Below are 144,179 nucleotides of genomic sequence, written 5' to 3'. Positions count from 1 at the left end.
GGAGGGAATGGGGGCTCATGGACAGGAAACTGGGAAGGGGAATAACCTTTGAAATGTAAGTAAAGAAATATGTAATGAAAAATTTAAAAAAAGAAATGGTATTCTTAACTTTAAATAAACAAAATGAAAATATAAAGTGTGTGCTAAGTTTTAAATGCTAAGGTACCAGAGAAATAGATACATATTAGTGGACAATGTTCTTGGCTCTCCAAGACTAAGGATCTTAGTTCAAATCCTCACCACACACATTAAAAACCAAAATCAACATGTAACTGTATCTGTTTAACCCAACACATGAGGATCAAAGACAGGAGGAATCTTGCCCAATTATATTAGTCAGCGAGTGAACTAAGGATTCAGTGAGAGAAACAATTTCAAAATATAAGGTGAAGAGAGAGGATACTATCCACTTTCTTCATGTACATCCACAAATGTACACACATTCACATACATTGCATAATATTTTCACATATTTTCAAATAGTGTTTTAAGTTCCAATCAATAAACTACATAGTTCATTCATTAGCAGGAACTGAAAGAAGCCAGTGTTATACTTAACAACAATTTGATTAATAAAAATAAGATTTATATAGTATTCACATTTTCCATGTAAAATACCCTGCCATATTTTGTGAATTCTTTTCCTCTATTACTTCTGCATGATTCATCTAAATGAAATGCTTCAGTTAACATTTTCAATAGCTAGCTCAGAAAGTATTTAAAGTAGCTTTTATAGTAGTACTGTATTATTCACTAACACACATATATCTAGCAACAGAATGGACTGTTATTTTGGATATATTTCTGTAAAATAATACAGATTAAGTTTTAAGTAGCTAAAGTATTGTTTATGGAAGTTTCAAGAATTCTAACTGGAAGGTCATAAACACGGGTTTGGATAGATTTCTACCAGACATGGTTTGAACTGCAGTTTTCAGTACGTAACCAGAGAGAAGTGGTAAGAAGCAAGAATAAAATTTACTTTTAATGTAGTCCCAAGGAGAAGGGAGTTCTGTCTGGAAACCACCTAGGTAAACTTTTTAGGAGATACTTAAAATAGCACAAGGCTAATAGAGCATGAAGTCAGGCAGGAGATAGGCACATCTGACCAATTTGGTCAAAGTGGAAACTGTTGGATCATTATCTTGGGTCTGGACACACAGGAAATATGGCTGATGGCAAGGCTACTGTTTTGTTTAGAATTACACAACCTGGAAAGGATAAAATAGCAAACTGAGAGCAAAATTTGGTTTAGTCTGAGCTTAGATACTATTCCTGTGGTTTGAAACATTACATGAAAGAAGCAATGGTTGATAAGTTATTATGATGTCCTTCCATATATCAAAAACTGTCTTAGTTACACTTATTTTGATCATAGGAGAAAGTTAAGGTAAATTTAGTATAAATTTGAATTTTCTTCCTATTTTAAACCATTAAATGATTAAAATCTGTGCAGAATTGAGCAGAACTGCAATTAAAAGAACAGGGAAAAGAGCAAAGCTGTAGTGTGAAGCAGGAGGCCTAGCATTGATCATGTTTTTTACTAATTCGTCAGATATGTAGATACAACTGAAGATGACGATCATGCTAAACTCAGTCATCTACGAATTTCCCTTTACTGTATGGTGCTGTATGATATCTCATCTCCAAACTAGATTTAAATTCTATCCCTTCAAAAGTAAATATGAACCCGATTCTGGTAGAGCAATTGGGAATCACCTCAATCTTTTCATTTCCACTTGGAAGGAAAATTCAGAGAAAAGTCACCACACATACCCTTGTCTGCATTTTCCTGTCATTTGCTACCAGTGTTTTTTGTTTTTTGTTTTTTTTTTTCTTTTTTCTTTTTTCAAACAACAATGGCCTGGTTCTTAGTAGTTGCTATGAAGCCTAAAGATGTGTGTAGGAGGCAAAGTTTAGAACAGAGACTGAAGGAACACCCATTCAGAGCCTGCCCCACATGTGGCCCATACATATACAGCCATCCAATTAGATAAAATGGATGAAGCAAAGAAGTGCAGGCCCGACAGGAACTGGATGTAGATCTCTCCTGAGAGACACAGCCAGAATACAGCAAATACATGGGCTAAATGCCATCATTAAACCACTGAACTGAGAATGGACTCCTGTTAAAGGAATCAAAGAAAGGACTGGAAGACCTTGAAGGCTTGAGACACCATATGAACAACAATGCCAACCAAACAGAGCTTTCAGGACTAAGCCACTACCCAAAGACTATACATGGACTGACCCTGGACTCCAGCCTCATAGGTAGCAAATGAATAGCCTAGTAAGAGCACCAGTGGAAGGGGGAAGCCCTTGGTCCTGCCAAGACTGAACCCCAGTGAACGTGATTGTTGGGGGGGAGGGGTAATGGGGGAGGATGGGGAGGAAACAGCAATAGAGGAAGGTAGGGGGAGGGGTTCCAGGGGATGTTGGCCTGGAAACCGGAAGGGGAACAACAATTGAAATGTAAATAAGAAATACTCAAGTTAATAAAGATGAAAAAAAGATGTGTATAGGAAGGACAGAAAACCTTGAGTGAATGTGTAAGTTGTGGATGCATTCCTGAATGACCATGTTTTACCAACAAGTACCAGACAGTGCCTCAGACCTGTAGAAAATTAGCAAAGCCTTCCTCTCATTGTATGAAGATATTAGCAGTGTGTGCAGAAACTAAGAGCCATGGGAGCTTCCTCGTCTGTATCTGAGACTGCTCCAATATAGAGACGTCTTTCTAAGACTAACCCCTCCTCTCTACTGTACATCCTGCAGAGATTTCTGGTCACTTGCATGTTTAGTGCCTCCCTATCAGATTGAGAACAGCTTTTCTGTACATGGACATGTGCAGGTGTATCTGTCCTTTAATTCCTTCACTGTTGTATGTAATTAGGTTATTAGGACCAAGCTATGCAGTATGAGGTTATATAATATTCCACATTTCCAAATACCCATTCTTTTTACTACTCTGTACTTTTGTACACTTAGGCAGTTAAACAGAACAGAAAATATATGGATTTCCTTGAACTAATACTTAGAAAATTAAATTAAGACAAAATGAACATAGGCAATCATACATGCCTAAATTAAATGTTTGTTTTATATGCTGTAAGGCATACTTATTGTAATATTCATGTTTTTAATTTATTGATAAATCCTTGAGACTCAATGACTCTTCACTATATGAATACATATATAGTGACAGTTCATTTTCAACCAGTGATAAATTATTCTTTTTAGTGGATAAAATGATATAAAGTGAGTTAATACTTTGGGGGCGTAGTAAAGACATTTACCCATCACATCCACATGTTTGTAAATAACCATGCAATGAACAGCCTATAGAGAAGGCCCAGCCTTCAAGAACATTTGTGATTCTTTTGAGGATATGGAGTTGGTTCTTGCCATTCTTATGGAAACTCACAATATCCAGAACTTCAGTTTCAGGAGTCTGATTCCCTATTCTGGTATCTGCAGACACCAGGCACACACATGCTGGACAGACATTCACTCATGTAAAACACACACACATATGAAATAAAATAAACCAGTTTTTTAATCAATAAACTTATTAATCAAATAGAATAAACTAATAAGTGAATTGATCAATGTTCTATGTTTGTAATAAGACCAATTTATGTATCAGAGTCAATAAATATCAATATATTATCATTATGGGAATTACTATAGGTATTGTAAACATTTGAATACAATAATTAAATATGTATCATTCATATAGTGCTCTGATTTATTAGGGCACTACAATCTACCCAATTAAACAATTTATATGTGAAAATATAATATAAAGGGCATTATTTTAGTATAAATATGCACAAATACTTGATCTGCATTGCGTTAAGATTACTTTTCACCTGTAGATACATACACACATGCACATGTACACACACATACACACACACACACACACACACACACACACACACACAGTCACACAAAACCAAATAAACTTGTTACATTAAAATGGATTAGGGATGCTCCATTTCACTGACAACAACAAACAGATGTTGACCAATTCCTTAAGAGGTTTTACTCATCAACATATTTATTCATTATTTAAATACTCATATTCCTGAAGAGTAAATGTAAATGAAAATGTTTGATTGTTACTATTTTATTGGCTTGAACTGTGTACAATATTCTTTTTTAATTTAATTTAATTTATTATTTACTTACCTTGCATCCCGTTTATTTACACCCTCTCGGTCACCCTTCCCAAAATCCTTCTCCCATCCCTCAGCCCCTTCTCTTCCCTCTTCAGTATCACTCCAGCCTGACACTTCAAGTTTCTGTAGGCTATATGTCTCCAATTGAGGCCAGGCAAGGCAGCAGAGCTATATATACATATTCCATGTATAGGCAACAGCTTTTGGGATAGCCTCCCATTCCATTTGTTTTTATGTTTGTTTGTCTGTTTGTTTTTTTCTGTTTTTTTCCTTTATTGAATTTTTAATTTACATTTTAAATGTTATCCCCTTTCCTGGCTTCCACTCCAGAAACCCGATTTCCTAACCCCCACCTCATGCTTTTATAAGGGTTCTCCCTCACCCAACCACCCACTCCCTCTCAGTTCCCTGTCCTGACATTCCCCTACACTGAGGTATCAAGCATTGACAGGTACGATCTCCTCTATTATTGATACCCAACAATGCCATCCTCAGCTACGTATGTGGATGGAGTCATACATTCATCCCTGTGTTCTCTTTAGCTACTGTTTTAGTCCCTGTGAGGTTGGAGGGGTCTGGTTGATTGACATTGTTTTTCTTGTTTCACAGTTGCAAGCCCCTTCAGCTACTTCAGTCCTTTCTCCTACTCCTCCACTGGGGACCCTGTTTTCAGTTCAATGGTTGGCTGTGAACATCTGCCTCTGTATTGGTCATGATCTGGCAGAGCCTCTCAGGAGATAGTTATATCAGGCTCTTGTCAGCATGCACTTCTTGGCATCAGCAATATTGTCAGGGTTTGGTGACTGTATATGGGCTGGATCCCCAGGAGGGACAATCTCTGGATGGCCTTTCTTTCAGTCTCTGCTCCAAAGTGTCCTATTGACACTGCCCTTCGCCTTTCACAAACTTTGAATTTATTGAGTTCCCATTTGTCAATTCTTGATCTTAGAGCATAAGTCATTGGAGTTTTGTTCAGAAAATTTTTCCCTGTTCCTGTGTGTTAAAGGCTTTCCCCCACTTTCTCCTATTAGTTTGAGTGTATCTGGTTTTATGTGGAGGTCTTTGAGCCACTTGGACTTGATCTTTGTACAAGGAGATAAAAATGGATCGATTTGCATTCATCTACATACTGACTGCCAGTTGAACCAGCACCATTTGTTGAAAATGCTGTCTTTTTTCCACTGGATGGTTTTACCTCCTTTGTCAAAGATCAGGTGACTGTAGGTGGGTGGATTCATTTATGTTGTTCTTTATGCATCTTCCCTGTTCTTTGAGCCTTCTTGGCCATGCCAAGCTGTCCTGAACAGCCTGTTATACCAAGAGAACATCCATTCTCCCACCACTTCTCCTCTACCACCATCAGACTCCTGAATCATACAGGTAGCCCGGTCCCCATACCCTGCCCATCTTCCCTGCTCTCTGAGCCCTCAGGGCCAAGCCAAGATGTCCTGACAATCATTAACCTAGGTAGACCTCCATTCTCCTGACACCTCCCTGCCCACCTTCTTTGGATCCAAGGCTACTATACCACAAAGAACTGCATGTCCAGAAACATAACGCCCAGGAATACCCATCAGAGACCTGCCACACCAGGACCATCAAGAACATCTAAGAACCAAAACCATCCAGATGGCTAACGGCCCTCAAAATAACACAATTAAAAAAAGTCAGGGCATATGACACCGCAAAACAAAGCTACCCCAATAGAGCAGGTCCTGGATATCCTAACACAACCAGAATGCAAGAAAATGGCCTTAAATCCAATCTTAATCTTTTCATTTTTATTGGTTATTGCACTTATTTACATTTATCCCTCTTCTCAGTTACCTATACACAAGCCTCCTATCCACCTCTTCCTGCCTCTATGAAGGTGCTCCCTATCTGCCCACCCCCTCCTGCTTCAGTGCCCTAGGGGACATCAGGCCTCCACATGACCATAAGGCCCCTCCCAGTGATAAGGCAATCCTCTGCTACATATCCAGTTGGGGCCATGACACCCTCCCTCCCCCATTGTGTGCTCTTTGGTTAGAGCTTTAGGGGTCTGACTGGTTAATAATGTTGTTCTTCCTATGGGGTTTTAAACCCTTTCAGCTCCTAGACAGGGTCTCTACAAGTTCTATCTCCCCTTTGTTGGGTATTTATGCTAATGTCTTCCCTTCTGGACCTTGGGAAACTCTTGAGTCCCTGGCATCTGTGACTTTCTAGTAACTACCCCACTGCTACACACATGCCTTCAAATTCCTGACCCTCTGTATTCCTCCCACATCTCCCATATCTGAACTGGCTCCCTTTATATCCTCCACCTCCTCTGACCCTCCGACACTCCTCTCTCCCTCTACTTCCTGGAGATTATTTTCTTTCCCTTCTGAGTAGGACTGTCCAACCTTAATTTTTTTATTATTTTGCATGTAATTGCAAATTTTTATATCATAAAACTACAAATGGCAAATTAGCATCCAGATCTGTTTTTTTTTTTTTACTTTTTCTCCCTTTTATTGAAAGTAGGATTTTTTTCTCACACAAGATATCCAAATTACAGTTCCTCTTCTTCTACTCCTCTTAGCTACTCCCACATCTTTTTTGTTTCATCCAGATCTTTTTAAATGATACATATATTGTCTACATAATTTGTTTATCCTAAAAGTTCACAATTTTAGTGAGGCTGTATAGTTTTCATTAATGAGAATTAGATTCTTAAAAGTTACAATCTAACTACCTCAAGTGCTTTATGTACCCATATCCATAATCACATGTGTATACAGACATATAAATAATAATAGTAGTAAAAAATATTTTAGATCAATATAAGAACATCACAAATGCCATGCATGGGAGTATAAAAAGTCATAATTTATTTAAACATACATTGGCACAAAAATGAATAATAATAATTTTGATGATTTGACTAAACAACCACATGTTGTTTACCTTATTCTTTGAAGGCGATTTCCAGAGACTATTCATTGGCTGCCTCACCTGCTCTGGAACTAGCTTTTTGCTATTGAGTAGACCAAGTCTTTAAGAACATTTTCCAAGAAAACCCTGCTTTATATTAATATGTTATTACTAACATTAAAAGAACATTACAAATAAATATAAAATCTTCAGCCCAATGTTTAAGTATCACTGTGAACAATAATTCTGTGAAGGAAAAAGACCAAGAAAACCAAAGTCCTTCAACTTCATCATAAACATTGTGAAGGTTTGTGTCTGCTTCAGAAAGAGTATAAACTGCGTAGTTCTGGTTTTCATGTTTGTGGCAGGTGAGGCTTTGTGTTCTTCCATCCATATAAGTATGTACATACAAACCACAGTAATGAAGGTAACCAGCTCCTCAGCTGTGCCTACTTGAAAATTAGAAGCCGAACACAATGGCTTAGAAAAAAATCCAAGAACTCAGAGGTCCAGGAAAGATCACAAATTTAAAGCCATTCTAGGTCACATAGCTCATTTGAAACTACTCTGAGATACATGAAGGAACCCTGTCTCAAAAAGCATGCAAACAATAACTAAAACACACAGAGAATTCTTTCACCTCACAATTATTATAGCACTTTGTAGAATATGTGACTCATCTACAAAGTAACAACAGAGAAGAAATAACCACCACAAGTTGACAGTCTTAAAGCCGATCTTACTGGATTGCTTTCAGTATTGCAATATTTTATAATGGAAAATAATAAGAGAAGAGCAACTGACTACCTTTCTGAAATATCCAAACAGTATAATCTATGAATGTACTTGAATAAATTGAAGACAAATAAATGTTATGAAAACATATAGTACTTCTAATTAAATAAAGGAATAAATTTGCAAGTATAACTTTTTGATAAGTCATGTCCTTCCAATTTCATGTGAAAAAATTGTGGGAGAAATGTTCTCATCGTTAGAGTGTTTTCTTAGGATGCATGAAGTTCTGGATTCAGTCTACAGCATGTCTGTAATCTCAGCATTCAAGAGCAGAAGCTCAATGATATTCTCTTCTATGTAATGATACATGATCAGCATGAACTACATGTGAACCTATCTCAAAAGAGGAACTGGAGGAGATGTGAGAGATGTCAGGAAAGTGAACAAAAATATATAGCAGGGAGAATGAGGAACTGGGGGTAGCCACTGGAGGGCTCCAGACACCAGGGAAACTTTAGCCTAAATACACAGAGAAGAGGGAGGTAGAACCTGTTGGGCCACCTCCAATAGATAGGCACGTGCCCTGGTGGAGGGATGGGGCCACCCATCTCAAAGTTTTTAACTCAGAAATGTTTCTGTCCAAAGGAAGGACAGGGACAAAAAATGGAACAGAGACTGAAGGAGAGGCCAATTGGCGACTGCACCAGCTGGGGATCCATCATGTTTGCAGACACCAAACACAACACTGTTCCTTGCTCAAGAGGCACTTGCAGACAGGAACCAAGTGTGGTGGTTTCTTGGGAGCCTCCCAACAAAGGATACTTGGAGCCAACCATCAGGTTGAGGCAAAAGGACTGGAGGAACAGAGGGGATTGTAACCCCAATGGAAGAACAACATAGGTTGGCCTTACCATCCTCTTCTCCCAGAGTCTAGACCACTAAACAAAGAGTGTACCTGAAGGGATCCATGGCTCTAGATATATGTAGCAGAGGAGGGCCTTGCCTGACAGCAATGTGAGAGGAGGCCCTTGGTCCAGGACCTCAGAGTAGTGGGTACTGGAGCAAGAGGAGGGAGAAGGCAGATTTGGGATAGGGGATTGATGGAGGGGTAACTGGGAAGTGGGATATCATGTGATGTAGAGCTGTTGGACGGGTAACCGGGAAGTAGGATATCATTTGAGATGTAAACGAATGTAATGATTAATAAAAAAGTTTTCTTTACATTTCAAAACCTAGCATCAGTATAATGTAATTATTTCATACCTTTCATTTCTGACAACCACAATTTTACAACTTTGCAGAATTCACATAGACTCAAACTTGTTTGTACAAGGTCTATATAACCATGTACACAGTTAGGCAGATGGTGAATAAACTCCACAAACCTGGTACTTTTATTTTGTTATAATACATACTATTACTTGATTAAGCATCAGGGAGGTAACAGAAAACACAAGTGAATGAGAATTTTCCAAATTCCCATGGATTAATCTTTAGATTTGCATGAGAATATCCATATAACTGACACTAAACACCACAGTTGCTCCCAGTGAATTTGATTCTACACACTTCTAAAGATTGACCAATTTACTAATTTAGGATATTAAAATTAGTATTTCACATGGATTCACAGGCTTTTTTCAGAATCCTGGACTTCATATAAATTTTCTTTTCTTGTATTAGACTAGTGATTACTATGTAAATTTTATACAGCTCCACCTATCAGGAAAATGCATTTTTCATATTAAGTTCCCATGATCTACTTGTATCCTCACAGAAAATGTCTAAGACTGTTAAAGAAAGAGAAGTGTTTTCAACTGCTTGGGGAAAAATTACAATTAAAAGATTGCTCTGTTTTCCTGCTTATACATAATAAAATATGATGTCATTATTTATTTAATTTTAATAATTTTAAGGTTTCATACCCTTTATCCAAAGCTTTCTTAGAGGCATCTTTAACCTCTTTGTTCCTAAGACTGTAGATGAGGGGGTTCAACATGGGGATCACCACTGTGTAAAACACTGAAGCCATTTTGTCTGTGTCCAGGGAATGATTAGATTTGGGTTGTAGATACATGAAGATGAGTATACCATAGAAAATAGTAACAGCTACCATGTGGGAGCCACAGGTAGAGATGGCCTTGCGTCTTCCTTGAGTAGAGCGGATTCTCAGGATAGCAGCAATGATAAAGAGGTAGGAGGTAAGAACTATGGAAGAGGAACAAATCATATCAAAGCCAGCAAAAGCAAAGATGAGAATTTCCTTCATGTGTGTGTCTGAGCAGGACAAAGCTAAGAGGGGAAGGTCATCACAGTAGAAATGGTTGATTACATTAGGCCCACAATACGTCAAGCGAAAGGTGATGATTGTGTGGAAAAGGGCAACTAGAAAGCTGTACACATAAGGAACTGCCACTAATTGAATGCACACTCTCTTTGACATCAGTGTTGAATAATGCAAGGGACTGCAGATGGCCACATAACGGTCATAGGCCATAGAGGCCAGAAGGAAACACTCTGTGATCATGAAGGTAAGAAAACAGCCCAGTTGTGTTGCACAAGCATGGAAAGGGATAGTGTTGCGCTCCACCACAAAGTTCACCATCATCTTTGGTGTGATAGCAGAGGAGTAACAGAGGTCAACAAAGGCTAAGTGACTGAGGAAGAAGTACATAGGCGTGTGGAGCCGAGAGTCAACCCTGATTATTACAATCAACCCAATGTTGCCTATAACTGTAACCAGATAGATTGTCAAAAACACTACAAAACATGGGACTTGGAGTTCTGGGCGGTCTGTGATCCCCTTGAGAATGAACTCACTGACATAGGAGATATTCACCTCAGCCATTGACTCTGGAAGATGGTGTAGATTTTACTGCAAGTGAAAAATGAAAATGACATTTCTCAGTGCTTCAGTGAGTCCTGGCAGAAAAAGGTTGTTGGTGTGTTCCTGCCATGAAGTATGTCACCCTGGTAGCATTTTAAGTATAGTTCTTCATTCTTACTACAGACACAAGAGTTATTTTTCTGCAGAACAACAGCCTTCTAAAAAGTTACTTTTTCCCCCTTAAAAACAGTGGAAATGATTGTTAAATAAACATAACAAAATATGTGGGGAACTAAGCAGGAAATTTCATATTTTTCTGTCACTATTTTTAAACATGAAAAAGAAAAGCAGAAAAAATACATAATTTTCAAGCAGAAATATATTTATAGTCTATAACTTCAAATCTCTACTTTCCCCATAAGATATATAGAAGATAATGCCAAGATAATTTCATATTCACATAAGCAATATAATATTATATCCTGTATAGATATTCATTTTCCTATATCCTCCTCCAATTAGGGAGAAAATACTTCATCCTACTTAAATTAAAAGAAATTTCATCAGAAATGTGTGAACACTGGATATTTTCTAAATGTATTCTTTAAGAATTTTATACGTATGTAGAATATATCTTCATCATGTATTGACCACCTCCCTCTCCCTTTAAATATGCCCTCTTCTTCCACTACATATCTCTCCCAAATTCATATTTCCCTTTTTTATAAGTTGCTGACAAATTAATGATACACACATATATATTTTTATGGGGTAAACCTCTGGTGCATGGACAATCTTCTAGAAGCTCATTATTGTAGTGGCTAGAAGTTTTCAGACACTCGTAATTGCTCAAAGCAATGAAAAGACTGACTGATGATGGCACTGTAAAAATGACAAGTTTATTCAAAGCCAAAATTAAACATAATTTTAAGTATATCACCAAAAGCTAAATATATTTCAGAAAGTACATTAAATCAGCTATTCTAAATTAAAATTATGTGTGTGTTCCTCCATAAATTTTTGTCAATGTAGCTAAAAATACCCATAACACTTGACGTTGGTTGTACATTTAACAATGTTTCAAGGAAATATCCTATTGTAAACAATCCATAAAAATATGTGCACTTTGAGCCAGTGATTTTTTTTTGTAGTTTGAGAGTAATAACAAAAAAAAAAAATCCTGAGAGGTAACTCTATCAAAATCCTTATGTTGTCTTTGTTTCTGTTCTATGCTATGACAAAACACTCTGACTGATTTAACTTAAAAAAGAAAGCATTTAATTTGGGTCTCATTGTCCCAGAGAAGGAGAGACCATGACTATCATGGCAGAAAAATATGGCCAAGTCAGACAGAGATAGCACTTGAACAGTATCTGAGAGTTTATATCTGACCCATAGCACGAGGAACAGGTTACAGGTTACCAAGAGTAGCTTGAGCTATTGAAGCCTCAAAAGCTTACCCCCATTGCCACATGTCCTCAGTAAAGGTGACATCCTTTCCAAACAATTCTACCTAATCCTTTCTAATCTTCCTAATCCTTTCCAAACAATTCTACCAACTGTAGACAAACATCTATACATGAGCCTATGAGGACCATCCTCATTCAAAAATCTATTAGCTTTTTCTGTTTCAGTTAAATACTATTTCTTTCTCATATAGTTTATACTTACACATAACTCCTTATGTTGATATATTTAAGTAGGTGAATTTATGTGAGTTTCTTGTTTTTCCTAGGCTGAAGGATATCCATTCTTTTTGATTTACAATTGAAAAATAAAAGAAAAAAAAAGCAGGCAATACTACTGGTCACATAGAAGAAAAGTGTGACTGGAGTCATTGCTTCTGGTCACCATTGTGCTGTACAGGCTGTAGTGGCTCAGATTAATTTTGAGAAAACAGCACATTACTACCACACAAGTCTATGTTTTTATAGTGTCCAATTTACATCTCTAGGTCATCTACAGTCTATTCCTATTCTTTTAAAAAGGTTCTCTTGCTGCTTTCAATTCATTTCTTAGTTTGTTCTGAAGTTGCTATCTTCATGACTGTTTCTCCCAGCATTTCCATCTCTGCTAGTTTTAGATGAAATTCATATATCAAGGTATCAGAAATATAATACATATTTCATTTATGACTGGTTTCAAACAAATTAATTTTTACTTTAATCAAGCATAAAATTGAAAACTCACATCATTTTAATCATTTTATAGTAAGAAAAATTTTAATATTAGGAATTCTCTATGTCTCCCATTTCCTTTCTCTTATATGAATATATAAAGATCTATAAATCATAATTAGTTTTGCAGCACAAATTATTAAATTAACAGAAAATTTAAATGTTTACTAAACTGTTTTAGTTAAGGAAATATTATTCATCTTTTATATTAGTTTACATTTCACAACAAATACATGAACAACTCCAACTAATTTTTCATTAGTTTCCTTTTCTTTGTCCTCTTCCAGTCTCTACAGAGTCTGTTTACCAGTTTATTGTGAAATAAACTTACTTGGGAAATTAAATTTATTCTTAAATTGATTGTTCAATGACTTTGATTATTTAGACTTTTACAGACCTCAGAATCTAACGTAGCAGTAATGTTTTCTACAGAAAGGTTATTTGCTAACTAAAGAAAGGAAACTAATGACTCACAAAAACACTTTTTCTGCTGTATTTTCTGTCTAGTGTGACAGGTACTCTTAGGGCTCTGTTAGCATCTCTCCACACTAATGTCTTTGAGTGTTCTTTCTTCCCTTTGTCCTCATCAGGACTTAGCAACTGAGCTACAAGTTATGTACACTGTGTAGTGTTCAGCCTCAATCCCTTCTTGAAGTCTCACCACCTCTACATATTATATAGATTGTCATGAAACATGTTGGGCACCCTAGGTTGAGACTTATTTCTCTATATCCTTCATCAAATGACAGTTCAATCAATTATTTCACTTTAGATTTCAAAACCTAAAATTTAAGTCAATATTCAAGTACTAAAAATTTTAGAAATGGTGGTGTCTGCCTCTAATTGTGGCATTCAGAGGCCAAGATAGTAAATTGCCGCCTTGATGATTTCTTTCTTAAAAAAGAAAGAAAAACAAAAAATAATGTATTTTATATTCCAACTGCTAATAGAAACAAAAGTCAAAGACTAAAAGCATTTGCTTTGTAAATGTGACTGCCAGCATTTCAATGAAAAGCCATGATGCTCATAAGATGATTTTAAACATCTTGCCTGATCTCAAGGATCTTGTCCATTGGTCACAGAATGCTAATCTCTTTGGTGAACAATAGAGCAAATGAGAAGTTAAATTCTAGGAGGTTATCTATCATGTGTGTGGTGGGAAAATACACACAAGAAATAAGGAAAGAAAGGCAAGGAGTGAGGGAGGAAGAGCCAGAGACAAAGACAGAGATGGAGGATTAAAAAGTACTAATTTAGGCAAAAACAGATATCGTTAGGAAAGCAGTAAAGACATGAAACACAGAAGACAACTTGACTCTCTTTACTACCACAGTTCCCTAAGAAGAAGCTTTGTAATGGGAAATTGGTGTGTCCAGCAGGGTAGATTTGTACTTTGGTACCTAAACTCCAACTGACTTACCTTCTTAGCAATAAGCTGGGCTTCCAGAGAGCTTATTCTGAAGTTGTCTTGGTGATTTATTATTTCCTAGGTCCCTCTAGATCTCAAAGTCTCCTGAGGTACCCTTAAGTTATTAAATCTCCTTCTGTGTTTTCCGCAGTGGAAGACAAGCTGTACACATTACATTATGGATTTTCTCGAAATCTCTTTATTAGAATCCTGAAGGAACACTTTCGAACATAACAATTAAATATTTCCTTTAGAGCAAAAGTAAACGCTACCACTGAAGAAAACATAATAAAATGTAATGTTGTGCTCACTGTTACTATGATATCTGGCTCTATAAAATCAAAAGCAATGATTAGATTTTGGATAAAATCCACAATTTTAAAATTAAGTACACCCATTCATTTTCTTATGATATTTAAAGATTGAATGGGTTGAAGTTTGCACAGAGTTTAATAAACTACAATTAGTATGACTTGAAACATACAAAACCAAAGCAATAGCAGTGTTAAAAATAGTAAGGAGATATCACTAATAATAAATAAGAAACAAGTTTTTCCAAAATCAACCTCTAGGTTAGTCAATAAGAAAAAATTATTAAATCTCATGGTAATTTTTATATTTAATTAAAATGATGGATGATTTGTCTTTTAATATTTCTCATAATTAATCTATGTCGTTGTGTTTCTTCCTCTAATGTGTATTTGCTTGTATGTATAGGTAAGAGAGAGAAAGTGTGTTATATATGACTTAACATTCTAAGATGTTTACATTTTGTAAGTTTAGAACTTAATATACCATTTTTCTGACTAATTTGTATCTCTCTATCTTCTATGTATAAACTTATTACAAAAGGTGTTACTTTTTTTACTATTACTCATTTTGTAGGACTGCTATTTACTCATACAGTATTTGCTTTTGTAAATCAAAATTTTAGAGTAGAAAATAACTACTCTAATTTTACTAACTCAAAGTAAGATTAATTTTTAATTTCAATCTCAAATTAAGTATATTGTAAGAAAAGTACTAAGTGTGTATATGTGAGTTTGCAAAATGTAACTAAAGCAATAAATATATTTTAAGTCTTATTTACAGCTGTATCTTCCTCAAAATCTCTTGCTCTTTTCAATTCAGCTACTACCTATAACCAAAGCCATTCATGACTACATTATCACATTCTATTGAGAAGCAGAATACTTTGCATTATTGGCTGAATCCCATCTGAAATATAAAAATTTTATGTGTTGTCTCATTCTTTGTCTTTCATAATTTCACAATATTATTATATAGTCTATTTTTCTCCCATCTCACTAATTTTAAATTTGGGTTCGCCATCTTCTTTTTAAAAGATGTATATATTTATGTATATATATGTTTATATATACACACTCATACACAAACACACATGCATATACCCAAGACAGAAGAGAGTGCCAAAGTTATCAAAGGTACCTGTGTTCTTCTTACTGGGAACTAAACTCAGAACTTCTAGGAAAGCCATAAACATCCATTCCACCCAACCCTCCTCCTTTGAGCTTTGTCTCTATTTCTCATCTTATAGTCAATCTTGTTAACAACCACAATTAAAATAACTATTAGTAATATATCGTATTTTATTAATTTATTTGTTTACTTTACATCTGAATCACAGCTTCCCCTGACGTCTCTCCTCCCATTCTTTCCTCTCACCTGACTGTCCCCTTATACTAAACTCTTTCCTTTCTCTGCTGAGAAAGGGAGGCCTTCCATGGATATCAACATGATTTAGCATATCAAGTTGCAGTAGGAATATGTGGACCTTCCCCTATTGAGGCCAGACAAGGAAGACCAGTTAGGGGAAAGGGATCCAGAGGCAGACAACAGAGTAAGAAACAGCCCCTGCTTCTGCTGTTAGGAGTTCCACATGAAGATCAAGCTGTACAAGTGTTACATATGTGCAGAGGTCTTAGGTAAATTACATGACATGCTTTCTGGTTAGCAGTTTTGTCTCTGTGGATATCTATGGGCCCAGGTTAGTTGATTCTGTAGGTTCTCTTATGATGCCCTTGACCTCTCTGGCTCCTACAGTCCTTCCTTCCTCTGCCATGTCCACAGGATTCCTCAAGTTCTGTTTAATATTTGGCTGTGGGTCTCTACACCTGTTTGCACCAGTTCCTGGGTGAAGCTTCTCTGAAGACAGATATGCTAGGCTCCAGTCTGGAAGTATAGGAGAATATCATTAATAGTTTCAGGGATGGGGGATTTCTTATGTCATGGGTCTCAAGCTGGGCCAGTCTTTGGTTGACCGTTCCCTCACTTCCTCTCTCATCTTTACCCCATGCACATCTTGTAGGTAGAACAAATTGAGGGTTGAAGGTATGGTGCTTGGGTTGGTGTCCCAATACCTCCACTACAACTCTTGTCTTGTTACAGAAGATGATCATTTTAGATTCCATATTCCTCATTTCTAGTCATTTTAATTTGGGTCACAGTGATGATTCCTAAAAGTTTCCATTATTCTCAGTTTTTATCTTGTCCAAGTGATAACCCACTCCCACACACTGTTTCTAGTTCTCTCACCATCTCCCCTCCCATCTCTCCTCCCATCCTACCCCACTTGATCCCTCCTGAAACCCTCTCCACTTTCTACCCAACCCTGTCACCTCCTTCCATCTGTTCCCTCAGATTATTCTATTTCCGCTTCTCAATGAGATTCAAGTGTACCCCCTTGTGGATTATAACATGGTTATCCTGCACTTCATGGCTAATATCTACTTAGTGAGTACTAACTATATTTGCCTTTCTGGGTCTGTGTGACCTCACTCAGGATGGGCTTTTCTAGTTCTATCCATTTGCATTAAGATTCCATTATGTAATTTTTAAAATAAACGAGTATTATTCTATTATATAAATAAGTGAGTATTAATCTAGTATATAAATGTACCATTTTCTTTATCCATTTTTTCAACTGAACGAAATCCAGATTGTTTCTAGTTTCTGGCTATTAGGAATGAAGCTGCTATGAAAATAGCTGAGCAAGTTTGCTTTTCATATGGTGAAGCATCTTTTGGGTATATACTCAGGGGTGGAATAGATAGGTAGGTCTTGAGATATAACTATTCTCAGTTTTCCAAGAAACCATCAAATTTATTTTCAGAGTATTCTTACAAGTTTGAATTCCCACCAGCTGTGGAAGACCGTTTGCTTTACATCCTTGTTTGCATGTGCACTGTCCCTCAAGAGTCAGACTTCAGACGTTCTGATAGGTGTAAGATGATCTCAGGGTCATTTTGGTTTACATATCCCTAAGGACTCTGATCATTTCTTTCTTTTTTAAAAAAAAATACATTTAGGGGTTGGGGATTTAGCTCAGTGGTAGAGCGCTTGCCTAGCAAGCGCAAGGCCCTGTGTTCCATCCCCAGCTCCGAAAAAAAGAAAAGAAAACAAAACAAAAAACAAAAAATACATTTATTTTCATTTTTTATTGTTTTTTATTTATATTTCAAATGTTATCACCTTTCCCAGTTTCCTGTCTAAAAACCCCTTCCCACCCCCCCTCCCCTGCTTATATGACAGTGTTCCCCACCCACCCAACCCTTACTGCCTCCCTGACCTGACATTCACCTACATTGGGGCATCAAGCCTTGACAGGACCCACTGATGCCCAACAAGGCTATTCTCTGCTACATGTACAGCTGAAGCCATGGGTATGTCCATGTAGTCTTTGGATGGTAGTTTAGTCACTGAGACCTGTGGTTAGTTGGTATTGTTGTTCTTATGGGATGGCAAACCCCTTCAGATCCTTCAATCCTTTTTCTAATTCCTCCATTGGGGATCTTGTTCTCAGTTCAATGGTTGGCTACTAGCATTCGCCTTTGTATTTGTCATGCTCTGGCAGAGCCTCTCAGGAGACAGTTATATCAGGCTCCTATCAGCATTCACTTCTTGAAAGTAAAAATATTGTCTGGGTTTGGTGGCTTTATATCGACTGGATCCCTAGGGATGGCAGTCTCTGGATGGTCTTTCCTTCAGTCTTTGCTCCAACCTTTTTCTCCATATTTCCTCCTGTGAATATTTTTGTTCCCTCTTCTAAAGAGGACTGAAGCACCTACACTTTGGTCATCCTTCTTCTTGAGCTTAATGTGGTCTGTGCATTGTTTCTTGGGTAATCTAAGATTTTGGGCTAATATCCACTTATCAGTGAGTGCATGCCATGTGTGTTTTTTGTGGTAGGTTATCTCATTTGGAATGATATTCTCTTTTATTTCTTTTCTTTTTCTTTTTTTTAAGGGATATGCTTCCTAAATATCTCTCCCCCCCCTCAGATTTTTTAATTTACACTTCAAATGTTATTCCCTTTCCCAGTTTCCCTTCCATAAGCTCCCTATCAAATCCCCCCTCCCCTTCTTCTATAAGGGTGTTTCCCCTCCCCAACCACTCCCCCTCTTGCCTCCCCACACTGACATTCCCCTACACTCAGGAGTCCAGGCTTGGCAGGAACAAGCACTTCACCTCCCATTGGTGCCCAACAATGCTATCCTCTGCTACATATGCAGCTGGAGCCATGGGTCTGTCCATATTTAGTCTTTGGCTAGTGGTTTAGTCCCTGGGAACTCTGGTTGGTTGTTATTGTTGTTCTTATGAGTTTGCAAGCCCCTTCAGCTTCTTCAATCCTTTCTCTAACTCCTCCAATGGGGACCCCATTCTCAGTTCAGTGGTTGGCTGCTAGCATTTGCCTCTCTATTTGTCACGTTCTGGCTGAGCCTCTCAGGAGATGGCTATATCAGGTTCCTGTCAGCATGCACTTGGATGATATTTTCTAGTTCCATCCATTTGCCTATGAATTTCATGAAGCCATTGTTTTGAATAGTTGTGTAGTACTCCATTGTGTAAATGTACCACCCTTTCTGTAGCCATTCCTCTGTTGAGGGATATCTGATTTCTTTCCAACTTCTGGCTATTATAAATAAGGTTGCTATGCACTTAACTTACGTGACCCTAAAAACTCCACCAGAGAACTCCTAAACCTGATAAAAAAACTTCAGCAAAGTGGCAGGATATAAAATTAACTCAAACAACTCAGTAGCCTTCCTCTACTCAAAGGATAAACAGGCTGAGAAAGAAATTAGGGAAATGACACCTTTCATAACAGTCATAAATAATACAAAATACTTTGGTGTGACTCTAACCAAGCAAGTGAAATATCTGTATGACAAGAACTTCAAGTCTTAAAAAAGAAAATGAAGATGTCAGAAGATGGAAAGATCTTCCATGCTCATAGATTGGCAAGATTAATATTGTAAAAGTGGCCATATTGCCCGAAGCAATCTACAGATTCAATGAATTCCCCATCAAAATTCCATCTCAATTCTTCATAGAGTTAGCAAGAGGAACTTTCAAATTCATTTGGAATAACAAAATCCCCTGAATAGCAAAAATTATCCTCAACAATAAAAGAACTTCTGGGGGAATCACCATACCTGACCTCAAGTTGTATTACCAAGCAATAGTGATAAAAAACTTATGGTGTTGGTACAAAGACAGTCAGAGAGATCAATGGAATAGAATTGAAGAACCAGAAATGAACCTACACACCTATGGTCACTTGATCTTTGAAAAAGGAGCTAAAACCATCCAGTGGATAAAAGGTAGTATTTTTAACAAATGGTGCTGAGTCAACTGGAGGTCAGCATGTAGAAGAATGCAAATCAATCCATTCTTATAGCCCTGTACTAAGTTTAAGTAACAAGTGGCTCAAAGACCTCCACATGAAATGAGATACACTCAAACTAATAGGAGAAAAAGTGGGGATGAGCCTTGAATACATGGGAACAAGGAAAATATTCCTGACTAGAACACCAATGGCTTATGCTCTAACATTGAGAATCAACAAATGGGACTTCATAACATTGCAAAGGGAAAGAGCACTGCTTTTAGGACAAAACAGCAACCAGGAGATTGGGAAAAGATTTTTACCAATCCCACATCCAATAGAAGGCTAAAATGTAATATATACAAGGTATTCAAGTAGTTGCCTCCAGAGAATCAAATAACCCTGTTAATAAATGGGCTTCAAAGAATTCTCAACTGAGAAAAAATGAAATGGCTGAGAAGCACCTTAAGAAATGTTCAACATCCTTAGTCATCAGGGAAATGCAAATCAAAACACCCCTGAAATATTCCACCTCACATCAATCAGAAATGATTTGCATTTCTTTGATCACTAAGAACATTGAACATTTCTTTAGATACTTCTTAGCCATTCGAGATTCCTTAGTTGTGAATTCTTGGTTCAGTTCTATATCCCATTTTTTGATTAGGTTGTTTGGATTTTTGGTGGTCGGCTTCTTGAGTTCTTTGTATATTCTGATATTAGCCCTCAGGTGTGGACTTAGTGAAGATTTTCCCCAATCTGTAGGTTGTCAATGTGTCTTAGTGAGTATGTCCTTTGCCTTGCAGAAGCTTTCCAGTTTCACGAGGTCCCGTTTATCAATTCTTGATCTTAAAGCGGGAGCCATTGGATTTCTCTTTAGGAAATTTCCCCCTCTTCCAATGAGTTCAAAGCTTTTTTCCACTTTCTCTTCTATTAGATTCAGTGTATCTGGTTTTATGTTAAGGTCTTTGATCCACTTGGATTTGGATTTTGTGCAAGGTGTAAATATGGGTCTATTTTCATTTTCTACATACAGACAGACAGTTAAATGAGCACCATTTATTTAAGGTACTTTTCCCTATCGTGTATTTGTGGCTTCTTTATCAAGGATCAAGTATGCAAAGTGTGTGGTTTTATTTCTGAGACTTCAGTTTTATTCCATTGAAGACCTGCCTGACTCTGTTCCAATACCATGCATTGTTTTTTTTTATCACTATTGCTCTATATTAGAGCTTGAAGTCAGAGATGGTGATTCCCCAGCCATCATTTTATTGTTAAAAATTGTTTTAGCTTTTCTGGGTTTTTGCATTTCCAGATGAATTTGAGAATTGCTCCTTCCATGTTTTTGAAGAATTATGTTAGACTTTAAATGGGGATTAATTGAATCGGTAGATTTCATTTGGTATGATGGCCCTTTTTACTATGTTAATTCTGCCAATTCATGAGCACTGGAGATCTCTCCATTTTCTGAGAACTTCTTTGACTTCTTTCTTGGGAGACTTGAAGTTCTTTAACTTGTTTAGTAAGAGTTACCCCCAAGATATTTTATATTATCTGTGGCTATTGTGCAGGGAATTGTTTCCCTAATCTCTCTCTCAGCCTGTTCATCATTTGTATAAAAGAAGGCTACTGATTTATTTGAGTTAATTTTATATCTGGTTACACTGTTGAAGTTGTTTATCAGCTGTAGAATTTCTCTGGTAGAATTTTTGTGGTTGTGTATGTATACTATCATATCATCTGCAAATGGTGATACCTTTGTTTGTTCTTTGCCAATTTGTAGCTCCTTGGTCTCATTTGTTGTCTTATTTTTCTAGCTAGCAATTCGAATACTATATTGAATAGATATGGGGAGAGTGGGCATCCTTGTCTTGTCTCTGATTTTAGTATGATTGCTTCAAGTATCTCTCCATTTAATGTGATATTGGCTGTGGTTTGCTGTAAATTGCTTTTATTATGTTTAGGAATGAGCCTTGAGTTCCCGATCTCTCCAATACTTTTAGCATGAAGGGGTGTTGTATTTTGTCAAATGCATTTCAGTATCTAAGGAGATAATCATGTGACTTTTTTCTTTGACTTTGTTTGTACAGAATATTACATTAATGGATTTTTGTATACTGAATCAATCTTGCATCCCTGGGATGAAGCCTACCTGATTGTGATGAATGAGGGTTTTAATGTGTATTTGGATTTGGTTTGCTAAATTTAACTGAGTATTTTTGCGTCAATATTCATAACTGAGATTGGTCTGAAATTCTCTTTTTTATTGGATCCTTCTGTGGTTCTAGGAATCATAGTAATTGTGGCTTCATAGAACGAATTAGGTGGTGTTCCCTTTGTTTTGATTTTATGGAATAGTTTGAGGAGAGTTGGTAATAGCTCTTCTTTGAAGGTCTATTATAATTCTGCACTAAAGCCATCTAGCCCTGTGCTTTCCTTGTTTTGGGAAACTTTTAATAACTTCTATTTGCTTATGAAATATGGGTCAGTTTTGATACCTGCTCTTGATTTAACTTTGGTATGTGTTATCTGTCTAAAAAACCGTCCATTTCATCTAGATTTTCCAGTTTTATTGAGTATAGGCTTTTGTAGCAGGATCTGATGACTTTTCCAAATTTTTCCATTTTTCTTTTATGTCTCCCTTTTTATTTCTGATTTTGTTAATTTGGATACTGGCTCTGGGCCATTTATTTAGTTTGGCTAGGGTTTATCTATCTTGTTGATTCTCTCAAAGAACCAGTTTTGGTTTTGTTTATTCTTTGTATTTATTACTATTTTCAAAGGATAAAGCTGAATGTAGATGCTCCAAGAACTGTCTTGAGGTCAAATACAAACAAATGAGTAAAACTTGAACTTTAAGTAAAAAAACATAATCATAACTTAATCATCTTCCTTGATTTTTAATTGTAGAACTCTTGACTCCCACAGACTGCATCTGCCAAGGAACTGTGTTAGCTGAATATGGCCCCTGGGAAATTATATCAGAGCAGATGACAACAGGGTACTATATCTACTTTCTCATTCTTCTTTGGCCTATTTTTCTAGCAGGAGTCTCCCTTCACAGAATTCCTTTTAGGTGTGTATTAGCTACAAGACAATTTCATCAGGTTTCTCTACTCTCTGCCTCCCCTTACACACTGAACTGGTAATAAGGATGTATTTAAGATTCCACTTGCTCACCACTCTTTGTCTGAAGACTAGTATGAATGATATTTCTCAGAAATCTGATAATTCTTCTAGTGTACTAAAATTCTTGTCATTTTTCTTGATAATCATATACTCTGACAATTTATAGGAAGAAAAATTCCACTTTATACTTTAATGAAGTTCCAAACCTTTGGAAAAAGTGACATTTTAATATTTTTAAAAGTTGATAGAATTGGAGACTTGAGCATTGGCTGTGGATAAGAATGTTAGCTGTTCTTCCAGAGGATCAGGATTTGATTCCAAGCATCTACAAGGTGGCCACAGTCATCTGTAACTTGAATTCCATAGAATCAGAAGTCATCTTCTGGACCTCCCAAGCACCACGTGCACATTGCAGTATCTACATGCAGGGAAAAAAAACCCCGACACATAAAATAATAAAACAAAAATGTTCTTAAGATTTGTAAAAATTGATAGAATTTTGCAAGAAATGATAGGTACTTTGAACAGTGCTTTGATAATTACAATTTACAGTATTTTATCTTTGTTTTTGTTATATGATTAAACATGTAAACTTGATATGAAATAGGTTTAGATGTGGAAGAGAAAAAATGTAGGCACTAATTAAATTTATGTTTATGGACAAATAATCTTCATGTTATAATGAAATACCTGAAACAGTGAAATTTTTAAAAAGAAATATTTACTTAAGCTCATGGTCTAGGAGGCCTGACTGATTCGACCTCCTGACACTGTAGAAAGGAAGTTGAGCAAATGCTTATGGTATAATTCACAATGAAAAACAGTATGGATTTCTCTGGAGTCCTACAATTTTCTAGGGTGACTTAAGAACTTGAAATAAGGCTTAAATATCCAGGTCTTACCTGGATACTATATATCTAAATGACTGTGTAGGAGCTAACATAAGTGACATTTTCTTTCTTTTTTTGTTTTTTGTAAAATACCAAATATACATTTATATCGACATATAACATAATTTGAAGATGAAATATATCATAAATAAAACATGTCTACTGACAACTTAAGTATCAACAATTAACATAAATCAAACTGGAATGAGTTAATTATATTAACAAAAATCCAACGAATGTACCTCCTCATACACACTGTTGCCTCACAAGGAAAGACACAGAGCCAATAGTATACAAGAGTCTATTGTGATGACAAGAACACACTGAAGTACAATGTGTTGTTTAAAGAAGAAAAAAACCTGGGATTTTCATGTGTTCAGAAAGTGTAGCTAGAGAAATCTGAAAGCCTCTAAAATTTCAGCATCACTCACATTAACTTGTTTACTAATAGATTTGGTGATATTTTTTATTAAATACAGGTTTTAACTTTTGGCCCCTATTGTATATAACCCCCTCCAGGTTTACTTGTATAGTTCCCAAGAGCAAGCTTTCTGTACACTCACTGCAGTTAGACAGAGATGGAGTCAATCACCTTGCAAATGTGTTGCAAAAGTGCAGACCTAAGAAAACAGTTTTGATTACATACATATGGCTCAGCTTGTGGTTGGGAACAGGGCCTAGTGTACAGATTCCTGAGACCATATGTGACATTTTCTTTTTTCTCTTTTCTTTTTATTAATTTATTTAATTTACTTATATTTCAAATGTCATCTCTTTTACCAGTCAGCCCTCCATGAGCCCCCAACTTCATTCACCCTCCCCTTCACCTATGAAGATGCTCCCCTACTGCACATCCACTCCCACCTCACTCCTGTAGCATACCCCTACTTTGAGGCATCAAGTCCTTCATACTCTTCCATAGGTGTCCCTGAGCTCAGTGGTTGGCTGGAAGTATCTGGATCTGTCTCAGTCAGGTGCTGGTAGAGAGATCTCCCATGCTCATGGATCGTTAGGATTAACATAGGAAAAATGCTCATCTTACCAAAAGTAATATAGATTCAATGCCATCCCCATCAAAATCCCCACTCCATTCTTTGTAGACATGGAAAGAGCAATTATCAACTTCATATAAAAACAACATCATCGGGAAAGGGAATAACATTCAAAATGTAAATAAGAAATAATCAAGTTAATAAAAAAACAACAACATCATCATCAACAACAACAACAAGAACAACAAAAACAGGATAGTGAACACAATTCTCAACAATGAAAGAACTTCTGAGGGAATCACCCCAAGCTGTACTACAGAGCAATAGTGATAAAAACTATATGGTATTAATACTAAGACCTACAGGTTGATGAATGGTATAGAATACCCAGAAATAAACCCACACACCTCTAGACATTTTCTAAACAATGAGATTTTCTTAAAACAAGCAAACAAAAAACATGTAATGGATAGTGGAAGTGGACTTGAGAACACATGAAACACTTCTTGGCACAGAATTAGAACTTGAAATTGGGCAATTTTTATAAGAATATTATTATGTCAATTACTCTAAATATGTAACTATTTAAAAGTCCGTAATAATTAATTTTAAAAAATCTACTGCAAATGTTCTGAGTCAAACTTAAAACACTGAAGTTTTGAATGTTTATATCCTTTGAAGTTTCTAATGTTTTTGCATCTCTTTTAGTAATAGCACAGACAGGACAGGCAATGATGGTACATGGCCTTGATATCAGGACTTGGATCTCCGAGTTGGAACCCAGAGTGTTCTACAGAATGAGCTACAGGGCTACACAATGAAATTCTGTCCTGAAAAAGAACAGAGAGAGAGAGAGAGAGAGAGAGAGAGAGAGAGAGAGAGAGAGAGAGAGAGAGAAAGAGACAGAGACAGAGACAGAGACAGAGAGACAGAGACAGAGACAGAGAGAGAGAGAAGAAGGAGAAGGAGGAGGAGGAGGAAGAGGAGGAAGAAGAAGAAGAGAGGGGAAAAATTAAAAAGACCAAAAGGACAGACTAGAGAGGATTAAAAACTTGCATAATGGTAAAATGAAAACCTATGTCATAATACATACCACCAATAAAATTCAGAAATGTCAAGGGATCCATAAATTGAAAATTCATCAAATTTGAAAGTTCTTTGTACTGCAGCTATTTGTAAGGACAGTACAAATTTACATTAGTGTGAGATCCAGCATGTAATATTTTTACTGGCCTGAGACATATATGAAATTATTTAAATAAAGGCATCAAAGAATGGTCTGGTTTAGAATATTAGTGTTAGTGATAACCATGTCACTTACACGCTTGTGTTTTACATAGCTTTAAAACTGGTCAATCATTTTCCAACTAGGTCAGGAACAGTGAGATGCAACCGTATGCAAGACACCGAAGTTATAAACAGAGATGCTGTCTAAAAGTTTACTCTCATGCCTCATGAGAGCAGCATCTAGTTCAATTGTAACAAAATACAAATGTATAGCAAGAATATCATAGTTACTGAGAAAATATCTATCAACTTTTCTTCATAGGGCTGATGTTTAACATGCATTATCATATATTTGCAAATGTATCACACTAAACTGTATCCTGTGCCCTACTACTTTTTCTCCTATTAAGAATCAAGTAAAGGAAAAATATTAAATAAAGTGAATATCCCCCCCAAGTGTTAACTTAAAGTCTTGGATCTGAATGCTAATATCATAGACAGTGAAAACCATTTTAGATTGTATGCTCAAATTGATAGAATTAGAACTAGGATTTACAAATAAGAGAGAACACAGGAGCATTTGTCTTTCTATGCTTCAGATACCCAGTTTAATATAATATATTGAATTTTCCTGTGTATTAAAAAGAATCTCACTATGAATATGTTACCTTAAGTATCCATTAATTAGCTAAATGACATTTGGGTGTGTGTGTGTGTGTGTGTGTGTGTGTGTGTTGTGTGTAACAAAAATAAGCAAGAAGAGTTCATAAATGTGAATACAGGAGATGTGAGAACTGGGAATAGAGAGATGGAAATGATATAAATATATTTAGTATGGCAGAAATTCTCAAACCTAAAAATACCTTAATGTAAATTAAAAATAAAACCAATACAATTATGTGGTTAAAATGAAAATAAAAAGAATTCAGTGATGTAGTTTAGAAAGTGGCACAAGTCCAGCTGCAACCTATGAATGACAAAGAAAAAGAAAAAATAGGCATGAATAGGCCATGGATTCATATAGCCATATAAGTCATACACCTTCTATCTAATTTCTGCACTGGAGAAAAACAATGGAAATGCTTTGTAAGATATTATTAGAAATTGTTTTTCAAAATATCCTATAAATTTTTAAGTAGGAGGTTTAACTTACTGTAACACTATGTCAAGATTTGACAGACTAAATGGGAACATTAACAAAAAGTTAATAAAATGAATAACTGAAGAAAGGAAAATTCTGGTCTGTATGTATAAGCCTAAGAGAAATGAGAAAAGGAGTTGAGGAGATGTCTGGGTGATTAAGAGCACTTGTTACTCTTTCAGAGGACACAAATTTAATTCTTAACATGCATATGGTAGCTCAAATCATTTAGCTCTTGGTGATCCAATGTTCTCTACTAACCTCTATACGCACCAAGCACCAGACACACTCTTGGTACATGCAAATACATTCAGGCAAAACATCCAAACATATAAAATAAAATAAATCTATATTTTTTTTTAAAAAATTGAGAGATTGGTCTATTTCACTATATTGGTAGATAAGAAAATGGAAATCTTATTGGAAAATAAAAGTTGCTTTGGTTACTATATTTGATCTTAATTATATGTTAGAATGGTACAGGGGAGATGCCATAACTTCCTCCAATGAGGGTAAATGTCAACCTGCACTCTGAAAATATTGTAAAGAAGTAGAGCTCCAATCCTAAGGGTAAAGGGGGTATTAATGAATTTAAAATGACTGTGAGAAAACAGAAGAAATACAGTGGATTCTGGCTAAACAAATAGACCGAACTATTAATAAAAACAGGTCATGCTGGTCAGACATCACCTGAAGCGAGAGACTAGGAAACTGGCTGCGTATTGAGAGTGAGTAAGCAAGTTGTTCAGAGGTCCTTGATAAACTGACTAGCCAGGGTTGTATTCTAACACAGAGTTTTAAGAATACAGATGGACTTATAAAGAAGCTTGAGATACCAAATAAAATGTGCTCAAGTAAATAATCTTACCATAGCTTTTATTTACACTTCTATAGTGTAAATAAAAATCTCCCCTGTAAACAATACAATATTTATTATTTTATTATTATAAATAATGTGTGTACATTTGTTATTGTTACTAAAGGAATAATATAGTGTGTGATTAATTGTAATTATACATATAATTGCATCTATCTTTGTATATAATACAGTGACTAAAAGCATCAATACCACATGTAAACAAATTATATATATGTATATATGTGTATACACACACACACACACACACACACACACACACAAACTTTGGGCCTTCCTTTTCTTATTTAAAATATTGAAAAATTTAGCCCAAATTATACAATACTTGTTAGATTCAATGATACGGTGAACAGATGTTTTTAAGAACTCGCTTAGGACATATCATAAGTACTCTTATGGTTAATACTGACATTAAATAGTCGTGTGCTGTAAACAGTATTTTCTACTGTAATTGAGATTTCAACTTTATGATCTTCCCAAGAGTGCCCAGATAAATTGTGAAAGACTTTGGGCACAGACTAAGTGAAAGTCAGCTCAAAATGTTCCCACTAAACTGCTCTGTTTCCCAGAGGAATGGGCTTCAATGTAGAAGAAAGAGCTGTCCTTGGGGAATTGCAATTATTTCAGTATATTCAAACTAAATTCATTACTGTTAATGAAAAAGTTGAAACTTTATATTTGCTGAGACTGTTTTCAGTTAATATGTCCCCATGAAAAAGCTAAAGAAACCTTCACTATAATAAGGCCCCTGGAAACTGATTAGCAAGTAAACTAAAGTTACAGTATAGGGAATTCTCTTTGCTACGAGTAGTTTTATAATAAGACCCAGAGAGACGATTTCATCATCAACACTATACAAACTCTGGCTTCAGTTTCGTTCCCCAAATGATCAGTAATTTTTAATTAGAATTGAGAAATGAAAAGCCTCATTTAAAGAAAATGGCACTTTGCTTAATATCTTAGATCCTCTGAAATTTTGAGGTCTGTCAAGAATTAGAAATACTAAACTCTCTGATTTCATATTTTACAGTACAATCAGCAGCAAGAACTTAGGAACCCCTAAACTTCCTGTAAAGATGTTAAAATGTATCACACCATTAGAGAATACTACTCACAAAACCTTTTCAAATTCATTGGAAAACAGCAACTAATAACCTAACTAAACTATTTGACAATTCTTCTGGACATAACACATTAAAGGAGACTAAGAGACAGATCCTCACTTACTCAATAGAGTAATACAGAAGTCGAGCATAAAACTCAAATATGCTCATGCACATCTTAACACTGAATGCCCCCATGTTCTGTATGTGCAACTTAAATAAGTGAGATAGTCTGTAAACTGTAAGGATGAAGTGGATTATTGTTTTCTGCTCATGCATAATATGCGTTTTGAGGTGTGCACAAATAAGATGCTTATGACTATGGTCATTTCCTACAGACACAACCATCCCCAAACACCAGTGTTTCCATAAGTCTTCCTGGTTGAAAACTCCTCACAGAAATATGCTTAAATGGGAAGTATAAAAATTTTGGTATAAAACCAATGTTATTTTCTGACTGTAGATAACAAAATATATGAGCCATGTTTTCTGTCCTTTAATAACTAAATTAAATTATATCGTTAAGGACAAAAAATTGGTATAAAGTATTAAGAAATAATTTCATCCATGCTTGTTTACAAGGGGGAGGCATCACAGAGGATATCTTGCCACAGGCATTTAGTCCCTTGAAATTCACAAAGAACCCTGCCTGGATATGGTCATTGTGAGAATTAAGTGAAGAAAGTCTATGTTCAATGGAATTTGGATTAAAATGAAGTGAAAATTAATAAACAGAAGTCTTTACGGTCTAAACTGAGTAAATTGACATCATTTGCCAGTGTTTAGTTAAGAGAAAAAAATATCATATTGCTTTCTAATTTTATTACTATATTATTCAAGTTTCTAAATGCAGTAATGAAAAGAAAGTCACAGCTTGTCATTATTGAAACGTAAGTCAGGAATTGTTTGTGTTCATTGGCCCGATTCATAAATAGACCTCAAAAAGAGTGCTACCTTGCTGTGTATACTGTAGCAAAAGTTCAAGTTAGAAATTGTGATTCCATGTTCTACAAGGCTTAGAAGTTACTAAAAGAAAAGTTGTGGCCACAGAGAAAATGAACATTACGTACATAACGTGATAGAATTAGTGAACGTTTTAATTTTTTGTCAATATTATGTGTCTATTTGCATTACAATATTAAGTTATAAAGATTATTCTAATGAGCTTTTCAGAGCTTGGGGCTATTAGTTTGAGTCAATATATTAAGGAAAAGAAAGAAGGAAAGAAAGAGAGAAAGAAAGAGAGAGAGAGAGAGAGAGAGGAGAGAGAGAGAGGAAGGAAGGAAGGGAGAGAGAGAGAGAGAGAAAGAAAGAAAGAAAGAAAGAAAGAAAGAAAGAAAGAAAGAAAGAAAGAAAGAATGAATGAATGAATGAAAGAAAGGCTCAGCATTTGCTGCTCTTACAGCAAATCTGAATTTGGTTTATAGCATTTACTTAGTAGATGGAGGGTGTTACTGTAACTAAGCTCCAGGAGATGGAACACCCACTTCTGGCCTTTCTAGAGCCTGCACAAGTATGCACACATATACATACATACAAATAAAATATGTCTTAAAATATAAAACAGAAAGTCTTTCTTTAAATATAAGTATTGAGTATTTATTAAAAATAAAAATAAATTGAGAATTTGGAAAGCAGCAATTAGCAAACACAATATAATACAGCTTATATAATTTGAATAACATTTTATTATCATATAAGTAAGTGAAATAGAAAAAGAAATTTATTTTGTCGTCATTACTGCCTTCATAATATCTTGTGTAGGTATCTTTGGTAGAGTGACAGATAATGGGAGACACAGAAAACTTGCAAAACATGAAAGTAAAAAGATGAAAGTCTAAAGTATTAGCAAGAAGAGAGACTGCTATTATTTCTGAAGATTGTACAAGAAGGATCTATGGAAAATGTATAAATAATGATATGGTATTAGTGAGATCAGTTACAAATATTCATATATACAAATAAATGTACCTATGGTTAATGTTTTAATCATACATCACAGTCAGTTCCAAAATCCTACTGACTATAACACAGAAAAAAAAGAGCAGGTTCTAGAGAAAGTCTAAGTGAGTGAAGTGATTGCCGCACAGCATGAGAATTTAAGTTCAAATCCCCAACACTCATCTAAACCATGAGTAGACATGGTGGCACTATAATTTCAGAACTGAGTAGACAGAGACAGCTGGTACCTAGAGCATGACATGAGAGTTTAGAGAGACTCTGTTTCAATAAATAATGTGAATAATCAATGAAGACACTGGATATCAACTTCTGGGCTTTATACACAAATGTACACACATGCTTATACTCTCACATATAATGTACAATACATAAAACATGTACATAATCTCATAAATATATCTCATAAACATAAAAAGAAAAGATTTAGAAAATTACTATAAAATGTAAGTACTTGATTAAATTCAATATAGGACATTTTAATTTCATAAATAAAGGTTATTTTTAATATTTCAAAAAGGTCAATTCTACCTCCAAACTAAATAGAAAATGTAATGCAATTAAAGTCAAATAATTAGTGGCTTTTCTATTAAAATATATATTCTAAATGTATGTGTACAGATATAAATGTATGTAGATATATAATGTGTGTATGTATATAGATATATAATGTATGTGTATAGTTTATAAAATATATGCATTATAAAATATAAATAATTTCACTATATTTTTCAAGAATACATAATATAAGAAAATAGTTTATATTATGGTAAAATATGTTAATTCTGTAATAATCTTAACAACGTAGTTTGAAATGGTGAATAAAAGCTCTAGTAATGGACTCATGCAGAAAATAGAGAAATTAACTAGGTTTATACTAATATTCAATAGTTTTTAATTATAAATATTTATATATAAATAATTAAATATTATCTATACTAGTATTAGAGAATATTTTATTAATAGTATTTAATACTGTCTATACTAGACTAGTATTAGATAGTATTTACTTATTTTTTAATCTTTCCTTATATGTAATTTCAATAAAATAATGATAATTTCCATTTTAAAGCAGATTCCTTTTATACAACTTCTCATTTATTCATGGACTCTTTTTTGTAAGAGAGTATAGTTTTGGAAAACATGTTGACTCTGCATTTATATCGCACTCATCCACCATAATATACTACTTAAAATCATAATATATATATATATATACATATATATATAATCCCTTCTGTGTCTCAAGGGCATTGGACAATATTTGATATTTGCAGTTACCTGGTGTCCATCCCTCTGGCTCTTACACTGTTTCTGCTTCCTCTTCTACAGGGTTCCCTGAGGTCTGATGGAGAAACTTGATAGAGAAATCCCACTTAGGCATAAGTGTTCTGAGGTTTATTTTGTTATATTTTTTAAAATGAATGAATTCATGCATGCATGAATTAATGGAAACCTAGGTACTAGGTAGGATGTGGCACTTATACCTGCTGGGATAGGAAGGCCGATTTTCTCCAATAGAGTGAAACTGAGTCTATCAACACTCCAGGACAGTCCTCATGTTCAGGAGTAGCTGATCAACCTATAATACACTCCACAGTTTTCCGTGTACCTTTATATGATTGATTACACATTGACGGGGAGAGGATCTGTAAGGACTTGGGGGAGGGAAAGAATGTTAACCAAAATGCAGTTGAATTTTAAAATTCTTTTAAATAATAAAAATATAATAAGTACCATAAAAAGAATTTAAGTATCATAATTTTAATTAGTTATTAAAAACAAGATGCCTATCTATAAAGCAAAGGGGTGATGATAAAACTACTTTAGGCTCTGGTTCTTCATTGATCATTGAACAGCAACTGACAACAGAATTGAGAAAACAGGAACACTGTGGCAATTAACAAGTTGAAAAAAAATTGAAATCAAGGAATTCATAAAAAATTTATTTTATTTAATATGTGTAACTGGGTCTTTTCATACACCATAGAGTATGGAAAATTAATTTTTCTTTCTGTTTTAGGGAATTTGATATAATTACTCAATCTAAAGTCTAAAAGAAAATCTCATGTAGTACTTAGCACTGTTTTAAAAGTCAAAATAAGGGGTTGGGGATTTAGCTCAGTGGTAGAACGCTTGCCTAGCAAGCACAAGGTCCTGGGTTCAGTCCCCAGCTCCGAAAAATAGAAAAGAAAAAAAAAAGTCAAAATAAATAATAGCAAAAACCAAGTCATATGTAATTTATAAAGTAGTTAGAAGAAGTAGATGGCTTGCTTTGTAATAGAAAAAATGAATAGGCTATGTGTTTGAGACGCAGATGAAAGAGTGTGGAATGGATTAGATGGGTAGAAATGATATAAATATAATGATAATACATGAAGTTCTCAAACAATATGTTTAGGATAAGTATTTTAAAATAGTCATGCATAGTGTAAATATAGATAATTTTTATGATTATCACTTTTATACTTAAAAAGATGAGGTAAATTTTCTACTTAGAAATCTCTAATTCATAGATGAAAAGCACAAAGTTAGTAGCTAAGAAAAGTAATGACTCTGTTTGGAAACCTTCCAAGTAGGCTGGAAACAAAATGAAAGACAAAGGAAAAATACAAAGTTACTACATTACATGGGGATGTGCTCTTCCGTGGTTGACCACTTATTCCAGCCTAGTCTTGTACTATTTGCAGGGACTATAGTTCACATACATGAGCAAATCATGCTACTCTGTGGTAGTGAGATGATTCCGATTCAAATATTCTCATGATACCTTTGCCTTCAGAGGCCAGTCATTTTCTCCTTAGAGTTTCCAAATGTCAGTAAGACACAGGAGAGGCAGTGACCTTGGAGACTACTGTGCAAAGAATACTAGGAATTAATACTAAGTAAAAAAAAAATCCCAGTAATATATATATAAATGTTCCTCTCTCATGTAAATTAGAAAAAAGACTTATAGAGAATTGCAGCAATTAGGCTGAGATTTATTCCATAATCAGGTAAGAAGAGATAGTCTGCTGACAGTTTTCAATAGAACTCTTCTCCAAGTCCTCCATTAATTTTTCTACTAAGAAGTCCATGAACTTGTCCAACTGTGCTGAAATTACACAAAGCTGATGCTCACAAACATAACATGTCAATAATCCTATCCACAAAGTAAGTATTCCCAACTCTTTCTTGATTATTGAAAATGGTAGAGAAAAAATGATTAATAAAAAAGGCAGTTCTTGTGCAAGAAAGAATATTTGTTTGACTGAGAGTTGTTTTTATTCTAGGAAGAAATCAGAATGAATTAAAAGAAAGTATTAGTCAACTACAGACTTGTGGATGGAGGCGATACACAAAAATAAGAAAAGTCTCTTCAAGATGTGAAATTTAAACATCATTTGTAATTGGAAGAGATTTCATGTGTTTTATAATGTTTCCTTTTACAATGGACACATCAGGAAGGAAAATAAATCTTATCTTGGTAAACATTAAAAGGACACTAGCCTGTGCCAACAAAGTCCAGATTGTTTTCTTCACAGCATTTAAAGAGAGATTTGTGACAGAGGACTGAAATTGGTAGTGCAGTCTCTACATTCCCACATCAGAAAGTGGATCAGTATTCATTTTGTCTGATTTGTCTCTTCCATTTGATACCTGAAATATGAATCTGAATTACTAACATTTTTTTAAATACCAGGTGAGTTCACAAGCTTCATTCTAACAACATTCTCTCAAAATTGGCTTTGGTTCTACCAATTACAAATTAGATGATTGAGAGAGAAAATTTATGTTTGCATAGATAGATGAATAGATGAATGGATAGATAAATAAGCAGGCAAAAACATAGATGATAGATAGATAATAGAGAGATATAGCTACATATACACATATATATGAATATATACATGTATATATGTACATATACATATATATGCTCAGAGGATAGTATTTTTTCTGTTTTCATACTGTATGCTATGCAAATCATCAACCATTGAGCAAAACCATAGCCCAATAGATTTCTTTCTGTTTCTAATATTTAATATTAATTGCTTGCTTTAGAAAATTAGAAGTCACTGGTAAAGTTACATTTTTTATGTACTTGCTTGGCTACTACATTGACTAACATCAACTATAAACCAGAACACATAAGAGTTGTATTTGATTTCCATGTCTTTGCTTCACCAAAATTTGTGTTAGTCTTATCTTCATTTTTACTTTGCAGCTAAGACTTGATGAAATGGCTGAAAGGAATTCCACTGGCGTGACAGAATTCATTCTTTTGGGGTTTGCAGTCCACAGAGAAGTAGAAATCATTCTCTTTATGCTCATTCTAGTGGTCTACAGTCTGACTTTAATTGGAAATGCAGGAATGATTTCACTAATCAGGATGGATTCCAGACTTCATACACCCATGTACTTTTTCCTAAGTAATCTGGCATTTGTAGACCTTTGTTATTCCTCTTCGGTAGCCCCCAAGTTCCTTGAGATTCTCCTCAGTAATAGAAGGTCTATATCTTTCTATGCCTGTGCAACCCAACTTGGTTTCTTTCTGAACTTTTTGATTTCAGAGATGTTTCTTCTTGCAGTAATGGCTTATGACCGCTATGTAGCTATTTGTAATCCTCTTCTGTACATGGTGATCATGTCCCAGAAGGTATGCCTACGACTTGTAGTAGGCCCTTATTTTTACAGCTTTGCTGTTGCTTTGCTCCATACAGTAGTTACTTTCAAATTGATTTACTGTGGTCCCAATATAATCAATCATTTTTATTGTGATGATGTTCCTTTGATGGCTCTTGCCTGCTCAGACACCAGCCTCAAGGAGATTCTCATATTCATCTTTGCTGGATTCAACATGATCAGTTCTTTGACCACTGTCCTGATTTCTTATTTGTACATTGTGGCTGCTATCTTGAGAATCCGGTCCACTGAAGGAAGGTACAAAGCCTTCTCAACATGTGCTTCTCATCTAACTGCTGTGACTATCTTCTATGGGACACTTATTTTCATGTATCTGCAGCCAAAATCAAGCCATTCCCTTGACACAGACAAAATGGCCTCAGTATTCTACACGATTGTTATACCCATGCTCAATCCTATGATCTACAGTTTAAGGAACCAGGAGGTAAAGAGTGCTCTGAGGAAAGCTCTTGAAAACTGCTACTTGTTGCCTCTAATGCACCTCAAGAAAGGAATTTTCTGACTTTTTTAAAACTTTGAGATAAATTAATTTTTATCATACTTTTGATGAGAGCAGTGCTTTCATTCACTATTTATATGATAAAGCTCTCTACCAAGACAAGCACAATGAAAGATCAGTAGAAAAATAGATGATAGATATAGATAGATGATATTTATAGATAGATGATAGATAGATAGATAGATAGATAGATAGATAGATAGATAGATAGATAGATAGACAGATGAAGGATGGATGCATGGATGCATGAATGGATAGGGTGTGTAGATAGATGATAGATAGATAGATAGATAGATAGATAGATAGATAGATAGATAGATTATAAATAAACTTAGTTCTAGGAGTTGACTTAGTGAATAAATCACTCCATAAGAGCCTGATTTTCTGACTTTGAATCCCAGTATTGCTATTGTATAATGGTGGTTCTGAGATCAAAAAATCCCAGACGCTCATTATCCAACTAATATGGTATAAATGGTGATTAACAATAAGAAATTTTGTCTCAAACAAGGTAGTGAAAGACCCCCAAACTTGGGGAGACTCTCGCTCCAGTCACGGGTTGGGGTACCCCCCAGGAAACACGAGTAGCAGGTCTTGATGTAACAGCAAGAGGCAGTTTTATTAACGAGATCTCGGGCTGACATGTATCCCACACAGGAGATTGAGTCGAGCCCCGAGCCTCTCTAGGCAGGAGCTTATATAGAGAAAACCAGGGGTTTCGTGTGGATACACATAATTGGCTAATACAAACGGTGCACAGTTACTTTTTGGCGTGGAATTGCATTAACAAAGCATTTGTGTAATCTAGCATCTCAGCAATATGGGCAAGGTGGCTTACCTCGCTCAGCAGAGGGATGACTCATATTAGGGAGTGAAGGAAGGGAAAGGAAGGGAAGGGGGTAGCTCCAGACGGCCGGTGTCCTTGGGGCCCTATCTCAAATTCTTTCAGGCATAGCCAGACTTTGTTCACTTTCAGGCATAGCCAGACTTTGTTCATGACTAACTTTTAGAAGTTTTAACCCTTCAGTAGAAGGTAATACACAGCACCAGAGTACTTTGACACTCACATAAATGTCATGGAACAGGTTCACCTTTACCCCACATGAACACAAACATGAACACACAAACACACACACAGAGAGAGAGAGAGAGAGAGAGAGAGAGAGAGAGAGACAGACAGACAGACAGACAGACAGAGAGACAGAGAGACAGAGACAGAGACAGAGAGACAGATGAGATTTTTTTCAAACATCATTATGTTAAGATTTTAATACATTATTATATACTGTATATGTAGCTCTAATGTCATTAATTTGCATCTCCTATACACGTGGAAAAATTATGTTTTGGCTTTCTACTTTCCTGTTTATCACATTTAAAAGATAATAGATGAAGCAAAAATGTGATCTTCTAGGAAACCCATTTAAAATTTACTTATTTTGTTTTATGCAAATGAGTGGTTTGCCTGTGTGTATCATGTGCATATCTAGTATGTTTGAGGCTAGAAGAACAATGGTGACAAATTCCATGACCAATCATTTATGGCTGAGTCTCTAACTCAGCCCTATGTAAAAGAACTAAGTGCTCTTAACCACTAAGGTATTTCTTCAAGCCCTTAGATATCTCCAGATTCTATGTAACTCTTGCTTGTCTATAGCAGATATGCTTTCCATTACTTTGCACTGTACCTCTAACAACCACAATAGTTGTTAATTTCTGAAATTACTTGATGTAGCAGTTAATTTTATGTACCAAGTGAACTATGCAATGCCTACATATCTGACATTATTTCTAGATGTGTCCATGAGGATATTTCATGAAGGAGTTAGCATTTATAGTGAGAAAAATAACCCCCATTAATGTCTACAGGCATAACCTGACTTGTTGAAGACAAATCAAGAACAAATAATGTATAAAATGTTGATTTTTTTCTTGATTCTTTGATCTGAGGTATCAGTTTTCCTTCTCTTTTAAATATCATTGCAAAAGTAACTTGTATGTTTCTGATGGAATTGTTATCTCCAAGGGCTACTGTTCAATAAGCTCACCCTTGCTTGTTTTTTTCTGAACTCAAGTTCTACTCAAATGTTCTGGGTGAAACTTCCAACCAAGTTGCCTGATTCAAACTGGTTTCTCTGGCTTCTGACTGAATTGTTTTGCTTGGTCACAATCTAACTATGAACTTGCTCTAACCTTCTGGCTCCTTCTCATTCTCTGGCTCATTCTGTCATTATCTGTGTTTAGCTTTTTCTTTTCTGCAACCTGTCTGTAAAACTATCCTGGTTAAAAAAAAATCTTCCTTTCTCTCTGCCTGCTCATAAGTAGACTTTTTCTTGTTTGTTCTCACAAGAGTTGGACATACTCTATTTTTAATTCTTCCTGTTAAATCTTTCTCTGATTCATCACTTTGCTTGTCTTTCAATTATAAGTCACTTTTAAACATGTCAAGTTCCTTCTACCAGGTAAATTTGCCTACATTGTTTGGGATTAAAGGTGTGCACTAAGGTTGTGTATGTATTCCATCAATATCATAGTGTAATCCAGAGCCTGCCTACATTCTAGACCAATCACATAGATTTAGAAGGTCTTTGTATGTTATCTCTTGCCAAAACATCCATGTTGCTGAATTAAATTTATTCTATATTTCAGATCTTGGTTTCCAAGCCTTTTGACTCAGGAATATATGCTAGCCCATCTTCATCAGCCTCAATTTTCAAGTCTTCAGACTGAGGCTGGAGTAATACAATTAGATATTTGAGTTCACAGGCTTTTCAACTCATATGTAATAAAACCATCCTGTATCAATACATATGTTCTTTCTTGAAATTAACATATTTGGGATATATCTGCTACCAGAGTCATATGATCCATATATATATGGATTCTATCATATATCTATCTGTATATCTATCACCATTATCTATCTATTATATATACAATAGAATAAACATACACACACACACACACACACACATATATATATATACATATATATACATATATATATATATATATATATATATATATTCTATAGTCTTTTCGTCTATCTACCTAGTCCCTTTAGGTATATCATTATAGAAAACACACATTGAACCAGTTAACATATCTCTTGACAAGTCATTTTCACTGTGTAAATCTGTTTCTGGAGACTGTATTGCTTTCTTTTAACTATCTCAAGCAAAGTTGAAGATTCTGTCGCAATTACTTAAGTAAAGTAGTGATTTCTAAATGTCCTTTTAAGTCTTGAAAAAAATGACGATAGTACCATAGAATAGATATATAATAGAATATCTTAAAACCAAGTGGCCAACCCTGTGGCTGCCAATAGTCTAAGAGTTGAACTGAGTTTGAGAGTAGTCAAGGGAAAGTAACTCAAAACCTCATTAAACACATAATGAGAAAACTCATAACTCTGAGAATTTACTATTTCATTCCTTCTAGATGCAACATTGTCCATGGGGTAACTGTACAAACTCCATTTTGGAAGTCATACTTTTAATTAGTTTAGAAACTAGTAGGTCTTCGTAGTTTTGTCCATATAGAGTTAGTTTTGTTCAACTCACTGCTTGCTTGCTACCTCCTAATCTCCCTGCCTCCATTCTACATAAACCTTTAAAAACAGTTTAAATAATGACCTCATGCTTTCATATCTCGAGTGTTCTGTTGTCTTGCCCAATTTTATTTGATTTGTGCTTCAACACAGTAGATTTAAGTTTTTTTCATATATGCTTGATTTTTATTTATTCTTCCTTCATGCTACTTCTTAACTTACTTGATCTGTATGCCTGCTCAACAGCTTACCTGCTCCCACATGTCCCCTTTCTATTTTCACTTTACCTCTCTTGCATTATACAGGTCTCTAAATGAGGCCTCTTTCTAGTTTCTTAGTTTGCACATGTGCCAAGTCCTTAAGTAAAACACAAAAATCAGGAAACTAGAAACTAGAGTCCATACATTAAATAAATGCAGTATTTGTCTTACTGTTAAATAGGCATTCATCTTTGAAAATTATATGGGTTTAATTAATTTCATATTATTTTAAAATACATGTCATAATTAAATTTAAATTTTAGAGATTTGTGACATTTTATCACATGGAACTATGTGTTTTGTGATCTAAAATTTTAAAAGCCTTTTGATTATTAAAATGCAAATTTTGCCATTTATTCCATGGGGTATAAAATATTAAGTTCCTTTCCAACCATTTAAATATTTATATTAGTGCCCAGGTTTCATGAAATCAGAAAGCAGCAGTGGGCCAGTTTTAGCCTATTATCGGTACTTAGCCAAACCCCAATCTAAGTAAAAAATGTTAGAAAATTCTCTGCCAACATATTTTTTCTGATTTATTATTTTATTATGACTTTCAAAAATTGTACAAAGTAAAGTTTATTTTGATGTTTTGATATATGCCTGAAATTTGTATTCATTAAAACTGCACACATTAGCATACTGTCATCTCGAACATCTGCCCATTTTCTGAGTTGAAAAATTCAAAATAATCTTCAAGATATTTCATAGCATAATTATTATTGACTATAGTCATTTTACTATGCAGTGCAATACTACGAATTATTTATTCTTTCTGACTACTTCTTTGACTATTATGAACAACTTTCTTTTCTCTCTTTCTCTCTATAGATCACAGAAATCACTATATATTTTTAGCAGAAAAGTAATTTGGTAGGGACTTTATGAAAACCACAGAGGGGTTCTTTTAAAATGAATTATAGCCCTTTACTAACAAGGTAGGCAGGAGAATACCTTATAAAATAACATACATTCTCTTTGAAGACAACAAACAAAAGTAAAGCTGGTACAAGCAGTCCTGCCCTTGAGCTCTACTGCAGTCAGGGTCTTAGCCTGTCAATGCTGTGATCTTCAACAATACACTTAGTCTCTCATTTTTCTAATCTCACAATTGCCTATTGAATTCACTTATGCTCTGACCTTTAACAAGGGAGACTTGACATAACCTTGGGTGTATCAAATTTACCATGTATTCTGCAAAATGTACAAGGTTACTGCTGGAACTAAATTTCTTGAGTTAGAGGATACAAACATGTTTTGAGAACTGCAGATATTCTACGGAGAGAAGCAATTGTGAATAGTCTAGATTTCACCATTCATAAATTATGTTCCATTGAGATCACAATATACTTGCATCTGGTTGTACTGAACATAAAATCCTTAATGGGAATAAATTTATTGGTCTTTTACCCCATTGTACAAGTTTTAAAAAGCTGAATCCATTAATCTACTTATATTTGCCCATTGGATATCAATATTTTTTAATAATAGGACATGCTTTCTTCAAGAACCAAGGTTAAATTTTATAATAAATCCACACAATTAAAATACTACATATATTTTCAAGCACAGATATTAATGAAGTAAGAGACTAGAGGGAAAAAGGAAGCACTTTTAAAGTTCAATATCTGTCAATGATGTCTTCTCGGGATGACTTAAAGTAAGCCCTGATGGAACAGTTTCTACAGAATTATCTGGAAAATTAGCTTTTATATACCATGGACTGTCCCAGAGCTCATTCAGTAAAATACAGGGAAAAAAATGGTATGGGCAGGAATAAATCACTTAAGGGACATTACGGCTTTGGAGACACATTGTCCAAAAGAAGAACATTCCCATTACACTGATTGTCACCTGTTAAAGCAGTTAGCTGTACTGGGCTGGCTTTACTAAATGAATATTAATTTTACTTTGAAAAAGATAAAATACATATGAAAAGCTCAATTCCAATAAAGTAAAAGCTAAGAGAGTAAATGAATAGTCTTAACTAAGATGATACTATGTTTTCTGGTTAACTTTAACTGTCAATTGTGCACAATTTAGGAATGAAGAGAAACTCAATTGAATGATTGTCTACACCAGACAATCCTATGGGCAGTGTGTGTTTGTTTGTGTGTGTGTGCGTGTGTGCGTGCGTGTGTGTGTGTGTGTGTGTGTGTGTGTGTGTGTGTGTGTGTGTGTGTGTTAACAGTTAATTGATAAAGAAAGGCCAGGTATACGTGGGTGTCATCATTCATACTCAGGTGGTTCTGAGTTATGTAAGAAAGTGTCTGATACATTCTTGCCAATGAGAAAGCAACACTCTTGGATGTGAAGTGACTTTCTTGGTTATAGTAATAAATACTCTAGAGCAGCAAGCAAACCTGTCCTCAAACCTTATTTTATGCTTTTACTTCCCCCAGTGTTTGACTGGAACTTTTTGTTATAATCTGAATAAACTCTTTCCTTCCTAAAAAAATTAAAATGAATTATGGAACTACTATATGACCCAGAAATCCTACAGCTGATTACTGACCCAAAGACAATAACATCAATGCGCTTATTATTTCAGTTCTTTTCACAGTATCAAAGGGTAAGAAACATGTAAACTGTGTCAATCAATGGATGAATACATCATAGTGCTACATATGAAGCAATAAATATTATTCATCCAACAAAATATGAATATTTATCATTTTCCTAATAAGATAGATATGGGAAGCTCAATAGTAAGCAGAAAACACAGCAACAAGAACATCTGTATAACAAAATGGAGTAAAACTAGGCAAAACCCCTCATGTGTGGAGGAACAGTAGTTCTGGCGGAGAGGATGAGGTTGGGTAGAGTGGAGGAAAGGAAAACTGTGGTCAAGATGTATTTTATGAGAGAAAAACAAATAAAAGGCAAAGAAAAATAATACCTGTGCTACCCGAGCTCACTGATATTCATGTAGAGAATGAGGTAAAATATTTGACTATATATTAATTTTCAACTTTTCAAAATAATGAAGAAAATGCACAGCAAGACAGGATGACGTATTTAGCCTCACAATCTCGGAGGTCTTAATGCATGATTCTTTGGGCGTATTGCTGACAGCCTGTAGCGAGGCAAAATATGACAGTGTGACTGGCACAGTAGAAGCAAGCAGAGTTAGAACGAAACTGGAATCAAAATGCTCTTTTCAAAGTCATAACTCAGTGTTCTACTTCTTCTATCCAGGCTCATATCCTAAGGTTTTTGTCACATCTAACATTGCCAACAGTTGATTGCAAAGTCTTCTGCATGTGCTTTCATGGAGATTTATGATTCAGAACACAATACACAGTTAATTTATGGTTTTATATTTTAGGATTTATTTTTATATATGATTCAGATAACTTCATTAATCACCATCTTAAATATTAAGCATCCATCATCATAATCATTAATGCAGTGGTGAGGTACTCCAACAGGATTTTCTTTATGTAGTAATTTGATCAGTGTAGTTTCGCTAGTTCAAGGAAGTAACTGGTAATACGGAAAGGATAAAAGACATAACACGTGCCAAAAACAATAGTTTATAGAAGGGATCCTTATGGTGTTCTAATTGTTATAACTAATTTACCTTTAAATACAAAGATGTAGTAAGATAGGAATTAGAGTCTGGATAATACATTACCATAAACGCATGCTTTTATGTCCTGACCTAACATAACCATTTCAGTGACCACAATTCTGTTTATTCTATGATCATTTCAAAATGTATATAGTAAACTTTAAGCACTTTCATCTCTCATGACACTCCCTCTCCTACTGATACCTTTCTTTTTTCCAAAATTCTTTTTATTACTTTCATTTCAAGTGTGGTTGTGCACACAAGAATGTGTGTGTGTGTGTCTGTGTGTGCTCTCCTTAGTTTCATTAACGTTGATTGCATGTGAACAGTAGGGTCTTCCTTATTGGAACAATCAGAAGAATCAGAGGTGACATTACTGGAGAACACAATGGCCCTCAGGAAGTAGAGGCAGATACTTAAGGATGAGGAGAAAAATATTTTTTCATTGAACTGAGGATTTGAACCAATAAAAAACACAAGCAGCATTATCTAAGGGGAAATACATATTGAGTGAGAAACCTTAGGTTATGCTAGGATAGTTGCATATTCTCAATACAGTATCATTGCTAAAATTTCCTTTGTATTAGAACATTTATAATATCATTTGCGTATAAGGACCATCAAATTTCTATACCCTGGAAATAAATCAGTTCTGTTATTCCTACTGGAACTATAGATTTTATAGTGAAGACAAATATGGTTTACAAAAGCCTTAAGCCATAACATTCAACTCTACTAGGAAACTTACAGTTTAAAAAAATTGTTAATCCAAGTTTATTTGCAAATACTTCCAATAACTGACTTAATACAAATTAGTAAATAATATAGGTCTTCATAAAATGGTTGAGTATTTATGCTTAATAAAGGACAATCATTCTGTAAAGCATCACTGTGAAAACTGAATCTTCCTAATTTGTATAAGGGTTATATGTAGAAGGAATTTCAAGCTGAGAATTCTATGCTTCTTCAACACATTTTATAAACATGCTTCTAAAATATGTTTTGATTTCATTTCCTCAAGTTTGCCTTGGCAATTATCTTGCTGACTGCTTCCTTCACATCTTTGTTCCTGAGACTGTAGATCATGGGGTTCAGCATAGGAATCACACTGGTATAAAATACAGCCACCATCTTTCCCTGTTCCACCGACTCCTCTGTTGGCCTTCTGAGATACATGAATATAAGGGTCCCGTAAAACATGGAAACGGCTGTTAAGTGGGATCCACAGGTGGAGAATGCCTTTCTCCTGCCATCAGCCGAGTGCATGCGTAACACAGCTACTACAATGAGCAAGTATGAAATGAGAACCACCGACAAGGAATATGTGAAATTAATTCCGGCAATAACTATCATTGTGTACTCTTTGATATGCACTCCTCCGCAGGCAATCTTGATGAGAGGAGGATCAGCACAATAGAAGTGGTTGATTTTAACATTTCCACAGAAATATAAACCATAGGTCCACAGAGTGCAAATCAGGCTCACAGAGAATCCATAGACATAAGGTACAGAAATTAGGCGGACACAGACAACCCTGGACATCTTGCTGCCGTAGAGCAGAGGGTTACAGATGGCCATGTAGCGATCAAAGGCCATCACTGCTAGAATGTAGACCTCCACGTGCACCAGAGCAATGAAAAAGTAGCATTGTACCAGACACCCGACATAAGAAATAGTTTTTCTTTCTGAAAGTAAATTTTCCAACATTTTGGGGGTAACATTCGAGGAGAACAACACATCCACAAAGGACAAATGACTTAGAAAAAAATACATAGGACTCTGAAGCTGTGGGCTTATGCTGATTAAAATTATCATACCAATGTTGCCAAACAGAGTGACCATGTAAACAACCAAGAACACAGCAAAAAGGAGAACCCGCAATTCTTGACGTCTTGTCAATCCAACAAGAAGAAATTCGGTTACATCTGTAAAATTTGGCATTGCTTTAATATAGAGTCTATATTATCTGCAAAGAAAAACATTTATAAATACATTTTTTCATTCTTAAAAAGCTTTGATTTAAAATTTTCTTATTCTTACAGATACTTTATTTTATTCAGTGTATTCAGTATTGAGTTAAACAGGCTATAGGTAAAATGGTTTGTTTGATCATGTCACAAAATAACCTCTATATATTCAAATGTGATACAGGGTAGCCTAGTATAGATATTCTGGATTTTAGTTAGTGAATTATAATTGAATTTCAAATGTTAAAATTTGTTAGAATGGTGAAACTTGCAGTGACTTAAAGATCAAGTTTTCCATAGCAATCCTTTGCTACATATTTTTTATTTTGTGTGGCTTATCCCAAATATTCAGCCAGACAATGAAAATTGACAGGTAGTTTCTCATACTGTGATGAAATTCTGTTAAATCACTACTTGAGGGAAATTTGAAAATAAGTTTGATTTTATATTCACATGAAAATCTCCAATAAGAGGAAGGATGGGAACTATAGTCAGGATGTTATCGTATGATCGATGGATAAATAAAAATAGTTGAATATTATCTTAGGGCAATTATTATGCAATTCTCTTTTCATTGTAGATTTTGTAATATCTATAGTTTCAGCATGAATAGCAAGTAGAACTCATTTATTTTTATACTCATTCTGAGCATATATTTGATAATTTTGAATACACAAAAATATAGTAAAACACTCATATACAAATGACTTTAAAATCAATGAAACTTCATTAAGAATGTGCAAAATATCTTACTGAGAGACTAAGTTTGTGAAACACAGCTGAAGTTAAGGGCTTTCCTATGTAAAAAACCTTGACCCAGAATACATAAGCCATACTTTCTAATCAGAATTTAATTTGGTAGTACTTGTAAATAATATGCCAGCTTTACATATAAGATATAGCATCAAGACATATAAAAACATAAATTAAAACTCACTGAGTTTGATCAGTCATGATCAAATATGTGCTCTTTCACAGCATGTAATAATAGTTCTGTGATAACAGAGAATCTCTTGATTATGGAATTCTTTAAGTCTGTGTGACTGCATATGATATATATATGAAAAACAAATTGTCATACAATTTAAAAGGCATTGTGATCTTTGCTATATCAGTGTATTCCACTAGTATTTTTCCATCAATTATTATTTCAACCCTAAAAATTTCTAAAAGGAAATTTCTAGTAACACTGTACCAATTTTATAATATTTGTATAAATTTAATTAATTTCATTTGCATGAATAGTGCTATAAAACTTTTCTATCTACATGTATGTTTTATAAATGATGAAATAGAAGCAGTTAGAGATTTAGCAGATCTCCTAACTTGTGGGTTTGCTTGTCTAGCTTGTGTCTAGCTTGTGGGCTCATGTTACTAAGCAATGAATTCAGTAGCACTTTTGTACATTTATTCCAGTCATTTCAATCTTATTTGATAGGTTAGTCTCTTGCATATTCTAATTGATTTTCACTGTTGATTATTCTCCAACACAGATACACACCATTCATCTTCTACATAAACTTCTATTAATTAATTTAGGCTTTTGCAACCTCAGTGTGTTTTAGGCTTTGGAGAAAAAGGCACTTCTTTTTTCTATCCTAAATTCTGATGAACTCTCTGACATATGAGCAGATGACTTCTCTAAGAACATCACTTTATTATTACAGAAATGAGTATCATCTATGAAAACAGTAGAGTCTATAATTTACAGAAAAAAATTCCTTACATCAACATTGTACTTTTCTCATAAAGATGCACAACAAATTGTATATTATTGGATTACTTATTACAATTTTGTTTAAAAATATTTTGTTTTAAAATATACCCAAATCCATTCCTGTATATTTAAAAACATAAGCAGTCCAATAAATTACTTTGATAAAAATAAGTCAATGAAGATATAATAATTTTCTTTTCAAGGTTTCACCTATAATTGCTACATCCAAATGTATCAACCTTTACTTCAACTATAGCAAAACACACTGACCTACCTTGACAGGAAAAGAGAAAAGAAAATGATAATTTTGCAGTATTTATTTTATAGTTGTGATCATTAAGAACAGTGAGATAATCTCCCTAAGGTGCTACTAAAATAATTATGAAAGGAATGATGACTAAAATACTATTAATGTCTCCTGGGTAGAAGTCGAGGAGATTTATTAGAATATACATTCTGAAAACTGAGATATTAATATTCTTAACATCATCCTATTGTCTCCTACTGCCACATGCTTTTATTCATTTTCCCTCACAAAATAGCAATTATGGATCCAAAAAAGAAATGACTGTCCACATTATTCTATTATTCTATGTAACTACTCTGAAAAGCATCATGTGTAAGGATAAGTGATTTCAACAATGCGTGCTCTTTATGTCAATTTCAGATGTAAAAGCCAGATTCAAATTATGAAGTCACTAGGAGGAATTTTGGCAAATATATAGAACTATAAGTATCCAGCAATTTAGGAAAGGAACTATTAAGTGAAGCACATCTGTAATCAAAACTACAGTTTTAATACTTCATATGAAATTGTGCAAATATCCTTTTCTCTAATTTTGATATGTAAAGGACAAAATGTTTTCATAATGCATTTGTGATGATCTCAAATAGCATAGACTACCTATCTCTTTCAACACCAATTATGTATTAAGAATGAAAAACATAATTATGGGACTAACCACCCACGTCAAAAATATTTTCCAGAATGTCTCCTGTCAAAAGAAAATGCAGGAACAATAAATGGAGCAGAAACTGAAAGAAAGGCCATCCAGCGTCTGTCCCATCCCAGTTTATTGACGTCAAACTCAGACACTATTGCTGACAGGAGCCCAGTATAGCTGTCCCCTCATAAGTTCTGCCATAGGTAGACTAATACAGATGCAGATATACACAGCCAAACATTGAACTAAGTGCAGGTACTCCAATGGGGAAGTTAAGGCAAGGACTGTAGGAGCTGAAGTGGTTTGCAACTTCATAGGAAGATCAACAATATCAACAATATCAACAATCCAGACCCCCCAAAGCTCCCAGGGACTAAACTAACAACCAAATAGTACACATGGGATACCCATGGCTCCAGCTGGGTGTGTAGCAGAGGATTGACTTATCTCAAATCCCTGAGTGGGGAGACCCTTGGTCCTGTGGAGGCTTGATGTCCCAGGATAGGGGAATGGTAGGCCACTGTGGCGGGAGTAGGTGGGCCGGTGGGTGGGTGGGGGAGCACATTCATAGAAACTGTGAAAGAAAGGAAGGGATAGGAGACTAGTGGAGAGGAAAATGAAAAGGAAGATAACATTTGAAATGTAAATAAATAGAATAACCAATAAACAAAAAGAAAAACACAATTATTTCTACAATCCCACTTTATCTGATTTGTTTTTCTTCTTTTATTTATTCCTTAATCTGTTTTTACAGTCTAGACTCCATACTCCTCCCCATCCACTCCCCACCCCCAGACCACAACCTATACCTCCCTACCCCTATCTCCAAGAGGATGCCCTCACCACCCCGACCCCACCAAACATCCCCACTCTCTGGGGTCCCAAGTCTCTCAAGTGTTAGAGGGTTAGGTGCGTCCTCTCTGACTGAGTCCAAACCCAGCAGTTCTCATATCAGCTGATATATGCTACCTGGTTAGTGGCTCAGTGTCTGAGAGATCCTTGGATCCAGGCTATTGGGACTGCTGGTCTTCCCATAGGATTGTCCTCCTGCTCAGCATTTTCCAGCTTCTCCCTAATTCAACCACAAGGGTCACCAGCTTCTGTCCATTGGCTAGGTATAAATATCTGCATCTGACTCTTTCAGCTGCTTGTTGGGCAGTCATGATAAAAGCCCACTTATAAACATGCCAAAACATCAGTAATGGTGTCTGGTCTTGGGGTATCCTCCTGAGCTGGATCCCAACTTGAGTGTCACCTCTTTCTCCTCATGCTCTTCTCCATCTTTGTCCTTGAAGTTCCCCCAGACAGGAGCAATTTTGGTTCAGAGTTTTTGTCTATAGAATGGCAAACTCATCCCTCTACTTGACGCCCTGTCTTTCTACTGGAGGTAGACTTTATAAATTTCCTCTCCCCACTGTAGGGCATTTCATCCAAGAGATGGACCTTTGAGTCCTGAAGAATCTCTAATCGCCCAGGTTTCTGGTACATTCCAGAGGGTGCCCCACTTCCATACCTCCAAGTTCACCTGTTTTGATTCTTCCTGCTGGCCCCGAGGGCTTCAATCCTGCCCCCAAATACCTATCATGTTCCCCTTTCCCCTCCCTGTCACCTTTCCCACCCAGGGCCCTCCCTCCCCCTTCCTGTGATTGCGTTCATCTACCTCCCAAGTGGGATTGAGACATCCTAACTTTAGGCTTTAAGCTTTTTAGTATTCTTGAGTTCTATGGATTATATCCTGGGAATTCTATACTTTTTAAACTAACATCCACTTATTAGTGAGTACATACCATGTATATCCTTTTGGGCTGAGTTACCTCACTCAGGATCTAAATTCCTTTATGAGATTAGGTATATTATACCCTGAGATGGAAAATATAAATTTATAAAGTAACTATGAGGGAATATCTTTAAGCCCAGTTTATATCGTACATCAGTCTGGTCTCCTAAGTTAAGGACAGAAATGTATGAACACATTTGCACCAAGAAATTATGATGCAATATGTAATAGTTAAAGAAGAAAGACTGTAAACAAGAAAATATGCATATAACTTACACTTGTTTAGCAGTGTATTTTTATATCATAAAGCTGTATTTTAAAGAACATAACTTTTAATAAAGTGAGTTGTTAAACTAACTGTACATCCTTGTATTATAGATGTGAATAATATGAAAGATATCATCTGTCTTAAATTTGACAGGTTCCAAATCAATTTTAAAACACAGATCATTCTGAATAATTTTTTCAAATGCAAAACTTAAGTAAAATATGTTAGTAACACAGACTGACATTCTAAAAGAATGTCAGCTTAATTGCTGAATTAATTAAAGAGAATACATTATATAAGGACATATCCATTCTCAAATACTATCTACCTTTGACCAATCTGAATATAGATAGAAAATAAAGCATAAACAAATCATGGTTTTAATTTTAAAATTAGAGTAATTAAAAGAATCTCACCCTAACTTTTAAAGAAACTATGGAAACAAACAACCTTATAAGCATAATAGAAACTTACTCCTGTTCTCATATAGGAAGATAACTTAAATTTTAAATGGATAAAAACCTCATAGATTTACCACCTAAAAATTTAAATGAAAATGGCATATACCATATTATTATTTAAGCATTTTAATATTTAATGTAGTGGCCTATGCATTCTAAGTAGAGTCGTTATACTTATTTTATCTATTGGTATCAATTTTCTCTTTTGTTCTTTGGAATCTATTTTTGATGCATTCATCAACAATTCACAATTCATTTTTTTATCTTCTAATTTGTGTGCCTTGTTTTTTTTCCTTCCTATCAATGAAGAATTCCTATTCTTATATTCTTCATAAAGTATCTTTTTCCCCTGACAAACAATAGAAAACAAAATAGGAAATATTTTATTTTGTTAAGAACGTCTTAGTAATCACTTTGTCCATGGCTTCCTTGACATCCTTGTTCCTCAGACTGTAGATCATGGGATTCAACATGGGGATCACTGTGGTATAGAACACAGCCACCATCTTTCCTTGTTCCACTGACTCCTCAGTGGGTCGCCTGAGATACATGAAGATAAGAGTGCCATAAAATATGCCAACTGCTGTGAGGTGAGACCCACAGGTAGAAAATGCCTTGCGCCTGCCTTCTGCTGAGCGCATCCTAAGAATGGCGATGAGAATGAATAGGTAGGAGATGATGACAACAATCAAGGAATATGTGAAGTTAATGCCTGCAAGAAAGAGCATTGTATATTCTTTTACAAAAGTCCCTGCGCAGGCCATCTTGATGAGGGGGGGATCTGCACAGTAGAAGTGGTTGATCTCAGTTTTCCCACAGAAGTACAAGCCATAAGTCCATAAGGTTGCAGCCAGACTAGTCAGAAACCCGTATATGTAAGGGAAAGAAATAAGTCGAATGCAAACCACCCTGGACATTTTGCTGCCATAGAGCAGAGGCTTTCCAATTGCCATATATCTGTCAAAAGCCATCACAGAAAGAATGAAGATTTCCACATGAACAAGGGCAATGAAAAAGAAGCACTGTACCAAACAGCCAGCATAAGAAATTGTTTTCGTCTTTGATAGCAAGTTTTCCAGCATTTTTGGAGTAATGTTGGAAGAAAACCACACATCAATAAATGACAAATGGCTCAGGAAAAAGTACATTGGGCTGCTAAGCTGTGGACTGATCTTAATTAATATCATCATGCCAATGTTGCCCACCATGGTGACAATATAGACCATAAGAAAGATGACAAATAAGAGAACTTGTAGTTCCTTTCTGCTGGTTAAGCCCAATAGGACAAATTCAGTCACATCTGTGAAATTGAGCATCTTCTCACTTCTGCTTATATTAATTACAAAAGCCTGTAAAACTAAAATGAAATAAATAAATTAGACACACCAATGTACAGAAACACTTTCTAAACAGACCATTCTTTATATTAGAGACTAATATCTTAAAAATTATTAACAATGTTTTGCATGTCTTTATATATTTGCAAAATATCTTTTTGCAAATTTATTCTAAAGGGTAGTAATTGTTCCCTATTAATATAAAATAATCATAATAGGAATAAAGCATTTCACAAGTGTCACATTGCATCTCATCTTCAAGGGAGCATAAATCACATTTCTTTTATCCCAAACAAGCCTTATACTTAGTATGTATCGAACAGTGAACTTGAACTTTGGGTTATCTTTCCTTTACTGTTCATGTCCTCTGGTCACAGGCATGTTTATCCAATACTGATCTACAATTTACATTCCTAAATAAATTATGGCGTATTAGCTGTTATTAAGTTGTCTTAGATTCCTAAAGAAGCACTATCCACCTAGCAGAGTTATAGGAGGAGGAGGTGGACAGAAAGGAATATCATTGGATTTATTCTTTCTTTCTGAACTGACAAACTTGAATAATGCATAGATATATTCTCATATATATGTATATACATATATATATATATATAACCTCACAAAGTCAAGATATTAATTAAGGCAGTACACTAAAACAATAGATATACCCATTCTACAGAACAAAGTATCAGTTTTAACTAATGAGAACTTGAGATTTTAAACAGGGTGCTAAGTGGAATAAAGACCTCATTATACTTTCAGATGAGTAAATACCATGTGTAAAACAAGTATTATTTCCACAACTCAATTGTAACTTGCAGCATTATGCTGTCTTGAATATCATTTTTGTTGGGTGATATCTCTAAGTTCTCACTAGTCACTGGTTAATCTGAAAAGGAAAAGTAGAAAGCAAGAAAGAGAAAATTTTACACCTAAGGGAAAATACACTGACTCTCATCTGTGTACCAATTGCTTTTCACTCACTCAGTTTAGGAAGAAATTTTACTCTATGATACTAGGAAAGGCTATGAACTAAAATCACTCAGAATAGCTCAATGTGACTGTAGATTGTTGAACTAATTAACAAAAATTTATGACTTAAACTAGTGATAATTAATCCACTGTTTAATTAAAAATAACTGAAGGGCAACAATATTCATAAAGTCATCTAAAATCTAAATAAGCTAATTTACATGGTATGACACAGAGTATTTGTCTACAAAGCAGAGTTCTGTATTGATTCCCAGCAAAATGTAAACTGGAAAGGTGATAACACTTGTAATCCCAGTACTCAAATGGTACACAAGACAAGGATATCTGGGTTTCATTGTCATCTGTAGCTGCATAGGAAGTTCAAATTCATCCTGGGCTATATGAAACCTTATTGTAAAACATAAAAATAAATTTAAATAGATGAATAACATAAATAAGTGTCTTAGAATATAGTTTTATTTTTCATAAAGTCTTTTAGAATATAATAAAAAATCTCATGTTTGAGGAACAATTATGAATATAGATTTATAAATCTGCAGATAATCTTTCCTCTGATTCAATACAGCATAAGTGCTTCATGTGTGAGTTCTTATTTAAATATCAATAATGAAAAGTAAGATCTGATTATGAGGTAATAATGATGACCTGACCCAAAAGAAACAAAAATAATAAAAATAATGTGGTGTTCTGCTTGACAACTGTTAAAAAGTAGAAAACACTTGAAGTTTATTTAACTGAATTACTCATCATTTAAAGACAAAAGCATATTTAAATACATAAAATTATCTCAAAGCAAATTCAATATTGTGAGGATTTCTTTTCCAAATCAGGCACGGAGCAACAATGCGTATTCTACTTGAATGGGCTGCGTCTACTGACAGATCTTCATTGAGTCCAGGCTCTACATCATTATTTTCTTGCTTGGGGACGTTTTATGCTAGGTCTGCTTTGATTTAATTGCTCTGCTCTTTAATGTTACTAAATTAATATTTTACTATATGTCACTCAGAACACCTTAATAATATATATTTTAAGGTATGTTTGTATAAGCATTTCTTATGATAAGTAAAATAAACATAATTACTAAATGTAACCCAACAATAAAAGGAAATTATAAAAATCAATGAGCGCTGGGAATCTATGCTTCCTCGTCTCTAGCCATTTTATACATAGTGTGTCTAAAATATGCCTACAATGAGTAAAGACAAATGAGGTTAAGATGTAAACATATTGGATCTACTCATTTGTTACCAACCTGAGTGTGACTAGAAATATTTCAGTAGAACTTCATAGATAAAAACTGAGCACTGTGTAGGCAGGTGCTAAGGAAAATGGAAAATAACTTAAACCTGTAAGATTTATAGAATCCTCCCTTGTATGTTTTCCTTGGGTAAATGGATTACCTTAAATATCCCCCTAGGACTGACCCAGGGGAAGGAGATCTCTTGAGGGAAAGTAAACTCATTACTTTTTGTAGAAGTCTTATATGTATTTATTTTCCCCAAAGTTCCAATTATTTTGAATGTTTTGCTAAATTGTTTTGTTATTATAAACCAATATGTGGCTAAAGAATTTACAAATAATAAAATATTATTCATTTCATAGTTCTACAGGCTGTGAGCACCAAAATAAGAAGTTACATCTGAAGACTCTTGAGCTCTAGAGATCCTACCCATAGACGCTAACACCACATTAGGCATAAATACAAAAGAAACAAAAAACAGAGACAAACTCACCTTTATAAGGCAGCTACTCTGTAGATCATTGACAAACAAACCTGTAAGTGGATTTTTCATTTCACAAGATTCATGGCTCATTCAGATCCAAACAATCCTACCTGATCCCACCCTTTACCACATAAAAACTTGGTTTGTATGTAAAATATCCACATGAATCATGAGGAGGACCTTTAACCCTCATAGGTGGTTCTTAAAATTAAACAAACTATACTGAAATGTTAAGTCTAAATCCGTTCATGGCATAAGTAAACTATATACCTTCTCTATCCAGGCTATGGTAATCATGTATTCATTAAGATATGAAAGATAGAATTTTATCCTTGATTAAATCTACGGTATATAAAGGGTGGAATGATGGCTTACCCTATCAGAGAGCTTCTTGCACAAGCATAAGGACCGGAATACCAATCTCCATTTTAAAAGACAGGCATGACCCATTCCACAACTATAACCCTATTCTTTTTGGGGGCAGGTTGTCAAAGAAACTTCCTACCTACTAGTTTTGGACAGCTGTTAGTTTCAGTGAGAGACCTTGTTTATAATGAGTAAAGTTGAGATAGGGAATGACTCCGCAGGTAAAGGGACTTTCTTCTTTTTCAGAAGACATGAGTTTGTTTCTAATCACCCATGTTGCTTGGCTACAACCACCTGTAACTCATGCTTCACGAAATTCATTGCTTTCTTCTAGACTCCACAGGGACACCATCCCCCTCACACACACACACACACACACACACACACACACACACGTACACCCACACTCACTTACCCACCCACCACTCCCACACATACATACATTTTCAGACACACAGAGTCACATATACAGTTTTCTACACATAGGAAAGAACATTCTAAACAGATCTCAATAATATAGAAACGAAGAGAAACTAACAAGATACTCAATAATATAGAAACGAAGAGAAACTAACAAGATACATCTTCATGAAATTAAGAAGTTTCTGTAGAAAAAAAGATACCATATTCGAGAAAAGAGGCAGCCTACAGAGTTGGAAAACTCTACCAGCTAAGTCTTCTGATAGAGAGTTTATGTCTATAATAAAAGAAACTTAAATAAAATGAAACATTTAAGTAAGAGTTCTCAAAATAAGAAATGCAAACAGGTATTAATTTTGTTTGAATGTTCAACATCCTTAGCAGTCAGAGAAATGAAAATTAAAATTAAAATCAATTTGTAATTACATTTACTCCAGTAAGAAAGACTAAATATCAAATGAAAATGACTACAAATGCAGGCAGAAACGTAGGCAAAAACAAAAACAAAAAACAAAAACAAAAACAAAACAAAAAAAGAAAACGCAGTAAACTGGAATACAAACTGGTAAAGCCATTATAGAAGTTCTTCAAAAAGTTAGACAAACAAAGGTCAGAATAAGAAACAGACAGGAGGTAGAGGACAATAGAAGAGGGGAAAAGAGCAAGGAAGGTGGGGACAGAGTATTTGCCCTGAGGGGAAAAGAATTGCTTCCTTCAGACTGAGAGAAACAGACATGGCACATAGAGAAATAACAATTTCTAGTGCTAAAGGGGGAAGTTCTAAGTTAGGATGAGGTATTTAATTTTGATTGGAAATATTACTCAGGTAGGCAAAAGTGGCCTTTTGATTCCTGAATTTCAAGACTTTCATAGCTGTATATTGATAGTCAGCTTCAGGAGAAGGAAGTGGCCAAATAAGGAAATATATCATGAAGGCTAGCCTTCAGAATGTAATCTAATGTATTTTATTGAGGAACAAGGAATAGGAGAAGGTAAAGGCCTGACAGCCATGTTTGCTGTGCTCAAGCCTGTTAGAGTACCTTTAGTAGGTTCAAAACACATGTTGATAAACATAATTAGCTATAAACAGATTGAAAAACACAAACCACATGCCCATCTCATTATAGGAAGGCTTTTGAAAAGAATACAATATATATTTATTGTGAAAGTCCCAAAGAGACTAAGGATACAAGGAAAAAAACCCAACATAAAATCAATTTTTTTTCATCTTTATTAACTTGAGTATTGCTTATTTACATTTCGATTGTTATTCCCCTTCCCGGTTTCCTGGCCAACATCCCCCTAAGCCCTCCTCTTCCCCTTCTCTATGGGTGTTCCCCTCCCCATCCTTCCCCCATTACCACCCTCCCCCCAATAATCACTTTCACTGGGGGTTCAGTCTTGGCAGGACCGAGGGAATAAGCCCACAGCCTACATCGGTCTGAAGAAAAAAACCCAAAACATTTCTACTACAATCAGGAAGAAGACAGAGATGTGTACTATCCTCATGCCTATTCAATGTGATACTTGAAATCTTAAGACTACTGAAGAAAAGCAAGAAGATGTGAATAGAAAAGGAAAATGGCAGTATATCTTTATTTGAAGATGAGAGAGCCTTATAGATAAATACTCCTAAAATTCCACCAGCATGTTTCTACTGCTGATAAATACATTCAGCCAGGTGGCAGGATACCAAATTAACACAAAAATTTATAGGTCAAAGACAGGCCAAAAGAGAAAGAACTTAGGAAAATAATACTTTCCACAACAGCCTCAAAACTAGGTACATTAGATATATAGATGTGGATAGATGGTAGATGATGATGATTGATAGTTATGGATAAATCAATAGATAAAATATATAGATGATAGATGAAACATAGATTATATGATTGATAGATAGAGAGTAGATAGATAGATAATAGATAGATAATAGATCAATAGACAGACAGATGATAGATAGCTACATAGATAAATGATAGACAAAGGATAGATAGATGAGAGAGAGAGAAAGAGAGAGAGAGAGAGAGAGAAAGAGGATAGACATATAGATAGACAGAAAAACAGATGGTATATATTGATTTAGATATAGACATAGACAGACAGACAGACAGATAGGGATAACTCTTAAGTGTCTTAGATAGGATTATTTTTGTTTTGATAGAACACCATGATCAAAAGAAACTTGAGGAGAAGATTTTGTTCATTTGTTTGTTTGTTTATTTGGCTTACATACTAAATCACAGTTCATTTGATGGAATGCAAGGCAGGAACTCAAACTGAGCAGGAACCAGAAATCAGTTGCATTGTAGAGTCCCTTGGAGGACTCTAATGGCTCATTCCTCAGAGCTTGCTCAACTGGCTCTTTTGTCTTTTAATTTTATAGATCAAACCATCTTACATAATATATCCTGACTATAGTTCCTCTTCTGCTACTCTACCCAGTATCTCCCCATATCCCATACCATCAAAATCTGCATACTTCTGTCTTCCAAGAGAAAAAAAATTGCTTCTAAGGGATAATAATAAAAAAAGTAAAACAAAACTAACAAATCAGTAAAGAATAAAACAAAGAAATATAAGTAAAAGACACCAAAGTGGTCGGGGAAAGCACAAGAAACAAAGTTAGATGTAAAGATACAGTCACACTTCCTTTTTTAGCTCTAGGATCCCATTAGGTACAGACCCATAAAAACTCTATGAATGCTGCCTCAGTCTGTGTGAGTTCACATGTGTACGGACGTACATCAATCATTTGACCTAGAACCACATTCTCAACCTGTGGGTCATGATCTTTTTGGGGTCAAATGAATCTTTCACAGGGGTTGGTTAACACATCAGAAAAAAAAATATTTGCATTACAATTCACAACAGTAGTAAGATTTCCATTATAATGTAGCAAAAAAATTTAAATGTTTGCATGTCACTACAATGAGGAACTATATCTAAGAGTCACATAGTACTAGGAAGGTTTAGAACCACTGACTTAGAGGATTTTGTTTTCTTGGAGTCCTCCATCTTCTCTGAAACTTGCATACTTTCTTCCTCCTCTGCCATTTCATTCTAGAGTTCTTAAGGGAGGGATTAGAGCTAAGTGTTCCAAGGTCTTTAACTCTTTGTATAATATCAGGTTGCAGATTTCTGTATTTGTTCCTATCTACTGCAGAAGATGGCTTCTCTGATTAGTGAATGCTGAGTCAGGCACTGATCTATAAGTAGAGTAGAATGTTGTTGTTTTAGAAAGGAAAAAACACAGTGGTTTATTTGCAAATGGGAAATCCCAAAGAATTTAAAGCATGAGACACTTAAGTGTTAATAAGTGTTAATAAAAAAAAAGGCATGTGTGCTAAAAATTGTAAAATACTCATGGCAAAGTGAAAAATCTACGAAAATGCATATAAGCTGTAATTTCTAATTAGACAAATCAGCAGAGGAAACTGTCAATTTTATTCAAATTGTTACACAAAGACTTAATGCCCTTTGTGTAAAAACCTCAGCAAGATCATTTATAGAGACCATATTATTCTCAAATTTATAGGCAAATAGAGCAGAATAGCAGAAACATAAAGTAGAGGAATAAATTAGAAAGATTAATCTAGTATTAAGATCTATGGATCTACAATAATCAAGGTGGTATTATATTGACAGAAGGATAAATGCACAGATCAGTAGAAGAGAAAGATGATGGAAATGAAAATCAAATTTGCACCCCCACACACACACACACATACCTTTTGTATAAATAGAAAGTTAAAAAATGAAAATCAGTTGAAGTAAGATAAATTTTCCACATAAAACATATGTATGACAAGTGTATGCCTCAAAAATTCAAATTAAATCTAGGAGAAAATCTTGAATACAAAGGTAAAAGAGGGGGGTAAAATTTGGCTGAACTAGGAGTTATGGAAATTGAACTTGTCTCCTAGTGTGCATGTAGCCAACTTAAAATGTATAGCAAGACAAAGACAAATATTTATGTAAACGTAATGTACTTAAAGTTAGCTGTGAGACAAAGCAAAGAATTCTCCTCGAAGATGAGACCAGAGTTCCAGGTTGTCCCATCATTTCTGATATATGCTACAGAGACAGATTTTATTTAAGTCTTAAACTGAGAAAAATGGGAAATTAAGGATCTTCTAATTTCAAAAGAGCAAACAGTCTCTCAAGTTTTTTGGGTGGGAAGAAATAAGGTCACCCCTAGCCCTACACCTAGTTTGAAAGAATTCCTAGTCTCTGGTTCTATTCTTTTGATAGGTGTGGAGTAGAAGTCTTTTTTTATTTTTCCTCCTCTGGAGTTCAACTTTAAGCTCTGGCTTCTGCATGCCTGTTATGCACAAGTGCTGAATGAAACTGAAGTGGGGAGATGGAAGAAATGATTCTCTTCAGTAATTTGCCTTCCCTGTTGGAGTTTCAGCAGCTTTATAGAGAATATACAGTGACATCAGGAATTAAAGGTCAGACCCTTGTCAATAGAGAATACCACTTTGTCCAACAAGGTTTTAGATTACAAACAATTTCAGTAGCATATATTTCTTTTCCCACTAAGGCTCCAGTAAAGCATCATGGTTGCAAGTATGTAGAGAACTGAATCTCAATAACACGCTTTCATAAGTCATTTCCAAGCTGTATCCTAGGAGTACAATTCTGGAGACAAAACCTTTTCTGCATGGGGCAATTTAATATCTAAAATATGTTTTGTGGCTTACACTAGCTCTTATTTGAGTTCTTTACATATTTTGGATATTAGCCCTTTGCTGGATATGGAGTTGGTGAAAATCTTTCACCATTGTATATGCTCCTATTTGTCCCATTGATGATGTTGTTTGCCTTACAGAAGTTTTTCAGATTCACGAGGTCCCATTTATTAATTGGTGATCTTAATGCCTGCACTACTGGTATTGTGTTCAGGAATTTGTCTCCTATGCCAATATGTTCAAGGCACTTCCTCACTTTCTGTTTTATCAAGTTCAGTATAACTGAATTAACTGAATTGAAGTCTTTGATTCACTTCGACTTGAGTTCTACACAGGGTGATCAATATGGATCTTTCGCATTCTTCTACATGTAGACATACAGTTAGAACAGCACAGTTTCTTGGAAATCTTTTTGTTTTACAGTTTTCAATGTGTGTTTATGGCTTACTTATATTAAAAAATCAGGTGTTTATAAGTATATGAATTTATATCTGTGTCTTTGATTCCACTGATCCACTTTTCTGTTTTTATGCCAGTATCATGTGACTTTTATTACTATAACTTTATAGGACATCTTGATTTCAGAAATGGTGATACTTCCAGGAGTTATTTTATTGTATTGGATTGTTTTAATTAGTCTGTTTTTGTCATTGTTGTTGCTTGTTTGTTTCTCCATGTGTAGTTGAGTACTGTCATTTCAAGGAGAGAAGGATTGTGTTGGAATTTTGACAGGAATTGAATTGCATTTGCTTTTGATAAGATGAATAATTTTACTATTTTAATCCTACTGATCTATGAGCATGTCAAATATTAGTATCTTCTGATATCTTCTTTAATTCCTTTATTCAAGACTTGAAGTTATTGTCATACATACCTTTTACTTACTTGGTTAGTTGCTCCAAACTAATTTACATTCTTCGCAGCTATTTTAATGGACGTTGTTTTCATAATTTCTTTTTCAACACATTTGTCATTTGTATCTAGGGAAGCTACTACCATTGGTAGAATTTTTGGATATGTATATGTATATGCATGTGCATATGTATATGTGTATGCATATATATTCATATCATCTACAAATAATATTTTGACTTTCCCAATTTGTATTCAATTTTCTTCTTACTCTACCTAGAACTTCAAATACTAGATAGAATAGATATTTAAACAGTGTACATCCTTGTCTTGTTCCTGATTTTAGTAAAATTGCTTTGAGTTTCTATCCATTTAATTTGATACTGGCTATAGGCTGTAAATTTCCTTTATTATGTTTAGGTATGTCCCTTTTTCTCTAGTCTCTCCAAAGCTAATATCAAGAAGGGGTGTTGAATTTTGTCAAAAGCTTTTTTAGCATCTAATGAGATGATTTTGTTGTTTCTGGAGGTGATCCTGGGAATTGCAATAAGTGGAGGGAGGGGAAACTTCAGGAAGAATGTAATGTATAAAAGAATAATATTATAAATAAATAAAAAGTATATATAGTATGTAAAAAATGAGAAAAATATTTTCTGAAAAATTAAATAATTAATTTTTAAGAGAGCACCCCTTTTGGCCTGTACTTTCCACCAGAGCAGATAATCAGTATGTCTGCCCCTATGAAGACCTCACCATCTGAAAGCTTCCCAGGAGATCTGCTGCACCAAAAACATGTAACAGATCCTCCCAAATAATCATAGCAGCTGGGATCTATGAGGATACCAGGAGGATTCTAAACATATCCCACTCCACACAAACTTCATTCCTGCCTACACCTTCAGGCAGGACAGATAATCAGTATGTCTGCCCCTCTGAATACCCCACAGTCAGAAGGCTTCCCAGGAGATCTGCTGCAGCTAGGGCAACAGATTATTGGTGTGTGTGAAGATCTGAAGACCTCACAGTTAAAGGCCTCCAAGCATTTCTGATAAAACCAGGGCAACAGGTATCCCAGGAGACCTGGAGTAACTTACAGACAAAAGAGACATACAGGTCAGTTAACAGCAGAAATAACACGAAGACTAGAAGCAAGCACAAAACCATAATCAACAGAAGCCAATATACTTTGGCACCATCAAACCCCAGTTCTTCCACCAGAGGAAGCCCTGGATACTTCAACACACCTGAAAACCATGATACTGACCTAAAATCCTATATCAGGAAGATAATAAAGTCCTTTAAGGAGGATATAAATAATTGCTGGAGGAAATACAGGAAAACACAGGTAAACCGAAATCCTTAAAGAGGAAACAAATAAAGCCCTTAAAGAAATACAGGAAAACACAACCAAACAGGTAAAAGAACTGAACAAAGGGCCCCAAGACCTAAAAATGGAAGTAGAAACAACAAAGAAACCACAAATGGGTGCAACCCTGGAAATAGAAAACCTAGGAAAAAAGTCAGGAGCTATAGATGTGAGTTTCACCAACAGAATACCAGAGATAAAAAGAGAGAATCTCAGGCACAGAAGACACCTGAGAGGATATTGACACAAGGACCAAAGAAAATGCAAAACATAAAAAAAATCATAACCATAATACCCAGGAAATCTAGGACACAATGAAAAGTCCAAACCTAAGAATAATAAGAATAGAAACCAGTGAAGATTCCCAGCTCTAAGGGCTATGAAACTTTTTTGACAAAATCATAGAAGAAAACATCCCCAACTTAAAGAAAGAGATGGCTATAAATGTACAAAAAGCCTAGAGAACATCAAATAGATTGAACGAGAAAAGAAAACTCTCTACTCACATAATAATCAAAACACCAAATGCACAGAACAAAGAAAGAATATTAAAAGGCCAAGTAGCATACATAAGCAGACCTATCAGAATTATACCAGACTTCTCAACAGAGACCCTAAAAGCCAGAGGAACCTGGACAGAGGTCCTGCAGATGCAAAGAGAACACAAATACTTGCCCAGGCTACTATTTCTAGCAAAACTCTCAATCATCATAGATGAAGAAACCGAAATATTTAATGACAGAACCTAATTTAAACAATAATTATCTACCAATTCAGCCCTGTAGAAGGAAAACTCCAGTACAAGGAGGATACCTAAATTAAAGAAAAATACCAAGATATTAATCATTTCACAACAAAGCCAAAAGGACACATAATGCAACCTACAACAACAGCCATACAGAAAGCAACAATCATCTGTCTTTAATATCACACAAGAGACTAAATTCCCCAATAAAAAGACATAAGCCAATAGACTGGATATGCAAGCAGGATCCAGCATTTTGCTGCATACAAGAAAGAGTCCTAAATGATAAATGCTTGGAGTAAAAGGCTGGAAAATATTCTTGCAAGCCAATAGCCCCAAGAAACAAGGAGGAGTAGCCATCTAAATAGTCAATAAAATAGACATTCAACCAAAAGTTATCAAATGAGATGGGGAAGAACACTTCATATTCATCAAAGAAAAAACCCACCAGGAGAAAGTCTTAATTCTGAACATCTATATTCCAAATGTAAGGGCACCCACATTCATAAAAGAAACTTTATGACACTCAAAACACACATTAAGAAAGTTTACAACACCTCAAAACACACATTGAACCCCACGCAATAATGATGAAACATTTCAACACCCTACTCATACCAATAGATAGGTTATTGAAACAGAAACTAAACAGAGACAGTGAATTTAACAGAAGTTATGAACCAAATGATATATATGTATATATATATGTAACAATATATATATAAATATATATATGTAACAATTCAGCCTAAAAACAAAAGAAAATACTTGTTTTCTCAGCACCTCATGGTACCTTCTTCAAAATTTATTATATAATGGGTCACAAAACAAACCTCAACAGATAAAAGAAAGTTACAATAAGCCCTATCCTATCAGATCACTATGGAGTAAGGCTAGACATCAATAACAATAAAAATAACAGAAAACTCACATCCCCATGGAAACTAAATAACTCTACTCAATGATAACTTTGTCAAGTAAGAAATAAAGGAAAAAACTAAAGACTTCCTGGAATTCAATGAAAATGCTGACACAGCATTTGACCCAAACTTATGGAACACAATGAGAGCTGTGCTAAGAAGAAAATTCATAGCACTAGGTGTCCCCTAAAAGAATTTGATATATCCTACAATAGCAACTTAGCAATACACCTGAAAGCCCTAGAACAAAAAGAAGCAAACATACCCACAAGGAGCAGAGGCCAGGAAACAGTCAAACCCAGGTCCAAAATCAACCAAATAGGAAGAAAGAGAACTATATAAAGAATCAACAAAATCAAAAGTTGGTTCTTTGAGAAAATCAACAAGATAGATAAAACCATAACCAAACCAAATAAAGGGCACAGAGATAGAATCCAAATTAACATAAGCAGAAAGTGAAAAGTGAGACATAGCAACAGAAGCTGAGGAAATTCAAAAAGTCATCAGATCCTACTGCAAAAGCCATTACTCCTCAAAACTGGAAAATCTAGATGAAATGGATGATTTTCTAAAGAGATACCAAGTACCGAAGTTTAATCAAGACAAGTAAACTATCTAAACAGGCCCATATCACCTAATGAAATAGAAGAATTCATTAAAACCCACCCAACCAAAAAAAGGCTCAGGCCCAGATTGCTCTGTTGTGGAATACAACCTGAATTTCAAAGAAGTGAATAACCAATACTCCTCAAACTATTCCATGAAATAGAAACTGAAGGAACACTACCTAATTCATTCTATGAAGTCACAATTACTCTGATACCTAAACCATACAAAGACCCAATGAAAATGGAATTCAGACAAATTTTACTTATGAATATCAATGCAAACTATTCAATAAAATTCTTGCAACTGAGTTCAAGAACACATAAAAATCATGATTCACCACAATCAATTATGCTTCATCACAGGGATATAAAGTTGATTCAATATATGAAAATCCCTTAATGTAATCCACTATATAAATAAACTCAAAGGAATAAAAATCACATGAATATTTCATTCAATGTTGAAAATTAATTTGACAAAAATACAATGTACCTTTATTTTAAAAGAATTGTTGGGATCAAGAATTCAAGGCCCAAACCCAAACATAATGAAAACAGTTCACAGCAAACCAAGAGCCAAAATCAAATTAAATGGAGAAATACTTGATACAATCTCACTAAAATCAGGGACAAGAAAATGCTGAGTACTTTATGTGTATCTATTACATATAGTACTTAAAGTTCTATCTACAGCAATAAGACAAATTGGCAAAGAAGAGGTATTAGTATTTGCAGATTACATGATAAACCCAAGATAGCGAACACAATTCTTAACAAAAAAGGACGTCTGGCGTAATTACCATTCTTGACCTCCAGCTGTACTACAGAGCAATAGTGCTTAAAACTGCATGAGATTGGTACAGAGACAGAGAGGTTGATTAATGGAATAGAACTGAAGACTCAAATTAAATCTACACACTTATAGACACTTGATCTCTGACAAAGAAGGCAAAAATATGCAATGGGAAAAAAAGGAATCTCCAATAAAAAGTGCTGGTCTAACTGGCAGTCCGTATTTAGATAAATGAAATTAAATCCAAACTTGTCACCTTGTACAGTGCTTACGTTGAAGTGAATCAAGTTCCTCAACATAAATCCAGAATCTAACAGAAAAGAAAGTAGGAAATGACTCGAACTCATTGGCACTGGGTAAAATTTCTTAAACAGAATCCCAATGGCTCAGAATGTAAGATCAAGAAATGATAAATGGTACCTGATGAAACCAAAAGGCTTCTATAAGTCAAAGGACATAGTCCAAAGGACAAATTAGCAACCTACACTTTAGCAAAAAATCTTCACTAACCCCACATCAGATAGAGATATAATGCCCAATAAATGTATAAAGAACTCAAGAAGCTAACCAACCAACCCAATAAAAAAAATTGATGTATAGAGCTAAACACAAAATTCACAGCAAAGCAATCATAAATGGGTGAAAAGCACTTAAAGAAATGTTCAACATTCTTAGTCATCAGAGAAATAAAAGTTAAATGACCCTGAGATTCCACCTTACATCAATCAGAATGGTTAAGATCAAAAACTCAGGGACATCACATGTTGGCAAGGGTGTGGAACACTTATCCATTGCTGGGGTGATTGCAAACTGTTGCAACTACTCTTGTAATCAATCTGGAGGTTCCTCAGAAAAGTGGAAATAGATGTACCTGAAGATCCAGCTATACTACTCTTTGGCATATACCCAAAAGATGTCCCACCATACCACAGGGGCAAGTGCTGCACTGTGTTCACGGCAGCCTTATCTGCGATAGAAGAGTACAGAAGCTGGAAAAAAACAGATGTCCCTTAATAGAAGAATGGATAGAAAAATGTGGTTCATTTACACAATGGAATACTATTCATTTTTAAGAATGAGGAGATCATGAGTTTTGAAGTAAATGGATGGATCTGGAAAATATCATGCTGAGTGAGGTAACTCAGACCAAAAAGGACATGCATGTTATGAATTCACTAATAAGTGACTATTAGCCAAAAAAGCACCGAACACTGAAGATACACCCACAGAACTCAAGAAGTTTAACAAGTAGAAGAACCCAAGGGAGGATATTTAATCCCACTTGGGAAGGAAAAGAAATTATTGACAGGATGCAGAGGGAGGGAAGGAACTGAGTGGGAGAGAGTAGGGGGAGGGGGAAAGATTAGGTTATTGGTGGAACAGGCAAGAATCCCTGGGGGCCAGTAATGTGAATGAAATTATGCAATCTTGGTGGAGCAGGGAGGTGGAGGGACCTTCTAGAATATTCAAGAGACCCAGGAGGTGAGAAACTAAGAAACAAAAGATACAGATAAGGAAACTTGACTCAATTGTTTTTATGGACAGAAGGGAGTATAGTGGTAATTGTTTAAGTATACAGAGATGTTAAGATGCACAGAAGAGAGATTTAGTATAAAAATGCTTTAGAGACAATTTGAAAAGGTTTTGCTAGGCTGTACTCAAATTCTTTAAAAGTGGGCTCCACGGGAATTCTGGGATTGATTCCTGCCATGATAAATTAGATATCTGAGAATCGACTTATACAGTAAGCAGAAGGGAATTAATAATAATAAAATATTGAGGTATTTGATCTTAAAAATTAGGTTGATTTCAGGGCATAGGGTACCTAGCCTATCTCAGACAGTAGAAATTTATGCCTTGAGAATTTTATAAAAAGAGAGCCTGGAAATAGGTCACACAGTAAGGAGACAGAGATATTAAATAGATAATTTAGGCCTTGATCTAATGAAAGTTGGGGCAGGAGACAATACAAGCACTGTTTCAAAAGCTATTTGTTTAGATTAGTGTATTTGTTTGAATTGTTTTATTTATTAAAATGTGTGTGATTTTGAAAAAAAGAGATTATACACACACACACACACACACACAGAGAGAGAGAGAGAGAGAGAGAGAGAGAGAGAGAGATGAGAGAGGCCAAAAACTCTCATTTTATGATTCAATTTTTCTAGACATGATACTAAAGGAAGAATTTCCCCCCCAAACACACATATATGCACATGTTTTCTACAGATGTAGGTGGCCATTCTTTATGATTTTGAAAAAAAAAACACTTCTAATGTTGTCAATCAACTAGAACATTTAGATTAAGGATATTACTATGTCCTTGCCAAGATAAGCCAATGCTCTTCACATTCAAGCAATTACCCCAGCCACCAAGACTATATTTCTTATATACAGATTTAGCTACCCTTCTCTCCTTCAGTCCTAGGATTTATATTGCATTTTTTATGTCACATCTATTATTCTGTATACTCATCTGATGGTAAGAATTTTCATGAGGTTGAAATACAGATAAGAAAAATAAGACTTTATTTTCCTTTATTGGTAAAGAATGATGAGTGATGGAAATAAAGTTAAATCAGGACACATTTGCAGATCATATCTAGAACAATATCACAAACAGATTTCTTGCTTTAATTTTGAATTCAGAATTTCGAGAAGAATCACCATCACCCAGTGTTCACTTTATCTGGTGATGCACACCAATCAGTTTGCTGCTTTTGGGAAGACTTTCCATTTTCCATATATTTTCTATTTCCAAATATTTATGTTAGAAATCCTATACAGGCACCATAAATGAAGCATTTGCAAGTTACTTTGTCATGTCATATGCACTTTATAAGATGATACTACATTAACATAAAAATAATTTAACTTAGCACAGCACAGAGCTTTCTTGCAATCTTTCTAATTAACTATTCTACAATTTTAGTAACCAATATTATAACCAACATAAATCTCCTATTCTATTTTGTTTATGTCTAAAATGCATCCAGTTTTGTTTTTCTTTTCTTCCCACAAAACTTTACATTTCCATGTGTGAAGAAATAATGCTTACCTCAAAAAGAGAAAATATATCTAAACTTTACTTTGTTAGGAACTTTCGGCTAATCACTTTATCCATGGCTTCCTTGACATCTTTGTTCCTCAGACTTTTGGGATTCAACATATCACTGTTTTTCCTTTCCAACTCCTCAGTGGGTTGAGATACATAAAGATAAGAAAAAATATTACAACAGCTGTGAGATGACCCTGGGTGAAAATGCCTTGCGCCTGCCTTCTGCTGAGCGCATCCTAAGAATGGCAATGAGAATGAACAGGTAGGAGATGATGACAACAGAAAGTGAGTATGTGAAGTTAATGCCTGCAAGTATAATCATTGTATACTCTTTTACAAAAGTCCCCGCACAGGCCATCTTGATGAGGGGTGGATCTGCACAGTAGAAGTGGTTGATCTCAGTTTTCCCACAGAAGTACAAGCCATAAGTCCATAAGGTTGCAGCCAGACTAGTCAGAAACCCGTATGTAAAGGGAAAGAAATAAGTCCGAATACAAACCACCCTGGACATTTGCTGCCATAGAGCAGAGGCTTTCCAATTGCCATGTATCTGTCAAAGGCCATCACAGCAAGAATGAAGATTTCCACATGAACAAGGGCAATAAAAAAGAAGCACTGTACCAAACAGCCAGCGTAAGAAATTGTTTTCGTCTTTGATAGCAAGTTTTCCAGCATTTTAGGAGTGACATTGGAGGAAAACCACACATCAACAAATGATAAATGACTCAGGAAAAAATACATTGGGCTGCTAAGCTGTGGACTGATCTTAATTAATATCATCATGCCAATATTGCCCACCATGGTTACAATATAGACCACAAGAAAAATGATGAAAAAGAGAACTTGTAGTTCCTTTCTGCTGGTTAAGCCCAAAAGGACAAATTCAGTCACATCTGTGAAATTGAGCATCTTCTCACTTCTGTTAATATAAATTATTACTCTCTGTGGATTTAAAATGAAATAAAGTAGTTAAATATTATATATTATAAAAAGTACTTTGTAAACAAGTAATTTTTGTAAACAAGGAATATTCTTAAACATGTAAAGTCAATGATGAAAATAAAAAAATAATTAACACCATTTTGAGAATCCAAAAAATTCACATTCTTGAGAATTTTGAAAACTTATTCATGAATGTAGAATATGAGACCTGTACTTCTTACAGATATTTCACAATATATTTTCTATGGAAAACCCTAGTGACTTCTATGATATTAACAGTTATTATAAAGAAAAGCCAATAAGTATTCCTAGTCAAACATTAACTTAAATCCTATATGTTCTTCCAGATTTATAGTCACATCATCCCTCTGATAGAATTGTGCTATGAGGAATTATGTCTTACCATGTCACTCAAAACACACACACACACACACACACACACACACACACACACACACAATGTTACATATTCAATCCATTAAAGTCAATTAACATGGAATGGGAAGGCACAGTAATTAATATTGTGCTAACTTCACAAGCTTGCAGACATTAATCTCACAGCAGTCCCTAGGTGAATAGCAGGGCATGGTGTATGGATGACATGGAGACAAAGCAAATGTTGGGGCTCTATGTTCAGTTGGGATAGCTGAAACAGTGAGCTTCAATTCCTAATATGAATCACTGCCTCAAAACAAGTAGACAGTACTTGAGAAAGAACATCAGAGTTTTCCTTGGCCAGAACAGTTCCTGTGTGACATACAATTCAAGCCTATATAACAAGAAATGAAATTTTGTGTTCTCATATTCACAGTGGAGAAGGAATTATAAGCATACCAGATCATGCATGCTATCATACATAGAAGGTTTTATATAAATAATGCATGCAGTTAACAGTGCTCCTCTACAAATATTATTAAAATTTGCAGGAGTTATATTCTTATTTGGAATGTCTGAGATGATTATGTTTACCAGTGATCATGTAATATACATGAAAAAGTATAGGCGATGGTATTGTTTAGTACTTCCCAGAAGATATTTTTAAAAGAGCATGCTGAGTGATGATTCCCCATTTTGTGGATAATAAATTAAAATAGAAATTCTGTGTTGGGTGAAATAAACCAAAAGATACAAAGGCTGCAATCAAGCACCAAGGACAGGATCTGCAGGGCATTTAGAGAATTACTTGTGATCTAAAGTAAACACTGAATATATTAGCCCCCATCCTATTATTTTATTCTAAGCAAAATGATCTATGAAAATGTTTCCTGAATCACATATGAAGCAATATTTGATATCACAATTAAATATTTTTGTTTCTATTGTTGTAGCTTGGTTGAATTCATGAACCAACATTTATATTCTGGAGTTGGCCACATTTGAAAACTGCTTTATTTGTTCCTGATTTCTCTGATGTTCAATGTGTGATAACTTACTCATAACCTATTATCGGTTTTATGTCATACAGTATGAAAATAAATTATACAAATGATTATACATTTAAAACCATGTAATCCTATGCAATCCCTTAACTAATAGTGAACATGCAGAGAAAATTTATTAATTACTGAATGTACTCTATCAAAAATATATAGCAATTGAGTATAATTTATACAAAATCCTGCCTTTCTTTTATCTCTAAGTCTCATATACACATACAGAGGAGATCAATCATTAAAATCTTCTTATAAAGAAAACAGATAAAATGTAAGGCATAAGCTTCATCTGATTACCTCATTTTTAAGCCAACTTGAAAATGAAGATTAACACTATGAATAACATAAATATGAAAAGCTGAGAGCTGCACAGGCAGATGCAGAACACTGTGGTACATACCTCAAAACTGAGAGAACTTGGAAAGTTTGAGGAGAATCTTCCCTTAAATGTTTGTCGTGGATAAAAATAAACAATTACAGATTTCCCCTAGGTGTGACTCGGGGGAAGCATATCTCCAGAGCAAGAGCAAACTCATTAATTCTCGCTAACTTTTACAGAAGTTTATCCTGATCCTAATTTTCTGCTATTGTGATAGTGTTTTTACATAATTTGTGTTATTATGACTGAATATGACACTGTAGAATTTATAAATAAGAAATGACTATTTGGATCTTAAGCTACAGACTGTAAGGAGAAAGATCATGGAGCTGAATTTACTTCTATTCCACAGATGACAAGAATATCCAGAGAGGAGCAAACAATTTCTTTTAGGATCACTTTCTGGCCTTTTAAAATTATATATTTTTAATTATAATATGGTTGAATAATTTTCTTCCTTTCTTTCCTTCCTCCAACTTCAACCATGTTACCATTATTGCTCTTCCTCAAATTCATGACATCTTTTAACTGTTGTTACATATATGCACAAACATACCTATGTATCTACATACCTACATACATATGCACATACATATGCACATACACACACACATATGTGTGTGTGGGTGTGTATGCCAAAATACATAAATATGACCTTCTCTGCCCATATAATGTTATCAGCATGTATATAATCCAAGGCTTCCACTCGATATATACTTGGATAGACAACTGAGGGTGTTTTTCCAGAGGAAAGACCTTTTGTGTTTGAATTGAAGGACGGCTATTCTGACTGAATTAAACTGAGCAAGCATGGAGAAGAAATATTTTTACACCCAAGTAAGAAGTTCAACCACAGAGACTGTAGAAATTAGTTCCACTGTTTTGACTATGTTAATATCATATTTTCATTTTTCTAACTTTTTTTATTCTTTATGATTTTCACATCATGAATTCTAATCCCACTTATCTCCCTATCCTCTCATATCTGCTCTATGCCCTTCTAAGCTCCCCAAAAAAGGAAATGAAAAATAAACAAAAAGTATAAAAATATCTCATATTTTTCTTTCAAATACTAAAAAAATCTTCATGCACAATAATATACAGTCAGAGTGTGCTGGATATTACAGTGTGATAGCACTACAAATCCTGGTATCTTGGATTGTTGCCAACTTGTTTGAAAGTGTGATCATGAGTAAGGCACTGTAATTGTTTCTCTTCTATAAAACAATGGCACTAACAACTCTCTTAGGTTTAGTTTGCAATGACTGACTCAATTAAACTAAATTTACATGTTAAAACAGCATGTTTACTTGAATAAATGCAATATTTTAACTAAAATTATTCTTTTCTTATTTATATATTTATATGAGAAGTTATGAAACAAATAGTGCTTCTCTACTTGGCTAGACAATAATTTTAGTCACAGAGGATAAGAATTTATGAATTTTTTCAATAGATAAAACCTGTGACACATACTGTAAACTCTTATAAAGTCCTAGGATTACAGTATGATAGTTGAATTATATAATGAGTAGGTTTTGATGATGCTAACCCAATCTGTGTTTATTTGTTTGTTTGTTCATTTATTTACTATTCATTCACTCCCCCCATCACCCTCTCCTTCTCCTCTGAGAAGGGGTAGACCTCCCACCCCCAGACAACATCCCCACTTCCCCAGCACTTCAAGTTAATGCAGGACTAGGCTTGTCCTCTCCCACTGAGGCCAGACAAGTGGGACCAGCGAGGGAAACAGGACCCACGGGCAGGCAAGACTCATGGACAGCCCGGCTCTAGTTATTGGGAGACCTGCATGAGGAGCAAACTGTACATTTTTTTAGCTAGAACCTTTTATGATTTATACATGTATTTGTTCACATTGTAGCATCCACTATAAACTCAAACATATAGATGTCCTTTTAATATATAAATCATTTACATCACAGCTTTTCAAGCTCTCCAGTGATTCTCCCCTATCGCCCGTAAAGTCCCAAACCATGTTATTAAAACACCCAGTCATTTTATCATCCCTCTTTTTACTTTTGCAAAAATAACTTGGCTCTTATGTTAGTCTCAAAACTACCTTTGATGTTGTTTTCCACTTTGTGTAGAGGCTAGACTGATGCTCTTTAAATATCTGTAGGGCTAAATCTGTAACCACCTGAAATATATTTTCCTAAACTTAATTATCTTTTGTTTTACTTGCTATTGTGAATAGTTGTATGCTAACATTCAAACACATCTAAACTGGCAAACACTCTAACACTGAGCTAAAACCTTAGTCCCTAAATTCTCATATTTGAAAACAGTTTACAAAAGCAGGACCTGATGGACATACTGTAATACAAGTTATGTGAAAATATGAGGGAAATAATCCATGATATGAAAAATACAGCAAAGAAATACTAATAAAAGGATTTATCTATGCTGGCTTTTGTGATTATTAAGTAAATGATAGTCACTATACTTTATGAAAACAAATGCTGAATTCTTACACCATAAAATATACACAATTAAAAAATGTTTTAAAAAAGTTTGGTATTTCAAATGTTCATGAATCCAATGAGCTTTTGTGTGGAAGATTATAATGTGACTGTAGGTAAAAATAATCCTACTGGCCAGAATCCTTTCTGGAATTCTGGTTGTTTGATGTGAGATGGAGTTTGGCATGGCACAATTTAATTTCTTTTCATGTAACTGTTAGCAGCCATTTCAATAGAAGGCTCTCATAGTGATTTTATAATTATCCTCTCACTATGGGGTTGACAGAAGTATAAATGTCCTCAGTAACATTGTCTCTGTCAGCATCAATGAGTAACCCACACACATTTTAAGAACCTAACTCCCACCCTGCATACCTTATTGAGAAGTACAGAGGGATCATGAAGATGGGAATAAACTGTTCCATATTACATCATCTATCTGAAATCAGAAAATTAACCTCAAGAGATGAAAAACTCTCAGTAGAATTAGATCTTTAAAGTGGATGCTTTGTTAAGAGATTCCTTTTCTTCCTGGTTTAAAATGTTTCCTGTGAATCTTGATGGATGCATCACATAATTATAAAGGAATTAGTTTTGCATATGATAATACCAGAATCAAAATATTTGACAGCATATATACTCTAATAGCAGTATTTTATAATAGGCAAATAAATACATGTATTATTAGTGAAGAAGTCCATTTTTTCTTGTTTCCAATAAGGAATAGGTTATTTAAAATGGGATACTGGAACTGAGGCAATACTGGAACTGAGGCAATTGACCTCAGTTGAAAAAGGCTCTGTTTGCATTCTATAACAAGAACTTTAAGCCTCTGAACTAAGATTGATTTTTTTTTTTTTTTTGTTTTTTTTTGTTTTTTTTTTTAGAAAGAGCAATTTGCATTATTAATAACAAAAAACTCAGGATATTGGTATTTCTTATATACATTTAGTGAATGTTATTCCCAGGCAGGTTCAACAGTTTCGAAGACCCAGAAACATCCCCCTCCGGTCCCAAAGGGCTTCATCCAGTTATATTTTCAACTAATGGTGTTCCCCATGTAGATCCTCCCCACTCTAATCTTGCTCAAGTCAAGTGGATCCAAGACCTCCCCCAACAATCTAGTTCACTGGGGGTTCAGTCTTATCAATGAAGCATGCTCTAAGATCAGGACACAAATGGGCTTCCCTTTCTGTAAGGTAAAGGACACTGTCATTATGAGAAAATACAGGAGAAAAATAACTCTTACCTGCTTTACTAGGATATTAACATTGCTAAATAAAAAATTTTCAACTATATTGAATGGCTGTAGGTCAAAAGAAATTTCAACATCCTTATTCATCAAGAAATTAAAACAACCCTGTCCACCAGGGTGGATCAAAAACTCATAGTCTTTGGAAGTACACTACTCCATTGCTGGTTGGATTGGCAACCACTTCAGTCCTGGAAGTTCCCATGTACTATCTGAGGACTCTGGTTAGCTGGAAAAAATACCGATGTCTTTCAACAGGAATAGCATTTACTACTCATCTAGTAAAACAATGACTTCATGAAATTCTTAGGCAAATGGATGGAACATATCATCCTGGTAAGGTAACCCAATCAGGGGTCTCGAGCCCCAGGGACAAATTGGAGCAAGCTCTTCCAGTTCTTTCTCTATTCAGCAAACCAAAGCTTTGCAAATGCCCAAGGCTGACAGGTCCTATTCTCAATTCATTAAGAACTAGTTCCCTAATGGAAGAGTTAGAAAAGATTCACTTAGCTGGTTTGCTGTCGGAATAAACCACTGGCCCATTCAGTGGATGAGGGCCCTTGGTCCTCTGTGTTTGCTGTATTCTGGCTGTGTTTTCATGGAGGAAACAGGAAAAGTGGATAAGTCTTGGAAATAAAGTATCCGATAAAAACTTGATACTTTAGAATGATTTCATTATTTTCCTCATCCCATATTCTTTTTTACTTATTTTGTTTCTTTTTTTTCTACAGTCCAGTCATTTGCTCACTTCAGGTCCTCACTCCCAGAGTTCCTCATCCCATTCCTCCTCCCCATCACCTCCAATGTTCAAAACGATGCCCCCCTCACAAGGTCTTTCCACTTCCTGGGGCCTCAAGTCTCTTGAGAGAGAGTTAGGCACATCTTCTCCCACTGAGGCCAGAGCAGTAAATCTTCTGCTGTTTATGTGTCCAAGACCTTGGTCCAGCTCATGAATGTTGTCTGGTTGCTGGCTCAAGAGCTGAGAGATCTCAGGGCATCCGGGTAAGTTGAGGCTACAGGTCTTTGTATAGTGTTGCAATCCTCCTCAGCTTCTTCCAGCCTTTCACTAATTCAACCATATAGTTCCCCAACTTCAGTCCAATGTTTAGGTGTAATATCTGCATCTGCCTCAATCAGCTGTTTGTTGGACCTCTCAGACGACAGTCATGCTAGGGTCCTTAAACACACCCTAGCATCAGTAATATTGTTAGACTTTGGAGCCTCCCCTTGAGATGGATCTTAAGTTGGGCCTGTCCCTGGACCATCTTTCACTCAGTTTCTTCTCCATGTTTTTCCTTGCGTTCTTTCAGATAGGAACAATACTTGATTAGTGTTTTTGACTGTGGGATGGTAACCCCATCCCTCCTCTTGATGCCCTGTCTTTCTACTTGAGGTGGATTCTACAAGTTCACTCTCGGGGTTGGGGATTTAGCTCAGTGGTAGAGCGCTTGCCTAGCAAGCACAAGGCTTCACTCTCCCCACTGTTAGATATTTCATCTGAGGTTCCTTTCTTTGACTCCTGAGAGTTTCTTACCTCCTGGGTCTCTGGTACATTCTAGAAGTTTCCTCTACCTTCCATCCTCATTGGTTGCATATTTCCATTCTTTCTTCTGGCCCTCAGTGCTGCTTTCCTGTTCCAGCCCCCAGCCAATACCTGACCATGTTCCACTTTTCACTTCTGTCCTCTCCCACCCAGATCCCCTCCCAACCTCTGCCTCCACATGACCGTTTTCTTCTCCTCCTAAATGGAATTGAATCATCCTCACTTGGGCCCCTTGACTTGTTAACTGTCTTGGATTCTGTGAATTGTATATTGGGTCTTCTGTAGTTTGGGTGCTAATATCCACTTATTAGTGAGTACATACTATGTATGCCCTTTTGGTACTATTCAGTACCTCACTCAGGTGTTATTTTCTAGTTTCATTCATTTGGCTCAAAACTCATAATGTCTTCATTCTTTTTTTTTTTAACTTGAGTATTTCTTATATACATTTGAGTGTTATTCCCTTTCCGGTTTCGGACAAACATCCCCTCTCCCCCTTCCTTATGGGTGTTCCCTCCCCATCCTCCCCTTGCCGCCTCCCCCAACAATCTAGTTCACTGGGGTTCAGTCTTAGGGACACAGGGCTTCCCCTGGTGCTCTTACTAGGATATTCATTGCTCTATGAGGTCAGGGAGTCCATTCATTACTCTTACTAGGACCTTTATATGTATAATCTTTAAGTAGTGGCTTAGTCCTGGGCTCTTTGCTTTGTTGTACTTCTTTCTCTGATTCCTTCAGGGGGTCCTATTCTCAATTCAGTGGTTTGCTGCTGGCATTTCGCCTCTGTGTTTGCTGTATTCTGGCTGTGTTCTCGGAGAGATCTATTTGTCGGCCTGCACTTCTTTGCTTCATTCTTGTTCTGTATATGCATGGGCCACATGTGGGGCAGGCTCTGAATGGCTGTTCCTTCTGTGTCTGTTTTAATCTTTGCCTCTCTATTCCCTGCCAAGGGTATTCTTGTTCCCCTTTTAAAGAAGGAGTGAAGCATTCACATTTTGATCATCCATCTTGAGTTTCATTTGTTCTAGGCATCTAGGGTAATTCAAGCATTCTTAATAGCTGAATAGTATTCCACTGTGTAAATGAACCACACTTTCTATATCCATTCTTCCTTTGTGGGATATTTGGATTGTTCTAGCTTCTGGCCATCACAGATAAGGCCACTATGAACATAGTGGAGAATGTGACCCTGTGATGTGGTAGGGCATCATTTAGGTATACTCCTAAGAGTGGTATAGCTGAATCTTCAGGTAGATCTAATTTCCATTTTTCTGAGGAGCCTCCAGATTGATTTCCAGAGTGGTTGTAACAGTCTGCAATCCCAACAGCAATTGAGAAATTTTCTCCTCATACTCAATAATATGTGCTGTCACTTGAGTTTCTTTTTGGCATATGGTGGAATCTTAGGGCAATTGATTTGCGTATTCCTGATCACTAAGGACTTTGTTCACTTCTTTAATTGTTTCTAGGCCATTGGAGATTCCTCTGTTGTGAATTTTGTTTATCTCTATACTCCTTTATTTTTGATGGGCTCTTTGGTATTTTGGAGGTTAGCTTTTTTGAGTTCTTTAATATTTTGGATATTGGCCATCTATTGGATGTGGGGTTAGTAAAGATGAAAGATTGGTCCAATATATGAAAGTCCATTAATGTAATCCACTATTTAAAAACAAATTCAATAAAAAAATCACATAATCATCTCATTAGATGCTGAAAAACACAACACCCCCTCATATTAAAAGTTTTGGAAAAATCAGGAATTCACAGCCCATACCTAAACATAATAAAAGCAAAATACAATAAACCAACAGCCAATATCAAACAAAATGAAGAAATACTTGAAGTAATTACAATAAAATAAGGAGAAGACAAGGCGGCCCACTCTCCCTGTATCTATTTTATATTGTACTCAAACTTCTAGCTAGAGCAATAGGACAACAAAAGGAGATAAAAAGGATACAAATTAGCAAAGAACAAGTCAAGGTATCACTCCTTGCAGATGATGTGATAGTATGCATAAGTGACCCAAAAATTCTACCAGAGAAATTCTATAGCTGATAAACAATTTCAGCAAAGTGGCTGGATAGAAAGTTAACTGAAAAAAATCAGTAACCTCCCTTTATACAAAAGATAAATGTGGTGAGAAAGAAAATAGGGAAACACCACCCTTTACAATTGCCACAAATAACATAAAGTATCTTGGAGTAACTCTAACCAAATAAGTGAAAGATCTAGATGAGAACTTCCCAATGGAAGAGTTAGAGAAAGAACTGAAGGAGCTGAAGGGGTTTGAAACCCCATAGGAAGGACAGAAATATCAACCAACCAGATTGCCCAGAGCTCCCAGGTACTAAACCACCTACCAAAGAGGACACATGGAGGGACCCATAGCTCCAGCTGCATGTATAGCAGAGGATGGCATTGTCTGGCATCCATAGGAGTAGAAGCTTTTGGTCCTGTGAACGCTCATTTTCCCAGTGTAGGGGAATGCCAGGTTGTTGAGGTGGGAGTGGAAGCATCTTCATAGAAGCACAGGGAAGAGTTATGGGAGAGAGGGGAACTGGGAAAGTGGATAACACATGAAATGTAAATACATAAAATGTTCAATAAAATTTTTTATAAAAGAAAGAAATCGAATAAGACCTCAGAAAATGAAGAGATCTACCATGTTCCTGGATTGGTAGTAAGATCTACAGATTCAACACAATCCCCATCAAAATTCCAACACAATGCTCCAAAGTCATAGAAAGAACAATTCTCAATTTCATATGGAAAAACAAAAAACTTAGGATACCAAAAAAAAAAATTCTAAGCAATAAAAAGCTTTTGGAATATTACCATCTTTGACTTCAAGCTGTAGTACAGAGCAATAGTGATTAAAAATTGCATGGCATTGATACAGAGATGACAAGTTGATCAATGCAATATAATTGAAGACCCAGAAATAAAACTACATATTTATGTACACTTGATCTCTGATGAAGAAGTCAAAAATATGCAATGGAAAAAAAAGTATCTTCAATAAATGGTGCTGGTCTCAATGAAAATTTACATGTAGAGAAATGAAAATAGATCCATATTTTCCACTTTGCACAATATTCAAGTACAAGTGGATTAAAGACCTCCACATAAAACCTGATACACCGAATCTAATAGAAGAGAAAGTGGGAAAGAGTCTCGAACTCACTGGCACTGCTGGTGGCAGAGATGGTCAGTGGGACTTCCTAAACAGAACTTCAGTGACTCAGGCTCTAAGATCTAGAATTGATAAATGGGACCTCATGAAACTGAAAGGCTTCTGTAATGCAAAAAAATAGTCAATAGGACAAATCAGCAATCTATAGATTGGGAAAAAATCTTGTCTCCTTTTGTATATCAGCATGACCATGTTTCGCACAGCAGAGAAGTGATCTGGTATCCCAGAGAGATCACCACCAGAAATCTGAGATGACAGCTGTCCTCTGTCTTCTTCATAGTCTACAAGAAGAAGTCCTCCGTCTTCTTCTTGTACTAGTCTTCTTCATAGTTTTTGCAAAAGTAATTAAAAGTGAAAGCAGTTAAGTAACATAAATACTAAATCATTAAATTTTCTGCTGTGGTTCAGGACCTGACTGCATAACCTACTATTTGATGGTCTAAACGCGTGTCTTTTTTAGATTGAGATTATAGAATGGTTGTGCATTTGATTTAGTGTTATACTGCTTCCCAGAATTTAAGACTCTGGATTCAACCCTCAGTACTTTATTTTTTCTTATTCATACTATATCCTGTTGACTGCTTTCCTCCTGACACCTCCTCCCACAATCCTTCCCCTGTCCCTATCTCCCCTGAGCGGGTGGGGGCCCCTTGGATCTTCTCCCACCCTGGCTATTCTAGTCTCTATGAGCCTAGACACTTCTTCAATCATTGAGTCCAGGCAAGGCATCCCAGCTGGAAGGACATATCGGACATATAGGCAACAGATTTGGGTAGCTCCCTTTAAGTTCTTTGTGACCAACATGAAGACGAAGCTGTAATCTGCTACATATAGTTAGGATAACTAGGTCCAGCCCTTGTACGTTCTTTGGTTTGTGTTTCAGACTCTAAGAGTCCCAAGGTCCAGGTTAGTTGACTCTGTTGGTCTTACAGTTGAGTTCCTATTACCTTCAAGGCCCACAAACCGTCTTCTCGAGTATCGTCATTTCAAAGACATAACCATTATATCCCGCACTAATATCCACTTTAATTTAGACTAATATTAAAATATTCTATTCTAAAACAAAGGGAACTCATATAGAGCAAGAATTCAGGAGTTTGATAAAATGGTAATACTTAAAATTAATAAAAAAGATACTGCTAAATCAAGTTCATATTAAAATGATAAGTAGTAATATTAACATGATTCAAAATTGTTTAATTCTTCAAAGAAATGAAGATAAATTGTCCTGTATAAAAATTATGGATCAGGTATAAATGAAAAAAGCATATTTACTCACCATGATAGTATTTGATAATTATTATGAAATTTGTAGGCAAATGGTTGGAACTGGAAAATATCATCCTGAGTGAGCTAACCCAATCACAGAAAGACATACATGGTATGCACTCATTGATAAGTGGCTATTAGCCCAAATGCTTGAATTACCCTAGATGCCTAGAACAAATGAAACTCAAGACGGATGATCAAAATGTGAATGCTTCACTCCTTCTTTAAAAGGGGAACAAGAATACTCTTGGCAGGGAAGAGAGAGGCAAAGATTAAAACAGAGACTGAAGGACACCCATTCAGAGCCTGCCCACATGTGGCCCATATATATACAGCCACCCAATTAGACAAGATGGATGAAGCAAAGAAGTGCAGAAGTGTAGATCGCTCCTGAGAGACACAGCCAGAATACAGCAAATACAGAGGCGAATGCCAGCAGCAAACCACTGAACTGAGAATAGGACCCCCGTTGAAGGAATCAGAGAAAGAACTGGAAGAGCTTGAAGGGGCTCGGACCCCATATGTACAACAATGCCAAGCAACCAGAGCTTCCAGGGACTAAGCCACTACCTAAAGACTATATATGGACTGACCCTGGACTCTGACCTAGTAGGTAGCAATGAATATCCTAGTAAGAGCACCAGTGGAAGGGGAAGCCCTGGGTCCTGCTAAGACTGAACCCCAGTGAACTAGACTGTTGGGGGAGGGCGGCAATGGGGAGGGTTGGGAGGAACACCCATAAGGAAGGGGAGGGGAGGGATGTTTTGCGGAAACCGGAAAGGGAATAACACTTTCGAAATGTATATAAGAAATATTCAAGTTAATAAAAAAAAAAAAAAAAAAAAAAATATGTATAATTATTCATCAATAATTTTAAAATTATGAAGTAGAACTAATTTTAACCATTTGGATAAATGCACAGAAAAATTCTGCCAAGACACATTATCTTGGAATTCATGGTGTTTAATACTCAGCCTATCAGGAAAGATTGTATCATGTTGTAGAAACAAGCACATTCAACAGATGAACTTAAAAACAAAAGCTGTTTATCATTATGCTGTACTTTGTGGAGGTTGTCTTATAGTTACATATCATTCCTTATGGCCAGATAGTCAATGTCTTAAATATAATAAGTAATAAACTAAAGAGATATCAAATGATTGGTGCTGACAGAAAATTGACCCCTATGAATTCTAACATAATTCATCTTCCAGGTGTAGCCACAAATTCAAAGGGGTGAAAAACACAACAGAAAGCCAAAGGAACATACAATAAAATTTGACTGAACAGAGAAACAGATGCAGGCATATGAAATTTTATAACCAAAATTTAATGAGTTTCCATTTCAGGAAAGAATTAAACTCATGCAATCCCCTGCTCTCTATTGTCTTGTCATACTTTAATTTCCTGTCAGTATTATTTCTGCAAGTTTAGAAAACAATTATACTTTCTACAAAATGTGCCATGAGTACAAAAGAAAGTTTAATCTTTTTTTCTCAGAAAAATACATTTTTTTGTGTGACAATTCTTTGCTTATTGCTTCTTTCACATCTTTGTTCCGCAGGCTGTAAATCATGGGGTTCAACATGGGAATGACAGTGGTATAGAACACAGCAACCATTTTGCCTTGTTCCACAGATTCTCTGGTTGTTGGTCTGAGATACATGAAAAAAAGTGTTGCATAGAATATGATGACAGCTGTCAGATGGGAACCACAGGTAGAGAAAGCTTTGCGCTTGCCTTCTGTAGAGCTAATCTTCAGAATAGCAGGAAAGATATACAGGTAGGAAGTGAGAATGATGAGCAGGGAGAGGGAGAGGTTAAATCCAGCTACAATAAACATGGAGGTTTCTTTGCGATAAGTGTCAGAACAAGCCAGCTTAATCAGTGGTGGATCAGCACAATAGAAGTGATTGATTTCATTGTGGACACAGAAAGCAAGATTATAAGTCCACATGGTCTCCATCAGACCAGTGAGTGCCCCATACACATAAGGTACTGTAACTAGAAATGTGCACACATTCTGGGACATCTTGCTACCATAAAGCAGAGGGTTGCAGATGGCCATGTATCGATCAAAGGCCATCAGAGCCAGGATATAGATTTCAACATGAACCAACGCAATGAAGAGGTAACATTGGACCAAGCATGCAGAGTAGGAAATAGTTTTCCTCTCTGAAAGGAAAATCTGGAGCATCTTTGGGGTCACATTGGAAGAGAAGCACATATCCACAAAGGATAAGTGACTCAAGAAAAAGTACATGGGTGTGTGGAGCTTGGCATTGGCCTTGATGAGCAGGATCATGCCCAGGTTGCCTGCCACTGTGACCACATATACCACCAGAAACAGTACAAACAGCAGAATTTGAAGCTCAGCATAGTTGGTAAGTCCCAGGAGGATGAATTCAGTTACAGAGGTGAAGTTTCTCTTCATGATGGACTACAAAGGAAAATAAAAATTTATGTTAGATTAGACAATCCCATAAAGAGGGTGACAATTTAAAAATATTTTGCTAGAATTGCCCTTCTTTGCAGTTTTTGCCTTTTTTCTATCATGCCTTCTTCCCTATTAGTCTATCGGTAGACTTGAACTTAATGTTTTAAACACTAGCAAAAACACATTGGCTCCTGAGTTTCAACCTATGTGAGACTCTAGTTTTTTGTTTTTTGTTTTTTTTTAATTTGCTTGAATTTTCTTTTGAACCATAAAAGCTTTTAGCCTAATTTAGAATTCTTACCAATCTCCATTTCTGCTTTGTACATTTTACTTTTAAACCTCATATCTATTTCTAATTCTCAGATTTTCTTCTATTCATTGTTAATAGAAAAAAGAACTTTGCTGTTTCTGAGATAAAATTTTCTAGATAACTTTACTCAAAGGAGGACTAACCATAAGAAATTGCATGATACGATGGATTTTAGACCAAGCCTTATAAAAAAAATTTATGCTGTATATATAATTTTTAAAAGGGGTAGCTTACAATCATTTTATGTCTTTATAAATTATAATTTACATTTTATATGTTATATTTCCTAATTAGTGGGAAAATGCCCTACATTAATGGTTTGAGAAAACGTTATATCTATTTTTCAGTTAACTCGGTAAAAATTATACAGGCTAATTATTGAGATATCAGATCTGGATTGGAATATAGAAGTGACTTAGTTCAGGATGTTTATCTGCAGTTGTGAAAGTAGATAGGTGTCCAGTGATCATTCATCACAGACTGGAATTTCACAGTCTTGATTAAAAATTCCCATTCAGAGCCTGCCCCACATGTGGCCCATACATATACAGCCACCAAACTATATAAGATGGATGAAGCAAAGAAGTGCAGGCCGACAGGAACCTGATGTAGATCTCTCCTGAGAGACACAGCCAGAATACAGCAAATACAGAGGCGAATGCCAGCAGCAAACCACTGAACTGAGAACGGGACCGCCGTTGAAGGAATCAGAGAAAGGACTGGAAAGCTTGAAGGGGCTCGAGACCTCATATGAACAACAATGCCAACCAACCAGAGTTTCCAGGAACTAAGCCACTACCCAAAGACTATACATGGACTGACCCTGGACTCTGACCTCATAGGTAGCAATGAATATCCTAGTAAGAGCACCAGTGAGTGGAAGGGGAAGCCCTTGGTCCTGCCAAGACTAAACCCCCAGTGAACGTGATTGTTGCGGGGAGGGTGGTAATTGGAGGAGGATGGGGAGAGGAACAACCATATAGAGGGGAGGAGGAGGAGTTAGGGGGAATGTTGGCCCGGAAACCGGGAAGGGGAATAACAATCGAAATGTAAGTAAGAAATACTCAAGTTAATAAAGATAAAAAAAATTAAAAAAAATTCAACTTCATCCCATAATCACAAAATATTACTTTTCAAAGTAAAACCTGGTGTTAAGGAATAGCTTTTGAAGGGAGAAAGACAAAACTAAAGCAAAATATAAAACAAACAAATGGCAAATTTTCCATGTTTTCATTTGCTCTCAATCTGGATTAACTACTGAGATCAGGGTGCAATTTTAGTTAAGTTTCTGTAAAATGTCTCTCTCTCTCTCTCTCTCTCTCTCTCTCTCTCTCTCTCTCTCTCTTTCTCTGTGTGTGTGTGTGTGTGTGTGTGTGTGTGTGTGTGTGTGCGCGCGCGTTGCTTTCTCTCTTTCTATAAATATATGAGTGATAGGTAGATAGAAGATAGGTGATCAATGATAGATTGATAGATGATGTATGTGCTTACAAGTATAGATATAAATTTTATTTCAGCATGTATTTGAGAAATGCCTGTATATAAAATGTCAGCTGGCCTTGAATTTACAACCTTCCACTTGGCCATGTGACTATTTATTTAACATTTAAAACACAAATGCTCAGCCCTTGAACCTTGGTACAATACATACACATAGATAAGTCAAAATATACAGGATTATAGAGTAGTTATCGAGCCACACTTGACACTTTTGAATAAATGCTTGCAGTCCATGAGAAACAAAACAACATGAACAGTTTATAGAGCAGCACTTTGGCTATTTTCAAACCACTCACCTCTAAAGAACTATGGAGGTAGGAAAACCAAAATGGGCCTTCAATGCTAATAAGGAAAATGTTTGCTTGTATATATAGACTTTTTTCTCTACAGAATTAAAAAAAGAAAAATTCTGAAGTCATCAATCCCTCCAATTACAAGTCCCAGAAGGCAGCTGGGGTATTTTAACCTGGGGGTTAGGAAGAACTGAAGCATCTCTCCAGGGACTTCATCATTCTTGGTAAGGATCTTAGAACCGTTGTCCTGCATGAGCTGGCATTATGTAATCAAGCAACCAGCATTAATGTAGGGAAAACATATTCCTTTCAAAATTATCAATGTGAGATCATTTTAGAAATTTTGTTTGTTTATTTTATATTACTCTGTGCTTAATAAAATGAAAGAAACATATGTGTAGGTTCTGCCTGCTGTTAAGATGTATTCTATTTTTTCATAACTGTGATTACTGCCTGACAAAATAATGTCAGAAAGGAAGGGTTTATTTTTACAGTTCAGGTGAAATTCCATCTTAGTATGGAAAGTGACATTGCTATTCATATAAGGTCAGCAGTCCAAAAAGGGAAGAGAGAAGAATTGAGTGTTTTTGCTTCTTCATTTTTATTTAGGATAGAACCATAGCCCACAGATAGACAGTTAGCGCTTGTCTCCTGCCCCAGTAAACCCAATCTAGAAATAACTTTATTAACATGTCAATAGGTATATCATCTAGTTATTTCCAATCTAAACAAACTATAGTTGCCTGTCTTTTGTAATTATGCATTCCTATTTGGAGAAAAACCACAAGAAAAGTTTACTGTAAGCTAAAACTCCTTTATTCACATACTGAATTAGTTTCTACTGGAAAGCTGGAAGGCTACAGTGATACCTTGAGTTTCATGGAAATAGTGTCGCAGGTAAGAGCAGTGCGCTGTCCTGAACATAACATGGCTGTTGAAACTGTGACTTCACAATAGCTGTGTTACCTACACAAGATCTACTGGTGATCAATTCAGAATAAATCCCAGTATAGATTATCTCCATCCCCCTCTCCCTACCTTACTAAATAGCTGTTCACAGTACATTGTTACTAGGAACATCATTTCTTTATGGATGGGATAGCAATTGGCAGGATTCTCATGCTCTACTGTATTGCCCACACCCATGTACATATAGGCACCTCTAACTGAATTTACTAATTGTCAGAAACAAGTGAAGATGGAACAAAGTACATTGGCAGACAACACAGAAGGAGTCAGAGGTGTGAGATAAAGGAAGGAAGATCATATGTGGTTTTATATAAGTCTAATATTTTCAAAACTAAAGAGAATATTAAGAGGGTTTAAATATTTTCCATCCTTCTCCACAAAATAGAAACTATTTCTTTTTTTTTTTTTTTTGTTACTCTTTATTTACAATTTTGAGAGCCAACCTGGGGATTCTTTCTCCAGCTACAGGTCTGGTTGTACCTGTCACTCTTCTTTTTGTTGTCACTGATTCGTAACAGGAATTACAGGGGAATAATACTTTATTTTGGCTTATGGTTCCAGCGTATATCGTCATTGTGGCTTATACTTTCAGTTGATGCAGTTCATAAAGGCATGGTGCCAGGAGTTTGAAGCAACTGATTACCTTGCCTCCGTGAACAGAAAATAGAGCCAGATGAATGCCTGTGCTCAGCTGTGTTCTCCTTTCTTTCAGTCTGGATTCCAGCCCATGGAATGGTGCCGCCTACATTTAGGATTAATCTTTTCTCTTCAGTTAACCCATAAAATTAACCGACACATTCAGTTTCGTAAAAATCTTATTCTTTCTCCTTCTGTTTATTTGGCAGCTCAAAAAAACCCAAGCAGATGCACCTAACCCTGCAGAGGCTTGATGCCCCAGGGTGGGAAGACACCCAGGGTGGGGCACTTTCTCAGAGGTGAGGTAGAAGTGGGGAGAACTCTCTGAGGGGGTTACTGAGGACGTAAGTAAATAAAATAGTTAATTAAAAGCACATAAAACAGATAATATCTCAGTTTTGCTAACGATTCTCTCATTGAGATTATATTACTACCTCATATTTATTAGGTAGGATTAAGCATCAAGTTTTCTGACCTACAGAGTAGATAAAGCCCTCTATTTTGGGTAAAATATGTTCCTGTCTAAACTACTCAGCAAATTGAGGATGGCAATGTGGTCTGTATTAAAATCTAGTTTAATTTGGTCTGAGAAACCACACTGTGGCAAAACACATCGATTTTCTCCATTAATGCTTCTTAATAAAACAAAAGAAAATGAAACAAAATAAAACAAAAACAACTAGGCTCCTTTATAATTCAATTTGCAGTACACTTATTGCCAGCCAGATGTGTAGCCCTTTTGCAGGCAAATAGCCATGAGAGTTTGAATAAGAATGTTAAGAAGGGGAAAAAAAACTCCTGAAATTTGCTGCTGTCACACGCAAATAAACAGATGTTATGAATTTTAAAATGTATGTTTTTTCTCTTCCTCATATGAGCATGTATGGATATGTGTAAATGTTTCCACATCAGTCTCATGAAACATCTGACATAAAATGTATATTATGCTTATAATATTATATGTACCATTATCTGTGACTTTACAATGAAAGTATAGAACATATGTAGACCCTGAGATCTTAAAAAAAATAAAAATTAGGAATAATAGTGTGACTGGTTTTGCAAAATTACATGAGTGTTTAGATAGTACTATATATATAAGTTTTTAAGGAGAATCAAACAAACTAGTAAATACTACAAAATCATTTTTATATTTTTCAGAGAATGTATTAACAATAGGATGTTCAACGCAGAGATATTTGAATTATATTACTTGGCATAAATAATTGTGGGCCTTTATATAGAATGTGTGAACTGAAAATGCCATTTTTTTGTAGAGCACTGAACAGAAAACTTTGAAAAACCAAAAAGAAAGATTATTTCTATTGAGCAGAATAAGGACGTTCTGTGGGTTTCTCTTTTGTGTTGATATCCAACCCAACAAGTGCAGTTCCAAATTGATGGCCCCGTACACGCCTGGTGAAACGGAGCAAGTCTGTGCCTTAGCCATGGGGTTGACTTTACTATACTGAGAAGGAGTTGACACTTCTTCCACTACCTAAGCACTTGGACATTCTTGCATTATAACACACAGAAAATTGTATCATCTGCTTTCATTCTCCTTACACTGTTAGAATTTCTACCAATAAACTATCCCAAGACTCCTGAAAACTCTTTTGATAATAGTAGCAATGCGTACCCATAGAGAGACTTAGGAAACACTGGCTGTTTTTGTTAGCCCACAGCACAGCAAATTTACCAAAACTGTAACTTAAAAGAAAAATAATGCTTTCTTTAGCATAATAAATACTTATAAAAGAAAATTATAAATCATTCTATTCATGGTACAGAATACTGGATCATATTAAAACTGAGGTACAAATTCAAATATTGACCCATTCTAAAATTGATAGATTAGTAAAGAAATAAGGAAAGGTGTAAGGAATTTTGGTTCTAGAAATGTGAAATGTCACTAGCTAATTCTACAATAAAAAGTTTATGAAGGCAAAAGATACTGCTCTGAAGAAATCTTCTCGGGTGTCTAGATCTAGAGATAATACATAGCATCTGGAAAGGTTGTTCAGCAGTTTAAAAACATATTTAGGTCTTGCAGAGGACATGGGGTAAGTTCTCAGCACACACATGGTGGCTCTGGTATTCTGCTTTGGTAGAGAAGTGTTTTACTGAAAGTGATTCTTACAAGTAGGAGGAAGTAAGTAAATGGAAGGCATCAAAGCAGAAGGGGTAAGTAAGCACACCTACTGAACGTGCTGTGATATACTACAATCTCATCACATCTACCAGTAGTCTTGGACTATACAACGACACTCTTGCAAGAAATCAGCTTTGTCCTTCAAAATATGTTTTGACAATTTTGTGTCTATGTATACAAACATAATTACACATTTATTTGTGGATATATAATTTCTTTTTCTAAAAGCTTTTAAAACTGTTACTAGTCTGTCTGGGCACTATGAATGGAAGATGAAGACGAAGGGCAGGAATACTTCACTCCTTTTCACTTTTATATTTATATTAAAATTGGATATTTTACTGTAATAAATGTATAATTTTTATAATGTAAAACTAATATATAAAACATGAATGTAAAAGGATATAGTAGTAGATTAACAGTCTCCCACATTTACACATGTGTTGCACTTCCACACAGTGTGTAAACTGTTAATCTTTTATACCTTTTTATTATGTACTTTGAATAAAAGAATATGAATTTTCATCTTGTGTATTCTACAAAATGAATTTCTACAAAATTTACAAAGTGAATTTCTACAAAAAGTTGGATGTCACTGTCATAAACAAAATTTTTATTTAATTTATAAAGACAGGATGATTTTACTTTGAAAGCACATTTCTTCTGACCAGCTTCCGAAAAGCATGTTTCACATCCTTATTCCTCAGACTGTAAATGATAGGGTTCAACATGGGACTTACAAAAGTATAGAACACGGCAATTATTTTGGACTGCTCCACTGACTTGTCTGTGGGAGGTCTAACATACATGCAGAATAGAGTCCCGTAAAACACAGTCACTGCCACCAGGTGAGACCCACAGGTAGAAAAGGCTTTGCGCCTACCTTCAGCAGAACGCATCCTCAAGATGGCTATGAGAATGAACAGGTAGGAAATGAGGATTATGAGCAAGGAATTGGAGAGGTTAAATCCTGCTACCACAAACATCGATGTTTCCTTAATGAATGTGTCAGAGCAGGAGAGTCTGATGAGAGGAGGGTCAGCACAGTAGAAGTGGTTGATAATATTGGAGCCACAGAAGGTCAAGCGATATGTCCACATGGTTTCCATCAGACCACTAAGAAAGCCATATATATAGGGCCCGGCAATCAGACGCACACATACCCCTTTGGACATCTTGCTGCTGTAAAGCAAAGGGTTACAGATGGCCATGTATCTGTCATAGGCCATCACAGCTAGCATATAATATTCAGTAATCACCATAGCAATGAAAAAATAACACTGGACTAAACAAGCAGCATATGAAATGGTTTTCTTCTCTGATAAAAAGTTTACCAGCATCTTGGGGGTCACATTAGTAGAATAGCACAAATCCAAACATGACAAACTGGCAAGAAAGTAGTACATAGGGGTATGCAGGCGTGAATCTATCCTGATCAACACCATCATGCCAAGATTCCCTCCCACAGTGATCAGATAGATCACCAGGAAGAGCACAAAAAGCAAAGGCTGCAGCTCTGGACGATCTGTTAATCCCAAGAGAATAAATTCAGTCACCATGGAGTAATTGCCTCTGACCATTTTCTTAGGTGCCAGCATGCTTACTTAGATGAGTCAAAGAAGGATAAAGGAAATGCATGTTAGACATTTTCTCTCTTTTTCCCTTTCTCTTATTATTCACCCACACATAGATATTGCTAAACTCTGAGAATATTAGAGCTAGTACGTTAGATTTTCAAATCTTTAAAAAACAAAACAAAAACAACCTTTTGTTCTCTCTCTCTTTCTCTCTCTCTCTCCCTCTCTCTCTCTCTCTCTCTCTCTCTCTCTCTCTTTCTCTCTCTCTCTCTCTGTGTGTGTGTGTGTGTGTCCTTGCCTTCCACATTGTTTGAGACAGGGATTCAGCATCTCTTGCTGTTAAATGATCTCACAAATTTGCTTCTGAGGATTCTACTGTGTCTCTGCTTCTCATATCAACACTGGAACACTGAAGTTTAAAGACACATGTTATCACAACCAACTTAAATGGATTCTATGGAACAAATGCTTCATATACATGTGGTAAAGTGGTTAAGGCAGGTTCTTAACCCACTGAGTTATCTCTCCAGTCTAGGCTGGTATGCTTAAGTAGATCACACATAGCCCCAATTAGCTAACAGCACAGGTATAGATCATGCCTACCCAGAAAGGATCACAAGTTACCGAATTACTTTAGGGTGAAAGAGGTAATCATGACCCAGTAATAGGACCAATTCGGATAAACTTCCAAGTACACTTTATAGATTGTTATGAAACAGTGGTCTCCTTCTTAACAATTACGAAAGATTTACCAGTGACTCACACTGTGTGTATATCTAAAAGCCTCACTTTGGAGAATTTAATCCCCTTGTGTCAAAAAGAAATAAAGAAAGCATGGAATTAAAGATACCAGAAGACCTATTTTGCTACTATAATCTTAATGTTTCATAGTAGAACACTACTGTTGAAATAGAAAAGGATGAAGTTACAAACAGGATAACGAAGACCAATATAAACTACTAAGTAAAGGGTTTTCATACAGCACTTGGTATGACACATGTAAAGGTAAATTTCACCACAAATACTTAGGTCATTGTTTCATTTTCTTATCAATTTACTTTTTCATTTGTTCTCCCTGCCCCCAAATCAAATGTTTCACAACACATGACAAAATTTGGCAATTCTGTTCTGGTGGTGGAACAGAAATTTGAATTTAACCTTTCTAATTAAATGCAGAAAAAGTTCAATTATCTTTGTTGTAGTAAAGGGAAAATTAATGAAAAGAGATATAATTACTATCAATCCAGAGGGCAGAATGTGGTTTTGTAATTAACAAATTATATTTTCAGATAGTATCTAGTCAGTATCATCTCTAATTGATAAATAAATACATCAACACATTAATGGTTGGGACACTCTATAATGTATTTTAATTATTGATTTTGGTGCTATTTTTAGGCTTTTTTAAAGTTTTAAAAAGAAATTGTATAGAAGAGTAAATTCAATTGACTAGCACAGTTATTTATTCAATCAATCACAGTAAGCAAGGTGGTGGGCATAAGAGTCAACTAAAATGAGCCAAAGAATAGTTTCTGTGTAAACAGTTACTCTGACTATGAGGTATAATTTTTACTATATGCTAATGTGTGTCCCATGTTCTAATACACTTTGACTATGAGGCTACTATTTTAAGTTTCTGAATCCATTATTTTTCAGCAAAATCTACCAAAATATTTTTAGAAATTAATTTTATATTTCAATCTGTCCTCAATCAAAGCAAAAAATAGAAATCTGCAGACCTGTTCTACTATGGTACAGTAATTGCACATAGTACCAAACCTACCAGCTATATATTTCAAATACATAATCTGTTCACGATAGCTGAATCAAACACAAGTACAAATTATGTTGATGGCACGCTTAGAATACTGATACTTAATTAAAATAAGATAATACACAAGTGACTATGTACTAGAACACCACACATACTGGAGAGGAAAAACAAAACAAAACAAGATAACCAATAATGGCTTTTGCTTTCAAAAAGGTGGTTGATGTCACACAATAAGGGTGAAGAAAGTTATAGTTAAATGTCATAGTTCAATACTATGTGTTTGATCTAAGTAGGTATTTCTGTTTAAAATAAGGATAGACATTGAGGAATGATGGGGCTGATCTGGGAATTGAGGCATTTTTAATACTTTTCTAGTAGGACAAGAGTAGAACTCTCAAGAAAGTTGACCATTTCATATGGAGGCATTCCAATGGGAATCTTTCAGTTGAAATGGAAGCTATTTGTTTATGTATATGAGAAATATCACAAAAATATCATAATAGAAAACAGCAGACAGCAACATACTTATAAATAGCCCTTTCCTTATGGCATTATCTACCTGAAATTCAGTAACTATTAGTCAGCATGAATACTAATAAGGTTCTTAAATATGTATATTCTTTATGAAATTAAACTAAATAGAAATATAACCCATCATACAATTTTACTGGCACTATAATATCAACTTACATCTAGTTAGTTGGAAAAATATAAAAAAAATGGTAATTTAATTGTCATATATGTTTATTTTCTATATTAAAACTAATTACAATATTTGGGAAAATATATAGATTGCCTTTAAATAGAAAAGACTCTTGTGGTAACTCAGTATGTTGTGAATATATAGGTAATAATTCAAGTGACTGATTCAGATCCTACCAATGAGAAAGACAGAAGTCACAATCAACAATCAAAAACATTATTAATTCTATAAAATCAGATGTACAGATTACATTTGTATCTGAAATACTACCAGTTGAAATGCACATATCTCTTTTCTGGAACTTGTTTACATGAAATTTTATGGTGGCAGAGTAGCCTAGAATGTTAGCATCACTATTCCATGTGCCTACAGTCTCCTGTACAAAAGCTGTTCTTTAGTCATATTAATCAGATGAAGTGGGAGAATACTGGAAATTTTAGTCAAGAAAAGGGACATAGGAAAAAAAGGAAATAGTTTCTGAATTAAAAATCCAGTAGTCTGGCATCTAACTACCAGGCTGAGCATAGAGATATACAGAAGTTAGTGAAAAGAGTTAAGAAAATGTTATTGTGGGGCTGGAGAAATGGCTCAGGGCTTAAGAACACTGTCTGCTCTTCCAAAGGTCTGAGTTCAATTTCCAGCAACCACATGGTGGCTCACGACCATCTGCCATGGGAACTGATGCCCTCTTCTGATGTGCTTGAAGACAATGAGACAATACTCGTACAAATAAAAATAAATGTCTTAAGAAAATGGTAATGTAAGATAGAAAATAAGAATGGAGAAAGATAAGCCAGATAGTTACGCACCATATAGTTATTATTCCTATAAACAACTTCCTGGGAGTGTACACTCTTGTATGCTTTATCATGATGGATTCCAACACCTCCATTCTCTCCTAGTTTTTCACTACTACACTTCGCAAATAAAGGGCACGATATGCTATTACCTTACAATGAACAATCCTGGCTTCTAGGACACTTTAGATAATCGAGATTCATATAATTGTTGTTAGTGAAACTCTTAAGATTTCATTTAAATCACAACATCTCCCATGACAGAGTCACCTTCTTTCCATAATATTTTGAGTTAGCAATTGTGCATTGTCAGAGATTGAGCAGTTTTGAAAGTATCTGCCATTTCTACCATATCTACCTTTCAATTTTGAATCTACCAATTCTAAACTCATACTTTCTAATGTGCTTATTAGATATATTAACATTGATCCCAATTTTCTCTCTTCAACAATTTAAAGGTAAACTTTTTTAAAAAAATATATATTTAAATTTTGCAAGAAAGAATAAACCTTGATGTATCTTTTTTAATTTTTTATTAATTATTTTATTTTTAAGACTGTAATATAAGTACTTCATCCCTTCATTCACTTTCCTCATTTTAAACCCCTTTCTTCTTTTTCAAATTTATGGCCTTCTTTCCTATTAATTTTTACTGAAAGTGTTTCGGGGATATTAGAGAATTTCCCTTTAACATATTCTAATATTAACAGTGTAGTGAACAACTAATTTCTTCCATGTGGCCATTGATTTTTGAACTAATTATTGAAATGCAATTTGGCAATAAGATTACCACAAACATATGATTATATGTTTATATGATTATCGCAAACATAATTTCAATAAATTTTTAGTATTTTTCAATAACCAATCTAACACACATACTCACTTACTTCAGCAAGATAAGACCCTAGACTACTATTCAATCAGTTTTGTTGAAACTTGACTCTTCATCATAACTATGCAAACTGAAACAAAAAGAAAATTTAGAAATACAAAAGTCATGATATTTCTTCCTACCTGAATTCAAAAAACTTTTCACAGAAACAGAAGAGGTCCAAACAAGGAACTGCTTAAAATGATTTATGCCCTACTTGTAACTTGAAGAGTTTATTCCCAAAGTATTTTTTAACTCACCCCAAAGAAATAATTAAAGAAACATAGTAATTGGTTTAGACACGTATTCAATAGAACCGTGGGATTTGAGCGATGGAATTGCATCACCTGGTTGTCACCTTGAGCTACATATTTCATGTGTTTATAAATTGATTCTCAGAGGATGCTTTGTTATGAATCACTATTTATTACAAGAAAATAGTTTCAACAATTAGTACAATGTTTTGAAATAATTCATGGACTTTAACTTTTTATGATTCTTTCAAAACAGGAATTTTGTACTGTAAATCCTCTCACAATTATGAAAAGACTAAGTAGTCACATTACAAAATGAATAATTTTATTGTCTTAATGATTTATTAAACCAGCAATATCATATAATTAAACATAATGAAATTATTAAAAAGCAAGTTTATACAGTATAGATATCTCCTAAACATATTAAAATTTAAAATCACCAAGATTTAAAGACATCAAGTCTATTAATAAATAATACATTCAGATTTGATTTTCTGTCAAGGAAACAAATTATATCAATAATTTCCTCACAAACTAAAAACGTGAGAATAGTCATAGATGTATAAATTTAGTTCCAAACTCCTCAACTTATTATGATGGATGAGGAGTGTCAGCAAAGAAACAATCAGTAAAGTCATATATGCGTGTGTGTGTGTGTGTGTGTGTGCATCTGTGTGTGTATTGAGAACTCATACTTACATTACATTCATGAATAATGTTTTGGAGTCTAAATGCAACTTAATGAACAGAGGAAAGTATGACATATGGCAAAGTGCAGGATAGATATAAACTAACCTCTTTATTCAATAAATACTTATATTACAATGCCAGTATTAATGTAATATACTGTGTACAATAAAATAAAGAATGAAAATTACAAAGTATAGCCAGCTTTAAGACTAGACATATATGAAATATGTATCTCCAATAATGGGGCACAAAAATGGACATCCATCTACAACTTCACAAAATGGCCCTTCCAGGACAAGAATGTTCAACAAGGAAGAAATAACACCCATGGCTCCAGCTGCATATGTAGCAGAGAATGGCCTTGTTGGGAACCAATAGGTGGAGAAGCCCTTGATCCTCCAAGGCTGAACCCCCCAGTGTAGGGAAATGTCAGGGCAAGGAGGCAGGAAGGGGTGGGTGGTTGGGGAGGGGGGACACCCTTATAAAAAAAGGGGGAGAGGAATGGGATAGGGGGTTTAGGGACTGGAACCCAGGATAGTAAATAACATTTGAAATGTAAATTTTAAAAAATCCAGTAAAGAAAAAGAAATGAATGAAATGGAAGTTAAAAAGTTTTACTTACAGATGACATAAGAAAATATTTAAAAACCTATAAAATAAATAAACATACTAAAGTCACAAAGATAGACTAATCTTCAGGACAAAGCAGTAGCTGACATTTAAGTGTACCTGCAACATATTCTTGCAACACACACATATGGAATAATCAATGTGACATAAGATATAGTCCTGAGTGTTATTTTTTTTAACACTGAATGCATGTATAATCTTAAATTGAATTCTGGAGAATTTTACAAAATATTTATAAGAAATTCTGTTTTCTTTGGTATTTCCATAGGGAATTATAAAATTAAGCATCCAAAGTGTTTCTAAATGAGCAATAACAAAACAACATATAATGATCTTAAGGAATAATTACTTAATATACAACCAGAAGATTATATGAGTAATTGGTTTTATCTTAATTTTATGGTGAAATAGAGCTATTGATATACTCATCTCCCTGTGACAACAAGATATTCTGAGAGAAAGAAGATCTGGCCTGCTCCTTTAATTCACCTTTAGCCCTGATCCTGAAGCTTTGATATTTTATATCGCCAAAGAAAGTGCTTAATTCGTTTACAGAAAAATCATCCCTGCCAACAAAACAAACATTCTAAAAGTAGTAATAGAAGAACCAGTTAATGCAGTAACATCATTGCCTGCTATGATTTACAGCTACTCATTTTGTGTGTGTGTCTCTCCCTTTCTGATTGTAGTCATAATTCTCAGACCAACGTATTCTAAACTGTCAGATGAAGATGAAATCAAAAGTGATCTCCCAACCCTGAATCTTAACAGAAAGTAGGCTTACAAAACTCGTAATCCTGGATTCACAGACTTACATACAAAAAGTATAATCTATGAGTCTCATGATTCTTGCATGGCTCTTTCACCACAGAAGCACAAAAAATCATTATCGTGATGCATGTTGCCCACTTTAACTACTAAATAGATGGAAGACTACAGATCCACCATAATTTCTTAAAAATCCTTCAGCAAAATGGCTGATGGGTCTATCACTGAAAGGTATTTGTCAGAGAACCAGTGTGTCCTGTTAACTCTTTTAAATAACAAGTTCACAGAAGGGATACAGGCAGAAAGCATAGCTCTCAAAGTATTTACTTTAAATACTTTTCAAATAGCCCCTTTTCAAATACAATGTGCTGCTTAATCCAGGGAACTGTCTACAACACAGATTTGAAGACAGAGATCTGAGGTGGATATGATTCACTTTTGCAATATGAACTGTAGTGATATCTATGCTACTAGTTTGCATCAATTGCTGTGCTCTTTGTTATGAAACATCTCCCAGGAGTAACTTAATAGAAGAAGGACTTATTTTGGCCATTATTTAAGAAAGGATATAGTCATCATGGTAGGAAGATGAAGAGGCAGGAGAGAGGTACATTAGTCACAGTATGCTCACACTCAGAAAGCATGAGTTGAATGACTGTCTATATGACTTCTCTGTTCATTTTCATTCAGTTCATGTGGCAAGTAGGAAGATGGTTCTGTGTACTTTCAACAATTATATTTTTCCTCAGGCTAACTTCTGTAGATGTACATACATAAGTGTACAAGAGAAAAAGATATGTCTCCTAGTGATTTTTAATCTAATCAAACTGTGAATATTAAATGTTATTGGCCCATGGTACAGGTTACAATTCAGGACAAAAATTAGAAGAGATAATTTATTTAAACAAGCAGAGCATTTAAAAAGGATATGAAATATATAGCCACAGAGAATATAAAAAATGATCAAAACATAAATATTTTTGTCAGGAAACTATTGTTGTAGTTTATTGAATGGAGGAAGAAACAATGCTGTCCTGATAACTTTTTGCCTGAATATTGTTCTCATGGCCTGCTTTACATCTTTATTCCTCAGACTGTAGATCAATGGATTCAGCAGTGGACTCACAAAGGTGTAGAAGACAGCTATTATTTTGGACTCCTCAACAGTCTTGTCAGTGGGTGGTCTCACATACATGCAGAAGAGAGTCCCATAAAACAATGTAACAGCCATCATGTGGGAACCACAGGTAGAGAATGCCTTGCGCCTTCCCTCAGCTGATTTGATCCTTAAAATGGCAGCAATAATGAAGGCATAGGACACCAGAATGATTGTGAGGGAGCTGGAGAGATTAAATCCAGCTGATATTAACATAGCATGTTCTTTAATGTAAGTATCAGAGCAAGACAGCTTAATGAGTGGTGGGTCAGCACAGTAGAAGTGGTTGATGACATTGGATTTACAGAAGGTCATTCTGAAGGTCAAGATGGCTTGGAGTAGTCCATCTGAGAAACCATAGGCATAAGGACACATGGCCAAGCAGATGCAGACTTGCCTGGACATTTTCACACTGTAACGAAGAGGATTGCATATGGCCACATAGCGGTCATAAGCCATGGCTGCCAGCATGTAAAACTCTGTGAGGAGAAGGGCAATGAAAAGGTAGCACTGGATAAAGCAGCCAATGAAGGAAATTGTCTTCTTGTCTGATAAGAAATTGCTCAACATCTGTGGAGTGGCCGTTGAGGTGTAACACAAATCCACAAATGCCAAGTTACTGAGAAAGAAGTACATAGGCTTGTGAAGGCGGGAGTCCAGTCTGATCAGGGCCATCATGCCCATGTTGCCTAAGACAGTGACAAGGTAAACAAACAGAAACAGCACAAAGAGGAGAGGCTGGAGTTCTGTGCGATCTGTGAGCCCCAGTAAAATGAATTCTGTGATTTTAGTGCTGTTTGTGAGGGGCATTTCCTGAGATCCGGGTCTGTGCATCAAGCTGCAGAAACAAGGAAGATAGGAGATGAAAGATGATACTTAAGATCATGCTTTGCTTAAAATCCCGTTTTCTAAAAAATATGACATCTAAAGCAAATTATATAGTAATCCTCTTTATATTTCTTCAAAGACCCCCTTTACTTTGCTTTTCATTCCTCTGGATTGTGCTTGTATACAACTATGGATTCTGTATGATTCCATACATCTAGGAGTGAATTTTTGCTGCATCTGTCCTATCTCTCTGAACTTCTTTTGCTTCCCAAACTATCTGTTCTACAAAATTAACAATATTTAATTTTCTTTGTGAGGTAATTCAGACATACTTCCTTCATATATGAATCTAATACAGTCTCTTTAATTTCATGTTTCTAGGACATCCCATACACCTATGGATTCCTGTCCAGTTTTTGTATATAGTATATAGTATATAGTATATAGTATATAGTATATAGTATAGTATAGTATATAGTATATAGTTGTAAGATCACGGTCCTGTTAAATATTATACCATGAACATTCAGCATATATTTATACTCTGATTTATGAGTAAAAATTAAGCAAAAGATTTCACGGAAGGAGGAATTTTTGCCAATGCAAACAAATCCTGGACGGTTTAGTGATGTTGTGTAAATGTGGAAATAATTACAACTTAAATATTCTATGTGGAAAAGCATTTCTTGGAAAGCTTAGTATTCAATTAAATTCACAGCTTATTTCAGCATAACGAATTGAAATAGTTTGTTCTTTGACAGAATTTATCATATGGAAGGAAGAAGTTACTCTATTTGTAGGATAGTATATTGAACTCTAGACATTTATGTTATAAATATTGGCTAGACCAAAAATATTGCCATATAAATGATAATCTATTCTAATCACTTAATGAAAAGACTTTTGAATTTCTGCAGTAGATTTTTATATATAAAAGAATAAAATTCTAATTTATGTTTTTTATTTTGTGATAACTTGATAGGGATATTTTATGGGCACTAAGAAAGAAGTGCATGTTTGTGTACTTTTTTAACAGAAATTATTAAATATTAGTGTGATGAGTAATTCTAGTGTTTCTTCTCACATACTTATTTAGTATATAATTTTGTGTGTAAATTCTTAAACTATGACTTGTGAATTAAGATAGTTATTATAAGTGCATAACTCAAATAAAATTTTTATATTCTATGACTAATCTAAATACCCAATACATATTTCAACTAAATATAACCCTTGCCTAACATTAACACTACTTTACTGATAACTTATTGCTAGTAATAAATATCCAAAATGATATAAAAGCAAAGTTGTGAATATAAATGTGATGATTCATTCCTACCTTGCACAGGAAAATTTTCTCTGACACACTAGCAACCCAAGCAAGGAGCTGCTGAAAAGTTCCTATATACAATTTATAACCTTGAGTTTTCATCTCCAAAATTATCTTTTGACATACCCCCAAAGAATTAATTAAAGAAATATAATTATTAGTATGGATATTCACACATCATAACCCAGGGAATTATATCACCTTGCAATCACCCTCTGCCAGTTGTTTCAGTTGCTCAAGAATTTACACTTAAGGGAGTTTTTATATGATAAATCAGTATTTCTTTCAAGAAGATGAGTTGAATATTTAATCATGGTATAGCATTACGACATAATTCATGGACTTTGGTGTTTCTGAGATTTCTTTCAACTGCAATGTGTGTTCTACAAACATTTTCAAAAATAGCTGGAGCTAAGTTATTAAATTAAAAAATTAACTGAGCTAAATTATTACTATTTGAAAAGACTATCATAGAGTTATAGCAGAATTAATTTAATGTAGCAATTCTCAACTTTTCTAAAGTTGTGACTCTTTAATACAGTTCCTCATGATATGATGGCCCCTAATCATAAAGTAGTTTTATTGCTTGTTCATAAATTCTTCTACTACAGTGAATCATTGTATCACATACAGGATATCTGATATGTGACCTCTATGAAAGAATTGTTTTTCCCCAAGGAGTTTGCTAACATACATGTTGATAACCACTTAGATATGAAGAATTTATCTTTTATGGACAACATAATATGAATGGAATTTGACAACAGTTAATTTATCAGCCAACATATGAATGTAAAAGATAAATAGAGGAACAAAGTAAGAATGAATACATCTGGATTGTTTCCAGCTTCTGGCCATTATACATAAGGTTGCTGTGAACATAGCAGAGTATGTGTCCTTGTTATATGTTGGAGCATCTTTCGGGTATAGTGCTATAGCTGAGTCATCAGGTAGCACTAGGTCCAATTTTCTGAGGTGCCACCAGACTTATTTCCATAGTGGTTGTACCAGTAACCAATCCCACTAGGAATAGAGGTCTGTTCCTCTTCCTCCCAATCCTTGCCAGCATCTGCTGTCACCTGAGTTTTTGATCTTAGCCATTCTGACTGGTGCGAGATGTAATCACAGGATCATTTTCATTTGAATTTCCTTGATGAATAAGGCTATAATAGCCAGAAGCTGGAAACAACCCAGGTTTCCCTCAATACCAGAATGGACACAGAAAATGTGGCACATTTACACAATGGAACACTACTCAGCTATTAAAAACAATGACTTCTTGAAATTCTCAGGCAAATGTATGGGACTGGAAAATATCATCCTGAGTGAGGTTACTCAGTCACAAAGGAACACACATGACATGGACTCACTAATAAACAGATATTGGGCAAAAGGCTCAGGATATCCATGATACAATTTACAGTCCATATGAAGTACAAGAAGAAGGAAGACCAATGTGTGAGTACTTCAGTCCTATTTAGAAGAGGAAACGAACAAAATAATCGCGGGAGGTAGAGGGAGGAAGGGCCCCAGAGGGAGAGAGGAGGGAGAGGGAAATAGGGAGATAGAATCAAGTGTAGGAGGAGAAGGGAGAGATGTACAGAGGATCACGAGATTGAGCAGAGGTATGTAGCCGTGGGCTTGGGGAATACTAGAAAGTCCCAGATGCCAGAAAAGCAAGAGACTCCCAGGATGCAACATGGATGACATTAGTTGAAATACCAAACAAAGGAGAGAGAGAACCTGCAGAGACCATTTCCAGAGGTTAGGCACGCCCATAGTTGAGGGATGAGGTGACCAATATTAAGCCAGAATTGCTCCTATCTAAAGGAAATGCAGGGACAAAGCAGAGCAGAGATTGAAGGAAAGGCCATCCAGAGACTGACCCACCTAGGGATCCATTCCATCTGCAGACACCAAACCCAGACACTATTGCTGATGTCACAAAGTGGTTGCTTACAGAAGTTTGACATAGCTGTTCCTTGAGAGGATTTGCCAGAGCCTGACTAATACAGATATGGATGCTCACAACCAACCATCAGACTGAGCACTGGGACCCCAATGGAGGAGTTTGGGGAAGGACTGAAGGAGCCGAAGGGGTTTGTAGCCCCATAGGAAGAACAACAATACCAACCAACCAGACCCCTCCCCCAAAGTTCTCAAGGACTATACCAAGAGGAGTACACACGGAGGGACCCATGGCTCCAGCTGCAAATTAGGAGAGGATTGCATTGTCTGGAATCAATGGAAAAGAGGCCCTTGGCTCTGTGAAGACTAGATGCCCCAGTGTAGGGGAATATTAGGGTGCTGAGGAAGGAGTAGGTGGGTAGGAGGTTGGGTAGGGAAGCACCCTTGTAGAAGCAGGGTCTAAGAGGGTTGTGATAGGATGTTTGCGGAGGGGAAACGGGGGAGGTGGATAATATTTGAAATGTAAATAAATAAAATAGCAAAAAATAGAATGAATATATTTCCACATATTTGTGGAGATATTATCCTCCATTTATAATATAACAAATAAATATAAAAATACAATTCTAACATTTAAACTAAGTAATGTCAACTAAAACAATTCTACAATACATGTATCTCCTAATGCACAAACATAGTCTGCTCCTAGAAATAATGTGGAGTGCCACAAAAGTTTCCATATGATACCAGAGTAAATGGGGACTGCTTTCCCTTGCAGTTTTTAATCTCATAAATTATAACATATAAGAATAGACTCAAATGAAAGCTTGTGATCAATTTTATGAAATTTTGACAGAAAATCCCTAGGGCAGGTAATGTATAAATCCCATTAGCTACCTGGAAGAGAAGAATAAAAGAGTGTAGAAGAAAAACATGCCATATTAGTTAATCTAACATGTAGGTTAGCCACATGGTGCATAAGCAGTCATAGAATAAGGTGTAGAGCTCTAAAGAAAAAGGAAGAAACCCTGTAATAACAGAAAAAAATCTTTTCCTCTATCCAGTATCTACAATAAAATGACATAGGAAACGAGTAAGGAAAAGACATATTTTTCTTAGTCAGAACTCAGAAAGAGGTTCATACTCAAAAGGACCTCTTAGATAATTGTAAGGACTAAGGTAGGGGCAAGGAATTCTAGAAAGGAAAAATACATTATCTCATTGAGAGGTCAATTACTTCTGCTCTCTTTAGTATTGGTTAAGATGATTTCACTTTTCTAGGGTCTCCTGTCCCTGGTGATCATTGACCTTCCTAACTGGATTAACTCTTCTGTGAGGAGACATTGACTTAGCTTTATATACAGGGAGATTTCCTTCTTTGGGATAGGAATGAAGGATATGTAACTTTCTTTAATAGTTACATAGTTTAATCAAAAGTAAATCACTATCTTTAATAGAACTTCAATAATACTGTAACTATTCTCAATTCATTTTCACATCAGGTAGACAAAATATATTAACAAATTTCTCATCAAATAAAATCATTAATCATAGAACCAATGGTACATGGGGAAATTCTATTTCACTATCTATACTCATTGAAATTGAAATGTACCTGAAAGGATGAAAAATCTAGAAAGATATATACGTGTGTGTTTATGAAAAGTTTATAGTGGACTACCAAAGGACCTAATACTAAGAGGAAAAATAAAAACTTGTAAGTAGCAGAAAGGTAAGCAATAATCTCAATGTACATCAACTATTTGTGGTAAAATATTTTGATACAGTACAATGTATCATACATGATGAAAATATAAAATAAAATAATTTTAAATGTGTATTCTGGCTATATATTAAGTATGTACCCACTGTAATGAGGAAAGAGAAATGGCTACCTTCTGTGTCCTCAGCATCATACAATCACTAAAAATGTTCAATAAGGATGAAGAAATGAAACTAATAAACGTGAAGAATGAAAACAACCTGCTCACAAGTGACAGTGACAAATGTTAAAGAATTCTAGAGAAATAAATAAAAGTCCTTAGTAGAATTAGTACAAAGCCTACCTCATTTGCACGACAAAATAAGCATATATTTATCATGATGCTTTTCCTCATTTTAACTAGTAAGCAACTGGAGAAGTACAGATGTAGCATTGTTTCTTCAAAGTCCTTCAGGTAAAAGTCTACTAGATCTATAAATGGAAGGCACTTAGTTTAGAGCATGCTTATCCTGTTAACTCTTACAAACATGTGACCTGTAGAGATGCAAGCAGACCCTTGGCATAGCACTTGGAAGTTTTCACTAAGACTAGTTTTCTCCCAATGTGATCAAAATATGACCCATATTCTCCAAATATGGTACCAATCTCCTTGGGATTTATTTACAAAACAGATTTGAATACAGGTCTGAGGTATAATGTGAATCTATGATTTAACAGCTCCTGCAATGATATCTGTGTTACTATTTTACATCACGGTAGTGCTCTTTTATGTAAGAAAAGGGCTTACAGGAGGACTTATATGGGGTCATGGTTTAAGATGGTATACAGTCCCAATGATCAAAAAAGCATACAGGCAGGAGAAAAGTGGTTTGGTTATTTTGTGTCCACACTAAGGAAAGATAGGTTGAATTACTGTGTATGTGTTTTCTCCTATGTTTCTTTCCATGATGTTCAGAATTTCAAGCATTTTGTATGGTGCAAACCCTTTTCTGGATATGTTTTCTTGGCTAAATTGAATCTCTCTAGAGATTCCTATAGTGTGAAATCAAGGACTGTAATTCCTAGGTGATTTTCAGTCTAGACAAAGGCACTATGCATACGGTCTACCACTCTTCTATGAATAACATGATGATTGAGGTCGAGACTAAATAGCAGAACACATTTTTTCCAAATATTTACCAATCACATTGTGTGTATGTGCACACGCATGCACACGCGCACGTGTTTGTGTGTGTGTGTGTGTGTGTGTGTGTGTGTGTGTGTGTGTGTGTGTTGGTGATGTTATTTTAAACATGAGGGATATGTGGAGGTGAAAGGTGAAAATAGCTGTTAGATATGAGAACATTACATACATGTATTCATGTACAAAATTATAAAAACAAACAAGATAAAGACCAAATGAGAAAATACAAATACTTTTGACACAAAGCTATAGTAGTATTTTATTAGAAAATGGAGGCATCGATGACGTCCTGATAACATTTTGCCTGAATATTGTTCTCATGGCCTGCTTTACGTCTTTATTCCTCAGACTGTAGATCAATGGATTCAGCAGTGGACTCACAAAGGTGTAGAAGACAGCTATTATTTTGGACTCCTCAACAGTCTTGTCAGTGGGTGGTCTCACATACATGCAGAAGAGAGTCCCATAAAACAATGTAACAGCCATCATGTGGGAACCACAGGTAGAGAATGCCTTGCGCCTTCCCTCAGCTGATTTGATCCTTAAAATGGCAGCAATAATGAAGGCATAGGACACCAGAATGATTGTAAGGGAGCTGGAAAGATTTAAGCTTGCTGATATTAACATAGCATGTTCTTTTATGTAAGTATTAGAGCAAGACAGCTTAATGAGTGGTGGGTCAGCACAGTAGAAGTGGTTGATGACATTGGATTTACAGAAGGTCATTCTGAAGGTCAAGATGGCTTGGAGTAGTCCATCTGAGAAACCATAGGCATAAGGACACATGGCCAAGCAGATGCAGACTTGCCTGGACATTTTCACACTGTAACGAAGAGGATTGCATATGGCCACATAGCGGTCATAAGCCATGGCTGCCAGTATGTAAAACTCTGTGAGGAGAAGGGCAATGAAAAGGTAGCACTGGATAAAGCAGCCAATGAAGGAAATTGTCTTCTTGTCTGATAAGAAATTGCTCAACATCTGTGGGGTGGCCGTTGAGGTATAACACAAATCCACAAATGCTAAGTTACTGAGAAAGAAGTACATAGGCTTGTGAAGGCGGGAGTCCAGTCTGATCAGGGCCATCATGCCCATGTTGCCTAAGACAGTGACAAGGTAAACAAACAGAAACAGCACAAAGAGGAGAGGCTGGAGTTCTGGGCGATCTGTGAGCCCCAGTAAAATGAATTCTGTGATTTTAGTGCTGTTTGTGAGGGGCATCTCCTGAGATCTTGTTCTGTGCTGTGGAAACATGGCTGACATGGAGATATGAGATAGCCCAAGGAAACCTACACCCCATGCTAAGAATTATTGGAATCCAAGGAGTGTTTCCCCCTTGGAAGAACAAATGAATTTGTTATCAAGTAACAAATAGTGAGCTCTGAAATCATATATACCATACCAGGTTACTGACTGAGCAGTTATATTCATGTGTATGGGAATACACACGCACAAACACACACAAAGAGACAGAGAGAGAGACAGAGACAGAGACACAGAGAAGACAGAGACAGAGAGACAGAGAGGGAGAGAGGGAGAGAGAGGGAGATAGGGAGAAAGGGAGAGAGGGAGAGAGGGAAAAAGGGAGAGAGGGAGAGAGGGAAAAAGGGAGAGAGAGACCACATTTTGTCATATGTAGGAAAGAAATAATCTCTTTGGAAGGAAAATATATGAATTGCAGATTATTGTGTAAAATTATGTACATACTGTCAAATGTATCAGGCTTTGTCTCATATTTGCAAGCGTAAAGAATATAAGAAATGCAAAAATTCCCAGAATATCGAAACACAAATTTTTGCATAACTTATAAAAGAAAAACTCTAATGTTAGAAATCAGCTGAAATTTGCTCAGTAGTAGAAGATTAGTATAGCATAAATGATAATGTGTCATATCCTGCCTTTAATTCTCAGAACTTCCATTCTGCCATGTAGATAAATGTATGTATACATGTACATTATATAGTAAATGAATGAATATGTAGTTATATAATTGATAAATTTTCACAATATTTTTTGATTATATAATAAAGGCATTGTTATTTGGAAGCTGCTCTCCAGTAGCCAAGTTCCGTGACCCCATAGATTGAGGTCAGGGAGTGGCCCTTATTGGGGGAGAGAAAAAGAGAGTGAGAGGGCAAAAGAAGGAGATGAAGAAAGACAGAAAAAGAAAAAGTGAGTCATAATATTTTAAAGATAATTATTTATGAATAATAATTATACTTACATAGAACAAAAATTGACTTCTGTAGCTAATATTAAAGAAATTGAGATACATGAGTCCATAAATTTATTTTAAATGTCTTTTCCTATTACAACCAACTAACAATTTTCTCTTCATCTCTTTTTAAAGTATTGACTTTAGCTTTATAATCAAAATATTTTATTTTTATTATACTTATTTTTATTTACTTTCATTCATTGTGAGGATGTGTATTTCAACACATGTCTATGTTATGAGACAACTGATTCAATCTTCCCACTTCCTGGGGTCTAAGGATAGAACTCAGGCTATCAGCCTGGGTAGAAACAGCACTTATCTGTTGAGTCATCCTCCCACCCCTCATACTTAAAATATTTTATTGAATAATCTCAGACCTCATGTTTCATCATAAAATTAGTGACTTTTCTTATTCAACTATATATTTTAAAAAGTTGATAATTAACTAAGCCTCCTAGTCATTTACTACAAAGTTTAAATACTTAATAAGTGTTGTTTGGATATATTAGTGGCAGGAACCATGCTGACATGGTCTTCAACCACACACCAACTTATGATTTTAAACTATTTTCAATACATATTGTAACAAATTTCATACTCACAAAACTCTACTGTGCAAATGTAAATATGTCTCTCTCATTAGTCTTAAGAAAATCAAGATAATTAGAAGACTTTTCATCTGAGAATGGAGGTAGGGTGTGATTTACAAACATAAATTTATTTTGTTTTGATATCTGCTTTATTAAATGTTTGGAACCTGGACCATATTCTGAGATTCTGTGAGATATATGATGTGACCAGAAAGTCCAAATCCAACTCTTTGTAGAGAAAATAAACAACCATAGCATTCTTACACAGTACAGGGGACGAACTGCATGGCAACTTCCCTTAAGCACAAGCATGTTTGATCATGGGACTACTTTACATCTTTCATTAATCTTAACTAAATATATACATTGTAATATTATAGTCAAGATCAAACTACTGATTCTGCAACAACTCCTACAGTCATCATTACTCCCTCAGAAACACAGAGACACCCAACAGAGGCACTGTGAGTACTTAGTGAGACTTCCATGTGCCATGATTTCTCATCTGAAGAAGTGAGTTTATATTAAAAAAGATATTAATGGTGACATTTTCTGTTTCTTAACCACTATGCTGTTTCAGTTTGTGTTATGAGTTTCTCCATTTTGTCAGAGAGCTATAAAAAGAGACCATGGCTTTGACCCAATATAAGCTAAATCTGTCTCTTCAGTGCCACACAGTTGTTTCTCTGTGGTATTTGATCCTTAAATCTCTTAACCCAAATAATCCTTCTTAGTGTTCCTGTTAAACATGTAACCCAACATTTCACTATAAGCATCAAATGTAGATAATGCAATAAAACAGTTTTTGATATTAGAGTTGTGGGAATCTGCCTAAAGTGTTGCATATTAAACCTAAAAATAAAGCACAACTATATGAGTCACATCATCTCTCAAATTGCAGATTGCAAATGTTGCAGAGGAAAACAGGACCACAGGAAAGAAACTGAGGAAAAGGTCTCCCAGAAAAGCCTTATTAAAATGACTTTTATGCTCAGGGTTATAAACACCCATGATAAGATGCTGAAAGTGGAAACCCATTAGAGGCCAGGTTTAACATTAAGGCATCCTGTGAGAAAACACAACCTTTGATTAAGTAAAACAGAGTTTCTTAGTCTGTCAGGATTGGAGGATTGGTGAAGATAAGTTTTATCCTATATGCCTTGGCCTAAGTGCTAGAAGGTACAAGGAACAAAGCTAGAGGAAGATACTTTACTGAAAGGTACAAGGTGACATCAGCTCCAAGAACTTGTCATTAAGAAACAGATTATTGGAGGATGTGCCTGGTATCCTTGAGATAGAAGCAGCTACAGGGTCTGTTGAGTGACATAAACAGTGGTATCTGTTTTCTCTGCAATAACATTGATAATCAACATATTAGGCTAATTTAGACTGTAGAACTGAATTGAACATCTTTAAAAAAAAATGTACGCCCTTGCAGTTTCTGTAGTGAATAGAAATATATAGAATTCTAAATAAATGAATAGTCCCTCATGAAGCTAATGAGGAACTTAAAAGATCTGCAAATATATCAGACTAAAGTAGAAAATAGTATACTTTAAGAAGAGATTTCTAGGAAGGAGGTATAAATAACAGAAATACAGTTACTCTGCTTGGCAGTATCAGTGTTGTTTTTGAACTACAGCCTTTGCACCATGCCATGTTCAATCACTTATCCTCAGTAAATCAAAAAATAGTACAATGCAGAAAAAGGACATCTGTTCACTATAGCCACTATGAGAAGAGCAAAAACAAACTACGAACACTCTAAGATTTTTGGGGGGGTCCAGAAGAAAGATGAAAGTTTAAACAGAGGGTTAAGGACATGGAGATCTAAACAGTCCTGATCAAGATGTTGTCCTGATCACCATTGTCAGTGCCCCTCAAGTTGGGTCATTTTCCTTCACTCAACATACGGTTCTTGAGAGAAACTTCCCATTTCTTTGGGGTCCATTTTTTCCATATTCCCAGCCAATTTGAGAGACAAATATATCTTCCCAGAATACCTTAATTTCTCCCAGATAGAGTGTGAGCTTTGAGTACATGAAGTCAGATACAGAAAATGCAAGCTAGGTGTTCCCAAGGAGCAAAAGTGATTAACCCTTGAAAGGCTGACAGTTATTATCAGTGAATTTATTGAACTTCAAAATCTGCTGTGAAAGTAGTAGAGTGACATGGAGGGGCCCATGGCTCCAGCCTCATATGTAGCAGAGGATGGCCTTATCAGGCATCAGTGAGAGGAGAGGCCCTTGGCCTTGTGAAGGCCCAATGCCCCTGTGTACCAGAATGCCAGGGTAGGGTGATGGGAGGGAGTGGGTAAGTGGGTGGGGGAACACTCTCATAGAGTCAAGAGGAGGGAGAAAGGGATAGGGGATTTCAGAGGGGAAATTGGGAAGAGGGATAACATTTGAAATGTAAGTAAAGAAAATATCCAATTAAAAAGAAAGAAAGAAGAAAAGAAATTAGCAGAATGGACCAACAAATGGTTTTATAAATAAAACAACCAAAGATAAATTAGTCTTAGAGATATGCACTGGAAAATTCTGTGATTGTAAAGGAAATGGACACAAGACATATACCTAAGTATTCTTGAACAAAAATTGTTACAGTATCCTAAATTCTGAAGTCAGTACATAATGCCCTTGTTAGAAACCCAGTTTATACCACTTATACCTGGTCTTTCTCTATTCTGTAGGTGTGCTGTTATTCACAGTAATTATCAAGATTCCTGCTTCCCACTGATTTTCAAATTCAAAAAAATCGTGTTAAGGAATTAAAGCTAAGAAACATTTTTTGCCTGATTTAGAGACAGTTGTTTTCATTTGAATAAACAGAGGGAGTAAAAATACAAGACTTACTTCTGGCTCTGACATGTATCTGACTTTAGAAGTCTCTTGGTGCTGCTATAAACTATAAAATATACCCCTACTTATACTTGCATAAGAGAATGGGCCACCCTAAGCCAACCTGCAGAGGGACTAATATGCACCACTGTGAGTCTCACACTGGGGACCAGCTCTCTTGGCTTTAATTGCAACATTTTGGATCCAGAAACTAATTGGCCACCTCAGTCATTGTATTTTCTACAATTTCATACTTAAAAGTATCTTTAAAAGGAGCTCTGCAGAGGACACAGTTTATCTTGATTACCGTTTTTTAATGTGCTAAAATACTTGAGGTAAACTCAGTCATTGCTATCATTCTCTGAAATATTATGACATCCTATGTTTAATGATTCCAAATAAGCAATAAAAAGAGCATTTAATTTAAATTGAATGTCTAAATTATATAAAAATAATTATAATAATAAATTTTAGTAGTTTATGATATGTGAAATATTCAGCAGGTTAAAAAATCTTGCCTTCAATTTTTATGATATAATTCTGATATGATAGTTTAAGGAAAGAATAGATTTCTCAAAGGAACTTTGTGTTCACAACGAAAACCCATGGCATATACATGCCTATACACATTAACTCCATGCTTACCAATAAATCTAAAAAATACTTAAATAGCAAAACTAAAATAAAATAACCACTTAAGAACTTATGACCATTCTTTAATAATCTTCTCTTTGTGTATATGTATTTGTATTAGTTATTTCACTTAAATTAATAAAGGGAATTTATTTACTCAAATATAATGTATACGTACACAGAGTTGAGACAACTCCTCAGATATATTATGTTATTAATATATACATATATGTACACCCATTTAAATGCATGCATAGGTATATTAAATATACAAAATATCCAGACTATAACAGACTTAAATATTATCAACTTTCATATGATATATATATATTTCTGTATTGGTCTATGATATGAGCATATATAAAAGAGTATATGTTGTTTCAGAGCTTGTTTTATATTGATATTGTGTTATATTTTGTCTATGCATGCCTTGCCATCTGAGTTTAATTGGGATCATGAATTCCATAGCCATAGCTTCATAAGCTAAATAATACCACTTTGAATGTTAAGTATTTTCAAGGTAGATTGCCCTAAATTCTCTAGATGATCTAACTGCACCAGGCCCTGAAGGGCCTGAACAGGCCCCTAAAGGCACCGAACAGCTTAAATAAAAGGTAAACATGGGTGTAGCATAATGCTTTCTCTTTACTCTTAGCCTTTCTACAAGCTCTAAGTATGCAAGGGAGGTGTCTTTCATATTTGCTTGCTGCTTAGTGGTCCCATAGGTCATGTAATTATTGTCTAGTTTGACTTATAGGTTTACTCTCTGGTTCACATTACTATGTATGAAGCACTTGAGCCTGAATCGTAAATGTATTTACTTCCCTTCTAGTTGTTGGTCATAAAGAACTTACAGATATTTAAAACAATGTCGACTTTTGTCATTACTTTTTGTCATATGCTAGAACTTGATGGTATGATCTTATGTGAAAAGATCACTCCCTGGGATTACAGTACATGGAGAGATCAACCTAGTATCTACCTGGAAGTTTCTTGCTACTGTCTAGTGACAATTCTCTAGTGACAGAAAATTTTGTACAGGTTGGTGAAAAAGAAAGTCATAGAAACTCAGACTCATCAGGAAACATTTATTTAGTGTCAACAATCAGCCTAGCAAGGTGCTTATTCTTGCAACAAATGTTATTTGGATATCAATCAATTTCTGACTAAATGTAAGTCTCACTCAAAAGGATGGAACTCATGACTGTTACTGTAAACCTAGCCATAAACAAGTGATGAGATAAAGGTCAGAAGCCTTAGGGCAGAGTCCACTAATATTAGTTGATAAGTGAACATAATATCTTTGAAATAATTATATTTACACTCATTAATTAGTGCATTCTTCTTTTCAGTGGATGACATTTTACAGTCTCATAATCACATAAAACCAGATGTCAATTAATGAATGTGCTTTTCTAATAAATGTTCAATCTGCTTAAGTTATGGAATAAATACTAGGTCTTGCACATGCTGCAAAGCCAACAGAATCCATACTGCATCTTCACTCACGATGTTTGAAGGCTGGGCTTAGAGAAAGACATCAATTATGCTGTGATATAAAATGCTAAAAGCATTAATGTTCCCCCATGAATATCCATTGACTATGTCTCTACTCAAGCCTTGCTAAAATATTATTTCCAATTAGAGTTGTACCCCTATTCCATCTTACTGCACACATCATCTTCTTTGTCTTTTTGCAGTAAATCCTGACATCTGAAGCATACATATTTTGGAACTGACCCAGTTTGGCTAGGAAAGAGAACATGACTGAGGTACTCAGCAAATATGAGGACTCCCTGCTCAGTAAACACTCCTAGGCACAAATAATTCTGTAGTGGTGGTTATCAAAATAAATGTGTACACACCAGCTAAATTTAGGCTGAAATTCAATTATTCTTTTTAATTTTCTTAGCACGATTGTTATATAAATGAAGTTTGACAAATCTATTGAAAAAACAATCGGTATCAGTTCTAAAAGCAAACCAGATGCTTCCATACATTTTTACAGATGTTTTCTTCCATAGAAAAAAGTTAAATCTCATTTGAGAGTCTACATAAGAACTTTAAAATGTTTTTATTAAGAAAACATTTAGTAGTCAAGAATTTGATACAGTAATTCTACAATAAAGATCAGATAGTATATGCAGACTGTCACATGCATGAAAACTCAATGGCTTAAATGCTTTGTAAATTTAGCTTTTAGAGGTTTATGATGGTTAGAATTTATGGGTGTAACTTCTACATTTCTAGAAAACAATATGGCAGTTACTCCATGACCTTCTAACTTTTATAACCCTTGGTCTACTCTTCCACAAAGATAAAACCAATAAATATACCAAAGTGGGCACTGAAAACCGAAAAGGCCCCAGTGTTCCGGCAAAGATCCACAGACAGCTAAAGAATGCTGAGTGTAGGAGGAATAGTCTTCCCTGGGGAGGGGGACACTAAGTGCTTATTTAATATCAAAAAAGTATCTGAAAAATATACATACAAGTAACATTGTACGGATTGAGCAGGTTAAATATATAACTATATATGTTTACATCTATACATAAACACAGGTAATAACAATGTAAAAGGAAGGCATTTTGAAGAAAGTAAGGATAGGTATATAGGAGGACTAGGGGAGAGATAATGAAAGAAGAAATGTAATTATACTATAATCTCATAAAATTAAAAAGAGTTTAAAATTTTAATGTAATGTAAGTAATACAGAAATTGAAAAATTATTTTATAAAATATTAGAATCATATTCTGTTGATATGTACAGAAATTGGGAGAGGTATAAATACAAGCATATATCTCTTCATAAGAGGAAATTTATTAGATTAAGATTAATGAAGGTAACTTGAAAATAAACAAACAAACAAATAAATAAATAAATAAAAGAGAAGCATATTCAGAAGCAGACTTTTTACTTAATTAGAACAAATGAAGGTTCATAGTCTCCCCAAAAAGTGGATATTGTGCTTATACAGCATAGGAGTCTTAGGGATTTATAGGATAGAAAGGCAGAAGTTCAGGGATAGAAGAGTCCATCTGCATGTCAGTTCCCCTGAATGCGGTACACATCAGCCATGTGGGAGGTGAACTTCCTTAGCATTAGCTTACCCAGGTGTTATTAATAGGGTCAATTTTGCTATCCAGAGCTTCTCAGTGCACTGGAAACTTTTAGGTCATTAACCCTTCAGAACTAACAGTCAATCAGCATATAATAGTACAACTTGACAGAACAAGTCACTTGAATTGTATTAAAATTAAAATATTTGTACAATCAAATGCATCATGCAAAGACATATTTGTGAAAATTTGTAGACACATCAAAATATTGGTAATATTGAGAAACTAATGCAAATGTATTTAAAAAGATAAAAGAACTGCCTGAGAAGTGGTCAAAGAGCATGAATACCTAGCTTAAAGAAGACACAATTGAATTAATACTAAAATGTTAAGAAGTATTTCATTTCATTTAGAATAATAATCTAAAGAAATGAGAATATAGATTGAATCCTCCCAATTAGAGAATGGTTAAGAAATTTGAAAATACCTGTGTTGTTGTAAAATTATAAAAAAAAAAAAAGCTGTTTTTACCCCCACTAGATCTGGCACTGCAGTGCCCCAAGATATCTGGTACTTGCCAAAAACACACATTCCAACTCCATGGTGACCCAGTGTCTCTGCCACCACACACTATCACAACTCAATTCTCCACAAGAAAGAACACATAACAAAATAACTTCTGATCCAACTGATAAGAGCTAATTGCCCACCGAAACATACAAAGCCCTATGCACATCCATCCCTTAAGAATATTCATAACAACCTGGAAATACACAGAGTGGAATCTTTACATCAGCCTCCATGTTCTCCTGGTGGCTTCTTCTTCCTCCCCATTCCTCCAGTCTCCTCTTCTTCCCTCAAACTTTTCTCCTGCCCATCCTTGTTTCTCATCCAATGACAGGCCTCGTTCTATCCTGTACCTGCCTCACCTGTATGGCATCATCCTACACCTGTGCTTTCTGGAAGGTGGTAAAAGAACATTTGCCTATTCTTAGTAATTTGTGGTGTTAAAGTGTTTTGAAGGAGAACAGTGAATTTTATCATGAATGTGGCTTGTGATGCATAGGTAACACTTGGTTGAAAAAACTATCTCTGACACATATTTAGGCTTACCTTATTTAATTTCTCACTGGGTTTTCATATTATCAAGAAAGTGGAAATGTGGGGTTGGGGATTTAGCTCAGTGGTAGAGCGCTTGCCTAGGAAGCGCAAGGCCTGGGTTCGGTCCCCAGCTCCGAAAAAAAAAAAAAAAAAAAAAAAAAAAAAAAAAAAAAGTGGAAATGTTCAATGATACCTGATGCATGAAATATTAAAAAAGGGACCATCCCGCTCGAATACCAAGTACTCTGGCCCCAGTAGTCTCACAGCCTCCATGGCTAGCTCCATGCAGCAACTGCCCATCTTGCAGTTCCCTTGCTGTGGATTCTGCTCACATTCCCAGCCACTCACGTCCCGAGGTTAGCTATCACAAATCTCCCATAACCTGGTAAAATCAAAACTCTAGAGGTTTGTAATTTATCAGTCAGATTTATATTAGTAAATTCTCAATCCACAAAATGACCACGCAATGAACTCAAAGCTCAATTAATAGAAACGCATGCGACACTCCTAATCATCTATACTTATGGCTTCCAGGACTGTGTGGTAATGACTCTTCTGCCTCTCCTATAGGCTCCATCTTGTCTCCTTCCCTCCAGTTCTTCCCTGTGTCTCTGTTCTCTCTGTACTCAGCTCTAAAATTCTCAGCCTACCTTCCTTTCCATTGCCCAGTCATAGGCTCTCGCCTAATCTTCTGCCTGCCATCACCTGCATGTAGACAGCAATCCATGTTTCCCTATTATTCCAGTTGAAAGGCTTTTTTCTCTCAAATATAAATTGAACACAACTATTATCATTGTGTAAATTATAAAGTTTAAGATACCTCTAACATCTAGTCCATCACTTTGGAAATTAAATAGAACACTCTGTTATCTATGGAAAAAAGATAGCATTTTCAGCAAATGGTGCTGGTTCAACTGGAGGTCAACATGTAGAAGAATGCAGATCGATCCATGCTTATCACCCTGTACAAAGCTTAAGTCCAAATGGATCAAGGACCTCCACATCAAACCAGACACACTCAAACTAATAGAAGAAAAACTAGGGAAGCATCTGGAACACATGGGCACTGGAAAAATTTCCTGAACAAAATACCAATGGCTTATGCTCTAAGATCAAGAATCGACAAATGGGATCTCATAAAACTGCAAAGCTTCTGTAAGGCAAAGGACACTGTGGTTAGGACAAAACGGCAACCAACAGATTGGGAAAAGATCTTTACCAATCCTACAACAGATAGAGGCCTTATATCCAAAATATACAAAGAACTCAAAAAGTTAGACCAGGGGAGACAAATAACCCTATTAAAAAATGGGGTTCAGAGCTAAACAAAGAATTCACAGCTGAGGAATGCCGAATGGCTGAGAAACACCTAAAGAAATGTTCAACATCTTTAGTCATCAGGGAAATGCAAATCAAAACAACCCTGAGATTTCACCTCACACCAGTGAGAATGGCTAAGATCAAAACTCAGGTGACAGCAAATGCTGGCGAGGATCTTTTTGGAGAAAGAGGAACACTCCTCCATTGTTGGTGGGATTGCAGACTGATACAACCATTCTGGAAATCAGTCTGGAGGTTCCTCAGAAAATTGGACATTGAACTGCCTGAGGATCCAGCTATACCTCTCTTGGGCATATACCCAAAAGATGCCCCAACATATAAAAAAGACTGCTCCACTATGTTCATCGCAGCCTTATTTATAATAGCCAAAAGCTGGAAAGAACCCAGATGCCCTTCAACAGCGGTATGGATACAGAATATGTGGTACATCTACACAATGGAATATTACTCAGCTATCAAAAACAATGACTTTATGAAATTCATAGGCAAATGGTTGGAACTGGAAAATATCATCCTGAGTGAGCTAACCCAATCACAGAAAGACATACATGGTATGCACTCATTGATAAGTGGCTATTAGCCCAAATGCTTGAATTACCCTAGATGCCTAGGGCAAGTGAAACTCAGGACGGATGATCAGGGTGTGGATGCTTCTCTCCTTCTTTAAAGGGGGAAAAAGAATACCCTTGGCAGGGAAGAGAGAGGCAAAGATTAAAACAGGGACTGAGGGAGCACCCATTCGGAGCCTGCCCCACATGTGGCCCATACATATACAGCCACCCAATTAGACAAGATGGATGAAGCAAAGAAGTGCAGACCAACAGGAGCCGGATATAGATCGCTCCTGAGAGACACAGCCAGAATACAGCAAACACAGAGGCGAATGCCAGCAGCAAACCACTGAACTGAGAACAGGACCCCCATTGAAGGAATCAGAGAAAGGACTGGAAGAGCTTGAAGGGGCTCGAGACCCCATATGTACAACAATGCCAAGCAACCAGAGCTTCCAGGGACTAAGCCACTACCTAAAGACTATACATGGACTGACCCTGGACTCTGACCTCATAGGTAGCAATGAATTCCTAGTAAGATCACCATTGGAAGGGGAAGCCCAGGGTCCTGCTAAGAGTGAACCCCCAGTGAACTAGACTGTTGGGGGGAGGGCGGCAATGGGGGGAGGGTTGGGAGGGGAACACCCATAAGGAAGGGGAGGGGGGAGGGGGATGTTTGCCCAGAAACCGGGAAAGGGAATAACACTCGAAATGTATATAAGAAATATTCAAGTTAATAAAAAAATTCAGGACATGCAAATCAAAACAACCCTGAGATTTCACCTCACACCAGTGAGAATGGCTAAGATCAAAAAATCAGGTGACAGCAGATGCTGGCGAGGATGCAGAGAAAGAGGAACACTCTTCCATTGTTGGTGGGATTGCAGACTGGTACAACCATTCTGGAAATCAGTCTGGAGGTTCCTCAGAAAATTGGACATTGAACTACCTGAGGACCCAGCTATACCTCTCTTGGGCATATACCCAAAAGATGCCCCAACATATAACAAAGACACATGCTCTACTATGTTCATAGTAGCCTTATTTATAATAGCCAGAATCTAGAAAGAACCCAGATGCCCTTCAACAGAGGAATGGATACAGAAAATGTGGTACATCTACACAATGGAATATTACTCAGCTATCAAAAACGAGTTTATGAAATTCGTAGGCAAATGGTTGGAACTGGAAAATATCATCCTGAGTGAGCTAACCCAATCACAGAAAAACACACATGGTATGCACTCATTGATAAGTGGCTATTAACCCAAATGCTGGAATTATCCTAAATGCACAGAACACATGGAACTCAAGAAGGATGACCAAAATGCAGATGCTTCACTCCTTCTTTAAAAGGGGAACAAGAATACCCTTGGGAGGGCCTATGGAGGCAAAGTTTAGAACAGAGACTGAAGGAACAGCCATTCAGAGCCTGCCCCACATGTGGCCCATACATACACAGCCACCAAACTAGATAAGATGGATGAAGCAAAGAAGTACAGGCCAACAGGAACCAGATGTACATCTCTCCTGAGAGACACACCCAGAATACAGCAAATACATAGACGAATGCCAGCAGCAAACCACTGAACTGAGAACGGGACCCCCGTTGAAGGAATCAGAGAAAGGACTGAAAGAGCTTGAAGGGGCTTGAGACCCATGAACAACAATGCCAACCAACCAGAGCTTCCAGGGACTAAGCCACTACCCAAAGACTAGACATGGAGTGACACTGGGCTCCAACCTCATAGGTAGCAATGAATAGCCTAGTAAGAGCACTAGTGGAAGGGGAAGCCCTTGGTCCTGCCAAGACTGAACCCCCAGTGAACGGGATTGTTGGGGAGAGGGCGGTAATGGGGGGAGGATGGGGGGAGAACACCCATGGAGAAGGGGAGAGGAAGGGGTTAGAGGGATGTTGGCCTGGAAACCGGGAAGGAGAATAACAATCGAAATGTAAATAAGAAATACTCAAGTTAGTAAAGATGAAAAAAAAAAAAAAAAAAAAAAACACTGACTGCTCCTCCTAGGAAGCTGAGTTGGCACATCAGGGATCTCACAACTATCTGTATGTCTAGTTCCAGGGGATTCGATGCCTTCTTCTAGCCTCTGAGAGCACCTGCATATATATAGCACACACTTAAACAGAAGCATTTATATACACAAACAACAATTTAATTTAAAATCTTGAAATAAGAATACAAAGGAATTGGAACCCCCCCAAAAAAGACTTATAATTTCATATATGTTATGTCCTGGTTTTAGCTTGTATACTATTTGAAAACCATCCTCTCAAATATATTCTCTCAATGCCAAATAGCCTGGGTTGGCTTTGAGACTATAACTAGTCTTTTAACTCCATCACAAATCAAAGAACATTATCTGAAAACATAGGAAGCCTAACACAGCTTCCAGAACTGAGATAAGTTGTAGCAACAGCTGCCTGCCTAGACAATCCCAGTATGTCAGGAAGTTGGAGCACTTGTCTTCAGCCTTCTGGCCCAGGATCATCTGACAAACCTTAGTGAAATAGGGATTATTAAGGACTAACTTATTCTGTCTTGGCAGAACTAAACTGTCCTAACCTGTAATTTGTGTCCTCTCAAGAACAGTACAGATCTGTAGAAGAAATAGGAAATTTCTGTCCAGTGGCTACCTAGCCACAAAGTACCACCTCACCTGGAGGTAGAGACTCTCAGTTTTTTCTTTGAATCCACAAATGGGGAGCTGTTAGGAGCATATATGTCTCAACAACAAACGAATAAATAATGAATAAATAACATAAAATGTTGTCGTGCCCACCTCGACCGGCAAGGAAGACGCAACACCGTTGGATCCTTCTTAATCAGCCTTTATTGCAGGAACACCTTATTGATGATACGGGGACCCCGGGGAACAAAGGCACTTGCCTTAAGTACAAAACAGACAGCATGGCTAAGGACTTGTCCTCTGGGGATTGGTGGAGTAAAGACATCTTATTAACATGCTTATCAACTATGACCTAGTAAAGATGTCAGAAGAAAGCTAAAGGTGGGAATAATACAAGCGACCACTAGATGTCAGTGCTAATAATAATTGCTCCCAACATCTCCCTCTTTTTTGTTTTATTAAAAGATGAGTCCATTAGGTGGAGGTAGTGGTCTGAGAGAGATCAGACATGCCTCACAGAGTGCCCAGCTCGGCCATGGCGAGCCACTCTTGCAGTTAGGACTGCACCCCAATGGCTAGAGATGACTGAAATGTACAACACACCGTTCTGGGCTATTGGTGTGCTAATAATAGGGGAGAGACAGAGCAGAGGGGCATGGGACCAGCCCGAATGTACAAACAGGGCAGGGCCACCTCTGTCCATGACTGGTCTAGATCTGGGTGTCACGTCAATACACGTCATTGCTCCTGTCTTAGGTCGTTCCTCTCAAAACTCGGCCTTACCCATCACTGGAAATTAACCCTATCGCCACCGGGCTCCTGGCTTAGGTTGGTCCGAGCCTGAGGAAAGTTGCCCGTCTCTGGATACAATGACTTCACATGACAGTGACAAAATATGATCTAGGGCGAACTCTCAATCTATCAGAGAGGCCAGCCATACACTGGGAGAAGCACCGCTTTCAATGGCCGCCATAGCCTGGTAAACAATCGCTTTGTGTCTGGCATGCTCTCGTTGTAAACGGCAAAAAAGCCATAGACATACTCCACATCCCAAGAGGACAATGGCCCCCCAGGCAAACATGCCAGCCCATTCTTTGAAAAATGAGAAAGCATTGGTGATCCACGAGGTGAAATCTCCAAACGTGATGGGTTCCACTCTAGTGTTGTTAAGGACAGCAATCTGCATCAGCAATTGTCTCGATAATTGTTCCGCTTCTATGGACCAGTTTCCTTTCAAATAATTTGAGATTTCTTTGCTCTGTTGAGAATACTGAGAAAAGTTAGCTTGCAATGGAGTAACACATAAGCCTCTAAGAGAGGAAACGCAGGACAGCTGTGTCATATGATATAATGCCTCAATTTGTTCTTGAAGCAAATCTATTCGTTGGTTAGCTAATAGAAAGCCAGATGCCAAGTGGGCATTAAATTCTTCTTGTATCTCCAATGCCACTGGGTTCTTTCTACAATCTGATTGATAGTCTCAGCCGTCTGTATTTGATTAGTCATAGGTTTAGTAGCAGCATGAGCAGCAGAGCGGCCATGCGTATCCAAAATTAAGAAATTTAGAGTAAAAAGAGCTAAAGACAACTGTTCTCTTGGTGTTCTGCCATAGGCAATCCCCCCTTTTTGTTTTTGTAAGAGCTCTTTTAAAGTACGATGTGCTCTTTCTACAATTCCTTGACCTTGGGGATTGTATGGCAATCCTGTAGTATGTTTGACCTGCATTGTTTGGCAAAACGCCTGAAAAGACTTTGCAGTGTAGGCAGGTCCGTTGTCTGTCTTGAGACTATCAGGCTTTCCCCAGGCTGTCCACGCCTCTAAGCAATGATTAATGGCATTACGAGCCTTTTTACCAGTCATCAGAGTGGCATGTATAATGTCAGAACAGGTATCAACAGAAACATGCACATATTTTAAATTTCCAAATTGAGATATGTGCGTGACCTCCATCTGCCAGAGTTTTAGTGGAATCAGACCACGAGGGTTAATTCCCACCTGAGGAGGGTGGTGAAACTGAACACAATTCTGGCAACGTAATACTACATCACGAGCTACAGCTCTAGAGATTTTAAATTTTTGTTGAAGAGTGAAAGCAGGAACATGAAACTTTTGATGAAATTCTCTAGCGAGATCAACTGGAGCTGCATGAAAAATAAATTCTCTGCGAGTACTAGCATCCACCAAAGCGTTATTACTGGCCATGGGACCAGGCAAATTAGTATGAGCTCAAATATGTTGTATGAAAAACTTATTTTTTCTGGCCCAGATCAATTTTTGCAATTCTAAAAGAATTCGACATACAGTACTAGTCGACCTAATTGGCCCTGCAATTTCAAGTGAGCGCACAGAGTTAACTACATAAGCAGAATCAGAAATTAAATTAAAAGGATCATGAAATCTTTTGAAAACCTCCAATACAATTTTGCATTCTGTAATTTGGGGGGTGCCTGGACTGAATTGAATTAAGACTGGTTCTTGAGAATTAACCATATAGGCACCTACACCTGTTTTGGAGCCATCTGTATAAATATCTAATGCTCCAGACAAAGGTTCTGAGGCAGTGACCTTAGGAAAAATTACTGGATGTTCAGTAAAAAATTGCAGCAAAGGATCCTTAGGATAATGATTGTCAAACTCTCCATCAAAACTACAGCGTAATATAGCCCAATCATCTATCGAGGCACACAATGTTTCTACCTGAGTTGCAGTATATGGTACAATAATCCTCTTTGGTAAAATACCAAAATGTTGAATGCAAGATTTAACACCTAACATAGTAAGCTGCGCAACAGCAGAAGGATAGTATTCAAGGGTCTTATTTGGAGAAATATGAGGATAAATCCACAGAAGTGGTCCCTGTTGCCATAGCACCCCTGTAGGCTGACGAAAAGTTCTCAGTATACACAAAAAAAGATCCTCATTTTCCTTGTATCTTCTCAGCATTGCCTTTTCTAGTCCTCTCTCCACTTTTCTTAGAGACATTCATGCTTCCTCAGTTAAAGCACGGGGTGAAGTAAGCTGAGAATCCCCTTTAAGGATCTCATAGAGTGGTTGTAAATCTGCATTAGGCATGTTTATATAGGGTCGAATCCAATTAATACTTCCCAGCAACTTTTGAAAAATCATTTAATGTTTTTAAATGATCTTTTCGTAATTCAATTTTCTGAGGGGAAACATTATGAGGAGTAATCTTTGCTCCTAAATATTCTCCTTTTTTGCCCATTTAAACCTTCTCTGGTGCTATAAACAATTGATTACTTTCAAGCGTCTTTATCACTTCAGTATAGGCCGTTTCTAGGGTACTACAGTCTTTAGCAGAAAGCAATATATCATCCATAAAATGTATTATTCTCAATTTTGGGAACTGATCACGTATAGGCTGTAAGGCTTTCCCCACATACAGCTGACACATAGTAGGGCTATTAGCCATACCTTGAGGTAAGACTACCCACTGATAGCGCTTATCGGGTTCTTCACTGTTCATAGAGGGTAAGGTAAATGCAAATCGCACGCTATCTTGTGGGGCAAGAGGGATGGAAAAAAAGCAATCCTTAATGTCAATAATAATAATAGGCCAATTATCAGGAATACTGGAGAGCAATGGTAAACCCCTCTGTATGGGACCCATTATTTGCATCTGAGAATTGATAGCTCTTAAATCATGCAATAATCGCCACTTTTCTGATTTTTTCTTAATGACAAATATAGGTGTATTCCAGGGCGACGTGGATGGCTGTATATGTCCCAATTTTAGCTGTTCAGACACTAATTCAGTAGCAGCAGTTAATTTATCAGAGGATAAAGGCCATTGAGGAATCCACACATGTTCTTCTGTAATCCATGTAATGGGTATGCTTCCCTCAATGGCCCCTAGGAAAAACCCAGACCTGTTCTGTCTCTTTTAGATTCCAGTAGCACTGGGTCAACTCGTCCTTGTAAATTTTTTCCCAAACCTTTTTTGGGCATGTAGCCCATTTTTATCATCATGTCCTTGGCCTGTGGAGAGTACTCATTAGTCAGCCTCAAGTCCAGATTTATTAAGACATCTCTGCCCCACAGTGTCACAGGAATGTCTATGATACAGGGAGTAAACCTTCCTGACCTTTCTTCTGAATCCTCCCATGTCAATTCCTTTGAGCTAATTAGAGGAGCCATTTCGTACCCAAGGCCACGTAGGGCCTGAGAAGATTTTTGTGTAGGCCACCTGGATAGCCAGTCATGCACAGAGATAATGCTACTATCTGCTCCAGTGTCTAATAAGCCAAGAAAAGAGCGTCCTTCCACAGTCAAGGTTAACATTGGACGATTGCCAAGCTCTAATGAGATGAAAACAAATCGGGAGCCTGTAGATCCCAAGCCCCTATCTCCTCTAATTCTATTATCAGCAGGAAAATGTTTATGCAGACTGGGCAGAAGCAGCAACTGGGCAATTCTGTCTCCAGGGGAAATAGCAGAAATTCCCTGGGGAGAGGCTACCAGGACTTTTACTGTGCCTAAATAATCAGGGTCAATTATTCCAGGTACAATGTGTAAGCCTTTCAGGGCAGAAGAGGAGCGCCCCAACAACAGCCCAACTGTATCTTTAGGGAGAGGTCCCTTAAAATCTGTGTCTATAGGCTGTACTCCCATTTGGGGGGTCAGTACGAGTCTGGTGGTGGAGTGGAGGTCCAGTCCTGCGGAGCCCTTAGTGGCTCTCCTCGGTCCTTCGGGTGGTGAAGAGAAGGCCAAGACCTCTGTCTGTTCTGTCCCTGCCTGTCGTTCTGTAGAGCCCCATATATTTGAGGGCCCTGGGGACGTGGGCCCCGTCGTCCGTTTTTTGGCCATGCACCACCATCTCCTGCCACCAGAGGTCGGCCATCCAAGTCCTTTACAGATCGACATTCACTTGCCCAATGGTTCCCTTTTTTACAGCGAGGGCACAAGTTAGGTCTTAGAGGTTTTTTAATACTCTGTTCCTTATTATTTTCAGGGCATTGCCTTCTGTAATGCCCTTTGCAGCCACATTTGTAGCAGGTATCTGCAGAACCCTTTCCTTTTAATTGCATCATTGCCGCAGCTAGACCAACATTAGTTAATGGTCCGCCTATCTCCCTGCAGACCTTCATCCAAACTTCCAAACTTTTATGTTTGTATGGCGTTATAGCAGACTTACACTCTTTTGTACACTGTTCATACACTAGTTGTTTAATAAGAGGCATAGCTGTATCAGGGTCTCCGAAGATCTTAGTAGCGGACTCCACCATGCGGGCTACAAAGTCTGAAAATGGCTCAGTGGGTCCTTGCAGAACCTTGGTAAGGTTCCCAGAGACTGCGCCTCTATTAGGCAATGCTTTCCAGGCTTTAATTGCTATATCATTAATTTGATTATAGACCTGATCTGGATAACCGGTCTGGTCCAAAGCAAATCTGCCTATTCCCAATAGCATGTCAGCGTCCCAATGTCTCTGAGGGTCGGCTCCTGAAGCCAAGTTGATTGCAGCCTGAGCGTTAGCATTTTCATAAAGAAAAGATTTCCAGTCCAGATATTGACCCGGAGAGAGACAAGCTCTGGCTAAAGTCCCCCAGTCTCCAGGGGTGAGACAGTATCTGCCAAGAGCCTCAATTTGAGCCGTAACAAAGGCTGCGCTGACTCCATAGGTTTTGACTGACTCTGCTAATTGTTTTATTGTCTTAAAGTCAACAGGTTCATGATGTCGCCCGTTTGCATCCAGAAAAACTGGAAAACTCAGTCCTAACTCTTTCCACACTTCTGGGCAAAAAGAAGTACCTCCTGCAGACTTCACCATTGTTTTCCTTTGAAAGTTATATGGTGGTGCAGGAGGTGCTGTTGGCATAATTGCCTTCTTATCTAAGTCCTTGGCTTGTTTCTGCACAGCATAAGTGTTTGGCCTGTCAGAATGATAAATCTCTTTCTCATAATGAGCTACCTCCTCCTCAAGGTCAGCTAAGTCACTATCACTAAACTCTGAATCACTAGACATCTCCAAGGTCAATGCCTTTAATGAGGGGTAAATTCTCTTTGTTCCTTGATTCTGGTTACTATTCCCGCCTTTGTCTGTCCTCTCCTTGATCTTTTCTGCCTTTTCTTTTACCTCTTTTCCTCCTTTTCTTTTCTTTCCTTCCTTCAGAACTTTCTCTCCTTCTGACATACTCTCCTGTTGCTCTGTAAGGATTCTCTGACCTGTCCTAACAGCTTCCTCACACCGTATATCTTCTAAGCAGGCACGAACCATATGCCAAAGCGGCCTTGTCCCTGGTTTAAGCTTGCCCACTGTAGTCTCCTTATCCAGATCTTTTCCCAGCCTCTCCCATGCTCTCAAAGTGAGTGACCCTGACACTATAAACCACGGGGCACAACGATTACACTCATCAAGAAAACTCAGCAGGATTTTCTTTTCAATTTTAAGCTTACGCTGACCAAGAAGCTCCTGAAGAGCTGACAGGAGTGGGGTGGAGTGTGAGCTTCCCATGCTTTTACGACCTTATTTACGATCGATTTATGAGCAAGGCGAGCTGGCGAGCTGGCATGTTTATTTACACACGATCTTGTGGCTCATCAGTGGACTCTTCCCAACAAATGCATTCGTGCCCTGGACGGTGGCAATTCAGACAGAAGCAACACCACAACACAAAAAGAGTATAAGGCAAAAGTGCTAGTCCAACCCACAAAGGATCAAATGGAAAAGACAACATTACCGTGCTCCACAAACCCCTTTTTGCCTCTAAACCAAGGCTATCATTGCCTCTGCTTTTCCAGAGAACTTTATTGTCCTACCAGGGAAGTTTTACAATCCCTTATCCCGGAGCTTTATCATCCCAATTTCAGGAACTTTACCGTCCCAATTCTAGGAACTCTATTGTCCCAATTCCGGCAACTAACTGCCACCCCCTGGGAACTTACCAACGCCAACCGTCCTGAGGCTGAAAAAGTTCTGGATCCAGACGAGAAAAGATAATTTTCTCGGGTCCCCGTACGGCCACCAGTTGTCGCGCCCACCTCGACCGGCAAGGAAGACGCAACACCGTTGGATCCTTCTCAATCAGCCTTTATTGCAGGAACACCTTATTGATGATACGGGGACCCCGGGGAACAAAGGCACTTGCCTTAAGTACAAAACAGACAGCATGGCTAAGGACTTGTCCTCTGGGGATTGGTGGAGTAAAGACATCTTATTAACATGCTTATCAACTATGACCTAGTAAAGATGTCAGAAGAAAGCTAAAGGTGGGAATAATACAAGCGACCACTAGATGTCAGTGCTAATAATAATTGCTCCCAACAAAATGTCACGTTTTGTGAATTTCTGACGTTTTTGAAAACTACCATCTATGTAAAATAAACTGGACTGTTGTCCATTAACAACTCTTACTATTTCTAAATAACATATCTTATGAATACCTAGGCAATTAACTTAGAGCCAAGATTTGCTATCTGGCCTTTAACTCAAAAGCTTAATTATCTCAGATCAGTTTATAGTAACAGTTATAGAAGGATTTGGTCTAAGCCTTGTATTCTTAAATGTACTGTATAGGCACAATGCCTACATGAGAGTAAGAATCTTAATCCCAACTTTATATCAATAAGAAATTCATACCAATGAAAACCTTAAATTTGTATCAAAATAAATTCTGTACCAAAGTAAGAAATTATAACTTCAACTTAGTAACTATTATAAAGATTTCTGCCAAATGAGATTATGGCTACACAATCATTTCTAGCTATTTCGTCCCTGTTCAAATTATGGTCATTTCTAAATTCCCCAGAAAGACAATCGTAGAATAACCACCGTTAGCCCCCAAAGCCCAGGGAACTGGAACTATGACTCTTTATAACTACTTCCTGCTGAATATGGACGTTGAAATATCTTTGAAGTGGGGGAAGGGTAGTCTCTGATGATGTCTGCATCCTGACTGGATCCAGCTGAAAGTCCCTGTGATGAGGAGTTTAAGCAAGTCAGTTCAGCATGCCTGATGATGAGACTGAGCAGGGCTGTGTAGTCTGTAACATACAAATCGCAAAACAAAATTTTAGTATCATCAAGATATCTGTGTGAATTGTATCAGTCTGTGTAGAGTGTTCAGACTAATTAGGATGAAATTCTGCTCCAATCATAAGTCTTCATTTGTGCCATGTCTATTTTTTGTTTGATTCATCTGAATTTACGTTCAGGTGGTCTGCCTCTATCAAATCTCATCCACATAACTCTGGAAGATGTGTAGACACTAATCACCTTTTCTAAAAATGCAAAGACAAAACCTTTCTCCCAAATCAACATATCATTCACTCGGCAACCAGGAAAGCTTGTATCTTCCCTTCTCTTCCAGAGGTATAATAGAGTAACCAAAAAACTCCTAATCCCACTCATTTTGATAATAAAAACAATGCAAAACAAATGAGGTGCAAAACAAATAAAGTGCTAAACAAATACTGTATGAGCCTATTTTTAGGCTTGTTCTAATTTTTCATGCTAGGAAATTAACCCAATATTCCCATAGAGCCCATGAAAAAAGAATATGACTTTCCTGCAGACTGTATTATACCATCTATCTGTTATGTTCCCTACCTGGAACCACAGACTTCTATTTATCAATACCTTTTATAATATCTATTTGTTGTGCTCTCTGCCTTGAGCCACAGACATCCATCAATACCTGTTCATAGCAGGCAATTCACTGCTCTCTACTTAGGAGTCAGTAAATTTTCCCTATTCTAGTTACAAACCGCAGGCAAAATTCCCCAAGTGTTTTAGACAAAATCTGTATATAAATCTATCCTAAAAGCAAATAATCCCAATTTTATAAATTGACAGTTCAATCAATGTCTGCCCCAGGAAGTAGGCAGCTTCCATTCTCCAGCTCTCTGACTCAGAGCAACCATCTTGTTTCTTCACAGCAGGGGACCTCAGAATCTGTGAGCTGAGTTTGCCCCTGTGTTTCTTTGTTTAAGGTCCCTGTTCTTGAATGACCACATGACTTCTCCTTTCACTGAAAACCACCTCTCCCCTCTGCTCACTAAGAACTAAGTCTCTAACTCTCAGGCTAACAATCTTAAATTTCTAGTGGATTCCTACCTGCCACATTGGATATCATCTATTGCGTGAAATATAAAAAATTGGCAATTCCATGCTACCACCAGCAAGGTACCAGTGGACAGGCTGACCTTTTGGAATGGCTTTTGGGATGGGAGATAAGCATGGAGGCCCAAATATAGGTAGCGGAGGCCCCTGGTTCAGGTGGTGGATCCACCGTATCTGCTATCAGAGGATTTAATTTAGAATGGCATACAAAGTAGGAAGCCAGTTGCTGCCAGCAGCAATTGTGTTACCTGTTGATTCTAAACTAAGTTTGGGTGGTGTTTTCCTTCTTGCAGCAACTCAGCTGGGCTCCAGAGAGAAAGGGTACGGTGGCAAAGCATGGTTTTACAGAAAGTGCACCCCCAAAACCCGTGGGAATTTGGAAGCATGGGACTGGCATGGCAGCAACCAACCATGGGAACGTAGCAAGCCAGGTGGAAAGATTTTGTAGCTGGGATCAGACAGTCTACCAGGCTGAGAACACGTCAGGCCAGCATGTCCACTGGTGCCTTGACAGCAGTAGCATGAGATTGCCATATATATATTTTACACTACAGATACTTTAAGAATAGAATGAAGAGATGTATCGTGTGTTTTATTGGCGCAGACTATATCAATAAAAACTGATTCTATATGAATCAATGTGAATATACTTTGAAATGTTAGTTAAAAATTAAACAATTTGAAGAGTCCCAGTTATGTCATCTCTCTCAGGATTTATTTAACTCAAATAAGACTATCTAATTCTTCAGATACATAAACACCTACCAACTGATGTAACTCTATATAGAGTTAAGATACACTAAGTTACAAGAAGCATTCACTGAGAAAATTTAACATTTTAGCATCAAAATATATTAAACCAGTTTTACAGTTGCACCAAAATCTTTATTTGGGTGTGATAACAATGGGTTCATTACATTATTTCACTTTTCAGCTAAGGTTAAAAATTAATTCTTATAGACAATTAATAAATAGATCCCAAAAATTAATTTAATAATGCAGGCAATAACAATTTCATTGCACTTAGGTAACAATCTAACAAGTCCTAAAGACCAAATTATAAACCAAAAAATTAATCATAAATTATATGATAAGATGTAAAAATAAAAAGCATTTCCAAATATATGAAATAAAAAGAATTAAAATGAAAAATACGCATATATTTTATAAAGTAATAAGATGATTCTATCTTTGGTTAAGTTATTATCTGCTAGTGATGTGAGACAATTTAAGCCAGAGTCACTGGTCCCAAGAGGAGAGGAAATGCTACCTGGGGACAAGAAGCAGGAGAGATGGAAGAGAAAGAGAGAAAGAACACGCACATTCAACAAGAGAGACAAGGCAGGGAGAGGAAAAGAGAAGAGAGACCAAATCCGAAATGTCTGGGTTTAATAGAAAAGAGCTTCTGGGGGAGTGGAAGACCAGCCCCAGGACTGGAAAGTTCAAGGTAAAGGGTAGGATGTGCCAGGTAGGGACTGAGGAATGCCGGGAGAACCTAGAGGCCATACCACTATGGTATGTTAAGTAAGCACCTCAGCCCCTTGCCCTGGGTCTGAAACACAATACTTTTACACCTTTAGGATAAAAATATAAAATAAATTTAACGAAATGAAATATGAATATTAAAAACAGAGAAAAACAATGCATATAGCCTTATGGTAATAGAACCTGGAACAATCAATGAGTAAAGTAAATTGTGACTATAAGGTCACAGATCAACGGGAATGCCCATGCATTGCTAAGGTTAAAACATCAAAGGCAGGTGTATACAAAGCATAGTCAAGGGCTGTCTAGCTCTTCTGGCAGAATAAAAGTGTTCTAGAGAATCAATTCTGCTCTCTCTTTTCTACCACACATCTGTAACAATGGTTCAGCACTCCCAACCTGTACTGAAAGGTTACCTAGAAATCACATGCTGGGTAAAGGAAAGGCCTAAGAATCTGTGTTAAGAAAAGGGGGAGTTCGTACCATTAGAATAGATTGACAACACGTCGGTCTATTTTGCAAGAGAGGCTAGAGGTGAGGCATTGAAAACTGTCAGGACTACACAGTAGCTTGACCCAGAATTCGTAAGTACTCATAATTCCTGCAATGTATATAAATGTATCATTCATTTCCTAATCCAACGGACAGATTTGGCGTGCCACTGACTTGTTTGTTTTTACTCCTGAAGGAATGGAGGAGAGGTTACAAACCGAGGCTTGTGCATAGCTGTAAAGGTATAAAGCATATCCAACACAAACTTTCCATTTCAAATGAACACCCGACGTACAATGATGCAAGTGGCTCACTAATATCATTTGAAAGGTACATTGTAAAGAAATCATCAGTTAAATACATAAAAGGCTTTTAATTGCCTTACAATTTGTATTAAATAAATAAAAATTCTACTTTCCGTCAATGAAAAAACTGCAAAAGTTACTAAGCAAAATTATAACTCAAATAATTTTCATCCTCAGAATATGGGAAAATCACACATTTTATTACTCTGGGTCAGTGTTAGTACAATAGATACACTCATTTTCTACATTAATTACAAATAAACATTGTTCCTGCTCCAGTTTCTGGATAATTATGCTACAAAAAATTCACTGGGATACACTGTAATCTCCAGTGAACAAATTAATACACATTAGTAAATTTGACAGGTGAATTAAGAAATATAAAATAAAATGTGTGACATAGAATGTTAATTCATTTAAAACACACAGTACTTTGTTGGATAATAACATTTTACACATCTGTCAGCAATTCTCAACAATCATTTCTGGATAACTTTCCTTATTGCATTTTTCACATCTTTATTCCTCAGACTATAGATGAATGGGTTTAACATAGGACTTACAAAGATATAAAAGACAGCTATAATTTTCCCTTGTTCTACAGATGTCTCAGAAGGGGGTCTAAGGTGCATGCAGAACAATGTTCCATAAAAGATGGTAACAGCTGTCAGGTGGGACCCACAAGTAGAGAAGGCCTTGCGCCTCCCCTCTGCTGAACGGATTCTCAGGATGGCTGTAAAGATGAAAATGTAGGAGATGAGGATGATGGTGAGAGAGCAGCTGAGGTTGGACCCTGCCACCACAAACATAGCAGTTTTTTTCACGTAGGTGTCTGAGCAAGCCAGGACCATGAGTGGTGGGTCTGCACAGTAGAAGTGATTGATCTCATTGGGTCCACAAAACGTTAAACGAAACATCAGGATGGTCTGTATTAGACCATTTACAAAGCCGTAAATGTACTGCGTCATCACAAGAGAAAGACAGACACCCCGAGACATTTTGCTAGTGTATAACAAGGGCTTGCAGATGGCGACATAACGGTCATAAGCCATCACTGCAAGCATATAGTAATCTGTGATCACCAGGGCAATAAAAAAGTGAAATTGAATCATGCAGCCAATAAAAGAAATGTTCTTTCTCTTGGATAAAAAGTTAACCAACATCTGAGGGGCAACAGTGGTGGCATAACAGAGGTCTACAAAGGAGAGATGGCTGAGGAAGAAGTACATGGGTGTGTGAAGCTTGCTGTCACTTCTGATTAAGAAGATCATGCTCACATTACCAGTCACCGTGATGAGGTAAACGAGCAGGAATACCACAAAGAGCACAGGCTGAAGCTCTGCTCGATCTGTCAGTCCTAGGAAAATAAACTCAGTCACTACTGTGTAGTTTTTCTTTAACATTTGTATGCTTGGGACCAGACACGGATCTTTCTAAAAAGAAAAAATAAATTTAGATAATCAATGCTGTACATGTAACGTATGTTTCCATGTGATTCTGAGTCTTTTTCCTTCAAACTTGTAAATATAATGTCTTAGGGAACTGGATATGGCTCAGAGGTTTCAAGCACGTGTTGCTTTTATAGAAGTCAAGGGTCAGTTCTGAGCATTCTTATAATGTTTCACTACCATCTGAAACTTCAGTATCGGAGAATATAGTACCCTTTTTTGGCCTCTGCAAGCAACGGTCACACACATGCTGCACATACCTACGTGCAGGCAACATACTAATACACATAAAATAAAATAAATAAATCTAAAACAAATTAAACTAAAGCAGTTCAGGAAAGTATAGTTGATATTTTTAAAGTCTCCCAAATCCACATGGAGCTATGTATATATGTGTGTGCTGTGTGGGTGGGGGGTATGTGGGTGCAAGTATTCTTAGTGTTTACTATGTGTCTCCTGAACATAGGAGTTTAAAATGATGTTTTTATCCAAATATGCTTTGGATGTGTGCCACAAAATGTTAGCCACTGAATCTTACTTTCTTTGCCTTAGCTAATTAAGTTGGGGGATTTAACTGAAACATGACAGAGATCCACATACGAGTAAGACCTAGCTACATAGGTTTTGAACCCAAGTTGTCTTCCAAATTGTTCCTTCACTCTTCAACAGAAGCTCCTCATCCCAAATAGCATACCTAATCCAAAATAGCATAGCAGGACCTCTTTCTTAATCTTTTTATAAAGAAAACTTATTTTCTGTATTCTTTTCTGATCAGACAGGAAAAATGATTATTTTGAGGGAGGTAACACTAGTCAATATTAAGCATATACATATATTGCATACATGAGTGAATTAAATTCAATACACATGCCTGGGTACATAAATATGCATGTACATACATTGGTAGTTTCACATGCTCATGAGAGACATTGAAAACTTTCTGCTAGTATGGCATGTAATAATGATAGAACAGTGAGAATCAAATCCTCAGGTCATGAAGATTTTCTGTATCTTCATCTAAGTCTAACACTTATAGAAGGTTTTAATGCCAAAACATGAATTCTATACAGGTTTATAAAAGCATAAATGTGCTATTCTTTTAGACAATTCTGAAATAATTATTTTTCAAATCTACCTGAAACAATACTGAAGACATTAGTACAGAAATGAACTGCTCATAGACACCATTTCTTGGAACACTTGCATTTTCTTTGATAAAGTATGTCCATATGTACAGGTTTATAACCTGACTCCTATATGATAACCACAATACCACTGACAGAGGAAGCTATTTAAGCACTAAACAAAAGTACCACATAAGGGTTCTTTTGTATTACATCTTGATGTTCTACAAATAAGAACCTTAGTTTTAATGGATATGGTATTTAAATACAGAATAAGTCATATTAATAAATGAATGCTTACTCTTGGAAATATAGAATATATTCAGAAGTGATATTATAGAGTCATTGAAATAGAATCCAGTTCAGTCTTTAATTAGTAAAGTGCATATCTCTACATTCTAAAATCTATAAAGAATGCTCTCTACTCCTACCTGTTAAAGGAGAGTAACTTTACAATGGAGCACCAACCTGAAGAAGCTGAATGGTTTATAAGAGGAAGCCTCATAGAACCAATTCTCCAGGGTTCAATTATCACTTGTAGTAAGTTGTAAGGGATTATGAATAACCCCTATCTTCCTGTTCTAAGACCTTAAATCCATTGAGAGCAAAAGTTGTGTCTGCTTTCCATAGTCATCAGGGATTTAAATCATCCATGCACGGTGAGCCAAAGGACTCATTAAGTATTTTATCTTGTGCTAAGTACCTTTATTTTTAACATTATTTGTATGTAAATAGTAATGACTGCTGATAAGGGTCATTATCAGCAGTGATGAGGTCCCTGTGAGTTTATCCAATGCTGAGTGGTCAGCCCTGAAATCATATACATACAAACAACACTAGAGCAACTTACAGGTTATATTTGTATATTTATATGTTTTTACAATTTAGAGTAATGGACATCATAAGCCGATCAATTTGGTGTTTAATTAAAGCTGACTTCAAATTTAATGGGAAGATCCAGGGAAACGTGAGAGGTAGAATAAGAAAAGTAGCTCACTGTGTCCTTATCCCCTTCTTGTCTCAACATGAGCATGCTAAGGTCTCCTTGTCCATACAAAATAAACATTTTCCTGGGTGTTTGTGAAGAAGACAGTAGCATGAGACGTTCTTTCTGGTACCAGCTTTTAATGGTTCTGGAACCAATAGCTACTTTCTTTGCTTCCTGTGTCCTCAAAATGGGAAGTTTTTTCTGACATGTGTCCTGTTGCTTCATCTTTATTAAACTGAGTTTTTAAGAATTCCTTTGTTATCATTTATTATTGGATCCTCTTAAGATCAGAGAATAAAGAAGAAAATTATTTTAACTCTATGACTCCAATTTAGACCACAGCGACACATGATTATGTATTTAATAGACATTACAGTGATGTAAAAAGGGTCACAATCACTACTTTCTATTTTGATAAATGTTTAGGGTGTTTCTGGCTTGCCATTGTCAGAAATTATAGGCACATATGAATCACTATCTGTATTATGACACATTTGAAAGTCATATAACAATCAACTGTTATAATTACTAAAAATATGGCAGTTTGACCATGTTGCTTAGGAATGACTTTCTTTTCTGTATTGGTGTCACCTAGTTACAGCAGAGCAAAGGTTGAATATACAATATCAAAGCCCACAATCTCTTGCATAGGGAGGAGTGCAAAGTGAAGGAAACAAGTGGTATTGGCAGGAGTACTAGTTGGCAAAGTATTGACAACATGCAAAAAACGTGGAGATGTTTATACACTATGAACCCAAACCAGCAGCACTTTTTCAGATACATATTTAGAATCACATAAAGTGCAGGATTTCATAGCAACAGAAAAGTGTAATATACAAGTGTTCCTTCAGAAGAGAACAGATGCATAGCTGTGAATAAATAGTATATGGAAAGAGACGCAGAGACCGTGAGCAAAACAGAGCACCCAACTGAATTACTGTGTGTAAGTCTAACGAAGATAATGAAATTCTCTATTGCAAAAGAGAATAATAAATTTCTTCCTGTGAAGTTTGAAATCTACCAAAACTATACTATATTAGTCTAGGGATATATAAACAAGTAGCTACTAAGGTAATTCTACAGAGGGACCAGAGATTGATAAGCATTTACTGTAGAAAATAGGGAGAGAAAACATCAGAGAGAACGTCTGTTTTAAAAACAATGTAATAACATATGGATATCTGATGAAATGACTGGGATTAATAACGATAGGTTTTATATTTTTGGCTGTGAGCTATAAATTGTTTCAAATTAAACAAATCCGGTCTTACTATAATTGACCATTATTGGTGAATATTACCTTAATTGTGTGTGGAATATAATTTCCTAAATACAAACAATGTAGTAAGGTGAAATATGAGTCATTTGTATATGTAAAGCAAAAATATATTGTGTTGTAAATATGACACAGCAGTTAAGTGCTCTGATGCTCTTATTGAGGACCTGAGCAAAACTTCTCTCACACTCAAAATACACAGTGACCATCTATAAACGTAATAATATTAAAATAGACAAGGGATGGGGACATGTCAAAAGACAAGTCTACAATCTATGAACAAATGAGACAGTTAAAATGTAATGAGTTTTCCACTTAAAACCTGTATGTTAATATATCTAAAATATCAAATTGCTATTTATTTCCAAATTCTAGGTAATGGTCATAGAAAAGTAAAGCAGAGGCTCACTGATGGGAATGCATGCTCAATAACAGATAAATACTAAGCCCTCCTAATGGATATTTGGCATTTCCATCAAGATAATATATATAAATATTCAATAATATGAATAAAATCATTTGAGAGATCTATCTGGGTGTAATAATGTAAGATGTATCCTTGAAATTTTATAAGTTAACAAATATTAAAAAAAAATCTTAAAAAGAAAGACCTGACATACTATGGTCAGAAAATATCAGACAAATAAGGAAACTACCACAGCATTTGGGCAATTCTACCTTTGCTAAAATAGTTCCAGTGTACCATATTGACTTTATAGAGTAATGACAATATGTCTGTCGAGTTTTAGAATTTATTTTTTTTAATTCATCAAGATGAAATGTAATATCTATCTTACAAGTTAGCATTCACTGCTGTACAATATGACATTTGTAAGAGACAGAATTTATAATAAAAATAACAGAAAGTAATTTGATAACTTAAAATGGTTTAGAAAGCAAAGGTGCTGCAAACCTCTCAACTTACTTCAAGAACACTTCCTTCTTAACGACTTTCCTTATAGCCCTTTTCACATCTTTGTTTCTGAGGCTATAGATCAAGGGGTTCAACATTGGGCTTACAAAGATATAAAAGACAGCCACAATTTTCCCCTGTTCTACCGACTTCTCGGAAGGAGGCCTGAGGTACATACAAAACAAAGTCCCATAAAAAACAGTGACAGCCGCCAGATGGGATCCACAAGTAGAGAAGGCCTTGCGCCTCCCCTCTGCTGAACGGATTCTCAGGATGGCTGTAAAGATGAAAATGTAGGAGATGAGGATGATGGTGAGAGAACAGCTGAGGTTGGATCCTGCCACCACAAACATAGCAGTTTCTTTAACATAAGTATCTGAGCAAGCCAGGACCATGAGTGGTGGGTCTGCACAGTAGAAGTGATTGATCTCATTGGGTCCACAAAACGTTAAACGAAGCATCAGGATGGTCTGTGCCAGGCCATTTGCAAATCCATAAATGTATGGTGCAGCTACAAGAGAGCGGCAGACGCTTCTGGACATTTTGCTCGTATATAACAAAGGTTTGCAGATGGCCATGTAGCGATCGTAAGCCATCACTGTAAGCATATAGTAATCTGTGATCACCAGGGAAATAAAAAAGTGGAACTGTATGAAGCAGCCTATGAAGGAAATAGTTTTTCTCTTGGATAAAAAGTTAACCAACATCTGAGGAGTAACATTGGTGGCATAACAGAGATCTACAAAGGAGAGATGGCTGAGGAAGAAGTACATGGGTGTGTGAAGCTTGCTGTCGCTTCTGATTAAGAAGATCATGCTCACATTACCAGTCACCGTGATGAGGTAAACGAGGAGGAATACCACAAAGAGCACAGGCTGAAGCTCTGCTCGATCTGTCAGTCCCAGCAAAATAAACTCGGTCACTGCTGTGTAGTTTTTCTTTAACATTTTGTCTTTCTGACATCAGCCAAGGCCTGTAAATTAAACAAAATTGCACTTGCTATTTTTTTCCATTTGTTCATTGTCCCCATCATGTTATCTGGTATATATTTTGTTCTTTCTCAAACTGTTAAATAACATAAAGAAATAGCATAATAATCTTTTAACTGGTGTTATAAATATCTAAATTAATAGAGAAATGGTAATAGGTAACAGAAAGATAGATGGTTTATCAGTAGATAAATAATAGTCAGATGCTAGACTGATTACTAAACAGACAGCAGCTAGATAGGTACATAGATTAGAAAGAAAGATAGATGGATAGGAGATAAGAGATGATAGATAAATGAAAGATAATAAATCATAGATTAGAAAATAGATAGATAGATAGATAGATAGATAGATAGATAGATAGATAGATAGATAGATGGATGGATGGATGGATGGAAGGATGGATGGATGGATGGATGGATGGATAGATAGATAGATAGATAGATAGATAGATAGATAGATAGATAGATAGGGATTGTAGTAAATGTAACTTTTACAAATTTTGTTCTATGGTTTGAACTGCTTACATTGATTTATTTTAAGAGGCAAATGATTTGCCACACTTTTGCTGACACCTGAAATGTTTCTGATTTTGAATTCTACTTTGGTCACCTTATATTCTACTGTATCCATACAGAAGTAGGACTACAGCCCTTTGTTTTTGTTGTTGTTGTTTGTTGTTTGTACTTCTTTGGTTTTCTTCTTTCTTTTTTTTCTTTTATTTTTTTTAAAATTTTTATTAGATATATTTCTTTACTTACATTTCAAATGTTATTCCCCTTCCCGGTTTCCTGTCCATAAGTCCCCAGTCCCTCCTCTCCCCCTCCCCCATGCATGTATTCCCCTATACATTCCCCTTATTGCCCCTCCCCATATTCCCCTGCACTGGGGGTCGACCCTTGGCAGAACCAAGGGCTTCCCCTTCCACTGGTGCCCCAACAAGGCTATTCACTGCTACATATGCAGTTGGAGCCCTGGGTCAGTTCATGTATCATCTTTCATTAGTGGTTTAGTCCCTGGAAGCTCTGGTTGGTTGGCATTGTTGTTTTTATGGGATTGCAATCTCCTTCACCTCTTTCAGTACTTCCTCTAATTCCCCCAAAGGGGCTCCTATTCTCAGTTTGGTGGTTTGCTGCTAGTATTGACCTCTGTATTGGACATGCTCTGGATATTTTTCTCAGGAGAGATCTATATCCGTTCCCTTTCAGCATACATTTTTTAGCTCCATCAATCTTATCTAGTTTTGGTGGCTGTATATATATGGGCCACATGTGGGGCAGGCTCTGAATTGCCGTTCCTTCACTTGCTGCTCTAAACTTTGCTTCCATATCCCCTCCTGTGAATATTTTCCTCCTTTTAAGAAAGAGTGGGAGCATCCTCATTTTGGTCATCCTTGAGCTTCCTGTACTCTGTGAATTGCATCTTGGGTAATTCGAGCTTTTTGGCTAATATCCACTTATCAATGAGTGCATACCAAGTGTGTTTTACTGTGATTGAGTAACCTCATACAACTCTTAATGAGAGAGGTACACACAGTCTAGAGTACTTGATCTGAGCATCATTATGAGGAGCAGAAAAATACATCAGAGTGAGTAGGTCTGTCTGCTTCAGGTTCTGCTCCTGTCATCAGGTAGTAAATAAAGTTGGGTTCATTCCAATTACGCTCAATTGGATATTGGCTCATTTTTTAGGATTTACTTAAAGGTCTTTTTGAGTCATTTAAAGCCCCCACTCCATGTACCTATCCCACTTGATGGACAGATGAGTAATCTAATTCCACTGGGTTCATTTCAATATTTTGATAGTCAACAAAGCAGTTCAAACTGTAGATCATAATTTTCAGAGAAGTATTTTTAGTATGTTTTAAATGAAATAAAGTACTCTAAAGAAATTTGTAAAAATTATGTTCTAAGTTTTTTCCTTCAAGTATTTATCCTGTGTTCATGATTCCCCTGAACATACAGATGTAAATGTTATATGTAGGAAATTGAACCTATATAAACAGCATATAGAATTATGAAATCAAGATCTCTTCACATGCCCCTCTTAACTCCCATAATGCTTTTCCAGCTATGATTTTCCACACTCCCCTCCACCCAAGGTAATACTTTAGCAGCAAATATTTCTTAATTTTTAATTCACTGTTCAAATTCTCATTTGCTCAGTACATTTTGCTCATATAGAAAATAATTTGTGTGAGACAATAAAATGTGTCTTATCCTTTTCATGTATACATAACATATGTGTGACTACACTCCATGAGTAATGAACACACATGTTAATATACTTATAGACATACCTTGGTAGTATTCAGTGTTCATGATGGGCTGATGTTGAAGGCAAGAAAACACAATGTATCTGAAGTCTCTGGTGAAACAGCAGGGGACAATATGACAGTGTAGAGAAGAGAATACTGATTTGCCATGGCACCACTGATTATAACTCTTAAATGTTTTAAAAATATAGAAGACTCAATATAAGTTCCTTACTATAAATTGTCAGAAATAATAGCCATATTAACTACATAATGAAGTAGCATGTATGCAGTTCTGAATTATATATCTTTCCATTTTAGGGAGAGTGACTATGAATGTGAAAAACACACAAAAATTGATATCATCACTAAGGGATATACACAAACTTATGATGCTGTAGGATCTGGTCCTCTGGTATTGTTACAAGGACAATACCAACAGAAGCAAGTCACTTTGTAAGGTGTTTTTTGAACTGACATATAAAATTTATATATTACAGCATTCCATTTTGTACTTGGGGACTTTAAAACTATTGATTAGGATAATAAGATAAAAACAAATTTCTTAACTTAAAATTCTAATTATTTTATTCTTTTCTTATTTAATAATTATGTTTGGTACACAGATAAATTTGGGGGGGATACTAGAATGGTATTTTAATGAATTCATTTATTGAAATACTAAGATTCAAAATAATCAATATCATCCCTCCTTTTCTCTTTTCCTATAAGGAAAATGAAGTAATGAAAGCTAGGAGAGTTTTGAATTATATATTCAGTCCTTTAGGAAGGGGGCCTTAATTTTGAGATAAAAAAAATAGTCACATGGCTTAATACAACATATATGAATATTTGTGAATGACATACATACATTTGAGCATTCCAGGTCTGGCACTCTTGAAATTTACTGTACCTTGAAAATATCTCACACGTGTGCTTCCTATGTGATTCAACCCTCCAAAATAATTAGAGAATGTACCCTCATTAAATGTACCCGTGATTAATTTTAAATAATCAGTAAAGTTTAGAAGTGTAACAGTGTACAATTTTTTATTCAAATGGTTGGAGAAATAATGACAGTATTCTTTTATTATAGTGTAATACTGTGAAATCAAAAGTAATCACAAAGACTACCAATGGCCACTTCTGATAAAGCAAATAACAATAAACATCAATGCTGACACTCAGCAGAATGCAAGCATGCCCAGCTGTGTGCACTTCCCTCCCTGAATATAAGTCTTAGATCCTTTTGTTCCTAGTTGCATGTCTTCAGTGACTCAGTAATATCGTTGTGTCTTGATTTCTCTAATAAATCAATTTTATGTGAAGAAGTTAGTTCAGGAAGACTTAACATATGTCAAATATTTAAAATGTTTCTTGAAGTAACTGGAATCATGATGGAGATAAAAGGCCATTAGCGGGATTCAGAATCAAAGTAACGATTCCTTAAGGACAAAGGCTGTGGCTTTTATGTGGCTATAGATAGATCAACATCTAGATTAGTGTTTTCCTATTGGAAGCAGACAATAATATTGATAGCTAATAATGCCCTCTTAAGTCTATCTTCTTTACTATTATGCAAGTACACACCTCTAGGCCATTTATCTGTGAGTACCTTGGCCAGAGAGGAATAGTAGTGGTTCAATATGATTGATTGTTAATACAGAAATCTAGGTTACAAATCAAATTATTTTATCAATTCAGATGTTTGTTTCTCTTTCAAACCATAGATATCCTACCTGGAGAAGCAGAGTAAGTTCACAATGATAGTATTCACATGCAGACAGTAAAGATTTTTATAAGAAAATTGTTTCAGAGGGAGCAAATCCCTATGGATCTGTTATTTCTTGGCAGGAGTGATTAGTATTATAAAAGCTCTGAGTATGGTAAAATTATTGATGACATGAGTTTGACTGCTCAAGTCATACAGGAATCAAATCTCCAAGGAATGGTGAAGCAAGGGACTTAATAATTTACATTTGTTTATAATGAATATTTTTATACTTTTGTCTTGGGAAATCCCCACTTCCCTTGTTTGCAGTCTGTAAAATATCATCACACACAGAAGAAAGAGAAAGTATTAGAGTCTGAAAAACTAACATCAGCTAATTTTTCCTAATTTTGGGCTATCTATTGATTCTAAAACTGATAATTACTTTTTGGTGAAAAGAGAGAAATTAACATAAATAAGTTGACAATTTATACTACGACTTTTTGACCCAGTGCCTTTTTGCCTTTTTGGCTCACCTTCCTATCTTTTCCCTCTCAGCTGCTGGGACCTGCCCAGTGGAGAACGTTTGCTGTTCAGCTTTACTCTGACTTTTCTTAAAGAAAGACAGCAGTAAGATGTCAATAAAGGGGAGGAGAGACGAGTAGCTCCATTCCATTCCTGGTCCAGCATAAGAATGCTAACACAGTCAGGAGTTTCTAAAATCTCAGTACTAGGTATTTATCAGAGAAGAAAGTGGCATGGGATTTTTCTTGTTGATGCTCTTTTCATTTGTTTTATTTTGTTGTTTATTGCTTGTTCCAACTTCCAAAGAGCTTTAAGAATAGTACCGATTGGACTTGCCCTCTGCCTCTGTGGATTCAATTTCTTTCAATTGTATCTTCAATCCTACCCCTATCATTAATATAGTTGTTGTATTCCTTCAAGCTAAATGAGTGCAGAAGAATTTTCCTTTATCCTGTGTGCTTAACCCAGGCCAGGCCAGGGTGATATTCAATAGTTCCTCAGTAAATGTTGTAATGGAGACATTAGCAGTCATAATAATTTTGTTTTTGTTAAAAGTTCAGGATATTTCCTTGGTGATTGTGGTTGAGGTTAAAAAGAGACTGATATTTAATGTGTATGTATATATTGCTTATATGTATATATTTATGTATACCACAGGTCTTCCTGGCACCCCCAAAGGCCAGAAGAGGGGGATGAATCCTTTGAAACTAGATTTACAAAGGGTTATGAGTCACTATGTGGGTGATGAAAACCAAGCCAATGTCCTAAAGAAAGTATGTGACTTAATCATTGACCCATCTCTCCAGTCCCTACAAAGGCCTTTGAGTTACTTTTCTTCTGGATCCAGACTAAATTGAAAGTTAAACATAGA

General features: G+C 36.0%; 10 protein-coding genes and 1 pseudogene across 10 annotated transcripts; 1 reads left to right on the top strand and 10 right to left on the bottom strand.

The window, feature by feature from the left end:
* Positions 1-9,702: 9,702 nt before the first annotated feature.
* Positions 9,703-10,662, bottom strand: LOC116900273 (olfactory receptor 1038). The gene has a single exon (XM_032902025.1). The coding sequence runs from the start codon at positions 10,660-10,662 to the stop codon at positions 9,703-9,705; it is 960 nt and encodes a 319-aa protein (XP_032757916.1).
* A 24,724-nt stretch (positions 10,663-35,386) lies between these two features.
* Positions 35,387-36,361, top strand: LOC116900272 (olfactory receptor 1038-like). Its single transcript, XM_032902024.1, has one exon. The coding sequence runs from the start codon at positions 35,396-35,398 to the stop codon at positions 36,359-36,361; it is 966 nt and encodes a 321-aa protein (XP_032757915.1). The 5' UTR covers positions 35,387-35,395.
* Positions 36,362-44,750: 8,389 nt separating this feature from the next.
* On the bottom strand, positions 44,751-45,683 carry LOC116900271 (olfactory receptor 5M9). Its single transcript, XM_032902023.1, has one exon. It carries the CDS (start codon positions 45,681-45,683, stop codon positions 44,751-44,753), a length of 933 nt encoding a protein of 310 aa, XP_032757914.1.
* A 5,576-nt stretch (positions 45,684-51,259) lies between these two features.
* On the bottom strand, positions 51,260-52,192 carry LOC116900270 (olfactory receptor 5M3). The gene has a single exon (XM_032902022.1). The coding sequence runs from the start codon at positions 52,190-52,192 to the stop codon at positions 51,260-51,262; it is 933 nt and encodes a 310-aa protein (XP_032757913.1).
* A 16,590-nt stretch (positions 52,193-68,782) lies between these two features.
* LOC116900269 lies at positions 68,783-69,676 on the bottom strand (annotated as a pseudogene).
* Positions 69,677-82,699: 13,023 nt separating this feature from the next.
* LOC116900268 (olfactory receptor 5M8-like) lies at positions 82,700-83,683 on the bottom strand. The gene has a single exon (XM_032902021.1). It carries the CDS (start codon positions 83,681-83,683, stop codon positions 82,700-82,702), a length of 984 nt encoding a protein of 327 aa, XP_032757912.1.
* Positions 83,684-90,184: 6,501 nt separating this feature from the next.
* LOC116900267 (olfactory receptor 1030) lies at positions 90,185-91,141 on the bottom strand. Its single transcript, XM_032902019.1, has one exon. The coding sequence runs from the start codon at positions 91,139-91,141 to the stop codon at positions 90,185-90,187; it is 957 nt and encodes a 318-aa protein (XP_032757910.1).
* A 7,463-nt stretch (positions 91,142-98,604) lies between these two features.
* On the bottom strand, positions 98,605-99,579 carry LOC116900266 (olfactory receptor 5M11-like). Its single transcript, XM_032902018.1, has one exon. It carries the CDS (start codon positions 99,577-99,579, stop codon positions 98,605-98,607), a length of 975 nt encoding a protein of 324 aa, XP_032757909.1.
* A 6,408-nt stretch (positions 99,580-105,987) lies between these two features.
* Positions 105,988-108,079, bottom strand: LOC116900854 (olfactory receptor 5M11-like). The gene is made up of 2 exons (XM_032902542.1): positions 108,066-108,079; positions 105,988-106,945 (listed from the first exon to the last, which is right to left on the bottom strand). Exons 1-2 carry the CDS (start codon positions 108,077-108,079, stop codon positions 105,988-105,990), a joined length of 972 nt encoding a protein of 323 aa, XP_032758433.1.
* Positions 108,080-132,559: 24,480 nt separating this feature from the next.
* On the bottom strand, positions 132,560-133,483 carry LOC116900265 (olfactory receptor 1030-like). The gene has a single exon (XM_032902017.1). It carries the CDS (start codon positions 133,481-133,483, stop codon positions 132,560-132,562), a length of 924 nt encoding a protein of 307 aa, XP_032757908.1.
* Positions 133,484-137,837: 4,354 nt separating this feature from the next.
* On the bottom strand, positions 137,838-138,776 carry LOC116900264 (olfactory receptor 1030-like). The gene has a single exon (XM_032902016.1). The coding sequence runs from the start codon at positions 138,774-138,776 to the stop codon at positions 137,838-137,840; it is 939 nt and encodes a 312-aa protein (XP_032757907.1).
* Positions 138,777-144,179: the final 5,403 nt, after the last annotated feature.

Source organism: Rattus rattus, chromosome 5 (assembly GCF_011064425.1).
Source record: "Rattus rattus isolate New Zealand chromosome 5, Rrattus_CSIRO_v1, whole genome shotgun sequence".
In the NCBI taxonomy this organism is placed as follows: domain Eukaryota; kingdom Metazoa; phylum Chordata; class Mammalia; order Rodentia; family Muridae; genus Rattus; species Rattus rattus.
The sequence above is the reverse complement of the archived record's forward strand: the minus strand, read 5'-3'. Positions and strand labels throughout refer to the sequence as shown.

Excerpts from the sequence above, each read along its gene's own strand:
- LOC116900273 (XM_032902025.1), bottom strand. The coding sequence starts at position 10,662 with ATGGCTGAGGTGAATATCTCCTATGTCAGTGAGTTCATTCTCAAGGGG.
- LOC116900272 (XM_032902024.1), top strand. The coding sequence starts at position 35,396 with ATGGCTGAAAGGAATTCCACTGGCGTGACAGAATTCATTCTTTTGGGG.
- LOC116900271 (XM_032902023.1), bottom strand. The coding sequence starts at position 45,683 with ATGCCAAATTTTACAGATGTAACCGAATTTCTTCTTGTTGGATTGACA.
- LOC116900270 (XM_032902022.1), bottom strand. The coding sequence starts at position 52,192 with ATGCTCAATTTCACAGATGTGACTGAATTTGTCCTATTGGGCTTAACC.
- LOC116900268 (XM_032902021.1), bottom strand. The coding sequence starts at position 83,683 with ATGAAGAGAAACTTCACCTCTGTAACTGAATTCATCCTCCTGGGACTT.
- LOC116900267 (XM_032902019.1), bottom strand. The coding sequence starts at position 91,141 with ATGCTGGCACCTAAGAAAATGGTCAGAGGCAATTACTCCATGGTGACT.
- LOC116900266 (XM_032902018.1), bottom strand. The coding sequence starts at position 99,579 with ATGCCCCTCACAAACAGCACTAAAATCACAGAATTCATTTTACTGGGG.
- LOC116900265 (XM_032902017.1), bottom strand. The coding sequence starts at position 133,483 with ATGTTAAAGAAAAACTACACAGTAGTGACTGAGTTTATTTTCCTAGGA.
- LOC116900264 (XM_032902016.1), bottom strand. The coding sequence starts at position 138,776 with ATGTTAAAGAAAAACTACACAGCAGTGACCGAGTTTATTTTGCTGGGA.